At 45.4% G+C, this 121,896-nt stretch overlaps 1 protein-coding gene across 1 annotated transcript; it reads right to left on the bottom strand.

The window, feature by feature from the left end:
- Positions 1-1,174: 1,174 nt before the first annotated feature.
- Positions 1,175-78,926, bottom strand: spns2 (SPNS lysolipid transporter 2, sphingosine-1-phosphate). The gene is made up of 13 exons (XM_055657848.1): positions 78,344-78,926; positions 58,755-58,820; positions 38,738-38,874; positions 30,004-30,155; positions 28,526-28,592; positions 24,179-24,321; positions 22,559-22,711; positions 20,886-21,075; positions 16,428-16,493; positions 15,350-15,448; positions 14,394-14,557; positions 5,399-5,439; positions 1,175-3,640 (listed from the first exon to the last, which is right to left on the bottom strand). The coding sequence occupies exons 1-12, from the start codon at positions 78,555-78,557 to the stop codon at positions 5,403-5,405; spliced, it is 1,488 nt and encodes a 495-aa protein (XP_055513823.1). The 5' UTR covers positions 78,558-78,926; the 3' UTR covers positions 1,175-3,640; positions 5,399-5,402.
- Positions 78,927-121,896: the final 42,970 nt, after the last annotated feature.

The following is a 121,896-nucleotide window of genomic DNA, read 5'->3' as shown; positions in this document are numbered from 1 at the left end:
TTAAGCCAGATTTAGCTTGATTGCTTTGAAAATTGGATTGAAAATCCGTATAAAATAAAATACATTAGAGGGGCCTGCACGTGTGCATTAATCCTGATGATTACCTTGTGAACACACCTTTAGTTTATTCCCTGCCATTTTGGAAGAAGTACTTGTCAGGCTTTGAGTTCCTGAGTGTGGAATCATAATGTGCCTGTGACTCGGTAAATGGTGCTCTACACTTTCCATATGTGCATTGATTTTGCAAAGCTGGAACAACGTTAAAGTCAGTGAGGATGTAATGACATGACTGATGATCAGAACTGTATCTGGTGGCGTGTGTATGGATTTCAGTCCATGTATGGATTTCTGTAAGCAACAGCGTTACCATCTCATGCACCGCAGAGTTCTTGATGATTTCCTTGAGTGCAATGTAGCAACCACTGATCTCCTTATTACTAAGGACAAATATTTTTAGACAAGATAAGTTAGCTTCCTAGAATAACCGTACAGTATGAACCGAATGGTTGATGTGGTGGCGATGGTTCATTTGCTGCCTCTGGCTGGTCTGTAATTCAACCAGAAGCATTGAAGGAATTATTTTCAGAGTATCGTGAACCTTTCATTACATACAGTGAAAGATAATTGCAATTGGCCAAGTAAAATTGGTGGTTTCTGCTTTATTACATTTCCACATCAGTGTAGTTGAATAATGTGTGAATTTGCATTACTGTACACTGCTATACTTGCTCCTCATTGAATTATTAACACCTCCAATCATTTGACTGAAGTTGGAGCAAATTCAAAGCTTGAATTTCGAATGGAAAAGCTAGTGTTCATACCCGTTATCCCACTTTGTAATTAGAACTGTTATGGGAACAGTTAGTTTGATGAAAGAGGTTCAAGGTTCTTGAAATTGGATATGTTGATCAGATGAGTGCCTATTTCTTTCCTTCCCATAGGACCTCAAAGATGAGCACCACTTCTTACTGCCTACTTCAAACTTCCTGCATTCTTTTGTACTGAAAACAAATTTTTTGAACCCTGTAACTATGATCGTTTTGGTTTACTGTCTTTCTGCTCTTTTGAGTGTCCTGGATATTGTGTGCAACCCCTCAAACTAATCCATAGCTTTTATAAAAACTGAAAACACAAGCTGCGATGTGCACTTGCAATGAAATATTCTGCTCTTGGACATTGATACAGTTTTGCTTAGGAGGCCAGGAAGTAAATTACGGGACAAGTATGCATTCAAATAGTTTATTTAATTTACTTGACTATACATAAATTTAGCTACAACCTTGTGTATAATTTATATACTTTGGCTTTAAACAATAAAATATATCTGAAATAATCAGATAAAATAGATTATTTATTTTAGAAAATAATTCTTGTTTGACAAGAAATATCAGACACTTGACCAGTGCATGTGGAATTTGTATAGGAACACATGTATATGACACAAAAGATGCAGCTTACAGCCAGCGTATGTATAGGATATAATTACTAACAATATCAAGCAATGCCCGTTAGGAGTCTCGCAGCAAAGGAGAGAGACACCTTATTTGTAAGTGAACAAACCACTCTTGGCATCAGTTTGATTTCCAAAATGATAAAACTTGTAATCATAATTCCCTCTGTGGAAGAATTGTTTTGATATAAAGGAAATGGAGGACAAGTTGTTCTTGTTGAGGAAAGCTTAATAATAATTTGGGCTTCACACGACACCAGATAACACAACTGAGACATCACGTGTTGATTAGATGCATCATTTATGATGCTCTTCATTTTTATGGTGTCTATATGAACCTTTTATATGCTTTGGATACTGGCAAGCCAAAAGCTTGCTGGCTATGAAAGCTTTATCTTCTTGGTTAAAGCTGATGATAGATGTTTAAGTAAATATCCAGATTTGGAGTACATTTAAAAGTAATATGGAAGCCATTATTTTGTTAGTAAAATTAGAGCACTGTGTAAAACAATGTGACGTCAAGTTTAACAACATTCCATTGGGAACCCAGTTTGATTACAGAACTTACTTTCATATCCCACATCTATTTTCTGTTGATCAGCTATCGTGCTATAAGGTTATGACGCTGTTTAATTTGTAAGTGAGGTGAATTTTGACCATTCAGCCTTTAATTTTTCCTGCTGGAATTATGCTTAACACCACATTTCTACCAAACATCCTTGTGCATTTTTAACAAAGTTGTGCACAATTCAACATCGATAATATGACCACTTATTACTGTTGTCTTGTAACAATGAAAATCAATGCGGTTTGTTTTCAAGAGACATCTGCTGTAATATGCTGGAATAGAAGACTTTTTTGTGTTTTTTCTTTTTCAATACATGGCAGATGATTTGATCAACATTATCTTCAGAGGTATATTTTACTTTCATTTTACAAAGTGACACTGGGTTGAGTATTAAGGAAATAGGGATGCTGGGTGTGCGGGAAGAGCCTTTGCATAAATCGCCCTGATGAATTCTGAACTTTGCTATCAGTGTTGTGGTAACAACGTGAGTTGACTTGCCGTGCAAATGTTGGGGAATTGTTGCAGGTGACACCTTGCACAAGCCATTTGGTTCATGAGAAACATTCAACAGATTTCAGAGAGGCCAGTCTGTTCAGAAAACTGTTGGCGGCCTTATTACACTTCGTATGCAAAACCTGTGTTTAATTTAGTACGTGTCTGAGCCACTGGGCACACAACCTGCATCATCTACACCCCCAGGGCAGTCTGTGACATTTCAGAAGATGAATAAAGAAATGGGAGGAGCTGGAAATTGGTTCAAGGGGAAAAAGGAACTGTCAAAAACCAAGTGCTGTTAGATATTGCACACTGCTAAACCCACCCACCAAGGTTTAACATTTCTACTGCCCCAATGGTATAAAACTCAAAGTAGCTGACCAAGGAAGAGGATGAAGATGTCTGGGAGCGTCTCCATTCACATCAAGTGAGTTTTAAGAACACTTTCAGAAGCCAGTGCTTGCATTGTTGTCACTTTGCGATGGCAACACTTCCTGACCAGTAATGCCTCTTGCTATGCTTAATTCACACTTAACATTGTTCATAGAGCAACACCTCCTCAGCTAACAGCTGGGTCACTCTGACTTGATTGTAATGTTCTGTGGCTGATATATATATATATATATATAATACTGACAGAAGGTGTCCTGTAGGTAACAGCTGCCAAAGACCACCCCCACAATAGGCTTTTCTCAGTCCTCAGTGACAATAGGGTTCAGCACTGAGTGAGGGGAAGGATATAAGGAGCATCCTGGCAGCAGCCGACAACCCTCTCGTGTCACAGTCACCCACAGTGCCGATTTTTTTTTTTTGCCTTGCTCTGAAATAAATCCGATCTCTACCCACAAACTGGCCTTGGGGAAAATATAAAACCAGACACAATGGCAAAGGTGCTCTCACAGAAAGATTTCCATAATTTAAAAAAAAAGACCAGAATTGCAAGCTTTACGAAGGTGGGCTCCTTCTAGTTGAGCCATTCTTGGCATTCTTCTCATGATTCACCGCTTCCCCGGCAGTAGATAGACCTCGTAACTTGGCGGTGGGAAACTTTGTTCTGTTGGCAGCAACCGCCTTGTGGATCGAAGGCGAGTGCGGCAGATTTGGGAGCCGTCTGAGCCTGCTCCAGCCTTTAATGTAGAGGAGAAATAAAGCATTCAGTACAGGGATGTGATGTGGATGCGTGAGAGAGAAACACGTAGCAAGTCACATGGCTGGTGAAACAAGACGAGGTCAAAACAGCCATCAATACTAACGTGGAATCCTGGGCGAGCCTGAAATAGGGACCTCACTCCGTGAAATAAGCACTTTCAACAATCAAAGACTGTTGCGAGTCACAGAAACAGCCCACCAACTCCACACTCCACAGCCCACCAAACCACCCATTTCATTATCAAGCAAGCCCAATTTACAGTGACCAATTAACCCAACAACCCACATGTCTCTGGGATGTGAGGGGAAACTGGAGCACCTGGAGAAAAACCCACACAGTCACAGAGACAATGTGTAAACTCCACACACAGACAGCACCAGAGGTTAGGAACTAAATGGGGGACAGGCACTTTGACGCAGCAACTCTACCTCCTGCACCATATACCTCCATGATGTATAACCAGCCTCTAATCATGAATTCAATCCAGTCGGTATCATATTTCAGTCAGGTTACGCTCCAACCGATTGTGGTCTATTTCTGTCTGATCAGTTGAGAGAAAGTTATGTGCTAATACTGCAACATGCACTGTTACTAAGTAGCCTCACCTATACTTTATAACACTAAGGATGTGGAGGGCATCAGAAATCTACACTGGGAGCCACCCCATTCAGAGCTGGTCTTTGAGTGAATTCCCATCACCATGTCTAGCTTCGTCTAATTGTGTGCCTTACGGTAATGTTCCCCCATTGAGTTCCCTTAATGATTCTGGGACTGATGTGTTTTCAATCTGAGATGAAGCTGCATTTCACAACCCTCGCTGGACATGTGCCAAGCTCACTCTTGTTTGCCCTTGGTGAGGAGCTCCCTCATTTCCATAACCAGTTTGAATCAAGATTTCTCTTTTGATCTTTTCCAAATTGGGTTAGGGCCAACTTTCCTCGAAACATTGTGGATAAATCAGTCAAAATAAGGAAAGCTAGCGCTGAAAAAAAAAGGGTTGGAGTAATTCAGCGGGTCGGGCAGCATCTTTGGAGAACATGGAGAGGGGACGTTTGGGGTCAGGACCGTTCTTCAGAAATAGCCTCATGCTTATTGCCTCCTCCAGGTAACCCAGCCTGAGCAGATGAACTCACTGATGAATGGGAACTAACAGTAAACAATGCTGCAGCTTGTCATCTATGGTACAGCCCAGGGAATTTGCACTTGGGACAGAGACCCTGTTTGATTGTACGTTTTGTCACTCATAAACCACATTACAGAGACTGAGAGGGAATGACATACAAAGTAGATCATGCCAGAAGTGAGTCTACATGAAAAAAAATCCCCTCTGCGAGACTCACAAATGGAAAAAAAACAGATTATCTTCACATCAACATGAAATGGAAAGCTGGAACTACAATTCACTTTCTCTCATATCTGACATTTTCACGGAGAAAGGCCACACTGACACTAAACCACAGAAGCAAAACAACATCACAGTAAAAAATTGCTCAGATCTGGAAGTGCAATTTCCTACACATCCTTCTGCTGCATTCTGTCTGTCCAAACCCAGCGATAAATCGCAGCCGTTAGTGCCCTGGAGTCTCGCTTCCTGTGATGCAGACCCCGTGACCTCCTCGTTCAAAGAAAGTTATTAAATAAAAGGAAATCAACACAAATCACATCACAGGCACTGTCCCGTTGTTTTACACAACGTAGCGTTTCGTTAAAATGTGTTTTTAGTTTCTTTGCTCACCTTATCAGACTTTCACGGAAACCAGCTTCATTTCTTCAACCCTGCGGAGAAAGAAAATTCAAGGGCTCAGGCAGGGAAGCAAAAGTGGACTGATGTGCTGTCCCCCCTCCCTGTGCCCAGCACATTCAGAGGCTCATTGCTATCTTCCCGGGGCATGGTCCTGCCAGGCTGGTGCCACCCCAGCTCACATCATCCAAGGTTATGTTGCCATCTTCCCAAACATGGCACTGCCAGGCTGGATCCCCACTGATCCCAGGTAATGCATCTCTCACATCACCCCCTTGGTCCAGTGGGCACAGATGCCCCCACCACTCAAATACCTTGCCGGCCTCCCTCCCCCACCACACACCGTTGAGCCCGTTCCTTCCTCTGCAAGGCACATGCTGTCCTGCATTTTCACCTGTGCTGTGTAAGGATATCAGTAGCTTGGGAGGCAGGTCTTGTTTGAGGTATATATATATATATGATCACCAGAAATTAATTAGTTGGTGAACTGCACTATTGGGGCTGTTCATTGTATAGTAACATTGGGATTAAATGAGAATTTTTTTTCAATGCAGTTGGTAGAAACCCGAATCACAATCAGAACACTCAGCTGGTCAGGAAACATCTGTGGAGGGAGAAACTGAGCTAACATTCCGGGGTTTGAGACCCTCACTCAGCACTGCGGAGGAGAGAAGTTCTTACTGTGTAGGAAGGAACTGCAGATGCAGTTTTAAACCGAAGATAGACGGGAAAAGCTGGAGTAATTCAGCGGGACAGGCAGCATCTCTGGAGAGAAGGAAAGGGTGACAAGGAAGGGTGACAAAGGAGGAAAGCAGTTTCCCGTCACTCATTCTAGAGAAGTTCGTATTGTTAGCTTTGTGTTTCTTTCCACGGATGCAGCAGTCAATGGTGAATCAGCTCGGCCAGGAAACTGCAGGCAGGAGCTCAAATTCCACCGCAGCGGAGGTATTTAAATCACGTTCATTAAATGAATCCTAGAGTTAAAAGGATCAGGATTTCTTCCCCCCCCCCACCAAAAAAAAAACCATATCCTCTAGGGAAGGAAATCTACAATCCTTACCTGATCTTACTCCTGACCCAGTACAATGTGTTGCGTTTGAGGACCGAAGGGTTCGTTCCAGCAACCCGCACACCCCTGCACTCTGCCTGCTAATCCTTCTGCATTACAATACCAGCTGTTCACCATTTGCTGGAAAGCCCTCGGGATGTGAAAGCTGCTGGTCTTTCTGAGTATTTTGGAAGTTGCTGAGGTTGTGTAAGGTGCAGTGGAAAGGAGAGAATTCCCTCTCACATGGTGGGGAGCAACATACCATTGACGGGTGCCTCTATTTAATTTTCTAAAACTTGGTGCCTTCTCCCCCCCCCCCCCCCCCCCCCCCCCCCCCCGAGGCCACTCTCCCTGAAAATAATGCACTGTGCCGCCCACGGAAACCAATTCCATTTTCAATGTACATAGTTATTGCACCATCTTGTTCACGCTGGTGCTTAACTAATTCTGTAATTAAATGTCATTTACTCTGTGATTACATAATGGTTCATCGAATTTAAATTAAATATTATCAGAGAGTTACAGTTAATCTGGTAGCATATTGGTTAGATCATACCAGGCATCCTGGTGCAGCTGTTGGCTTCACCCTATGGGTGCTATATCTTTGAGTCATAGAGTTGTCCAGCATGGAGGCAGGTATTTCACCCCATCGTCCATGTGAACTGCCGAAGGCATATTGATACCAATCCTACACTCATCACGTTTAACTCTCCCCACATTCCCATCAACTCCCCCAAATTCTACCACTTGCCGACACATGGTGACAACGGCCAAATAATCTAACAAACGATATTTTGGGGATGTGGGAAGAAACTAGAAACAGCAGCTGTTGGGAATCCACACAAATGCACAATCATCATGCAGACAATTCCAGAGATCGGAACCCGTGTCTGGCTCTCTGGAGCTGTGAGGCAGCGACTCTTCCAGATGCACCACTCTGCTATCCCAAAAGTCCCATACTGGCTTTTTAAAGAGCTTGCTTTCTCAATAATGGAAAGGATGCAGCCATTGAAATGAATGGACTGAAATGGCAGATGCACTGGGTCTTGAACAAGGAACTTAAATATAAATGCAAAAGCTTTAGGGCAGGGTTCAGGAAAATTATTGTTTCAAACATTCAGTTGTGAAGCCCTCAGGAAGAAGTTTGGAGCAGTGACCCAATCGATGTTTAAAACAGGAAAGAATAACAGGGAAACAGAACTGCAGCTGCTGTCCATGTGGAGGAGATGTACCAGCATGGACTGGTAGGGCCGAATGTCCTGCTTCCTTGTTGTATGCATGTGACATGGACCAAGGTTCAACACCTTTAGTCCTCTTCTGTCTGGGTATGTTACTGCCATTGGGACTTATTGTTGAATGTAACAATTTCAAGTAACCCTCTTTTTACCTGCTCTCTCCACAGGTGTAGCTGTACCGTTCTGTTTTAATTTTGGGTTTTATTTTTCCAGTTCTTTTACCGACTGCGTGTTTTGAAAGTATTTGGTGCTGAGAACTCCGTACCCTACCGCAGATAATGCCCCTGTTCTCCCCAGCCTTCCTCTACCTATGAAAGCAAGCATGCCATATGCCTTCTTTACTACTTTGGCCACTTGTGCAGCCACATGTGGGAGTTCTGGACTTGGACCTCAAGACCCCTCTACATCAACGCAGTTAAGGGTATACCATTAATTGTATATTCCCACCCCCCCCCCCCCCCACCCCCTCCCCCCTACATTTGACCCCCTAAAGTGCAACACCTCACACTTGCTCAGATTAAACTCCATCTACTATTTCTCCTCCTATTTCTATGACTGACCTATATCAAGAGTCAAGACAAGTCGTGAGTTTATTGTCATGTTTCCCTGATAGGACAATGATATTCTTGCTTTGCTTCAGCACAACAGAACATAGTAGGCGTTTACTACAAAATAGATCAGTGTGTCCATATACCATTATATACGTAAATACACACATGAATAAATAAACTGAGAAAGTGCAAATAACAGATAATGGGCTATTAATGTTCAGAGTTTTGGCCGAGCCAAGTTTAATAACCTAATGGCTGTGGGGAAGTAGCTATTCCTGAACCTGATCATTGCAGTCTTCCCGCTGTATAAGTTGACTGTCTTCCTCACGGTTTAGATTCCCAGCAATCTTGGTGTCATCTGCAAACCTACTAACCAACCCGTCTACGTTTACATTCTAGTCATTCATATTTATCTATCACAAACAGCAGAGGTCCATGCAGAACTCCACTAGTAATTTTCAGTCAACTTTTAGATTTTAAGGGAATCAAGGCGTGTGGGATTAGTGCAGAAAAGTGAGAGGCAAAAGATCAGCCACTGATGTTATTGAACGACAGAGCTGGCTTGAGGGGCCAATTGGCCTACACACGCTTCTATTATATCCTTGAGGCTTGGCAGTGCACAATCAGAAGTTGTAAGTGGACGTGTCTGGCAATGATCTGAAGTGCAGGGTCGCAGGAGAGCACTAACAACTATAGTTGAACAGCCTGCAGTTTGACATTCCAACATTCTGTAGACAGATTCCCCCCTTCCTGAGAACCTGCTAACACCCACAGTCCTGGGCAGGCATAAACAGGCACTTCCTAAACAGCCATTGTTCTCCCCTTATCTGGTGGCGGCCTCACAATATCACATTTGAATTATTGTGTTAGCACTTCCTGTCAGTTCAAAATGCAAATTATGTTTTTAGGAAACATCAACATTCCAGAGATTTCTTGGGGTTACATCTGTAGCAAAATAATAAATTGTTGACCAGTTCCTTAGAACAATAAAAATGCCTTTGGCCTCGGGGGGGAAGTCCACTAAACTTGTTTTGCAAACTTGGATCTTTTCATCAACTTGCCAAGAATAATATTCGGCATTAGTCAGGTAAAAACAGCACTTAGAGATAGTCATCACCTTGGTTCTCGACCTGCCCGTGACTGTCCCAATCTATTTTTTCTCTGCTCCCCGTGACAAATCTGTGAGGAATGCTCGATGGCTTATTTCAAAAATATTTCCCCGACGGTTGGAATGGTGCTGGATAAGCAACAGAGGGACTTGCATTCAACAAAGTATTGGGTGACACAGTGGTGCAACAGGTAGAGTAGCTGCCTCACAGCACCAGACACCCGGGTTCAATCCTGACTATGTGGTTTGCACATTCTTCCTGTGACAGCGTAGGGTTCTTCCTTGTGCTCTGGTTTCTTCCCACATTCCCAAAGACGTTTGTAGGTTAATCGACCTCTGTAAGTTGCCCCCAGTCTGCCGCTAGCAGCTGAGAAAGTGGGATAAGATAGAACTATTGTGAACGGGTGATCGATGGACAGCGTGCACTCGGTGGACCGAAGGGCCTGTTTCTACGCTGTATCTCTAAACTCTAAACTCAACAAATTATTGCAGTTGAGCTAAACAGTGAAGGAGTAAGTTGTTCCCTGGATTGAAGAAGACTGGTGAAGCAATTCAATTATTAAAGAAAGGCATACTTGCAGTTATTTTTTTAATGCCTTTTGCAATCTCGTCGGCTTCAAAGCAGTTTATTGCCAAGTAAAAGCTTTGGAATAATGGTCATCGTTGTAATGTAGGGCATTGTATAATCTATGCACATGGCACGCTCCCATAGACAGCTGGATGAGAATGACCATCTGTTTAATGATGTTGATTCAGGGATTCATTTCGGGCAGAGCACCAAGCTGCATCTTCAACACATGCAACACTTCGTCAGAACTACATCTGAGCTCCAACTTATGCTTGGTCTCCAGGCTCTGAAACGACCTTGATCTGAAAGTAGATGCACGGGAGACAAGCGAACCTCAGGCGAGGCTCTCATAGTGGACAACAGGAGTGCTGGTCCTGCACTGGTCCACAAGTGTCATGGAGTCATAGAGTGATATATTCATAAAGTGTGGAAACAGGCCCTTCGGCCCAACTTGCCCAAACCGACCAAGATGTCAGAATGTAAAAATGAGGAACTGCATATGCTAATTTACACAAAAGGACACAAAAGTGCTGGAGTAACTCAGCGGATCAGACAGAATCGCTGGAGAACATGGATAGATGACGTTTCGGGTCGGGACCCTTCTTCATTAGAGTTAGATTTAGCTCTTAGGGCTTAAGGAATCAAGGGATATGGGGGAAAAGGCAGGAACGGGGCACTGATTTTGGATGATCAGCCATGATCATATTGAATGGCAGTGCTGACTCGAAGGGCCAAATGGCCTACTCCTGCACCTATTTTCTATGTTTCTATGTTTCAGATTGGAGTTTCCCCAGACGGCGTTGCTTAATTCAGCTTGGCAGCGTGCTGTTGGTGCCATTGAAACTTGCTATTCTTCGAGTGGTTCTTTCAGCATGGAGGCTGATTTACTGTGTGTCCATTCAGGTCCTGGCTCTGAGTTAGGGCAGGAAGGCAGACGAGATTAGGAACCTTCCTACTGAATTGCAGAGCTGGCTTGAGGGGCTGAATGGCCCATTCTTGCCCCTGATTGTTACGGTCCTGTGGGTGAGAAGCAGGTCCTCCAGTTGTAAATGATTTAGTTTCACACTTCACTAAACCACCATTCACATTCACAGCCCCTGGCCCACTGCCCACATACATTGGCTGCAGGAAGCAGGAATAGCTGGTGAACAGGCTGTGCCAGGTTACAGGAGCTCTGATTTCAGCTCCTTAGCTGGGGATGCAGTGCAAACCCAGCTCCTGCTGGGGGCTCCACTGGCCCACTACTGCTCCCATGGCTGTGTCTGGTGTAAAACCCGCCATGCATCTGGAAGTGGGGTCCCTGAGAACCATACCCGAGCTAAGGGGACAGTGCCAGGAAATCAGTCACACCCCATGAGGTAAGCTCAGCCTGGCAGGCTTATTCTGCTTTTCCCCAACAGCAGCAGTGGCGCAGCGGTAGAGTTGCTGCCTTGCAGCGCCAGAGACCCGGGTTTGATCCTGACTCCTGGTGCCGTCTGTATGGAGTTTATACATTCTTCCTATGACTGCGTGGGTTTTCTCCGGGTGCCCAGGTTTCCTCCCACATTCCAAAGACGTACATGTTTGTAGGTTAATTGGCTTTGGTGAGTTGTAAAATTGTCCCTAGTGTGTGTAGGTCAGTGCACAGGGATCGCTGGCCGGTGTGGACTCAGTTAGGCCGAAGGGCCTATTTCTACACTATCACTAAAGTAAAAGTCTGAAGTCATAGGTCGGTAGTATAGATCTCGAGCTCGTGCACCCATGTACAAGCTGTCACGGGGCACACACGAGGGCTGATTCCTTTGCACAAGGCCAGAGTTCTGTGTATTCTCATTTGTTTGCCAACACTCAAAGGGAGGACACACACCCACACAGAAGGAATTGTTGTTGATGAGTTTCAGACCTGTCGGGTAGCTCAAGCATTCAGTGTGACAAACTGTGGGAAGGATTTGCAAATGTCATCCGAATCAAATGATTTGTTTGGGATTGTTATTTTTTAATGAGACAAATACACCTATTAATGGCCACAAGATGAGCTCTGAGCTGTCGACAAAATAAATCTGCATAATTACCATGTCAATTGAAATAATTCTGATTGGGTGTTGGTCCACATTGGTTAGATTATTTGATTTTATTATTGCCACATATACTGAGTTTTGTTTGCGTGCTATTCAGTCAAAGAACAAACTATACATGAACGCAGTCAAGTCATCCCACAGTGCACATTCTCTGATGTATAGCAAATATTTTGAGATGTACAGATAGGAATGAAAGAAGGGGAAGGGTTACGAAGTATTTAGAACATAGAACAGCGGGGCACAGGAACAGGCCCACAATGTTAGTGCTGAATATGAGGTCAAGATCAACTATTACCAGCCCGCACATAATCCATATCCCTCCATACCCTGCATATCATGTGCCTATCCAAACATTTCTTCAATGCCGCTCTCATAACTGCGTTCACCACCACACCCAGCAGCGCATTGCAGGCACTTACTGTACCATCCTCTGTGTAAAAAAAACCTGCCCCGCACATCTCCTTTGAACTCTGCCCCTCTCATCTTAAAGTTACGCCCTCTAGTATTTGGTATTTTCATCCTGGAGAATAGGTTCTGACTGTCTACTCGATCTATACCTCTCATTATATAGTATACCTGGTCTCCTCTCAACCCTTGGCATTCCAGAGAAAACAATCCATCCAACCTCACCCTGGAGCCAACAGCCTATAATCCAGGCATCGTTCTCTGCACCCATTCCAAATCCTCCACATTTTTCCTGTAATGGGGTGAACAGAACTGCACACTGCTCCAAACCTAACCAACATCCTATAAAGTGGCATGACGACTCTTTTACTCAATGTCTCGATCAGTGAAGGCAAGCGTTCGATACGTCTTCTGCCGTATGTCATATGTGCCACTCTATCTACTTGTCACTGTTTATATATAGCAGAACCTTTGACGGAACGATTTTGCATTTTCTCAATAACAGTGCTTCTGATATAGGATCATTCTGACTGAAAGACTAATTTACCACATTCATCCTTCTCATCCAATGTATGTATTGTGTGTGTTTGCTGAGCCTACGTGCCCGCGATGCTGCTGAATGGGAGATTTTCATTGCAATTATTCCTCAGGGTACTTGTGCATACGACAATAAACCTGACTTGACGAGACACATCTCACTGCCAATCCTGAATTTACATTGTGAGATACATCGCCTCAGGACTGTAAAATGTTTGCAGCTACTGAAGCTCGTATTCTCTGAAATCATTCACATACGGTCTCCCAAAGCAGATTTTCAGGAATAAATCTACCTGATTTGCATTTGAAGGAATCAATAATAACTAATCCAATCATGTCCCCAGGATGTCTGTTCTGTTGTAGACTCATTGCTTATTGAACTATTGCTGATGCAGTTTGGTTTAATATTTACCACCATTCAAATGCAGGACATGTCCTCTTGTTCCATTGCACTGAACATGGCAAAGACATTAGAAATTATGAAATCCATTATTCCCCGCCCCCCCCCCCCCTCCCCTCACTGATTTCTAGTGAAAACTTGCTTAGCAAACATAATCACTCTTTATAATCCTATTCCACATGCCCACAAATATTCTGGCACATCTATCATATCTTTGTACTTTCCAAAGGTTGTAACAACCATTTGTAGAGAGACATGGCCCCAATAACCATGGAAGTGCAGATGCTGGTTTATACCGAAGATAGACACAAAGTGCTGGAGAAACTCAGTGGGTCAGGGAGCATCAGAGAAAAAGGATGGGCGACCTTTCGTCTGAAGAAGGGTCCTGATCCAAAACGTCTCGCACCCTTTTCCGCCAGAGATGCTGCCTGACCCGCTGAGTTACTGCAACCCCTATAACCATGTCCGTTACACTGTATCAAATCACCAACAATTTTCCAAGCAGCAAGGTCTCTATTTCCATTCGAGATCAAGAACCGATTTTCCTTTTCGGCTTTTTGTCATGGGGCTTTATGTGGTTGGTTGGAGGAAGGAACAGCAGATGCTGGTGTACACAAAATGCTGGAGTAACTCAGTGGGTCAGTCAGCATCTCTGGAGAAAAGAAATCGGTTACGTTTTGGGTCGAGATCCTTCTTCAGAACGCATCTCAAGAAGGGTTTTGGCTCGAAAAGTCACCTAATCCTTTTCTCCAGAGATGCTGCCTGACCTGCTGAGTTAACTCTGGAATTTTATGGCTATCTTTTATGGCGGTGAGAGTGGCCAGGTAATTCAACCTCTCCCCCGTTTCACATAATGGCCGCAGGATCCACCAAGATGCAAGACAGAACGCCACAGGAGATTCTTCTTCCCTGTGGCTATCAAGCTTTACAATCCCTCCCCCTTCTGCCTTGTGGTAGACTGAGACTGAGACTGACTCCCCTCCCATGTATTTCGTGTTTTCTATGACTGGTGGCAGATCAATTTCCCTCCTGGGATAAATAAAGTTCTATCGTATCGTATCATAGGTCTTTGGCACTCACTGTTGATGTGCTCGGTTCCGGTCTTGGACAATGTAATGGGCTGTGGCCAGGAAGAAGGTCCCTCCGAGGACAATGATAAATGGGCACAGCATCAGGGCGTAGCCCAGGCTGAGGAACTCCCACAGATCCAAATCGGGCTTACTCTGCCTGATAACATCTGAGATCTGCAGAGATGAGAAAAGAGATTTCAAACAAGGGGTCAAGAGTATTTAATTGTCAACAGCACAGGGACCAGAACAATGACATTCTTACTTGCTGTGGCTCTCCAGGCACATTGACGTAACGACTCAATAAACAGCTCAACAATAAATATAAAATATTAGGTAACCAGGCAATAATAGTGCAAGGTGGAGAATGCATTGGAACGTGATGGAGGGGTGAAAGAGCAAAGAGAAAGTTCGGAAGGTCTTGGGTCAGAGGGTAAATGTCAAGAGTAGCTGTACCAATGGAGATGGGGCAACGAGAGGTCTGCCTGGTCCCAACTTTGAAATCTTGCTGGTTCAGTTTATCTATTGCCCCACTATTGTTGTCCGTGCCTTCAGCTGCCTCCTCTCCTCCCTCATTAAACCCTTTGTTGTTCGCCATCTTCCTTTGCAACTTGGAAAGAGGCCATTCAGCCCATTCCCTCACAAGCTCTCCCCCTTCCCTCACAATTTTCCCTGGAATCTATCCTCCCCACATTATCATCGCCTCCTCCCGAGATTATACCGCTCACCTACACTAACTTCCCTATCAAGCTGAAACACCTGTACGGAGCCAGAGAGAGCACACAGAGGAAACCCGAGAGGGCACAGGAAAAGCATGCAAACTCCACCCAGACAGCACCGGAGGTCAGGATAGACCTGGGTCACTGGAACTGTGATCTAACAGCAATGCTTATTGCCCCATGCCTCATTTGACTGCACTCTTGACTCATTAACATGCAGGAAATCAATGGTAAACATAAATATACTTACCACACCGATTAGGTACGGGCTTCCCGCATCTCCAAACAAGTGAGAGGTGAAACTCTGCAAGGCCACAGCTGTGGAGCGCCGGGTCGGGATAACAACGTACTGGGAATAAAGAGGCAGGATTATTGCACCGTATCGGGATAACGGAACGGGAAAAGCGGATGGATTTCAATACACTACCGCCAGCAGGCAGCATGGGGGCGCAGCGGGAGAGCCACTGCTTCATAGCACCAGAAACCCAGGTCCAATCCGGATTATTAGAACTTTACCGTACCCCTTGGGGAATTTGGTGTGGCTTTTCAGTTAGCAGTTTGACAGCTTCCTAGCTCAATTCTACATTCTAGGTAAGCAGTCAATGAAAGCAGTGTGTGCTGGAGGCAGGTACAGGCTGTGCAATTGATGTCCTTCCCTGTAGAGATGTTGAGGAATTGATTTTGCTTTTTACAGCACTCTGACAGTTTTAGTGACACTATTAATGTAACACTCAACTTACTCTCATAAACCAACTTCAGATTCCCAGTATGGTGGCAGGATTGACTCTTGCATTCTTTGGTTTTAGTTTAGTTTAGTTTAGTTTAGTTTAGAGATAGAGAGTAGAAACTGACCATTCGGCCCACCGAGTCTGCACCAACCCATACGCAATCACCCATACACTAGGTCTATCCCACAGATTAGGATCATTTATTTAAGCCAATTACCCACATCTCGTTGGAGTGTAGGAGGAAACCGGAGCACCCGGAGAAAACCCACACAGTCACGGGGAGAACGGTACAAACTCCATGCAGACAGCATCTGTAGTCAGGATCAAACCCGGGTCTCTGGCGCTGTAAGGCAGCAACTCTACCTGTGTGCATCACTCTGCCTCCCAACCCATCCTCTGGGTTTTTTGATGTAACCAACACCTTGAACTTATCAAACAGGGAAGGGAAAGCCCATTGATGATCAGCATGGGCAGTCGGTGGAGAGAGGAGAGGGAAACATATCCCGGTTCTCGTTCCCACCTTTGTTTCATCGGACTGCCGGTGGGAGAAGCGAGCGGGTTTATCTGAGATAAACTGCAAAACTTGCAACAAACACTTACCATTAAGATGTCTGCTGTGATTGCCCAGTTCAAAAAGAGGAGTATTTCTCCAATAAATATACACATCTGTGAAGAGAGAAGACTTGTGGTTAGACTCTTCCAAAAAAAAAGTTAATACATTGCATGAAAAATGATTAAACTCTAGCATCAATAATCGTCAACATCTCTGAGACGTTTGGATTTTTGGTTCTGGAATCATGAGTTTCACGTCAAGTGTAGACCAGAGGAGTTCAGCCAGGCTGGGAGAGGCGAAGGGATGAGTGGGAATATCAGGGAGAGGATGCTCTCAGGCAGAAGACCACTAATTACTGGTTGCTGACCCCCACCGCCAAATCTAATCACCGCAAGAGGAAGGGTGGGAGAAGAAATGAGGTACAGGAGATAGAAAGATGGCAGGAAGAGAGAGTGGACGTGGAGAGGATGTTTCCAGTAGCGATTCTAGGATCAGAGGGCTGAGTCCCGGGATAAAAGGACGCACCTCTAGAATGGAGATCGGAAGGATTTCTCTAGCCAGAGGGTGGTCAACCTGTGGAATTAATTGATGCAGAAAGTGGTGTAGGCCAGGTCATTGGGAATTTTAAAAGTGGAAATTGATATGTTCTTGATTAGAAAGAGTGTTAACAGTTACAGGGATAAGGCAGTAAAATGAGGATGAGATGGGAAAACAGATCAGCCATGGTCGAATGGCAGAACAGTCTCAATGGGCCGAGTGGCCTATTTCTGCTCCAATGCCATGATCTTATGAATTGGGCCCCATGGGTCTGAGATGTCACCTGTACATTCCTTCGTCAGATGCTGCCTGACCTGCTGAGTTCCTCCTGCACTTTATATTTTGCTCAAGATTCCAGCATCTGCAAGTTTATGGTGTCTCTATTTTACTCCCTGTTTCAAACTTGCCTTTATCAAGGGACTGCATTTTCCCTTTGGCATTCTTATGTAATATTTAAAAGCACTGATGCTGTAGAAGCTTTGTGGAAGGTGGCTCCCAGTGCAAGTGAAGTCTTTCTGCAGAGGTTATTTATAGTCAATTATTAGAGGAGCTTTTATTCTTCAAAAACATCATGTTCCTGTCGCAGGTAATGTGTACTGAATGGAACACATTCACCTCCACCTCCTCAGCAATGAATCCAGGCTGCGCAGACAAGATGGAAATCTCTGGCCCATTTCCCAATATCCCCCGGAGTTGGTTGGACTAGATCCTCACAGACAAGGCCGTCGAACTCAAACTGGAAAATGATCAAATATATTTGGTGCTAATCAACCAGGAAGTCTAAAAGGGCGGCCAGCGCGGGAGACGGAGATGTTACATGGCTGGGAGCAATCTCCCGGAAACATCCAGCAACATTATAAGCAAACAATTTCTCCAGGTTGTGACACTGTCTCAGACCTGACAGAGGTTACCCTGAAACACAATAACGACCCTGGCCTTTGCGCGTTTGTAATACTCCTCGGCAGTTTAATCAAAACATCCTCATAAATCTCAGGGCGGTGCCTTTAATCTCAAACGCATATGAGAAATTTAATAAAGGTTCACTCTGATTTTTCTTTCCGACTCCAAAGAGAAAATGATGGGAAGGCCGTGCGGTCAGCCTGTCCCCCTGGATGGAATGGGCAAGCTGACATTCTCCGTGACACTTCTGTCAGGGCCACAGGTTGCAAATTGTCTCCGTATAAACCCGTGTTTCAAGGGGAACGGGACAAAGGGGAAGATGATGGAGGATCTTAAATCAGACAAGATGGCTTGTATTGATACAGTTAAAGAGTCACACAGCATGGAAAGTCTTTCAGCCCAAATTACCCAACCAAGCTGCCCCGTCTACAGTAGATCTACCCCATCTGCCTATATCCCCCGAATACTTTCCTGCCCATGTATTTATGCTTGTATTTATGCAAGCCGTTTTACTAGAGGAGCCAACCAGTTTTAATAGTGCTAATTAAGTTATATTAATTGGTCAGAATGTCAAGAGTAATTGCCAAAAAACAAAGTGCTGGAGAGATTCAGCAGCACTAGAAGCCACGTTGGTGAAGGCAAGTACTGAGGAAGGGACTGTGGCTGCGTTAGCGAGACTGGGCGAGGATGTGGTGGTAGATCAGGATGAGGGGGAACAGGATGAGGGGGAGGGGGAGCAGTGGCAGAGGGTCTCAGAGAAATCCCGTCAAAGAGTGGAGGGAAACCTTCTTGAAACTGGGCACGTCTTGAAGAGACTTCACAATGGAGCAATAAAATGAAGAGACACAAGAGTCTGCAGATACTGGAATCAAAAGCAAAACACAATCTTCTGGGGGAACCCAGCGGGCAGGGAACAAGAGGACTAAGTGGAAACATCTTCTCCACATCCACACAATCCAAGCCTTTCACTATTCTGTATTTCAATGAGGTCCCCCCCTCATAATTCTACACTCCAGCGGGTACTGGCCCAGTGCCGACAAACGCTCGTCATAGGTTAACCTATTAATTCCTGGGATTATTATTGTAAACCTCCTCTGGTCCCTCTCAAGAGCCAGCACATCCTACCTCAGATATGGTGCCCAAAATTGTGTGGCAGGTGCAGTGCCAACTCGATCTAAATGGACGATGGAACTCGCAGATGAAATGATGAAACCGTGAACAGCTCTAAGTGGCCTCTGCCCCGATGGCGGGGTGGGGTGGGGTGGGGTGGATGGTGGGACGAGTGCTGGTACATCTGCTGGCTGGTGTCTCTGTGATGCAGCTTGGAAGGAGCTCTCGTGACTTAGTGCGTCCGCGTCTGTGCTGATACTAAACACTCGGGCAAGACTGGAGTCAGTGGACTGGAGGGATGGGATGAGCTGAATGTCATTCCCCATCCCACACCTTGTTTCTGTTCTTTATTGAAACTCCCAATATTTCCCACTGGATAACGATGAGCCCAGGTGGGACACATTATACGAGGCAGTGAGCTGCAATTAAATGTCTTTGATTAAAAGCATCCCAGCTGGTGTCAGGTTTGACGGGGAACACGCCTGAAAGCAAGCCAGAGAACTGAACGACAGCAAGGGAACGCTCTCCGCACAGCAGCGAGCACAGCCAGCTGGCTACATCTGTGCTCGACGGCTGGGCAGAAGATTCAGCCCTGTCAGACGTTATTCCACTACGAGTGCTGGGCGGTCCCTCGGGACCAATGATGCCGCCCGTCTCACAAGACGGAAGCAGCTGAGGTGTCACTCCCACCCCCACCCCCACCACGGCACTACAGAGATGCTAGCTTTATTTTATCCTGATGGACACTGCTGCCAAAGTGGTCACCTACTGTCAGAACATAGACCGTGGGATGATACAACAGGCCTTTCAGCCCTAAATTGTCTGTGTCGATGCGGGGCCGAGCTAAACTAATCTCATCTCTGATGAGAAAAACAATACTAGTTTGTCCAATCTCTCCTTATAGCTGAGGCCCTCAAATCCAGGCAGCAATGTTGTGAAATAGAGTCCTAGGAAACAGCAGGTGCTGGTTCACACAAAAAGACAAAAGTGCTGTAGTAACTCAGCAGGTCAGGCAGAATCACTGGAGATCATGGATAGGTGATGTATCGGGTTGGGATCCAGTCTTAAAAAGGGTCCCAAACTGAAATGTCACCTATTCAAGTTCTCCAGAGATGTTGCCCGACCCTCTGAGTTACTACAGCACTCTGTGTTTTTTTTGTTTAACATTGTGGTAAACCTCTTCAAAGCCTCTGCATCCTTCTTGTAATAGGGGTGACCAGAACTGCACACAATACAGTACGGTTAGTACGGATGTCAGGGATTATAGGGTGAAGGCAGGAGAATGGGGTTAAGAGGGAAAGATAGATAATAAATAATAATAATAATCTTATTTATATAGCACATTTTCAGTCAACTTGCATTGACCCCAAAGTGCTTCACATAATTACATTACATTACACACAGGCAAAGGTGGGTGAAGTGTCTTGCCCCAAGGACACAACGACAGTATGCACTCCAAGCGGGATTTGAACCGGCTACCTTCCAGTCGCCAGCCGAACTCTTAGCCCATTGTGCTATCTGTCGTCCCTGCGATCAGCCATGATTGAATGGCGGAGTAGATTTGATGGGCCGAATGACCTAATTTTGCTCCTATCACTTCTGAACAATGCCCTACATGTCCATGTGTTTAAGAAGGAACTGCAGATGCTGGAAATCGAAGGTAGACAAAAGTGCTGGAGAAACTCAGCGGGTGCAGCAGCATCTATGGAGCGAAGGAAATAGGCGACGTTTTGTGTCGAAACTCTTCATCAGACCTACATGTCCATCATGACTGTCCTCAAGAGAGGAGAACTTGGCCACCTTCTGTTCCGTCTGGTAAATCCGCAAACCCTCCAAGTTCAATTTTCATTTGTACCAAATGTTTGTTTAATAAGGTTCAGGAAAACCATGTGGGGTCGAGAACCTTCACGGAGACTTGCACGAATGCAGCCACTGGCTGAAGCACGGGTTATACTCACATAGGCTCCCACAATGTTGAATCGGGCGAACACAAAGATCAGGCTGATGAATATGGACGAGCTGAGCATTCCAAACGCACACACCAGCGGATCGGCCCGCGAGCTTTTAGTCCGATACCATCGCGTCGCTGCCACCCCCACAATCAGTCCCAGGAACCCGGTCACGCAGGTGATTGCTCCAAATATCAAACTGGAAGACAATGAGTGGTCGGTCCACGTTAGTAACGATTCACCAGAAAATCACAATGGGCACACATGTCTACAAAGCTCCCAGACACCAACCTGAACACGAGTCATTTTCACCCTCGAACCCCATTTCTGTCTTTTCATGGGTGGGTGATCTCTCCAACAATGTCAGCCCATATCTAAACCAGATGTGCTGAGGTTCTGAATAAATACCATGGATTCACGTAAGATTAGGAGAGATGACCTGAGTTTATTAGAGACGTTGTCACCTGTGGCCTTGGTGTAGACCAGGGCCCTCAGCACCTGACCAGGGGGAAGAGGTCAGCAAAGAGGTGGGAGCCGAGACACAGCTTGCACTACGCTGTATCAGGGGAGAGATGATCATGCAGGGGGAAAACAAACCCTGGCACACCACTGATATTAAAACAGAAAACACTGAAAATACTCAGCAGGCCAGACAGCGTCTGTGGGAAGCAGAAAAGAGTTAATGATCTATGTCACAGACTCTTTGTCACAGCTGGGGAAAAGAAATAAGCAGGGCAATTTTAAGTTTGGAGAGGATGAGAGAAGGATGGAAAGGGAACATAGGGTGAGGCTATGGATGTTATTGAGATAGATGTCAGGGGTCATCCGGCCAAATGGGTTAATGGGGTCTATTAGAGGGTGATTACACCGATAAGCTAGCCCAGTCTGTTGTTACCGGCAGTGGTGGGACATATCTGGCCAGTCAGGATGCACTAACATTGAGGGGAAAACTGAGCTCTATTCAGGGATGGATGAGGTAAGATGCAAATTAACATATCTTGTGTGGAGAGAGAAGCATAAAGGAAGCGGTAGAATTTGGCATCCAGTCCAGAAGCCTGCACTGGCCAGAGGGAAGGTGGTGGCTTCTTTTCAAGGGCACGTTGGGCCTTGTTGTAACAGTGTAGGAGCCACTGACACAGGTCAGAGTGCACGTGGGATAGAGAATTGAAGTGAAGGGTTGAAGGGTGTGACAAGAGTGGCCCCCACGTTCTCCCCGTGACCGCGTGGCTTTTCTCCGGGTGCTCCGGTAACCGCCCACACTCCAAAGACGTGCAGGTTTGTAAGTTCATTGACTTTGATAAAGATTGTAAATTGACCCTAGTGTGTAGGATAATGCTAGAGTACAGGGATCGCTGGTCGGTGCAGACGCCGTGGTCCATGGGCATGTTTCTGCGCTGTATCACTAAAACTAAAACTTAAACATTGGAGCAGAATTAGGACATTTGGCCCAATTAGGTCTACTCCGCCATTCAATCATGGCTGATCTATTTTTCCCTGTCAACCCCATTTTCCTGCCATCTCACCGTAACATTTGACATCCTTACTAATCAAGAACCTACTGTATCAATATCTGCTTTAAAAATACCCGAAGACTTGCCCTCCAAAGCCGCCCACGGTGATGAATTCCACAGGTTCACCACCCGGTGTAATTGGTCTCACCGCGCTTCCCACGGCGACTGTACCTGTCTTTGCCGCTGCAGGGCTCCACAGTGCAGGGCTCGATGTTCTTCTGCACCACCTCTGCCCGGAACAGGTAGAGGGGGATCCAGACTCCCAGGACCCCGGTGGCAAAGGACACGGAGGCAGATGCCAGAGTGGAGAACACGAAGCTGGGTCTGTGGGAGAGGGAGGCGGGAGGGAGTCAGTAGCCGGTAGACATGCAACCGCGCCGATGTTCCCCGTTTGCCGAATGCAACCCCAATCAGAAATAGACTGATAATCACCAGAACGCGTTCCCCACCCGCGCCAGGAAGGGCATCTCCAAGTCGGGAATACCATGGAATGCTTCTCAGTGCAAACAATTCCCAAGGAGCTCAACCACATTCAGGCTGAAGCAGCCCTGATACTGCAGACAGACACAAAATGCTGGAGTAACTCCGCGGCACAGGCAGCATCTGCGAAGCGAAGGAATGGGTGACATTTCGGGTTGAGACCCTTCATCAGACCATTCACCTTCCCGAATATGTTCACTCCCTCCATCACCCCTACACAGTGATTGCAGTGTAGACCCACCATCAGGATGCACTGCAAGGACTACCCATGCCTCTCTGACAGCACCACATGCACACAAGACCTGGGGGATGGAGGACAAGGCAACTGGTGTTCGGGAACACCACAGGCATCCAGGTATTCCCTACTAACCATGCACCATCCCGACTTGCAAACGTGCCACTGTCTCTTCAGCAGCTCTGCACCTCTACCCTGGATCTCCCTTCCAATGTGCCTTCACCACATGAACTACAGAGGTGCAAGAAAGGGAGGGAATTCCTAAGGACAACTAAGGATGGGTCATAAAGACAGACTATCCTTGCCAGAACCCACACAAATATGTACAATGTCACCTGTTCATAAGTGATAGGAGCAGAATTAGGCCATTCGGCCCATCAAGTCTACTCTGCCATTCAATCGCAGCTGGTCTAATTCTCCTACCTTCTCCCCATAACCTCTGACACCCGTACTAATCAAGAATCTATCTATCTCTGCCTTAAAAATATCCACTGGCGGCCTCCACAGCCTTCTGTGGCAAAGAATTCCACAGATTCACCACACCCTGACTAAAGAAATTCCTCCTCATCTCCTTCCAAAAGGAACGTCCTTTGATTCTGTGGCTATGACCTCTGGTCCTCAACTCTCCCACTAGTGGAAACGTTCTCTCCACATCCACTCTATCCAGGCCTTTCCCTCTCAGGCCATTTCTCTCTCTCGGATGGACACAAAAAAACTGGAGTAACACAGCGGGACAGGCAAAATCTCTGGAGAGAAGGAATGGGTGACGTTTCTGGTCAAGACCCTTCTTCAGACTAATCAGGGGAAAGGGAAACAAGAGATGTTGAAACGTCATCCATTCCTTCTTTCCAGAGATGCTGCCTGTCCCACTGAGTTACTCCAGCTTTTTATGTCTATCTTTGGTTTAAACCAGCATCTGCAGTTCCTTCCTACACAACTCCCTCTCTTGGATTCCTGATAGGAACGAGAGCTCACGTCAGGCCCCAGGAGCTCCAGCATGGTGTCCCTACTCACCCCCCCTCTGTTCTGTTGGGTGCGGGTCTAGTGGGAGCTCAGTTCCCCGTGCGGTCTCTTACATCTTAATGACGGCCTTCATGTCCTTGCTCCAGGACGTGCTGGCCCTGAGCTGGACCTGGTGCAGGTCCGCCGCCCCTCTCTTAGGCTCCGGCACCAGCAGCATGATGAGGCTCCCAGCTGCAAAACCCATGGCTGGAGTCACCTGCTCACACCGGAGAGAATAAAGACACAATTAAAGCAGGAACAGGTGGAGAACAAGCAGAAGAAACTAGCAGTGAACAGAAAGCATTTGACAGGTCTTCACACACCCTTGCCCAGGAATGGTTCCAAGTCCCTGCGTTCCCGCCCCCCCCTCCCCCCATCATTCTTTATTTAGCTTTCAGCTTAAACTTTAAACTCTATTTAGAGTTTAGAGATACAGCATGGAAACAGGCCCTTCGGCCCACCAAGTCCATGCCGACCACCAATCCCTGCACAGTAACACTATCCTAAACACACTATTTACATTTACACTAAGCCGATTAACCTACAAACCTGTATATCTTTGGAGTGTGCGAGGAAACCAAAGATCTCGGAGAAAACCCACGCAGTCACGGGGAGAACGCACAAACTCCGTACAGACAGCACCCATAGTCGGGATCGAACCTGGGACTTTGTCGCTGTAAAGCCAGTAAAGGGCCTGTCCCACTTGGCGATTTTATCGGCGACTGCAGGCGTCATTGACTGACGTATCAGGGTCGGCGAAAGATTTTGAACATTTCAAAATCCAGCGGCGACAAAAACAATGTTGCGACACTCGAGGAAACACCGTGCGTCAATGCGTCATCATGCCGCATCGCGACACGACATTTTCGGTGACCTGATACATCAGTCAATGATACCGGCAGTTAAAGTGAAGGGTTGAAGGGTCTGACAAGATTGGCCGACCTGATACGCTGACTGTTTCTCTTCCCACAGGAGCCGCATGGCCAGCTGAGTGTTTCCAGCATGTCCTGTTTTGGCTCTAGGTTTCCAGCACGTGCAGCCTGCTGACGTTCACCCACCAGCTACCCACGTGTGGGGAGAGGTGGAGGGTGTGAGTTCCAGAGGAGCAAGCTGGGGCGAGGGCAGAGTGCCCTGCGGAGGTAACGAGGCATCAAGGAGGAAGATGCTGGCCTCTCCGCATGTTGGCATGGCCACTTCCCTTTCGGGGTGGACGGCTGCCAGCCATGCCCGCTGTGCCAGTTCACTAGGAATGCCCGGGGGCAATGGTCTTCAGCCAAAGCACAAAATAAACTACAAATCCATATCTTTGCAGCAGTCCTCGCACAGCACCAGAGACCCCGGTTCAATCCCGACTACGGGTGCTGCATGTATGGTGTTTGGTCATTCTACCCGTGACCGCATAGCCAGAGGTGCCACTTCCCTTGGGATTTGTACCGCAGCCAGCCAAACCCGCTGTGTCAGTTCACTAGGAATGCCCGGGGGCCTTTTCCTTCACACAACCTCGCCCAGGAATGGGTCTGAGTCCCTGTGTACCTCCCCCCCCCATCATTCACTGGAGCTTGTGTTACAGCTGAATGCTCTGGAGGGAAACCATAGTGGGCTGCGGATTTCACACAGAAACCCAGCCTTGCCCTCCACACTTGAAGGGTTTTAATTAAACTTTGGAACTCTTTGAACCAGTAAAATATTTAAGAGACTTCCCAGCAAATATTGGGGGTTTGTTCCATGACTATAAAAAAACGCAGAGTTTGCATGAACAACTTGACAAATGGAGTAGAAATTGTGCTTCTTGTGAGGTCCATGATCTCAGCAAGAAAATCCATTTGGGGCTTTGTGTTTACCCTTCAATAAGACTTGTCTCCAGAAATAGAGAGAGTACCATGACAATGTCCTGAATACACTCGTGAATATGATCAAGAAAGCATTTGACAGGTCGAGTTTGGGAATGTTGCTGACATTTAACAAGGGCTTGATGGGCTGTGGCAGCAGTGAGGTGCTGGGGTGTTGGGGCCAGTGTTGGGCTGGGGCCTGGGCTGGCACTTGGTGGCAGGAAGGGGAAGCCCCTTCACCAGTAGACCTGGCCAGCGAGGCATCGAACCAGGCTCAGCATGATTCAGCCCCTCACCTCCCGCAGTGTGGCACTCCCCCTGTTCCCAGCACTACCCTCACCTCTGGCAGTGAAGGACACCCCCACCAGACCTCCCCCCCCCCCCCCCCCCCCCCCCCCCCCCCCCCCCCCCCCCCCCCCCCCCCCCCCCCCCCCCCCCCCCCCCCCCCCCCCCCCCCCCCCCCCCCCCCCCACCCCCTCTCCCCCAGTCCTACATTGAAAGAACTGTCCAGATTGTGGCAAGTGGCACTGAGGTGAGAATTGAAGTGTGTCAATGAAGAGGGATATTGACACCACTTGTACCATGGAGAATGGAAAAGAAGGTGCCTCACTGAAGATGTTCGCTGCCTTTACATTTCAACGTGCTGAGTGGTTTAGATATTGCCCCAAGACATGTTATAAGCTGCGGATATTACTCGGGTTGTGCAATAAATGCCAGCCCTGTCAGCAGTGCCTGCATCCAGTAAATCAATAGAATAATAAACGGTTCATATTTTGTCCAACGTATTCACTTGGGACCCAGAATACCTTCTGTACGTCAAAGAAAGAATGTGGTCAGCAGAAATGCAGCAATATCTAGATTCACAAGGCAAAAGCAATATTACATTGAAGCATTAAATTATGATACGATCTTATGGAAAGTTCCATCATGGTCTGACAGTGCGTTACTGTATCTGCGGCTTAAAATGGGCATTCATTGTTTTCAGCCACAACAGCTTCAGATGTGTTTTGCTGACTCCACATGGCACAGCCATTCAGTGGAGATGGTTGTGTGTGTGTGTGTGCGTGCGTATGTGTGTGTGTGTGCGCGTGTGTGTGCGTGTGTGTGTGCGTGTGTGTGTGCGCACGTGTGTGTGTATGCACGTGTGTGCGTGTGTGTGCGTGCCTGCACGTGTGTTTGTGCTTGGACTGGGATCTACAACAGAGGAGTGGAGTGGACACCACAGTGATCAGCATCTTGTCACATCAAAATGGTGCCGGCAATTCGGTTGCACAAAGTAGTCTTTTTCATCGTTATGGACTTTTCCGATTGTGGAAGGTAACAGGAATGATTTCCGGATTGTTCTACGTCACTCTGAGCGACTGCTGACGGTGTGGCAGATGTGGTTGCAGGTGTAATGTCAATTTCTGTCCAATTCTCCCTTTGGAGCAATGAAGAGGAACCAGGACCATGCGGGCTGAGCTGCCGTGGATGGGCACTCCTGGGGTGGCTCCATTACCAAAATCCAGTGGGCAAGTCCCATAACTGCCATTGATCCATCTGGAGATCCTCCAACACTGTACCAAACAGCCACCAACCCCCCCATACACACAGTCTTGCTCCTGATTCCTCAAGGTTCTGGTTCCCAACCAACAGCCCTCGAATCCCCTCCACACAGATGCTAATCTCCCAGCACGACCACAGGCCCTTCTTCCTACCAAGTCCATGCTGACCACCAAGTAGCTCAGGCTTCTCTGCAGACTCAGCAGTTTTAATCAACTTCACACATTTGTTCAACTTTGGCAAAATCAAACGGCAACCAACACATCAGCTGTTGAAGTTCCCTGTAAATGGCCAGTCAGCACGGGTGGAGCTGGAGTCTGTTCCGGCTGCTGGTTTAGTTTAGTTTATTGGTGTTTAGTCAAGTTGTGTTCAGCCACGTGGGATTGTGAAGGGGCATGAATTCCAGCAATTAGTTTCAAAATGGCAGTACTGCCAATTCATCCTATGTGTGTTCATCTGTGTGTGTGCTCACATGTGTATGCGCACTTGCATTTGTGCATGGTTACACAAACCTTTAGTTGTATGTGGGGTGTGCCATCACATGCTTGCACAAGCATGTGCAAATATTTGCATGTGTTCCCTGCGTATGTGAGTGCACACATGCCTGAATCAGACGCCATCTTGGAACCAAATTGGCAGGTAACGCAATACAAAATGATTGTTCTGCATGCAGACTTGGCCTCATTGCGTCTCACAGTGCAGGAATCAGCCGCTGCCAGCAGAAACAGCCCACTTCTCTCAGTCCTTACTCTTTCACCAGAGCCCTGCAAATATGTATTTTCCTTCCAGGCTGGAACTATCCCCAGTATCTCATCAGCTGGGGCAGTGAGCTGATCCCCAGTGGAGTGCACCTCTTTTAGATGCAGCATCCCGGTCATTGCAGAGAGGAAAGTGGAAATCACATTTCCACAAGGACCCCTGTCTCTAGCTAGACCTACATTCCACAGATGTAGGTCACCTCGAGTAACACGGATCGTGAGCGAGAACATTTCCCTAATCCGGAACGCTGCACGGTCGGAAACCAGGCGAATGCGGAAATATGAATCTTACCCGAAGTGCCCAGTGCCAGTCTCCAGACGCCTGTGTCATGCTGGAACCCAAGATGTATCCAAGGCCACTGTAAGAGAGTGGAAGTTTTTAGTTTCAGAGATACAGCGCGGCAACAGGCCCTTCGGCCCACCGAGTCCGCACCGACCAGTAATCCCCGCGCATTATCACTATCCTACACACACTAGGGACAATTTTACATTTACAATTAACCTATAAACCTGTACGTCTTTGGAGTGTGGGAGGAAACCAAAGGTCTCGGAGAAAACCCACGCGGTTACGGGGAGAAAGTAGAAAAAAAAGCACCCGTAGTCAGGATCGTAGACGTGTCTGGATTATAATAATGGGATTACAGCACACATTGGCCCACACTCCGAAACCCTGCAGCAACACTTTCCCAGCCTCCCGGAACGACTAAGTGTGTCTCCCACTGCCTCACTGATTTAAATCTCCCACCCCAGAGGATAGCTCACCCTTGCAACCCCTACTCCACACAGAGAGAGGTTACCTACAACTCAGTGACATTGCCTGACCACAGGGAGTCACTACTGTGTTAAGTACGACTGAGATAAATATGCTTAGAGAAGGTCTGGAGAGCAAGTTCACCGATCTCTGGCTGGCGATGCAGAGGGGCTCTGAGAGGGGAGGTTTGTAAAAGTGAAAAGTAACTGTAAAATGCTGGGTGGAGGTAAACCTAACTGACTCATCAATATGGTCACAGAGTCTGGGTTACAAGTGGCCATTGTCATTGAATTGAATTGAATCCTTTATTTGCCATTCAGACCTTTCGGTCTGAACGAAATGTTGTTGCCTGCAGCCATGCATGTAATAATAACAACACACAATAAACACAAATTAACATCCACCACAGTGAGTTCACCAAGCACCTCCTCACTGTGATGGAGGCAAAAGTCTTAGAGTTACTGTCTCTTCCCTTCTCTTCTCCCTCCCTTTGATGGGACTTAGCCATCAAATCTCACATGCATAAGTGACTGTTTTGGGTCAGCATACTGGACAGCCACAGCAGTTTTAGTTTTAAGTTTTAGAGATACAGCATGGAAACAGGCCCTTCGGCCCAGCATGTCCATGCCGACCATCCATCATCCATTCACACTAGTTCTATGTTATCCCACTTTCTCATCCACTCCTGACACACAGGGGGCAATTTTACAGAAGCCAATCAACCTACAAACCCGTGCGTCTTTGGGATGTGGGAGGAAAAACCGGGGAGCACCCGGACCAATCCCACGTGGTCACAGGGAGAACGTGCAAACTCCACCCAGACAGCACCCGTGGTCAGGATCGAGCCCGGGTCTCTGGCGACGTGCGGCAGCGGCTCTACCAGCTGTGCCGGTTCATGGAGAAGGGTCATCGCCGCCCTCTCAAAGGCAGGCGGTGTTAATACGGTCGCTAAAACCGTGCCGTGTTTCCACTGGCAAGCGCTGGTGTTGGTGGGGACGGGCGGGGACGCAAGCACATACCTGCCCAGCGGGATGGCAAAGTAGAAGCAGGAGAGCATGCACGTCCGGGTGTCCTTGGTGAACAGGTCAGCGATGATGGTGGGCGCAATTGTCGAGTAGCTGGCTTCTCCGAACCCCACCAACCCTCTCGAAATGAGAAACATCCAGAAGTTCTGGGGGATTCGCAAAGAAGACACAAGTTGAAGGTGATATAGTGATCAACGTCTCTCCAGATATCAATTACAATTGGATTGTTGCTACATCCCTCCCAGCAGAATCCCAACGCTCCGTCTCTGGAGAAATGACAACTTAAACACCTTTCACCAAGACGCACTCACACATCAGCACCCGCTAGTGCAGCAGCAGAACGGGAGGTGAGGGATTAAAGGAATCCCAAAATGTTTTGATGTCGGCACTTTATAGAAGCATTCAAAAGAGAGTTAGATAGAGCCTGTCCCACTTTCATGATCTAATTGACGACCTCTGCCGAGTTCGCCCTTGACTCATACTCGCAGCATGGTCGTCACGAGGTCGTAGGTGGGTCGTAGCAGGCCGCGCGCGATGCTAGTCGTAGGTACTCGTGACATCAAGTAGGTCGGGGCGGTTTTTTCTAGCATGATGAAAAATGTCCACAAGTAAAAAAGGTTGTGAATTAGGTCGTGAAAGTGGGTTAGACCCTTTAGGGCTAGCGGAATCAAGGGGTATAGGGAGAAGGCGGGAATGGGGTTCTGATTGTGAATGATCAGCCGTGATCACATTGAATGGCAGTGCTGGCTCGAAGGGTCGAATGGCCTACTCCTGCACCTATTGTCTATGTATCTATGTACAGTATCTATGTATGAAATTTGCTAATTGGAACTGAAAAGCAGGTTGCAACCCTTATACAGAGGAGATGATTACACATGTCCACAACTCCATCTGAATATGCCATTGTCGCCTCCTTCAGACTGGGACCTGGCTCCCAGTTAATGTACATGTACTCAACGGCGCCTGTGTACTACAGCTTGGTGAGCAGAGATAGGATAACTGGAGTGGAGCTGAGATAAGCAGAACAGTCCCCCGTTTGTTCCATTGACTCTCGATGACTCTTGGATCTGCAACTGATCTTATTCTGCGTTTAACGAGAGCTGAGTCCAGAAAATCCATCATGTTGCCTGGATGTGTCGTAGAAAACTTTCGGCAATAAGATATTAATGGTCTGGAGTTCTCCTCCACCAAGCTATGAATCCCGGGGCATTAATTAAAATATTCAGGCCAGAGAGAGAGAGAGATTTGTTTTCCGGCTGGCTGTGCAGGGGATGGAGCAGAGGCAGATTACTGTGTCTGACGTGCTCATCTCCTGACCTAATGGGATGGTACATCAGGATTGAGGGCCCAAATGGCCCATCATTCCCATTCTTTAACCATCCACCCCGGCCTTCAACAAAACCACCGTTCTCCATCATCTTAAATGGTTTCTAAATGTCTCGTTTTGCTTTGATTTAAAATAAAATCAGAAATCAAAAATACTTTTTGCACAAAATACACTTTATCATGCCAATATGAGTACAAATACACGATGTCCATTGTTCTTGACTGGCTTTTGGGAAGGCTTCCAGAGAAAGACTTCTGAGTTATGAGTTTAGTAATTATTCTCACATGTACAGTTACAGTGGTACAGTGAAAAGCTTTTGTTGTGTGCTAACCAGTCAGTGGAACGACAATACATGATTACAATCGAGTCATTCATCGTGTACATGATAAAGGGAACAACGTGAAGAACGTTTAGTGCAAGATAAAGCCAGTAAAGTCCGATGAAAAATAGTCCGAGGGTCTCCAATGAGGTAGATAGTAGTTCAAGACTGCTCCCTAACTGTGGTGAGATCATTCAGTTGCATGTTAGCAGCTGAGATGAAACTGTCCCTGAATCTGGAAGTGTGTGTTTTCACATTTCTATACCTTTAGCCCGATGGGAGTGGGAAGAAAAGTGTGCCAGGGTGCAACTTGTCCTTGATCTGAGTTTTAACATTAAGGTATTCCAGTGGTTAAATTCAAGGTGATAAGATTTTTTTTGGCATGGTGGGAGGAGCCACTCATGAAATAAATAAATAATAGACCAGGAGGGTGGGGGTTCATGATCCAGTACATGCAACATGAAAAGATGTTGGCATCAAATAGATACACAGGTGAGAAGGAAAGATAATGAAGCAATCAAGGGTTGCTACAGATCAACCATAATCCTATTGTCCTATAAGTCAGAACATGAGAAAGAGCGCAATTGCCTGGTCGTGTTTCCACATTAATCTTCTTATTAGTTAGGCAGGAGAATAGGATCAGGAAAGTGAGATTAATGAGATAGCTCCGACAAAGGGCCAGCACAGGAATATTGGGCAGAACAGCCTCCTTCTCTACTGCAGGTTTCAACGGTTGTATGACATATAGTTCTGAGATTCAGTCTCATTAGTACCAGGATGACAATTGATTTAATCCCTGCATCTGTAATGAACATTTCTCTAGTGATATGATCCCTACAGATATTTTTAATCTATAATTAGATTTGCTTGGCTTAGTTTTCTTGTGTCAGAAATACTCCCGTTTGATTATTTTGTAACAAGGAAATGCCTGTGGGTAAAGAATGCATTTCAGGATGTTTTAATGGGCACTTTGCCGGGGGATAGGGCTTTTTTAACTGTGATTTGTGCACATTAGGAGATTAAATCAAGTCAAGTCAAGTCAAATTAATTGTCAGATGCGCCAGTACACTGAGGTCCAGGTATAACAAAAACCATACGTCACCTATCCATGTTCCACAGAGATGCTGACTGACCTGCTATTACTGTGCATTGTTTGCAAGCTAGCATCTGCAGTTCCTGGAATGTACTTCTTACTGTAGCAGCAGGAATAGGATGTTGTGATCAGGTGTGTCAACCCTAGTTTAGTTTAGTTTAGTTTAGTTTAGAGATACTTCGCGGAAACAGACCCTTCGGCCCACCGAGTCCGCACCGACCAGCGATCCCCACTCACTAACATTATCCTACACACACCAGGGCCGTTACAATTTTACCAAACCAATTAGCCTACAAACCTGTGTGTCTTTGGAGTGTGGGGGGAAACCGGAGCACCCAGAGAAAACCCTTGCAGGACATGGAGCGAACATACAAACTCCATACAGTCAGGATCAAACCTGGGTCTCTGGCACTGTGAGGCAGCAACTCTACCACTGCACCACCATGCCACTAGAGATATCAATCACTGCCAGACCTCGAAATGATGGACCGAGAACATGGGGGGGGGCTCCATTTTGAAAAATTGTTCAATGGTGCCATGTTGTCACATGTGCACTGTGAAATTATTTCCTTACAAACAGTCCAGTAGAGTATCACCATACCGCCCCTGATTAGCAATTGTACAGAAATAGTCCACTGAGCTCGCTTGCAAGAGGCGCCATGTTCAATCGCCATTTTCCCAGCCCAGTCCAGTCCAGGCTCCAGTTGTTAACAGCGGTGCCCGGTTCAGGCAAGAAACTTGGCTGCTGCCGGGCTCCAGCTGCCACCTTCCCTTAGTCCACCAGCATCCGACATCCCCTCCTTGCCCGTCCACCATTGTGCATGGCTAAGTGTTGAGTGACAAACAGTTTATATGGTTATATTCGGTGATAATCGGTTATAATCGGCGATGATCGGTGGAAGCAACGACCAATTTCTGCTGCTTTCCACTATCAGGACGAACAAATGATCATGGTGTCCATCGAGCCCACCCTCAGCACATGAGTGGTGGAGACTTCCTTGGGAAATCCAGGTGGTTTTGTGGAGACTGGCTGACATTCTATTTACTGCATCTCCCGGTATTGCAGCTAAACTTGGCAAGTGGGAGCACAGTTACGTAAAGTGTCAGACAGATCGAGATAATTACAGGGAACTGAGAACTTCTTGATGTAACCACAACAACAACTAATTGCATTAAAAAAAAACAGCTTTGGCTCAGGAAAACACTCCAAGAGCTTTACATCAGCATTTTATCAAACCAACTTTAATCCCAAGCCTCAAAAAATTCTTTCAGGTCAATATTGAAAATGTCTTGTGTTAAGAGGCATATTAAATGAGGAGAGACGGATAAAGGCACAGAGACAGTGTGTGAAAGCTATAGCTGTACGGTCTTGGAGGTTTAGAGTGCTGGAGATACATAGAGGGTGAGGGGGGGGGGGGGGGGGGGGGGGGTGGGAGGGGGGGTTGGTGTGCAGATTTGAAGATCTCATTTGAAGATTTTAAAGCAAGGCGTTACCAGGCAGCGAGCCAGCGCGGAGAAACAAACACAGCAACGTAACGTCACCCTTCCCTTCCCTCCAGAGATGCTGCCTGGCCCGCTGAGTTACTCCAGCAGTTTGTGTCTACCTTCGATTTAAACCAGCATCTGCAGTTCTTTCCTACACATTTTTTCTTCTCTCTCCACATATGTTGCCTGACCCGCTGAGTTTTCCTTGACTCCTTATTTTATTCGCTTCTCTTTCAAATTTGGAGCAACTGCTATGTCTAACAGTTCCATCAATTCCCCCCCCCCCCCCCCCCCCCCCCCCCCCCCCCCCCCCGCCCCCCGCCCCCCTCTCAGTTCTCTGACTTTAACAAGACTTGACTCTCCCTTGGCCGACACCAATCTTTGCCATCCATTCATCTCCACACTCTCACAGACATTCCTCCCAATCTCCCCATCCCTTCACTGCAACTTAAACCTTCCTCGATCTTAATTTTCCTCCCGTGAGCGGCTTCCCTCTCCACAAGCACTGACTGAGCTGCTGAGCATCCGCATCATTTTTCTGTTCTTATTCCCCAAGATCATCCAGACCTCAGGAGCTACAGAATGGTGCAGAGTATTCGAAAGTTGGGACTAACACAGATAATGCTGGCAGAATATATTCAGGGGAAAGTAATTTGTTTCTTTCTCAACACGCTTGGATTAGTTTGTTAATGTTAGACGCTAGGTTTCACACAATTTAAACTGATGCACCTTTGGGTACTAATTTGCCAGCACCTCAGGGAACAGGCTGCAGAAGAAGGTCTATGGCACCCCAGGGCCAAGCTAAAACAGGAGCAGAGCTGCAAACAGCAGATCCGCACTGAGGAGATGGGAAAGTAGACGGAGCAAACATGTACATCGTCCCTTCTGCCCAGACTTACAGCCTTCCCTGATTTCACCTTTGGTGGATTGCTATCATCTTTAGAAACGTTTCAGTAATAAAATGGAAATTCAAAGTTTGCATGACAGCAGTCCAAGAAAAATTGGTCGATGATTTATCTAAATCTGAAATCATTGCTTGTTGTTATTTTGTAGGGCAGCACAGTGGTGCAGTGGTAGAGTTGCTGCTTTACAGCGCCAGAGACACCGGTTCAATCCCGGGCGCTGTCTGTACGCAGTTTCTACATTCTTCCTGTGACTGCGTGGGTTTTCTGTGGGTACCCTGGTTTCCTCCCACACTGTAAAGACATACAGGCTTGTAGATTAGTTACACTTCAATTCAATTGTAAATTGTGCCCAATGTGTAGGATACTGCTAGCGTACGGGGTGATCGCTGGTCGGCGTGGAACGGTGGGCCGTAGGGACTGTTAGAGCGCTATATCTCTAAATCAAAAGTCTAAAGCTAAGAAAACAACCACTCGATCAGGAGAGACTCCTTATGCTACAACAGAGGTTTGGATTTAATCTGACCATCACCTAGTGAAGAACATTATTTGATTATCCGAATTATCTGAATGTCTCGACGCGAAACATCACCCATTCCTTCTCTCCAGAGATGCTGCCTGTCCAGCTGAGTTACTCCAGCATTATTTGATTATCCCCGCTGTTCTACCTACCTCCCCACATCCTGATCTTCACCTCACATGTTGGACAGAAGTGTTGGAACGTTTTACACAGAAACATTTAACCACTGCACTGTTCCTCACTGGCATGCATCTTTCTTTTCTCCTTTGACATGTCCATCACATGGTTTCAGTGTAAACATATTGAATTGTAGAGATGAGTCATTTGGCCACCAAGTGCGTAACACTGTTCAATAAGATCAATACCAACTCTAATCCACTTTCCATTGGGTTCCCATACGCCTTCATTCCCATTGAGTATGAACCTTGCTGATCTCAGTCTAACTGGGCATCTACAGCCTGAGTAGATTGTAGGGTCTGTCCCAAGTAGATGACCCATTTTCTGAAACAAGATCCCCTGTCTCTAAAGTCTGCAGTAAGCGGTAATATCCCTTCCTGTTCTATCTGAAGAGTCCGTGTCAGAACCTCGTACAACAGGGAGGTCACCTCATTTTACAGAATTGAGTCGGTATAAGTTTCAATCGTACGCAACCTCTACACATCGGGAACATTTATCCCCACAATCTCCGGTGATCCTTCTCCGCACTGTCAAGTAAACCCTTTCTCAGTTCAGGCCATTACCAACACATCCCAGACTGCAGGTTAGGCTCAACAAAGCCCTGGGCGACTGGAGCAAGACTTCCCTTGTACCCCAACAACAACCAAAGTACAGGAGGAACTCAGAGGGTTGGGGGAACTCAGACCCGATCGTGACAAAGGGTCCCGACCCAAAACGTCATCTGTCCAACTCCCTCCACAGATGCTGCCTGACCTGCTGAGTTCCTCCGGCACTTTATTTTTTGCTCAAGATTCCCGAATCTGTGGTTTCTTGCCTTCCCTTGTACTCTGGTCATTCGGCAAGAAAGATCAATTCACCGTGTCTATTCCACTTACATTACTATCCGCTTCTTGTGAACGCACCATATACCAGCATTTACAAATAGTTCCGCATTGAATTAGCTGGTACCCGATCAATACATCCACTACCCTCCTTTGCTCCACATCCCTTGATTTCCTTTCCTCCAGCTAGTGGTATTTATGTCATTTTGGAGAGGGGAAGAGAGGACATACACCATTATCATTACCGGAGGTCAGTTGTAGAGCTAGGCGCAGCGTTCTTCTAATTGGCTTGTTTGAACCAAGGGCTAGATTTAATCAGATGCCTCTCAAAATAGCCAGTCCATGGAACTGAAAACTCACTCACCCCCAAGACACACACCGTGAGCAGAAATGTCTGGAATGCATGAAATCATATCAGAAACTGACTCCAGCCATCCCTCCCTGAGGAAGTGAGTCTCCTATCTACGCTGAGATGTTATTAGGCATATTTTGTTTATTGAGACATTCTGGGTGGCATGCCATATTGAAAGAGAGAGGAGGAGCACATCAAGATTTTAACACAACATGCACTTCAAATGCAGGAAGGCCTTTGCATGATATATGAAAACAATTTCAAAGCTCAAAGCCTTCCCAACTGCCGAACTTTAATCTTTTGTGAAAATCAAAGTGGTGACAGGGATTTGTGATACTGATATATTAAATCCTTGCCGACATCCCCACCCACATTCAATCATTTATTTGATCCTTGTATTTCCGCTCTCATTAGTTTTTCCCATTCAAGTTAGGACACCTCATCTTCATATCCAGTCTCTGTTACTGAGGCACACAAGGCTGCCAACACATTCAAACCCTCCCTCACTCCCTGCAAGTTTCATCTTTGTGGTTTGGGCCAAAGAACTGATTGGAGCACTTTGTGAGTAAGTTCAGAAATGCACACAGAGAGGATGCTTTTCCATTTCAGGAAATGATAATACTTTGAAGGTTTAATCCAGGAAGTAGTTCGTATGGGAGGCACAAGATGCTGATGATGGTGAATGAGATCAAGATGCAGATCATGTAGAACACAATTGTGATCCCGTGCAAGATTGTGAATTACAATATAGAGACACAGGAATCTGGAGAGAGCGAGAATCTTGAGCCAAACGCAAAGTGCTATGGGAACTCCACGGATCAAGCATCATCCGTGGACAAAATGGACAAAGGAATGTTTTGTTCAGGTCAGGACCCATCTTCAGACAGATTTGGGTAGGGGGGAAGTAAGCTGGAAATGAGGTGGGTGGGGGGGGGGGGGGGGGGGTGGGGGGGGGGGAGACCCTGGCATGTGATGGGTGTGTACAGGTGATGAGGGAGGGGGGGGGGGGATGATTGGAAGATGGGTGGAGTAAGTGATGCAGGTAGAGGCGAAAAGGAGCTAAAAAGGTGTAGGGTAAGGAAGGAATGGGAGACGTGAAATATGTAAAAATGGAGGTTGGGATATGTGTGGAAGGGGTTGGAGGGAGGGGAAAGAGCGGGTATAAAGGGGAAGTGTGGGACTCGGGGATGGGAGATGAGTGTACAGAGGAGAGAAAAGGAGCAGGATGACTGGGGTGGTGGCAGATGGTGTTAGAAATGCGTGCGCACCAAGGTGCAGGGGAAAGAGAGGAGCAAATTCAATGTTGATACCATTGGGCTGCAAGCTACCCAACTGGTCTATGGGATTCTGTCCTTCCACTTTCCAGATTTGCGTGTGGTCTCACCCTGGCATTGGAGGAGGCCATGGAGAGAAGGGTCAGTAAGGGAATGGGAAGGGGAGCTATAATGGTTGGCAACTGGGAGCTCCAGTAGGCCTGGCAGACAGCATGCAAGTGTTCGGTGACACGGTCTACGCTTGGTCTTGCAGACCAAGGTGACCACATCAGGACCACCGGACATGAGTCATATAACAAGACATGAGTCCAAAAATACACACAATTGAACGACAAGTCCCCGGAGGGTGCTGGTATCAGCAACATCAGATGTGGGCCCAGAGAGCAACCTGCAAGCAGCAACAGCCTTAACCAGAGCAAAAGGCCCCAGTTGATTAACTAGGAGCCCCTGGTACGTACCGGCTTGGTGATGAAGGAGCTGGAGAGGGTGACTGCTGACCAGAAGAATATCCCGCAGCTCAGGATTAACTTCCTGTTGAAGCGGTCGCCCAGGAAACCGAAGATTGGCGTGGCTACCATGAAACTGCAGATGAAAACTTGAGAAGAGAAGAAAAAGATGCAAAATATTAATGTTGTTACGGGAAACACTGAGCACAACTAGTTTGCAATCTTTCAGTTGTGACAATCGCCGAGAAATTCATTCCCTCTCAGTGGGGTAATATACATGATTTTGTATCTGGAACTTCAACCGTTTCATTCAATGGATATAATGATTGTGTTTTAAACATTTCTGTTTATGCACCTTTCCTCTGCAATGCACAGACATCCTAATTTTTCCCAACCCTCTGGTATACAGTTGTTTTGACAATAAACTTTCTTGTGGTCTACTGCTATTTTTAACCTCTGTTGATTGCCACAACCGGACCTCTTTTCCTGGTGGGTCTTTCACTTTAAAGGGTATATTTATTACTTGGAAACAAAGTACTAATTCATTAACTTTGGCCATTGATCACCCTTTGTTAATGTCCCTACCATTGCCAACTCACAGTTCTTGGCTTATGACTTTTTTAATTTTAAGACCCTTTATCAGGTTGAACTAAATCACTTTCATTTTTTGTATAAAGTCTATCGTGATTGTTAATGATTGTTTTTACTTTAGTTAATGATTGTTTTACATCAGAGTTCCTGCCGAATCTGTGTCCCAAAATAGTACCAGTGAAATAGACTGGATATTTTGAAAGAACATTCATGCATTCCACGGGTTGTAGGAACCAAGTCATCGCGTCATTGGTTTATGGATTAACATTCAGGGGGGATTTCAATGACTTGAATATATTAGCTTTAGTTGTTAGTTTAGTTTTAGAGTTAAAGCATGGAAACAGGCCCTTCAGGCCACTGAGTCCACGCCGACCAGCGATCACCTGTTCTGTGATATCCTACTTTCACATCAACCCTCTACACAGTAGAGGCCAATTTTACATTAGCCAGTTAACCTACAAACCCACACGTCTTTAGGATGTGGGAGGAAACCGGAGCACCCGGAGGAAATTCACGCGGTCGCTGGGAGAACGTGCAAACTCCACACAGAGAACACCTGAGGTTAAGATCGAACACGGGTCTGAGGCACTGTGAGGCGGCAGATCTACCAGCTGTGCCACTGTGCCACACATTAATGGGGGGCGGCGGGGGAGGGGGGTGTTTGGGGGGGGGGGGGGGGGGGGGCGGTGCAGTCTGCATTAAAGATGTTATAACTATATAACCATATACCAATATACCAATTACAGCACGGAAACAGGCCATCTCGGCCCTTCTAGTCCGTGCCGAACACCTACATTACATGTTGAGGACACAAAATTCCTAAACTGCATTCAGAGGTTCTTTAAAGTGTAGCCGCTATAACAAAATGGGGGATCCCAGGTCTAGTTTCTGGAATAAAACTGGGCAGATGGAAAGTATATCAGCGGGAGACCGTAATTCACTTAGGAGGATGTTGCCGGGTCTGGGCAGTTGTAGCTGTGAGGAAAGATTGGATAAGCTGCAATTGTTTTCTTTGGAACAGATTGAATTGAAGTGCCCAAAACTGTGTAGAGCTTGGATACAGTAAATAGGAAGGAGCCATTTCCCTTGGCAAGAAGGGTCAGAAAGCAAAGGGCAGAAATTTAACGTGATCATTAGAAGGAGTCCAGGGGGGAGGAGGAATGTTTTTTCCTCCATTCTTTTCTCATGGAGGGTGATGAGAGTCTGAGACCCTCTGTAGTGGTGGAGGCAGGGTCCCTCATCACGTTTCGACAGGAATGGGACATACAGGAGGAGCCCTGAGCTGCAGGGCTGGGCGACTGTACGAAGGCGGGTGAAGCTTCCAAGCACTTTGTCAGCCAGCACTGACGTGTTGGTGTACACGGACTCCCGTGTCAAAGCTCTACCGGTGCACCACTCATCTTGCTGTGGGTTTCCTTGCTCTTTCTTCTGGCTTGATCCAAATCTTTCTCCGGTGGAATAACAATAAGTTATTGGGATGAGATGACTTAGTCTGGGGCAATTGCAAAGCTGGGGCTGGGAACAACAGGACTAACCTCATTTCAGGCAGAGCAAAGGTGGCGGTGTGGGGGGAGGGAGGGGGAACGTAGTGAGCGTGTGTGAATGGATACCAATGTACAATGGGAGACGCTGCATGACTGCTTATGTGCACGCCGCATGCGTGTGCTTGCGAGCGAATCTGAATGCACATATGAGAGATATTAGTGCAGGTAAGATCATGCACAGAGAGATCTTCACACAGAGAGTGGTGAATCTCTGGAATTCTCAGCCACAGAAGGTAGTTGAGGCCAGTTCATTGGCTATATTTAAGAGGGAGTTAGATGTGGCCCTTGTGGCTAAAGGGATCAGGGGGTATGGAGAGACGGCAGGTACAGGATACTGAGTTGGATGATCAGCCATGATCATATTGAATGGCGGTGCAGGCTCGAAGGGCCGAATGGCTTACTCCTGCACCTATTTTCTATGTTTCTATGAATGTTTGCATGGTATGTGAGTGGGTGGGGAGGGGTCATGAGAGAGACCTCTCACATCTTTCTCCCACATCCCAAAGACATGTGGGTTTGTAGGTTAATTGCCGCTGTCAATTGCCTCTTCTGTGCAGGGAGTGGATATGAAAGTGGGACAACATAGAACTGGTGTGAAAGGGTGATCGATGGTCGGCGTGGATGTGGTGGGAAGAAAGGCCCGTTGTCATGCTGTATCACTAAAATAAAATAAACTAAACCAAGAACTATACTAAACTAATGTTATAAACTTCAACCAGGTCTCTCCCAAACCTCTAATGCTCCAGAGAATGCCATCCAAGTTTAGTCAACCTTTTATTACAGATACTACCTTCTAATCCAGCAGTAAACCATCCTGTATCACATAGCACATATTCCCTGACTAGTCCAGCACCTCATCTTGTGCAGATGGGCATCTTTTTCATCATGGCCGTCTTGCACCAAAGGATTGTTGCCGTGCTATATGACATATGAAGGGAATTTTTTCCCCCTTTCCTATGAATTTAATGTCCCCAAGGTGATGCAACAGTATTTCCACATGTACAGGGAGAGAGGAAGGTGATGTATAAATGTCCTGCGCTCACATTGAGAACACTTAGGCACTCCTGGGCCCCCAGCCTTTCGATGTCGCATATCCAATCGCAACATACTTATTGGCACGTCGAATTATTGTTGTGACAGCAGGGACGTTGAATTTATGGATATAGTGTTGGGCGGGGAAATGTGTACGTGATCCATGGTACGTGATGGTTGGATGCTGGGCAGTTCCCAAAAAACAAATCCATGATCCATTAGCCATCCATTAATCTGCGCAGGGCTTAATTGGAACAAAGTTGAAGTGGGGGGGGGGGGGGGGGGGGGGAGATCTGTAATAGCATGATAAAGAATGATTCCTTGAAATACTTCAGCTGAACGAGCAGCCAGATCTTGCTCCTGACATGTAACAAGGCAGCGGTCGATGTTGGTGGAAAACAGGAAGCGCACTCTGTAACTTTTGCCGAAGTTTCCTTCCCATGTTTACACTGTAGCGGCATTCCAGAATGGTGCACAGGAAGGTAACACGATTAACAGCAGACACCGCTGAATAACGTCTGGCTGTTACTATGGCGCCGTTGTCAACTTGCTAACGCTGGCGAATAATTGAAACGTGAGCAACATCCCATTGTGACAATACACTTGTCCAAACCTCTCGATAATAATCCCTGGCCTTGCACAATATGGAGAGTCCATCAGTGCCTCCCGGAACCTGCTGACTCCTGCAGGAGTCCGGTGACTGGAAATTCCGCACAGAGGCAATTTATGGGAATTGCTCCCAGAACGAGGGATGGAAGCTATATGAAGGGATTAGATCAACAGACTTTGTTTCCCTTCAAACAGAAACCAGGATTAGGTGGAGGGGTTTAAAATCAAAATAAGGTGCTGTGTTAGAGAGGAAGCAACTGTTTGAACTGGCAGTGGGACTGATACCCATGAAGGCTGATCGAGGATCGCTGGCTGAGGAACAATAGACTCGATGGGGACAAGTTGTTTTCTGGCAACCAGTTGTTCTGGAATTTCCAATCAGGGAGGATGGTGGAAGCAGATTTAATAATAACCTTCTGAAGGGAGGTGGTTATTTACTGGAAAGGTTAACGTGAAAAGCAAGGGTTGTGAAAAAGCAGGGAACTGGGATTAATTGGAGGGCTCCATCAAAGAAATGGAGCGGGATGATGGGCTGGAATAACCCGAGTAACATCTGGTGACTCTATTCCCCAAACCAAGCAGGAAAATGTTCATAGTTAGACACAAAGTGCCGGAGTAACTCAGCGGGTCTAAGGCAGAAAAAGGATGGGTGACGTTTCAGGTCCCAACCTCATTATTAAAGGGGATGATCAATCTCAAGGCACAGCTTAGAAAGGCACAGATTAATCTGGGACACTGTATTGACTTCTTATAGTAAAGTAACATCTGAATGAGAGTGATTTTTTTTAATAGGAGGTAACAAAGTGCGTTGGTAAGGGCAGTGTGCTTGATGAAGTCTGCACAGATTTCATTCAGCAAGGCTTCTGACAAGGTCCCATTTGTCAGGCTGGTCAAAAAGATGAAAACTCATGAATTCTAAGGAACAAATTAGATCCATAACTGACTCTGTGATAGGAAGCAAACCAACGAATGGAGAATGTTCTTGTGATGAAGCCAGGAAAATATTTTTACTCAGAGATAATGGAACCCTGGAACTTGCTGCCTAAAGATCTGTGGCAGAAATGTCCTCACATTGAAGAACTGTAACCCCCGGCTACAGGCCCAGTGCAGAGCATTTATTGTCATTGACTGCCTTAACTTTGGCCTTCACTCTATGGAAGTACATTGGCCTCAGTCAAGAGTTTGCAGGTTCAAGTCTCGTTCTAGGGATCTGTTCTTGAGCACAGGTATCTCGATCTCCTGGATATTGTGTGCACCTCGACAAAAAGAGATGATCTTGATCATTTAGACCACTGTAGTTTGTAGAGTTTGCTGGACACATCTTGGCTGTTGTGCTTCCTACAACACAGTGGCAGGCACATTGGGCCTAACATGCTTTGGTAACGTCATCAGGTGGGGATATGCATCACGGCATAATGAACCCCCCCAACTCAATGCATGTGTGGGGAAAGCTCACCTGAAGTGTTTAATTAAAACGAACGAGCAGGAGCCCCTGCAGGTCGCTTGACAACTGCATCGATTCTCAGTTGAGTCGTGTGCTCCTTTATTGCAATGATTTATTTCTAGGTGGCAGTGACCCACACTCTGTACCGCTGCTCTCAACGGCGTGATTGACGAGAACTGGCTTGTTAACGTCATTCTCTGAGGTCGGGAACAATTCAATTGTCACACTCGCCAGAGAGGAACTCGATGTCCTGGACAAACTGCTGGGGGGAGCAGGGGACACGGCGGCTGGCTGGTCCCACCAGCCAACCCGAGGACAATCTTGGTGGGTGGGGGACAATGGTGGAGCGAGTGAATCCACACAATTGTTACCTCCTGCAAACTTAATAGGGAGCAGATTCTTTCCCAACCCTGCCACTGCTTCAGCTGTGTCAGGAAGTGCAAGTCCCCAAGGTCTAGAGTCGAAGGATGTGACTATTACTCCCATTGAAATTGAAATGCCGCGCATTCTCGTGAAACAAATAACATCCTTTCTTACAGGAATATGTCGGCTACGAGACAAAAAAGCATTAAAAATGAAACATGGCGAAACCTTTATTCCATCATTGCTCATTTCAATGGACTGTGTGTACAAACAGTGCTCTGTAGGACAACACCCAAGCATAAATGCTCCTGTACAAATTGCACTGTTTGCTTTGTGACCATCCCAGGATCGTCAGGGCTATGGTGTCCTGTGTTTGCTACAGGATGGGGAGGTCTTGGCAGCTCCTGACAGGTTGGCTTTTATCCAGAGGCATAACAACTCCTGAAAGTGTCTATACCCTCGACATCTCTTCTTGTCCCTTCCAGTTCACCCAAAGCCTACCTATGGATCTATGGATTTGTTGCACCAAACTGGATACCCCAGGTCGCCCACAGACACCTCTCTTGTTGCTTTAACATGCTGAATAGTGGCTAATTCTTCCTCAATGCTGTCGTTAGGCCAGCCATAGCTCCTTGCGACTACGATGAACTTCTGCCCAGCTTGCCCTTCCTTTATACAAGTTTCAGTGTTGGGGGGGGGGGGGGGGAGCCCTTTAACTCTGCTGACCAATGTCCAGGCCAATGACATGAAGAAGCCTTTGACATCCCAGCCCCTCCTTGCCTGAATGAGGGGCAGAACATTGGTGGGGAATATGGGGTTTACTGGCAAACCTTCAAGCAGGATAATACAGAGTAAATGTAGCTGAAAGAACAGACAAAGTGGGTTTACTGTGTTAACTGTGTGACCACTGTTGTCCAGGACACCAAGGGGGAACTCCCCTACTCTTCTATGAAACAGTATCCGGGCTCTGCAGTTTAATCTGAAACAGCACCTCCAGGAACATGGGAAACAGAAACAGGAGCAGGTCATTCAGAGGCACAAGAGTCTGCCGATACTGGAACCTAGAGGAAAAAGTAAAGTGCTGGAGGAACTCAGCAGATCAGGCAAAAAGATGGCCAACGTTTCAGGTCGAGGCCCTCAGGTACTTCATCACCATTAATAAGGTTATGGTTCATCTTTTGCTCAGTGTAACTTTCTGACAGTACGTCTTGCACTGGCTGTTGGATTCTTTATCCTTTATCTGTACACTGCGGACAGCTTGATTATATTCATGTATAGCCTTTTCTCTGACCAGATGGCACGCAAACAAAAGCTTTACAAAGTACCTCGGTACACATGAGAATAGTAAACTAAAGTGAACTAAACCAAACTAAACTAAATGAATCCTCTTTACATCTAATGACAGCACAGTGGCGCAGCAGTAGAGGTGCTGCCATCCAGCGCCAGGGACCCAGGTTCGTCCCCAACCACGGATGCTGTCTGCACTGAGTTTGTACTTTCTCCCTGGGACCGGGTGCGTTTTCTCCGAATGCTCTGGTTTCCTCCCACATTCCAAAGACGTACAGGTTTTGTAGGTTAATTGGCTTCAGTAAATTGCCCCTAGCTTGTGAGACAGAACTAGTATATGGGTGGTCACTGGTCAGCACGGACTCTGAGGGCAGAAGGGCCTGTTTCCAGGCTGTATCTCTAAAACTAAAACTCAAACTAATCACCTATTGAGCTCTGTCTTGAATAAACTTAGTGACTGAGACTCCGCGGCCCTTTTGTGTAGAAATTCCCCACACTCTGGGTGAAGAAGTTACTTCTCATCTCGGTCCTGAATGGCTAATCTGTAATTGTGATTCCCCCCCCCACGCCTTTATTTATAGTTGCAGTGCAGCAATCCTTTGGTGCTATGCAGGACCGAGGTGTGGGTTCAAATCCCTGGCAGTCAGCGGTATTCAATGTGCTATTTCATAAACATTCATGTCATGCCTCGGATAATCAGGGAATGCGGGAAAGGAACTCGCAGGAGTTTTCCTGGTTAATTTCACACTAGATCCAACCGCAACATTGCAGGGGGATTACTAATTTCCAGCAGGGATTCAGGTCAGCTAAATTGAAAGCAGCTCCAGGTTCTCTGACTGTGACTGGAGTGAGATGCAGAGCAACGTGATAATGTTAAGGCAGCACTGTGGTTAAGAACGTGCAGAGCGGGGAGTATGAACGATGACTGTGGGCTTTTGCTGTCATTACTTCAAGGACCCAGCTTCAAACATCCCAAATCATTGTTCTGCACCATTAGGGTCCCCAAGTATCCTCTGCACAGCACAAGTGTTCACTTGAACTTCTTCGGAGAACATGAGAGGCGCCATTAGGAGAAAGAGCTGAACACGGGAAAATGCAACTAGTGTAGATAGGGCATCTTGGTCAGCATGGATTAGTTGGGCTAATAAGCCTGCTTCTGTACTGTATGGCTATGAAACATAGAAAGACAGGGAAAATAGGTGCAGGACGAGGCCATTTGGCCATAAAGATATAAATAATTAATTAATTAATTAATTGATTAATTAATTAATTAATTAATTCATTCATTCATTCATTTGGCCCTTCGAGCCAGCACCATCAACCACCTATTTACACTAATTCAACTCTGTATGACCTGGGTTCAATTCTGACCTCAGCTGCTATTTGTATGGAGTTTGTATATACCTTCTCCCTCAGTTATGGGTTTCCCTTGGATGCTCCAGTTTCCTCCCACATCCCAACGGCAGGCAGGCTGGAAAGTTAATTGGCCTCTAGAAAATAATCACCCAGAGTGTCCATCGACTGGTGGAGTCTGTGGGCAGTTGATGGGAATGTAGAGAGAATAAAATGAATTAGTGTAAATAGGTGGTTGATGGTCAGCATGGGCTTGGTGGGCTGAAGGGCCTATGTCGATGCTATATTTCCCCTATAGCTCTCCATGACTGTTTGTCACCATTTATGGTTTTAGTTGCTAATACAGTGAGGGCATCAAAGGTCTGTATTTATTGCCGTGTCTTAACTGTGCAGGTTCCTTGCTAACTGTGGAGTGTGCCATCACTTTCATTGAGTAATAGAGTCACACGTCATAGTAACAGGCCATTCGGCCACATTCATCATGCTGCCCAATATGTCCATTTGCTCACGTTTTACCCATATTCCTCTAACTCCTTCCTTCCTCTGTTATAGCTACAAGATTTTTGCCTGAACAACATCTCACCTCCATTGACACCCACTGACTTCTCACTCCTTCTTATAATCACATTGATTTTGGCATCACACAATTCAATTGACCCATTGCGATTTTCAGAAGCTTCCTGATTCCACCATTTATAAAATATTGGTTAGGCCGCATTAGGAGTATTGTGTGCGGTTCTGGTCCCATTACAGCAAGGTGGGGGGTTTGAAGAGGGTGCAGAAAAGGCTCAGTTACTATTTAAGACAGATGTTAAGATGGAAATGAATCAAGGGATAGGGTGGTCGTGTAAGTAAGCAGTGCCGTGATGAAATGAGATGAGCTGCTTCTATTTAGGCTGCTCCCTCCCTCCCTCCCTGCTTGATCTCCAAAGTCCCACTTGCAACCTCTGTTCTTTTACTATCCAGTCCCTTGCCCTCAACTCATTCCTTTAATGACACCACTCATGTTCTCCAAAGAAGCCCTACTCATGGCATGCAGAGTTCAAGTTAACCTGGAGACAGAGTACAAGGATCTGAAGAAGGGTCTCGACCTGAAACGTCACCCATTCCTTCTCTCCAGAGATGCTGCTTGTTGCACTGAGTTACTCCAGCGTTCTGTGTCTACAAGGTATCCTGAGGCACATTAAGATCTTAGATACCGCTGGGGTCCAGGATGTTCTCGCTACAATTAAAAGCCACGTGGTGCAGGAGGATCAAGCAAGGGTGTTTACACCAACTGCAAGGAATTTCCTACATGTGCGGTTACATCATGTACATGTAAGTGATAACATCTCAACATCCTCTAAACGCATGGTTTGTTTACATCACTTTTTAAAATACATCATGCAGAATGAAAATAACTTCCTCTGGTGTTAGGAAGGATGAGGAGAATAGCTGGTCCACACTCACTGTGACCTTGCTCTCTAATGCTGACGCTGAGAAGCTTTTCTCTCCTTTCCCAAAAGAGGATATGTTCTCTGAGGGAAGGCCGAGGAAAATGTTTCGATACCCTCCAAAGTGGTGGATTACAGGGCGTTAAGATTGTGCAAGGAAAAAAGGAAGGAGGGTGGAAAAATGGAGCAGATTACAACGTTGGCTCATGATATAGAACAGCAGAATAAGCTCCTGTGTCCTGGAGGTTGACACTATTGCTCCTATAGATGGATTCTTGCTTAGTACGGGTGTCAGGGGTTATGGGGAAAAAGGAAGGAGAGATGGGTTGAGAGGGAGAGATAAATCAGCCGTGATCGAATGGCGGAGTAGACTTGATGGGCTGAATTGCTTAATTCTGCTCCCATAACATGAATTTATGAACTTATTGCATACATGGTTATATTTAAATACATAAACTACATGAACAGGAGCTCCTGACAGCTGATGCCTCTGTGGGAAACATTCAGACACATTGATCTGAATTCTCTTACCAATAAATATTCTTGGCTAATAGTCGCGCCAAGTGTCTGTAGCCAAGTCAGCTATTCCTCCTCTACCAGATCACAGGGCTCTGCACTAAGGAAACAGGATGCAGTGCCCAGAGAGGAAGATGAGGCCCAGACAATACAATTCAAAATAGATATTATTACAAATACGGTCAGCCCAGACATTTGCATCTCATTACCTACAGAGATTGCAGATGAAACTCTGCTCAGAGATTGCAGATGAAGGTCACTCCTCACTTTGCATAAGCAATTAAATGCTTGGGCATCTACAATTGGGTAAGCACATGTGTTCAGCGTCTGACGCTTGGCTTCTGTCTTGTTTGCGAGAAACTTGCTGTCTATTCCTAGAACTCCTCTCTCTCTGTGTGTGCGATATCTCAGCTGCCAACAACCCTTTGGGTTCTTCCTTTATCGGAGGGATTTAATAATCTTGAACAGGGGAAAAAGATAGTCCAAGCTGAATGATATTCTCGTATTATCCCAGGCACCCACTGCTAAATCTGATCCTTGACGTGCTCGTCAGCTCCATGAGGTCCTGAGGCAGTTCACCAGAGGCTGAAGCTGGGCAGAGAGCCACAGAGCACAGATCAAGCCCTTCAGCACATCTTGTCCGTGCTACCTGGTGTACCCGTCTATACTAATCCCATTTATCCACCTCAGGTCCTTAGCCTCCCATGCCTTGGTGATTCAAGCCTTTAGGCAGATGCTTCTTAAATCTTGTGGAACTATCTGCCTCCACCAATTTCTGAGGCAGTGCATTCCAGATTCCAACCACTCTGCGTGAAAAACATCTCCCCCTCAAACCTCCTCTAAACCGCTTACTATTCACCTAAAACCTCCATCCTTTTGGGTCAGACATCCCCATCATATGAAAGCAATTGATCCTATCTACCTCATCCATCCACTTCATGGTTTATATGACTCTCTTACGTCACCTTTCAGCCTCATCTGTTCCAAGGAAAACAACCCACTCTATTCAGTGTGTAGGAAGATGCAGGTTTAATAAGATCAGTTGGAGTTACTCAGCGGGTCAGACAGCATCTTTGGAGAAAAGGAGTGGGTGACGTTTTGGGTCGAGACCCACCCTCTCTGGCTAGAATATAAAGTGGTCTGAAGAAGGGTCTCAACACGAAACGTCACCTACTTTCTTAATGCCACTCAGTTTGCAGAGAAACATCTACAAAATGCCATAACTCCCGTCTCCCACCACCAATCGCAACAAAGTGAATACATTGAAATAAATATTAGCCGCTCATGATCTCTAGGTTCTCATTCATTTTCAGCCTGGGAGGGTGGGTAAATTTATAGACATTTTTATCTCTTGCCAAATGCAAGCTGCAAATCTCGCTTGGACCATAAAAGTACGTAGTCACTGTATTCCAAAGTTGTCAGCTGGTAAACTTTCCAGGAACAGCCAATCTCGAGTATCAGCCTTCACCAGGTTTCGTGCTGGGATGGGTCTTCACGCACTGTGATCATGGAATTCACGACTGATCTGCCCAAGTTGTTTTTCTCAGAAAGTGTTTTATCAGTTTGCTCCAGATTAGACAGCAAGCTGCCTGGATGTATGCATCGCAGTGCCTCTCATCTCCAAAACGTCCCGCCCTCTTAGACTAACCATTGGTAGATTGGATTGTACATCATCTTGTGCACTCGCCCCCTTATAGTCATAGAGTGAAACAGTGTGGAAACGGGCCCCTCGGCCCAACTTGCCAACATATCGCAGTTACACTAGTCCCACCTGCCTGTGTTTAGTCCATATTGCTCCAAACCTGTCCTATCCATGTCCCTGTCTAACTATTTCCTAATCGTTGGGAATAGTCCCAGCCTCAACTATCTCCTCTGGCAGCTTGTTTCATACACCCACCACCCTTTGTGTGAAAAGTTACCCCTTAGATTCATATTAGATCTTTCCCCCTTCACCTTAAACCTGTGTCCTCTGGTCCTCGATTCACCTACTCTGTGCATCTACCCGATCTATTCCTCTCGTGATTTTATACACATGTATGTGCATGTTTGGAAACTCAGCAAGGTCTCGAATACATGACTGGTTGAATCCCTGACTGTCAGTAAGTCAGTATTCCCGTACTGCCATCTCCTGAATGTTCTCATTTACATAACAGTATAGAATATAAAATCATTCCGCCCATCAAATCTGTACAGGTAGCTAAGTAAGAGTAATCCAGCTGGCTCCACTCCCCTATCTTCCCTGCAAATTATCACCGTCATTGATCTTTTACTGCCTTCTGCGCACACATTCGCTGCACTTAACATTATGACTGGCATTTTCTCATTCCTCCATTTTATGGCACATGTATGGGGCTGGGAATAAATCCTTGGCCTAACATGTGCGATCCAGGCTGTCTATGGGTTTTTAATGATACACAAACCCAGCTGGAACGGCATCCCACTGACAAGCAAGAAAATACTCCACATGCTAGAAATGCCAAATGAAACTGGGATTGCTGTGAACACTCAGCGGGTCAGACAGCTTCTGTGGAGCAGGAAACAGAGTCAGCGTTTTAAATTTATGATGACCAGTTCTGATGAAAGGTCATTCACCTGAAATGTTAACCCTGTTTCTCACTCCATAGATGCTGCCTGTCCTGCTGAATATAGTCAGCATTCTCTGCTATTATTATGACACCAATGCCGGTCTTCTCTAAAACGTATTCATCGCATTAAACAACGGTGAAATAATGTATTTATATGGTAATTAAATAACCTCAGGGGATGTCCCAAAGCACTTCTTGGCTAATCGCAGACATTTGAAGTGTAGTTATCATTATAACGTTGGAAAAGATGCAGACAATTTGCATGTTGTAATTTCCCGAATTGAGGAACAGTGGCGCAGGTGCAGTTTGCACGTTCTCCCTGTGACCGCGTGGGATTCCTCCGGGTGCTCCGGTTTTCCTCCCAAATCCCAAAGCCGCGCGGGTTTGTAAATTAATTGGCCTCTGTGAATTGCCCCTAGTTTAACCATATAACCATATAACAATTACAGCACCGAAACAGGCCATCTCGGCCCTTCTAGTCCATGCCGAACACTTATTCTCCCCTAGTCCCATCTACCTGCACTCAGACCATAACCCTCCATTCCTTTCCCATCCATATATCTATCCAATTTATTTTTAAATGATAAAATCAAACTTCTGGCTTCATCCGCATTGTATTTCAAGATGACATCAGCCAGCCTTGTAATCCCTCAGCCCAACCAATAATGTCTGATGTATTTACCAGAAACATCCCAACCCGACCTGAAATGTCTCCAATGTCTTCTCATTGTCTGACCTGGTGAATTACTCCAGCACTGTGTGCCTATCTGCTGGAGGATATGTGAGATCAGTGGAGAAACAATTAATTACCGATGATGATTGTTACTTTACTAGTACTTCCTACTTGTGTTTATATTTGCTTCTTAAAACGATATAGATTCAATGTTTTGGACACCATGCAATGATCCTGCTGAATACCTTTGCCTCCCATCACTGACAATGTGAATCTTCATTCCTTATAATGTCCTACCTATTCTCCTACCCATACTCTATATTTTTTTAAATTGTCAATTTTGGCCCTGGATTCCTGTAATTTCAAGTTTAATTAGGAATTTTACATACAGAACGCTGCGAAAATTGATGCATCTTTCATGGAACGCCTTGAGTTCGTCCAACTCAAATAAATGTTGCACTGTTTAAAATCTTTTTTGATGCTTGTGCATCTCTATTGAATATTTCACTGACCTGAAACATTCTCCCCCCCCCCCCCCCCAGCCCCCACCCCCCCTCCCCAGCCCCCTCTGCCCACCACCACCACCCCCCCCCCCCCCCCCCCCCCCCCATTCTGCAATGGCAAGGATTGATTAATCACTTGCTAATAAGACCGAAATTATGTGCTGTGATTCGATGCTGAGCCCTTTAAGCACCTTCGCTGAACCTACCCGCTTAGGGTCTTACCTGTCAGGCAGCCCATGTTAAAATGCAGTGGCCACGCTGAGCTCCCCTCTCTGCATGAACAAACTCTGCAACCTACTGGTAGAATCGCTGGGACCTGCCCTGTCCCAATACAGGTGCCACATTTTAATGTCGGCAGTCCGTGCAACCGTGAGCAAGGTGAGCAAGGGGGGATCTGCGGGGACTCATGGAGCAGCAGGAAGTTCAAGGACAGGCCTGAGTCTCGCCACCCGCTGCTACTGATAAAGGGGCTGCCAGTGACACTGTGCTGGGACTCAGCCAATTTATATGGTAATGACCTGGCAATCTGCTCTTCAGAAAATCCATAACAATTAAAAGAGATCGACTTAATCATAGAAATCAAAGCTCCCATGGTGAATGTGAAAATTGGGCCAAATAACTGCTCCTACATCTACCGAGTTTTCCATGATCCCACTCTCTCTCACTGATACCTGCATAGTCACACAATCTCAATACTGACGAAAGTTTATTGACCTGAAATCTACATACATAACTAAAACTCTGATCTTGTGCTCTTCAAGTTTGCGCGGTTTTTCTATTTGCGCAAAAATGATACGTGATAGCGCTATGGTTTTTCGGCAGCTCACTCGCCGTTCTCCTGTGCTGTGAGTGCAACAAGATTTGTTCCGAACGATGGTATATTGTAAAGGTTAGCGAGGTTTAAATGTCTTAAAAGCCGCGCGTGCGCAGATCGATCTCCTCTCCTGCCAGTCAGCACCGCGCGGATAGGTCTCTTCTCCTGTCACTCCGCGGGATGGTCCGCCCCTTCCTGCACCATTGCATCTTTACTGGAACTGAGGGACGCTGTGGGTGCCCGGCTGAAGTCTCCAACAGGATACAATTTTCGGAGGGATGGGAAGCGGCCTGGGAGATGTCGCTAAACGGAAAGCGGAGAATCTTATCCCAGCGGTGGTGAGCATCCAGCGCCTGCTGTGTGTCCCAAATGCCATCACAACGCCCCGCAGCTCCAGCCCCTTCCCCTCTGGTCCTCCTTGCTGGCTCCTGCCCCCCTCCCCCGTGATACCCCCCTCTCCCCCATGGCTCTTCCCCCGTCTTTACTCCAAGCTTTCCCCACCCCACCACACTACCCACACGCTGACATGGCCGTGGCTGCTGGTGCTTCCGGGCTGCTCTGAGGATCCACACAGACGGCTGATGCTCCTCTGGGGCACACAAGAAGGGAGAGGAGCGGAAACCCCGAGATCCTGGGGCGGGAGAGTGGGGGAGGAGGGGGAATAGAGGGAGAGGAGGGGGGTAGGGAGGGGAGAGGATTTATGGAAGGAGTGAGTGACTGAGGGTAGGGGAAAGGAGAGGGAGTGGGGAAAGGGAGGAGGAGAGGGGAAAGAAGCGGGAGGGTGAAGAGGAGGGGGAGAGAGTGCTAGGGATGAGGGGAAATGTCTGTGTGTGTTCTCCCTGTGACCACGTGGATTTCCCCAGGGTGCTCCGGTTTCCTCCCACCTTCCAAAGATGTATAGGTTTGTAGGTTAATTGACTTCTGTAATTTTACCCCTAGAGTGTAGGATGCGAAACTGGGCTAACATAGAACTAGTGTATGGGTGATCGTTGGATGGCGCAGACTTGGTGGGCCGAAGGGCCTGTTTCCGCGCTGCATCTCTAAAACAAACTATGCCGGGGTCATGCGACAAAATGTCCCAGAACAGGTCAAAGCCAAGAGTGGTTGATCCTATCCTTCAGTTACAATCCAAAATATTTATCCAGGGAATGCGGCTGGTGGAATAATCTCCACTCTGGGCTGGGGAAACCTTTCTGGACAGGCAATCTGCTGCAATGTGAGCCTTCAGATTTAATCAGTTATTATGTAAAGGCACTCCCCCAGCATCTGAGCGAGTTGTAAATCGAGTACCATTCATCATGATTTTTTCAGCACTGCAGACAAATTCATATCAGATATGTGGCTGTTGTAATGAAGAAGGGTCTCGACCCGAAACGTCACCCATTGCTTCTCTCTAGAGATGCTGCCCGTCCCGCTGAGTTACTCCAGCATTTTGTGTCTACCTTCATATCAGATATGTTCCAGTCTTTGAACCAGCGACATATTCACATTCAATGCAGGACAAATGCAGGTTAAATTTTACATATGTGGACCATTTGTTAAATTTACGCATATTAAACAAAGCCAGAGACATGGTGAGTCCGTTTAAAATGCTTCTTCACTAATGGGTTGTCGACATTGATGGCGGGTCTACCAGAGATTTATATCACACAACATAATTACCAGCACCGGGTAAAGAATGAACCTGTAAACAAATTAAAAACAACAGCTCCACTCTTGGCATCTCCGCTGTTCTCGGTGAAGCTATCACTGAACCTCGGGAGGGAAGAGAGCCAACTCTTTCAGTCTGGTGAGCAGTTAATGTAATGAGCTCCATGGACTGAGCTCACCCACTGTGCAGGTCCAGCACAGTGCCAGTTAGAAAAAAGTCAGCTGCTTCAGCACTGATTTCTGAAATATTAGAAGTATCTCAAATTGAGTAAGATGACAACAAACAGCGGGCAGTAAAGCTGGCTAATTTATCCGCTCCACTAATGCGGCCAAATGTGACAGCACATTTTCGATCCGTCAACACCATTAGGACACATGAGCTTGGCCACCGTTGCCATTGCTGGGTCTAACTTCCTGCTGAGGCTAGGTACGGCTTAAGGTCATATGATCAGAAGGAATGAGTAGAATTGGACCATTTGGTCCATCAAGTCTACTCTGCTATTCAATCATGGCTGATCTATCTCTCCCTCCTAACCCCACTCTCCTGCCTTCTCCCCATAACCTCTGACACCCATACTAATCAAGAATCTATCTATCTCTGCCTTAAAAATATCCACTGACTTGGCCTCCACAGCCATCTGTGGCAAAGAATTCCACAGATTCACCACCCTGATAAAATAAAATTCCTCCTTTTCTCCTTCCGAAATGAAAGTCCTTTAATTCTGAGGCTATAACCTCTGGTTCTAGACTCTCCCACTAATGGGACCCGGGATGTACGTAGGCAGTGCATGTGGTGATGGTTTATGAGACTTTGTGTGACGCGGATCCTGAATTGAGATCCCTGGCCCTCCTGGTGTTTCTGGGGCAGTTTTGAGTTGGGCATAACTGAAAACATGGGGCAGGTTCGAGAGAGACATGCCTGGAAACGTGATCGCCTTGCCCTTTGCCTTCAAATATTTGGGTGGCACAGTGGCGCAGTGGTAGAGTCGCTGCCTTATATCGCCAGAGACAAAAAACAGAAACTTAACGGGAACTGCGCCATGCTCCAATTTTACTAAATTAGTTTATTTTTGTGAAAAACAGGGAAAAATGTAATGTATAGCCTCCTTTAATACGTTTGTGTGTGAACGTTATTGCTCTGCGGTGCAGTGTGGAACCAAAGGTGTGGTGTTACATGGTCAGGATGGGCCCTTACAGATGCAACTAGTATCCATTTGGAAGACTGACTCACAAAGCTTAGACTACCACAGCTAATAACATGTTTTATATACAATTCTGAAGCTAAAATTATTTCACAAAGTACCAACTGTAATACCTGATTGAATCCATTTAAACTAGTGGTATTAATGTAATGTTCTGTGTTTTAAGCTGTAATATAATATTTTAGCAATAAGTGCCTGCAGGAACATGATTTGCGTTGCTTTGTAGGATGGCCATTCGCAGGTTTCATTATCTAGTGAGACCTTGGCTGATTTCCCCAAGCTACACGCTACATATTTGACGACACCCATTTTATCCGTCCTCCGCGCCTCCCTGCCATTCACCATTCTTTTCCTCTCCTCTCCAACCTTCCACCCTCTCCTCCCCCATTCCCTTCCTTCTTCTAGTGAAAGGCCTGGATAGAGTGGATGTGGAGAGTGTAGGATCAGAGGCCACAGCCTCAGAATAAAAGGATGTACCTTTAGAAAGGAGATGAGAAGGAATTTCTTTAGTCAGAGGGTGGTGAATCAGTGGAATTAATTGCCACAGAAGGCTGTGAAGGCCAAGTCAGTGGGCATTTTTAAGGCACAGTTCGACAGATTCCTGATTAGTATGGGTGTCAATGGTCATGGGGAGAAGGCAGGAGAATGAGGTTGAGAGGGAAAGATAGATCAACCATGATTGAATGGGGGAGTAGACCTGATGGGCCGAATAGTCCGATTCTGCTCCTATAACTTATGAACTTCCCCTTCCCTTCCCCAGCATCCCCTCTCCATCTCCCCGCAAATATGAAGCCTTCCATGTGAAAGAGGGAGATGCAGTGGTGTAGCATCTCACTACGTTTTGAACTGGATCAGCCCAGAAGCAAAACACTGCAGATGCTGGAAATCTAAAATAACCTGAAGTTCTCCAGATATGACATTGCAGCTTTGGCCGACGGAGGGAGACATGCTGATTTGTAGCTGGCAGCCTGCCTGCAGCCTCAGGAGGGTCTCAGAGTATCGTCAGTATTTTAGCATCAACTGGCCATTATTTGATCTGTTTAAATTAAGGGCCAAGCTTAAATAAGGATAAAAGCAAGATAGATTTATCGAATCCCAGAGAGATAAACGCTATTTTTATTTCTGGTTCTCTTCCATCATTAAGTTCCCACTTCGTCGTGTGCAGCTGCAAACCACTGACCTTGCCTTTCATTTCCTCCTTTATAATCCATCGCACAAATACTGGGCTTGCTTTGTGAAGTCCCTGTGCAGGGCTATTTGCATTGAAGTGATTTAGCTGCACACTGCAGCAAATGTTTAGCACACACGACTAATTCTCTTCTTTCTCAAAAAGGAGAGTGTTCCTCCGCATCCTTTCACTGTAAACCTACTTTTGGCTCTATTGTGTCCAAGGAAATAATTTCAATTTCATTCAATATTTTAAAAAAGTATTGATTTATGTTTGCAGTGATTCTCTCATATTTACAACATTAGAACAAACGTTAGTTTTTCTTTTCAAATAATGACCGTTGTGAAAGTGATCTGTTGGGGAAGGGGGAGGGGGGGAAAGGAAGGGGGGGAAGGAGGGAAGGAGGGGGGGGGAAGGAGGGGGGGGGAGGGGGGGGGGGGGGGGGGGGGGGGGGGGGGGGAAGGGGGGGGAAGGGGGGGGAAGGGGGGGAAGGGGGGGAAGGGGGGGAAGGGGGGGAAGGGGGAAGGGGGGAAGGGGGAAGGGGGGAGGGGGAAGGGGGAAGGGGGAGGGGGAAGGGGGGGTGACATTACAATATAAATGAAGCTTGGCATTAGTGAGAGTTTAAGTTTTCCCAGGATCAGAGTTTTGCAAAATGTCACTGAAGCTGAGAGAACTCGAATGTTCAAAAACATAACACAATCTTTATGATGGTACGTACTCACGCTTGTACAGTCTACAACTCATAGACTCATCAACGGTTCTCCTCCATTGGCCTCGTTTACAATCTCGTATGAATTTCCAAAACAGCTTTGACTCTTATCCAAGACTTGTCCATAATTACTGGTTAGTTTAGTTTAATTTAGAGCTACAGCATGGAAACAAGTCATTCGGCCTACCGAATCTGCACCAAGCAGTGATCCCCACACACTAACACCATCATCCTACACATACTAGGGCCAATTTACAAATTTACCAAGCCAATTAGCCTACAAACCTGTTTGGCTTTGGAGTGTGGGAGGAGACCAGAGCACCCGGAGTAAACCCACGCAGGTCATGGGGAGAACGTACAAACTCTGTACAGACAGAACCCGTAGCCGGAAACTCTACCGCTGCGCAACCATGCCACCCTAAACATTAAACGTAGAGCATCTTATATCACATTTTGGCCACAGGACTCCACTACTCACTGCCAGGCTATTGGAGAACCATGCCAGATGGAACCTGGTGTTGTCAAATTAACCAGTTAGCAACGGGTCACTAACCTGTAGGCAACAATCCGGATTTGCTGTCACTAACTCCAAAGTGTCGTTGGACATCCGCCAGTACACCTGGAAATAATTAAGACACTGAATTAGATGCAATGTTAATAAATGGCAAAAATATTGCTGGTTAATGCATTTGGGGCTCTCTAATGATAATGAATTCAGTTAATGGAAGAAGGCAGTCACAGCTAAGAACCTCATTTGAGTCGAGGTAATCTGGTTAATTAAGAGATCAGGGACAGTGCATTCTTTGATTAACTGGACTGCCTATAAATAGGGGCTCAATCTGCATTTGGTCATTGAACCCGACCTGCTGCTGGCTCTGAAGGAAGGAACTGGCATTAGTTTATGTCCCAAAGTGCTGGAGTTTCTCAGCGGGTCAGGCAGCATCTCTGGAGAGAAAAAAAGGGTAGTTGAAGTTTCAGGTCGGGATCCTTATGTGCCACTTGTAATGTGGGTTGTATAGTGATTAGTTTCATCTATCCTTTGCACCGTTTGTGAAGATAGCTCAAGGACATTAAAATGATCAAGAATTAGAATTTACTTATTTTCCTTTTTTTTTTTTTAAAATGTCACTGTTTCTTTCTCCACCCTCCTCACTGTCAGACTGGAGCGTACACCATCAACAGTATTTATTCCAGCAATTTGCTGAAGCATTTCGCAGAGCTGTCTGTGCGCCTTTGTTGCCCCGAAGTGCAAGAAACATTCCACCTCTCCAGGTGATTCTGACTTGGACGGAAATCACTGTTGCCTCACTGTCAATGGAACAAATTCTTACTACCCCCAGGTGAGAACAAGATGGGAACCTCTTTGTCACAGAAACGTCAGTGTTTTAACCAAGGCATGGCTAATCCATCCCCACTTTGACATGTTGAGGTCCAGGAGCTCCCATTCCCAGGCTGACATCAAAATAAAATTTCATACCAACATATCTCGTGGTTAACTCAAAGAGAAAGATCCTGATTAACCTGTTAGGTGACGTGGAACTTGTGTGAGAGCGAGTTTGTCTCCAGGAAATCCGAATGACAACACAATTAGGAGGGAGGAGGATTTGTAAGAGCAGTGATTAACATTCAATTGAATGAAGCCCATACTGTAGCCATTCGCTTTTGTCAATCAAATGTCAAAACCATAATGATCGACAGGACTGATTATGAAGAGACCAGTCAGATGAGTAGATGTACCCGTTTACCTTTAGGCCTCCACAGAGTGCATCAGGTCTCTACAGAGGAATGTTCCTGGCCCAGTAAATGGTTTGAGGCCATTGTCGGCTAGTGCGAACCGTACCTAACGATGTAGCCTCCTTGCGATTGCAAAATGTTGAATTCCTTTTAATGGCAAAATGATGCAGCTCGTATCTGCATACAACAAAGTCTAGACAACATTTAGGTGCAGCCTGACAAATGACAAATTAAGGCATTGGCAGAATTGCTAGGAATGCACTTGACATTCACGTCACCGAATGAACCACCGACAGCATTCTGTCGGTCACCATTGATTCAAATGGTCCAGCCACATGTGTAGTATGGTTACAAGAGCATGTCTCAGGGTGGGTATCCCGTTGTGAGGAATTTGACTATTTAGACCATCTAGAGGCAAGTCAAGAATGTAATGGAATACTCTCCACTTGCCTGGATGAGTGCATTGTAAGTTCATAAATGATAGGAGCAGAATCAAGTCTACTCCGCCATTCAATCATGGCTGATCTATCTTTCCGAACCCCATTCTCCTGCCTTCTCCCCATAACCTCTGACACTCGTACTAATCAAGAATCTATCTATCTCTGCCTTAAAGATACCCATTAACGTAGCCTCCACAGCTGTCTGTGGCAATGGCTTCCGCAGAATCACCACCCTTTGACTAAATAAATTCTTCCTTATCTACCTAAAGGAACGTCCTTTTATTCTGAGGCGAGGGCCAGAGATCCTAGCCACACTCACTAGTGGAAACATCCTCTCCACGTCCACTCTATCCAGGCCTTTCACAGTGTCCAACATGTTTGAAACTTGACATAATGCAGGACTGAGCAGCTTCCTTGTTTGGCACTCCATCTGCCCCTTAAACAACTGGGCGGTTGCTTGCCTTAATTACTCCATCTTCACTTCTGATATGCAAGAGCTTTACAACCATGGAGGAGGGCAGCAGGCCCATGGAGACCCCCCCACCTGGAGGTCCCCTCCAAGTTGCACATCATCCTGAGATCATTCCGTTTCCTTCCTGATGGCTGGGTCGAAATCCCAGAACCCCTCACCCAACCACAAGGTCGGGAGCAACTTTCCACCTGGACTGTCCAAGTGATTCACACAATTCAGGAAGGACAACAACAGGAAACACCCACATTCCAAGCCGTTCATAAATAACTTCCATCTAAGGAGAAACTGGACTGGTTAATGCACTGCTCACAGTTGCTAAGTAAATAAGTGTAGAGCAAGCATATGAATGGAGAAGATTTAGAAATACTCAGCAGGTTAAGCAGGTTCTCACAGCTGCAGCTTGATCTGCTGAGCATTTTCGGTTTTTGTTTCAGTTTTCCAGCACCTGCATTATATTTTCATCTTTGATTCCAGCAAAACAAACATCCCCATCGATATCACTTTTCATCACTTCAGATCTTAAAGCATTGCGGCATCAATTACCCTTGTATGCACTGCACAGAGTGGGTGGAGCCAGGGTCATTTATGCACACACACACAGCAAGATCACACATTAAAAATGAGCAAAAAAACCTTCCTGAAATGAATGATAGTGGACGAGCTTTAGTTTAGTTTAGTTTGGAGATACAGCGTGGAAACAGGCCCTTTGGCCCACCGAGTCTGCGCTGACCAGCGAGCCCCGAACACAGGGACATTTTCCAATTTTACCAAGGCAATTAGTCTACAAACCTGTCGGTCTTTGGGAATATGGGAGGAAACCGGAGCACCCGGATAAAAACCTGCGCGGTCACAGTGAGAACGTGCAAACCCGGGGTATCCGGCGCTGTAAGGCAGCAACTCTACCGCTGCGCCACCGTGCCATCCGAGCTCACAACTCCTGACAGACACAGCACTGCTACTGCTGAGATATGGCATTCTAAAGATCTGTGATAGGAAATGCTGCCTTCAAAAGGAGTGCCAACAAAAATAAAAATCTGTTGAACAGAAATATCTTGGGAGGTGCTGAAAATAATGACAGTATTTTATGCTGAGTTGCTAAATTTGGATCAACTCCTTTTTGTTTGTTAGTTATAAGGGAATCTCCAGCCTGTTCACCGAGTTATCTGATGTTGTTGCTACAGCTACCTTACACCTTCTGTTACAATGGTGCTGTCACTTAAATTGAGGCTACACTATGCCAACATTTCCCCTTCTGCTAAAATGGGGGGGGGGGGGGGGGGGGGGGGGGGGGGGGGGGGGGGGGGGGGGGGGGGGGGGGGTTGGGTTGTTTCCAACCCATAAATCTAATCAGAGGCATTCTCCGCTAAGCACTTGTTTCCATCATTCCGTAGCCTCTGAGTTCTTCAACCCAAAGGACACTTTTCTTAAAAATGTTGCCAAGAGAATCAGTGCAGAGTAGGAATCTGGAGAATTTACACCATCAAGTATCACCAAAGATAGAGGAAGAGTTTCATCACTTAAGTGTTCAAAGGGAGGGAGGTTCATTGCTGATCCGGGATTACTGACAGGGTGGGGCAGCTGCCAGAGTGCTGCCTCACTGCTCCAGTGATGCAGGTTCAACCCTGACCGCCAATGCCGTCTGTGTGGAGTTTGCATATTCTTCCTATGAGCATGTGGAATTCCCCTGAGAGCTCCTGCTTCCTCCAACATCCCATAGGTGTAAGGATAGGTTAAATGGCCACTGCAAATTCCCCCTGGGAAAAGACATGGCATGGCAAAGGGCCGAAAGAGTGGTTAATTGGCATGCGAGAATGAGTACGTTACAGCGCTCCAGAGAAATAAGGGGACGGGGAATGGGACAGAAGGGAAAGGCCTGCTGGGAGCTAGCACAAGCCTGGTGGGCTGTATGGCCTGCATCTGTGTCACAGTAAGTAATGATGCAGGGATTTGAGAGTCAGAAGACTGCAGATGCTCAAGCAAAAAAGAAGAACCAAACAGCTGGAGAAACTCGGGTCAGACGGCACATGTCCCTCCACAGATGCTGCCTGACCTGCTGAGTATTTCCAGCAATTTGTATTTTTATTTGCCAAGTTTGGACCTGACATTAACAAAAATCTGGCCTGACTGATGAAAATTATCGCTCATATCGTCCCCAAGATAATTGTCAAAAGATAGTTTTGTTACTGCAATTTTGAAGTCCTAAAATCATGAAAATCATCACACAATTGCCAAATATTTTCTATGAAAAGCCTTATTCAACACCTCACGAAGGTTGTGACTCCTATAGAGCGATTGTGTTGTATGCGGTACTGTATTCACCCAATTGATTAAATTGTTCCTTTCACCATTGCAGATACTTCCAGATTTTTTTTCCAACATCGTTCAGAAATTGACCACGCACATCTCCCAATAGCCACTGCTGAAATGCGAGGAAATTATAAAGACCGTGAGGGTGTTTAGAAAAACTCATATGGTCGGTAAAACCGTATGGTGAAGAAAAGACTAAAGAGGACCTCTCACAACCATACAGGCGACCCCTGGTGACCTCTCATGACTGTACAGGCGACCCCCTAGTGACAGTCCCCCTGGTGACACCCCATGACATGTCGTTATTTTCATGGACTTCCATTTAAGATGTCTGGCAAGGCATTTTACTGTAAAACCGATGCATTGACATGAAATGAATGGGGAAAGTTGGACAGGGACTGCAGCCATTTCCTGCAGATCGGTGTTGGTGAGCTTTCGCCGGGATGTACAGGAAAGTACTGGGATTTTTTTACCCAGAACAGGAAGAGGGAAGCCCCAGAGGTGGCATCTGGAAAGGTTAAGGTTCCAGAGAAGGAAAGCAGCAAAGCCGTGCAGTATTAGCATCATCTATGTCTTGTTGTCTCTGTACTGTACACTGACAATGACAATTGAAGTTGAATCTGAATCTGAATCTATGTCACTTTGTATGTTGGACAAAACAGTGACTAAAGGGCCTGTCCCATTTGGGCAACCTAATCCGCGAGTTCTGACGAGTTTGCCCTCGACTCATACTCGCAGCATGGTCGACAGGAGGTCGTAGGAGGTCTTCGTAACTCTCCTTCATGCTCGAGAGTGGTCTCCGCGTACTCGAGGCCTCAGCTAGGTCGCGGCGCTTTTTTCAATATGCTAAAAAATGCCCGCGAGTAAAAAAAAAAGGTCGCCATGGAAAAAATCAACACTTTTTTTTACTCGTATGTTTAGTTGTAGTAGGTCGGCATGTTAGTCGTAGGTAATCAAGGGAAGTCAAAGGTAGGCAAAGGTAGTCGTCATCATAGTTGAAGGGAGGTCGAAGGAGGTAGTCTTCACTTTCCACTATTTGGTGTCCAATTTTCCCGGAGTTAGTCACTTTCCAACATAGTCGAAGGAGGTCTTCAATATGTCATTTTTTCAAACTCTTCTAAACTCGCCAATTAGGTCGCCCAAGTGGGACAGCCCCTTTAAAATATTGACAGATACAATAGCTCCCGAGGGTCTGAGCATACTGACACATCTTTTCAATGGCTGGTAAAGCTGTTGGTAGAAGTTGATTCACAAGAGTTTGCATACTGTTTGGGATCAGTTAAAATCCAGTCAGTCACTTTGTGCATAGTCCTGCATAGCTTATTTATTTTCAAACCCAATTTTTGACCATTCTTTAAACACAGACAATGATTGAACAAATCCCAAGGGACTATTTACCAAAGGAGCAGGTGAACCGTCCCAGACTCTTGGCCAAAATCAATCAACCAACCTAAACATACGAGCCAAGTAAATATCCCACTGGTATCTGCAGGATGTCCTGGGGCACTTCATGGCCAATTATGTACTTTGAGTTTTGTCACTGTTGTAATACAAGGAGCATAGCGGTCAATCTGTTCACAATCAGGTCCCAAAAACAGCAATGATATAAATGACCTGATAACCTGCTTCAGTGATGTTGCTACGGGAAAAACATTTCCGGGCCAACAAGGAGAAATCCCCAGCACTTCTTGGAATAGCACACGAGCTCACCACTGTACTGGAATATGAACCCTTGGCTGCATGATCGATTTGCTGGAGCAGTATTCAGAGCTGAAATCCTTCTAATCCAGTTGGCCAGGGTATCCCACCGAGGTGATGCCCGACTGTCTAAAGTGCCATCAACAGGAATTTGATCCCTCTGTTGAGCTTCAACTTATTCAGATGTAAGGACCAACCATCCCTTAATCAACAAGGGGGTGTGATCGACTTGTCTAACTACACCCTTTTCTCTCTGAACCAACTTAGTTCTGGAATTCTTCCAATCCAACAGCCACTGGCCAATTGTGATGAAAGGCCATCACGCTGAGATGTTCGGTCTGTTTTCTCTCTCTCCACAAATGCTGCCTGGCTTATTCATTATTTCCAACATGTTCATAAGTTCATAACTTCTAGGAGCAGAATTGGGTCATTTGGCCCATCAGGTTAGCTCTGTAATTCAATCATGGCTGATCGATCCCTCTCAACCCCATTCTCCTGCCTTCTCCCCATAGCCCCAGTTCTGCTTTATTTCAGTTTCCCAGCATCTGCCGGTGTGCCATCGCAGAGAGGTGGTGATGGACCTCCCTGGCCCATCCCCACCCCCTCCCCTGAGCAGCTGAGGGGGGTCATGGCAAACCTGAACTGGAGGGGCCGGGCTGTTCGCTTTGCCCCTCCGCAGGAAGGGCCTGGGCCTCTCTGGAGATGTTGAGCCACCCTCGTGAATCACTGTGAGGCTTCTGACGGGGTCCATAATGGTGATGCAGCCTCCCCGTGTGAATAAAACACTGGGGTTATGGAGCATAGGCAGGAGAATCGGGTTGAGAGGGAAAGGCAGATCAGCCATGAATGAATGGCGGAGTAGACTTGATGGGCCGAGTGGCCTTAATTGAGTGGCCAGTCAATGAACATGAAAATGCTCCCTGACTGGGTGGACCTTGGTTGCCTTCCCTGTGGGTTCGGTAGTGAATGAGAACACTGACCCATCCCACAAATAATTTCCCCAGAGACGGCAACAAGAGCAGAAAGAAATGACAGGCTGTCTCCAGACAAGGACAGGAAGGCGATGATGCGTGTACATGAGACCATGCAGAGAACTCGCAGAGGGTGGTTTGGGTCAAGGTGCTGTGGAAAGGTGTGCAGAGTTCAGAGTAAGGCAGTAGCAAGGCCCGCGATTCTATGCCTGGCCCTGCTGTCAGTACGCTGACAAATCTCCGCACCGCTGCCTGACCGAAATAGAAGTGTTTAATTCTTCACCTTGATAGAATCTAAAAATTCATCCCCAGAAAAATACACGAAAAAAATCTGACAGTAACATGCTGTAAAAGTAAAGATCTTTGCACCCTTTGCCTTTTTTCACATCACAGCTATTTTTAATGCTTGTCAGAGTGCGGATACAAGAGAGAGAAAAAAAATTACCACTGTTTGCTTGGAGTCGAGTTCTCTGGCTAGCCTCCATTCAAGAATATTTTAAAGGCAATCAAATAACACAGAGATAGAACAAACTGCCAATGCACTTTACAACATCCAGCGTTTCTAAGGCACTACCATCACACATGCTTCCCACACCAATAGCAGCAAAGATACCACCGGAATAATGGTACAGTATGGCATAAGCTACTGTTTCCATCGATGGGAAAAGATAGGTTGAATACCAATTAATCGCCTAACAATATTAAGGATCTGAATGGTTATCCAAATCCAATGATCAGCCATGATCACATTGAATGGCGGTGCTGGCTCGAAGGGCCGAATGGCCTACTCCTGCACCTGTTGTCTATTGTCTATTGTCTTTCCATGGCGATGAAAACGTTGACAAAGACATTGTTTAACTTAGGCTGAGATACGCTTAGGGCGGCCACGGTGGTGAAGCAGTGGAGCTGCTGCCTTACAGCGCTTGCAGCGCTGGAGACCCAGGTTCGATCCCGACTACGGGTGCTGTCTGTACGGAGTTTGTAGGTTCTGCCCGTGACCTGCGTGGGTTTTCTCCAAGATCTTTGGTTTCCTCCCACACTCCAAAGATGTACAGGTATGTTGGTTAATCGGCTTGGCGTATGTGTAAATTATCCCTAGTGTGCGTAGGATAGTGTTAATGTGCAGGGGTCGCTGGTCGGTACGGAATCAGTGGGCCAAAGGGCCTGTTTCCGCACTGTATCTCTAGAACTAAAAAAACCCAGAAATATTAGGAGCAGGTCATGTTCAAGATACCAGCATCTGCAGTTTCTTGTGTCCCAACAGGTCTGGTAGGGATTGCTTCGATAACTAGTCTCTTCTACCAATGAGTATATGATCATTTTTAGCCCACAAAAATTACTAGCTGTGCTTTCTAAATATACAAGATGTGTTTATGGTTGTGTATGTCCTTAGCACCACAATAGACCCCATCAGCCAAGGACATGCTGTGGTTCCCACAGAACACAGTAAGCTGATTACACACTCACTAGTCACAGAGTCATAGGGAGATGTAGCAGGGAAATGGGCCCTTCTGTCCACTGAGTCCCTGTTGGTTATTTAGCACCTATTTACACTAACCCTATTGAAAGCATTTAACATTCTGGTCACTCACCTCCAAGGCTGACTTTCCAATATCAACCAGAGACTTTGAACGGAACTAGGTGAAACACAATGACCACAAACTGGTATTCTTGTGGTCTCTTCCTCTCTACATTAACACATTTTTGTGTAGTTTCCGTTGCTTGGAAGAAAGATACCGATGAAAGCCCAGAGAGCATTTAGCAGTTAAAGGGTTAAGAAACATGACAACACAAATACTGCAGGACAAGCTTTCAAAGTGAACAGCTCCAGGCAGAGAAGACATAATTTATCCTTCAATAAAGATTTCCCTGGCTGCGTAATTAAAATGAGCTCTGGTTCTATAATTACCCGATGCTCCCATTCCCAATCCAAGCTGCTGAATCTGAAGGAGCGTGGTTGGTGGTGACGGGCAGATGATGCCCTCACTCTTCACAGCAAGAGGAAGTGAGAGCAATCCTGGGAAAGAGTTGTCAAGTCTAGCAATCTCAGGGTCCAGAAACAGGTTGTGTCTGCCCTCAACATCGTGAAGTGAAGAGAAATGAAAGCAGGAAATGCCATGTCAAATAGTTTAGTTTAGCTTAGAGATACAGCATGGAAACAGGCCCTTTGGCCCACCAAGTCCACGCCGACCAGCGATCACCCGTACACTAGTGTGTAGGAAGGAACTGCAGATGTTGGTTTACACCGAAGATAGAAACAATAGAAGATGATGCCTGACCTGCTGGAGTAACTCTGCGGGTCAGGCATCATCTCTGGAGAAAAGGAATGTGATGTTTCGGGTCGAAACCCTTCTTCAGACACTAGTTCTATGTTATCCCAGTTTCGCATCGTACACTCTAGGGGCAACTTACAGAAGACAATTAACCTACAGGTCTTTGGGATGTGGGAGGAAACCAGAGCACCCAGAGAAAACCCACACGATCACAGTGAAGATGTATAAACTCCGTACAGACAGCACCCATAGACAGGATCGAGTCATTCATTCGTATCCCACTTATCCACTCCTTACACACCAGGGACAATTTGTTTTACAGAGGTCAATTAACCTACAAACACGCACTTCTTAGGGAAGTGGGAGAAAACTGGAGGAAAGCCACGTGGTCCCAGGGAGAACGTGCAAACTCCACACAGATAACACCCAAGATCAGGATTTATCCTGGGTCTCTGGATCTTTGAGGTATTAGCTGCACCACTGTGCCATCCACAAAGTGGAAGTGTTTAGCTGGCAAATGGGAATTTGCTGCTTTTTTGCTTCAGGGATTTGAGATCAAACTTGACTTAGAGTGCGAGAATGAAATACAAAAATAACATATAGAGATGGGGTAGATTAATAAATTCAGACATGGCGTGGTAGGCACAACATGTCTTTGAGAAGCATAGTTTGAATCTATGGTTGATAATGCTCTTGAGATCTCCTCACTCTTGGTACAATTCTATGGAATATTAATTGACCAAGATTGCACTTATTAGTGCTTTTATTTTGCCCAGCCATTCCTCTTCTTTGATGTCTATTCTTTGTCAATGGAACTGCTGTGCTACAATACTATAATGCTGAGAACTGTATTCCGTATCTTCCCCTAACTGAATAGAGTGGATGTGGAGAGGATGTTTCCACTGGTGGGAGAGTCTAGGACTAGAGGCCACAGCCTGAGAATTAAAGGACGTTCCTTTAGGAAGAAGATGAGGAAGAATTTCTTTAGTCAGATGGTGGTGAATCTGTAGAATTCCTTGCCACAGAAGTCTGTGGAGGTCAAGTCAATGGATATTTTTAAGGCAGAGATAGCTGGATTCTAGATTAGTACATGTGTCAGGAGTTATTGGGAGAAGGCACAGGAGAATGGGGTTAGGAGGGAGAGATAGATCAGCGATGATTGAAATGCGGAGTAGACTTGATGGGCCGAATGGCCTAATTCTGCTCCTATCACCTATAACTTAATGAACCGATTGTATCCACGTATGGGATATTTGATCAGTTTAGAGGGCATGCAAGATAATCTTTTCAGTGTAACTCAGTACAAATGACAAGAATAAACCTAAACCTATTCTTTGACAGCTATCAGCCCATAATTTAGGTCAGCTCATTGAAGCTCCCATAAGCACGTCTCTAATTGTAAAAATGGCTTAAAAGTCACAATGTGTTGCCAGCTTGGCAGAGAGATTGCAGAGTTGGATGAATTTGTCACTGTAAGATAAACTCTCTTGCATATGTATTTCAGATGGAGCTGTAGCTAAGGAGCTTTACTGTGATGTTCTGTATCTCCCAGGCAGCAGAATGGCCAATCAGACAGCGGACGGATCATGTATCTTGTTGGTGGGTTTTAGGATTTTATTGTGTGCTGCATATTCGCAAAATAGTTGTAGGAGTGATGAGTTTTTTAATAAAAACTGTAATTGGCTATAATATATTTTGGGATGCTCCAAGTTACCAAAGGTGCTGACGTAAATGTAACTCTGGCTTTCCTTCTAACTCTAGGTACGAGAGGTCACTTCAGTTTTTGCGTGCTAACCAGTCAGCTGTAAGACAATACATGATTACAATCGAGCCATTTACAGTGTATAGATACTGTACATAATAAGGAAAACGTTTAGTGCAAGGTAAAGCCATCAAAGTCTGATCAAAGATAGCCTGAGGGTCACCAATGAGGTAGATAGTAGTTCACAACTGCTCTCTAGTTGTGCTTGGGATGTTTCAGCTGCCTGATAACAGCCGGGAAGAAACTGTCCCTGAATCTGGAGGTGTGCCTTTTCACTCTTCCATTCCTTTTGCCCGATGGGAGAGGAGAGAAGAGGGTGGCCAGGGTCCTTTATTATGCTGCTAGCCTTGCCGAGGCAGCAACAAAGTGGGGAAGTTGGTTTACTCTCAAGGTTGACGACGTCTGAAGTTTTTTTTTTTACACACATAAAAACGGTCTCTTTCAACAGTTCTGTCACCACAGTAGAATCATTAATATGCCAGTCATGATACACTGTCTCATTTGAGCCACGGTGGTGTTCAAGCTGCTTTGAGGGATAAAAACTGAGGCGTAAATCCAGTGTCAAAGGTGTTTCCCTTTGAGATACAGCATTCTCTCAGGTAAACATGAAAATATTCAATTTTGCTGCTTCAAAGTGAAGGAAGATTCTGCCAACATTTTGCCCTCTCTTAAAATACACAAAGTGCTGGGGTAACTCAGTGGGTCAGGCATATCAGCACCGTTTCTTTTCTTGTAAACCAGGATCAACAGTTCTTTGTGTTTACATTTTGCCACACAGCAGTTCGATGCCACAGTGGTTTTGAGGGAATTAGTTGTGACATTTGTGACATTGAAACAGTGATTATACCCGATTGAATCTACAGCATTTGAGATGTCCAAAAGCACTTTGCCTTCTCCAGCATTTCCAGCATCACTAGTAATGTTTAACCTTGAACAACAATATATATTTTTTCTCAGTATTAACCTATGTCCTCAAATATCCATGAACCGTAACCAACCCACTGAACACAATAATGGTTGTAGGAACTGTGTCTGTGACTACTCGTTTCTCTCACAGTCCGATTGAAAACTCATTCACTGCTGTCACCATAAAGGTCTGTACCCAGAGCCCAGCACCTATTATAAGGGTGTGGGCAAAGTCTGTTCACTGAGTCTGGACATAGAGTCGTAAAGTCTTACAGCGTAGAAACAGGACCTTCCGCCCAACTTGTCCCCACCAGCCAACATGTCCCATCTAAACTAGTCCCACCTGCCTGGATTTGGCCCATATCCCTCCAAACCTGTTCTATCCATGTATCTGTCTTAAATATGTCTTAAATGTTGTGATAGTACCCGTCTCATCTCCCTCCTCCTGCAGCTCGTTCCATACATCAACCACCTTTTGTGTGAATATGACATGGTGACCCTTTTGTTTGAACGGTTCTGCAAAGAGTTTCATTCATCACAATGTCGGATATTACCAACATGTACACTGACACACAGATTAGTGGAAGCATTTTGCACAATCGTCAGTACTTGGCTAGTATTTTCTTATAATTTCTCTGGTTATCCGTTCACCTCTGGCATTGGGCTTCCTCACAACCTAATCTAAATTACTATGCCTTAAGTGTAGAGCTGCAGTCACTCCCAAGTCAGTCCTACCTCAGTGATCATACTGTGGGCATTTCCCGGGATGTGGTAGGAAGATTTTGGCTTTGTCCTCCCAGGATTGGCAGCCCAATTGATCCTCTAGATGACATCGATTAATTCAGCAGAAACTAAAGATCAAATTTGGCCCTTGTCTGGTTTGCATAGTCTGGTCCCACTGGGCTGTGTACTTCATCAACACACTTGCAGCAAATGAATTAAAATCACAGCAAGTGGTTTTGAACTAAACAAAATGCGTCTAAAACCTCAGTTTGCTAATGACATTGAATCTATTGCTGCCACAGAATAACCATTCATAGAATAACAAAATGTAGAGATCTTCAGTTTTTTAATCTAGTTTTGTTTTTTGCACTGAAACACTGAACACACAGATATGCACAATCACACACTCATGCACACACATTAGGTGCACACGTACACACATTCATGCAGAAACACACACACACACAGGGTCCACACACACACAGCCACATGGGCATACATACATGGAAATGGAAATGGATACATGCACACGCAGGTACCTACATTGCAGTATAGCATTCCTTACATTACAATGAATTACTGCCATGTCCAGCTAGTCTGCTTTCAGGCCTGAGAAGATGAGTGCTGGGCTCAGCTTGCTCATTATAATTGGAGACACACAAGGCTGTAGATGCTGGAATCTTTACCAAAAATAAATAACTGGAGGGTCTCAGTGGGTCAGGCATCATCTTTGGAAGAGATGGACAGATGACGTTTTGGCTGGGGCTTTCTTCAGACTGATGTAGTAGAGGGGAGAAAGGTGGAGAGCATGTCATCTGTTCATTCCCCCCCCCCCCCCCCCCCCCCCCCCCCCCATATGGATACTGCTTGGCCCAGTGAATTCCTCAAGCTGTGTTTTTTTTTGGTCTTTATAATTTTCACGTTGAAAAGACCTGTTTTTTCACCCATAATCACATGTACTACGATATGATCTCAAATCAAACTGGCTTCCTTAAATTAACGTTGGGTGCACTTCTGGCATCTGCACTTACACTCTTCACCGGTTTATTAAAGTGACAGGTAATTAGAAGTTTCTGGTTGACCTTTCTTGCAGTCACCTGTCACTTTAACCATTTCCCTACTCTCCCGAGCTCTCTGTCCACGTATCTCACTCTGCTCCAGTGAATCCCAGCTTGGGAACAGCAGCTCATTTTCCTGTCAGGCCTGTGACAGCTCGTGGTGAATTCGCTCTGAATTCAACTATTTCAGCTTTTCATCCAGTCCGGACGCAAGGAACTGCAGATGTTGGTTTACACCAGCCTTATGTCAGAATTGTACACAGTGAATGGTACGGCTCTGGAGAGTGCTGTAGAGCAGAGGGATCTAGGAGTGTAAGTACACAGTTCTTTGAAGGTTGCGTCACAGGTAGATAGGGTGGCCAAAAAACGCTTTTGGCACTTTGGCCTTCTTCAGTCAGAGTATTGAGTACAGAAGTTGGGAGGTCATGTTGCAGTTATATAAGAATTGGTGAGGCCACCTTTAGAACATTGTATTCAGTTCTGGCCATCATGCTATTGGAAAGATGATGTCAAGTTGGAAAGGGTCCAGAGAGAGGATTTATGCGGATTGGGTCGAAGGGCCTGTTTCCACACTGTATGACTCTAGGACGCTATAACTGGCCAGTTGAAATTAAAAAAGAAATCTAAAGGTACCTCATCAACCAGAAGCATTAAATCTGTTTTTCTCTCTCCGCAGATGCTGCTTGATCCGTTGGATATTTCTAATATTTAATTTTATTGCAGATTTCCAGCAAGCCTTTTATCTCTCACAGTTCCAACGTTTTCAATTCATATTTCTCTGTCAACCATCTGAAACATTCATTCCTGCCACCACCACTACACAGTGGCCACAGTGTGTGCCATCCTAAATGCGCACCACAGTACCACGCCCAACAGTACACTCCCAAACCAGTGAGCCAGCCATCCAGTAGGTCAAGGACAACAAGTACATGCATGTGAACATCATCACTATAGTTCCCTCTCAAGCCAGGCACCATTCCGCCTTGGAAAAAGTCGCCTCTCCGTGGAGGAGGCGACCAAAATGGTTTCCCCCTTACCACCACCCCCCCCTCCACACCACCCCCCACACAAGACACACAAAGAGACACCAAAATCACACATTAGGACACTAAAAAAATAAACCTAACACGCTGCTGGCAGGGCTGCCTTGCAGCGCCCCCATCGACCCATCTGCTGACATCCATCAGGCTATTAAACACTATAACCTCATAAGCCATGAACCACAATAGATTATTATTATTTCTTGTACTCAAGGAAACACCTTTTCTCACAGAGAGTTGTGAGTCGGTGGAATTCTCTGCCTCGGAGGGAGGTGGAGGCTGGTTCTCTGGATACTTTCAAGAGAGAGCTAGAAAGGGCCTTTAAAGATGGCAGAGTCAGGGGATATGAGGAGAAGGCAGGAACAGGGTACTGATTGTGGATGATCAGCCATGATCACATTGAATGGCGGTGCTGGCTCAAAGGGCCGAATGGCCTACTCCTGCACCTATTGTCTATTGAAATAATCCACGGTTCCTTCACTGTTGCTAGGTCTAAATCCTAAATTCTCTATCCAACATCTTAGTGGGAGCATCTTCATCAGAAGGGCAACAAAGGCTGAAAGGGTAATTAACTATGGGCAATACAGTTTCTTCATCTGAAACATACAGTTCACCAGGTTCCTATCTGTGATATAAAATTGACTTCAAAGCTATGAACTATTAAACTATTTCTTCCCAGACCCATGAAATATACAATTACCCCAACTCCAAAATATATGCCTCACCCACTCCCTAACCATGAAATATACAATTAACCCAACTATGAAATATATAATTATTCCACTCGCTCCCTGTAAAATATGCAATTATCTACGTATAAAGTGTACATGTAACTGCTCATTGCCATGCATCAAGTATATGAACAACACTCCTACTGACCAATTCCCCTTCAATGGTGATGGTGTTGACCTGAAGCCAACATAATCATTGAATGGACATTTTTATTATACATTTATTCTGCAGATAAAGCTTTCTAGCACTTCTACATTCTTTGTGTAGGAAGGGACTGCAGATACTGGTTTACACTGAAGACACAAAATGCTGGAGTAACTCAGTGGGATAGGCAGCATCTCTGGAGAGAAGGAATGAGTGATGTTTGGGTCGAGACCCTTCTATATTCTTATGTCAGGTCACTTGGGCAGGTGGTACAGGTACATCCCCCTTTAAATTGTTGATTTGTGGAGTGCTTCTCACATAAGGCAAGATCACAGGGAGCGCACAGCTAGAATGTCCCCAAACAAATGACTGGGAATTTGGCTTGGCCGCCCACAGAGAGGTATCTACACTGATGGCCAAAGGCAGAAAATTACAGAAAGCTTTGTCAGAGATTCTCAAACTCATGCCACTTGTTGAGTGACTGGAATTGGAGGAGCACAGAACTTTGGAAAAGTTGCAGTACTGAGAGATTGGCAGATAATTTGGAGGGAGCGGGATGCTGTGTGAAGGATGGGAAAGACCGCATGCACTGTCAAAAGCAAAGATAGAGATTTTAAGTTTGAGGCATTATTGAAACAGGCACCAGAAAGGATCTCTAAGCAGAGATGAAGCAGGTAAACCGATAGAGTGAGTTTGATATGGTAGTAGTGTTCTGGATAGCAGAGTGTTTACATTTACTAAGAGACCTTCATTAGCGCTTGAAGCCAGTTGCCTCATCGACTGAGAGTTTCCCGTCAGATTTCTCATGGCTGCAGTATTACTGAGGTGAAAAAGGATTTGCTTTTACAGGAATGGATATGTTGATGAAACAACAGGTCTGTCCCAACTATAACACGGAGACACAAGGAACTGCTGACGATTAAATCTAATGTACAGAAAGTGTTGGAGTAACTTAGAGCATTTGGCAGCACCCGCTGAGGGTCCAAACCTGAAATGTCGCCTATCCATTCCCTCTGCAGATGCTGCCTGACTCGCTGAGTTACTCCAGCACTTTTGCGTTTGCCAATTGTAACACCAATCTGAAGGGTCTGATGCTCTGATGCAGCCAACAGGTTGAGCTGGGAATGGTGGCCAGGGAAGCATTTTGGTGGCAGTGACCAAAGACACTGGCATCAACTTTCCTGGGTTTAGGAAGTGTTGCCTTATATTAGAATAAATAGGGCAATGTTTATGAGGCAACAACATCCTGCTTGATCCAGAGAGGTGATTGAGAGATAGAGTTGAGGGTCAACTGTGTAACCATTCAAATCAACTTGGTTGCCATGAGGCACTTTAACTTTCCAATTATCAACTGGGACTGTCATATCTTAAGGGCTTGGATGGGATGGACTTTTTTTTAATTTACACATTTAAGTCCTAAAATTAAATGTGTTTAGAAAGGGGAAAAAAAGAAAATCTTAGTCAGGATGAGTTGGGCAGAAGTGCTGGTTTCCACGCTGTGTAGAATTTCCTCCGTGAATCTATCCAGTTGCAAACACCCTTATGCACATTGGGGCTAATCTATGCTACCAAACATTTCACACAATGACACTGCTACTTCTAAAAACGGTCCCAATACAGCAAGCGCAGTAAGGGCAAGGTTTAGATCAACTCATGTTATAAACCCAAAGCTGCATGAGCTGAAAATCCGAAATAAACGCAGACAATGTTAGAAGCCCACAGCAGGTCAGGGAACACGTACAGAGTTAAAAACTGAAACCCAAAACATTACCCCCGTTTCTCATTCCATGAGTATCATTCGATCTGCTGAGTTTTTCCAGCATTTTTTGTTTCTATCACAACAGATGGCCCCTACATTCAAAATGATTTTGCCTTATTGTATGAACTGTCAGTGGGGGAGACAGGCCACCTTGCATCTCAATTAAATGCAGTGCCATAACACACACACACCTCTCCTTCATCAGACATGTTAAAATAAAGAAACAATAGAGAGAGAAACAGATTAGGGTGCAAAATGCGCCAAAAGGAAGACAAGGCTTGCAGAAGGGACAAGAAATTACCTTTCAATATACATTAAAACACCAAGGGGAAAAAATGCCATCAGTCTGAATAAAGCAGCACGCTCTTAATTTGTTCCCTTCTGGGCTGAAGATGTTCAGTGGTGTTGCACAAACATAAATCGTGTTTTACATTGATAATTATGTCGAGCCGAACTTTCTGTGGCGAGTCTAACCGACAACTAACACTCGGATGCCGTTCGAAGAAACGCAGGGAACTTCTGGACAAGATCATGGTGCCTTCGTCAGAATAAGGGTTTTACCAGCACCTTTGGCCAAGCAGCAGTGTGTTATCCTCTGCCGGCCGAGATCAAACCGTGAAGGTTCTGGTCTGTTTTATACGAGTAAATAAAGAACCATGGACTTAACTCTTATTGTCAGAACGTATCGATGAGTCGACCGCTCGTTCCGCTCTCAACATTAATCTATTAAGATCTTCTGCTAGGGTGGCCACTAATGGATGGACGTTCTACACTGTCAGTCCTGGACTCCAAATGCCCTAACGGGGACGGGGGGGGGGGGGGGGGGGGGGGGGGGGGGGTGGAGAGATGTGGGAGTTTAATAATTTATAGCACTATACAACAATCTATTAAACTCGCACCTGCCGCCAGCCTACAGCTGATGATGGGTTTCCGCAGAGGGTGTCTGAACTACTTATCAAAGGCCTCCCCGGACCTATCCAACATTAGTGGCATTTGTGTCATTTTAAAAGGAATCCCATTTATAAGATTATTCTCAAGAGGCCAGTCTGCAGCCACTCGCCATTTTAGTTCCTCCAGCTCTGGGGAGGAGGATGAAATATAAAAACAAGTAGGTCGGGCAGCTTCCTCGGCTTATCGATTACCCCACTGACTCCGCAGAGGCGCGGCGAGTAGGGAAAGGCTGCGAACTAACTGTAGATGGGGACTACATCGGCGAGGTACTTCGCTTCGCATCCACTGGCCGGGCCATTGTCACCCTTCCCAGCTGAGCGGCCGCTTGTTCGCTCGAACAAGTTAACGGTGTCCTGTCTGTGGACTGGGGTTGGGACCCCGGACATTGCCCACGGGCTGGCCCGGGACAAGCGAGGTTCAGGTACGCTCTCACCTGGGGGAGCTCACCTGGAACAGGTGACCCCGCATCCTGCTCTCCCCTGGAATTGCAGCATCTCTGGAGAGTTGGAATGGGGTCTCGACTCGAAACATCATCATCTATTCCTTCTCTCCAGAGATGCTGTCTGACCCGCTGAGTTACTCCCGCTTTCTTTGTGTGTCTATCTTCGGTTTTAAACCAGCATCTGCAGTTCTTTCCTCCACATTGCTGCGCTGGTGAGAGTCGGGGTCAGGAACCTAGGGGGTGAAGCGATGGGAATGCAAGGTCTTCTAACTTGTCTGCGCCGTCTGGACCGAACACAAACTGCCGGGGGGACTCAGCGGGCCAGGCAGGCAGCATCTGTGGAGGGAATGGACAGGGCAACGTTTTGGGAGAAGGGACGCAGAAACGTCGCCTTTCCATTTCCCTTCACAGATGCTGCCTGACCGGCTGATCCTCCGGCACTGTGCGTTTTGCCCATGGCCCCAGCATCTGCAGTTCCTTGTGAATCAGTTCAGACTGAAGCCGGACACACGGTGGTGGTGGTGGGGGGGGGGGGGAGACGCCTGGCTCTCTCTCTCTCTCCATGAGAGACCCGGGACAGACTGAGCTCAGCCCGGGAGAAGCAGCCTACACCCCCCTCCCAACCTCCCCTCCCCTCCCAGCGCAGCCAGGTGACGGGCAGCAGCAGAACAGGTGCATGTGTATCCCCCCCGCAAGGTGCCGGTGCCGGTGCGGGTCGAGCCGCTGTTACCTGCCACGGTGTAGCGGTCCATGTAATTCACCACGTATCCGAAGCTGAGTATCCCGGCCGCGATGTGAGGGCGCAGTCGGTAGAGAGCCCGGAATTTCTCCGCCCGGCTGGACGGCGCTTCCCCGGGCGGGATGGCGCCGCTCAGGGTCTGGATCTCCTCTGACGAGACGGAGGCGGAGAGCGGGCAGTCGGACGTGTCCTTGTCCACACACATCTTCTTTCCCCGGGAGCTACCGGCGGGGTGACTGAGGCCAGGCACCGGGCTGGTGTCAATGCCCAAAGCTCCTCCTTAAAGATGCAAGCAGCGCGCCTGTGTCTGTCCGATAAACAGCCGGCGTGTTTACATTCAGCCCGACTCTTGCAGCCGCCCCACGCTAGGATCCTGCGGCAGACCCTTCCCCAGCCGCCGTTCCGCCGACCTGCTGCAATCATTTACAATGCGATGCCTCTAAATTGCTTCTCCGCTACCGCGTGGCTTCCGATCTACCAACCCCCGTCCCTCCCCCTCCGGGTTTCCCTCGTTATTGTTAAACTTGTTATTGTTAAACAATTGGACTGACAGGAGCAACGTTTCCTCCAAACCCGAGCGAGAGGCAGCTCAGAGCCCGCCCGCTGGGGGCACTTGCAGTATCTCACTTAGTGAGAGGGAGGGGATGGGGTGGGGGTGAGGGGATGGGGTGGGGGTGAAGGAGGTGGGTTGGTGGGGTGGGGGGAGGATTGGGATGGGGAGGTATCTATTTGCCCGCCTTCCAGCCAAGGAGGCGGGAGTGTGGTAATTTTTACCAAAAATCTATTTGCAAAAAAACCAATACACGCGTTTTGCCAGCCGTATATCGTTTAAAAACTTTACTAAAAAAAAATAACCCAGGCGATAAGACTGTACGTCTTATTTGCAAAAATTAAATTTTGAAAAACCTCAAAAAAAAATACGATAAATACAAAAAAAAAAACAAATAAACATGAAAAAAACGTGAAAACAACTGAAACAAAAATAAAAAAAACAAATAAAACAAACCAAAACAAATCCAAACAAAACACTAAAAACCAAAAAAAAAAGACAAAACAAAAAAAATGCCTGCCAAACGCTTTAACCTGATTTTAAACTGGATTTTACACTAAAAAGTTTTAACACACCGAAACTTATCATTATTTTGGTGAGTTAGGGGCGGAGGAAGTTGAAATAAAACTTACGACACAAATCTGTATTCATCCCGTGAGAACGAAAAACTAAGTTTAGAAACTGCAAAATCACTCGCTCCATCAATGGACAAAAAGGTTTCGCAAAACAACTAATCCGACATAAAAGAGTTCAATAGGCAGGTTGGAGATCAGTTACTGGGTGGGACTGAGGTCTGGTAATCAAGGCATTCAAGAGGGGCGGGCACGTTGTTAGTTAACTCCACGCCTGGAGGACTTCGTCTTATCGCCACTCAACTCACTGGGTTTTGAGGGCAAATTACCGGTGAACAGACTAACATGCAAGCATCAAAGACAATGACGCGCTAGAAATGTGTGGGTCTCCTTACCTGATTTCCGGATTTTTAAAAAAAGAGTTTAGCTGCTTGAGGAGAGGACCCCTTGAGCTAGCAAGTGGGACAGGATACAATTACTCTTCCAGCCCTTCGGACGTCACTGCTCTGGACACGCCATGTCTTGGGCGGAGGTTCCGAAATATATGATGGAGGTTAAAGAAATTGGAGATCTGGGTTACTTAGCACTGGTATTCCAGAGAGCGGCACCGTTACAAGGGAACCTGAAGAGTTCTTCCCACCCAGGGCTAAACGTACACCGGGAAATTCCTTTTCTCCAGTGAGCTATGAGAGGAGCCCTTTCTGCAGTGGGACTGATGCTACCTCACTGCAGCTTCCTCATTTGTATGGAGGTGAAATCAAGCAGCTCCAGAGACCGGCCAGCTGATTCTCGACCCGAACGGTCACAATTCCTTCTCCCCAGAGATGGCATTTCGCTTGGAGTTACTCAAGCCAGTGACCCAAGCCGGATTTCAGTGGGCGTTTCCCGTCCGGGTGCTCCGGCGTGCTCGGCTTTCCTCCCACATCGCCAACGATGGTGCGGGTTGCAAAGGTCCCTGAAAACGTCACCTATCGCCATTTCCTCCAGAGATGGCTGCCTCCACGTGACTTACTCCAATGCATCTTGTGTCTTTTTTTTTCGGGTTCTGAGTTAATTGACCCAGTAAATCATCCACCGGGGGAGAGGGAGGGGATGGGGGGGGGGGGGGGGGGGCATTGATACGGGACTTATGATAGAATGTATAATGAAAGATGCCAAGGAATGGAAATTGTTCTGAGACTTCGAATCGGCGGGCCGAATTGCCTTCTTCTACGTCGTAATGGAAAAAAATAAAAATAACAATCTCTCCACCAATTGCACAAAATAAACAGTCCAAAGAAGGGTCTCGACCCGAATCCTTTTCTCCAGAGATGCTGCCTGATCCGCTGAGTTATTCCATAATTATCTGGTTGTTTGTGGGAACTTGTGCAAACATTGGTTTGCTGTGTCTCCGACATGACAACAATAACTGCATTCACAAAGTCTGAAGAAGGGTCTTGGCCTGAAACGTCACCCATTCCTCCTCTCCAGAGATGCTGCATGACCCGCGGAGTTACTCCAGCATTTTGTGTCTACCTTCATCTGTTGTGAAGTGTTTGGGGTCGAGGGATGTGGAAGGTGCTATATAAACGTAAGTTTTGGGACAAGTAAAGAGTACCATTGCGGTTATGTCCACGTTCCTTGATAAGCACTACTAATGACACCTAAACTTCCTTTCATCGCTCTGCTTTATGGCATAAAGCAGTGGATTGACCCAAGTTATTTTATTCAGTTTGCATTTAGTATCACTGGTTGAAATTGTCTATTAGTTAAATTCAAAGAATTAGGACGTTTTGAAATAAAAAACTGAAAACAATGCAGGAAACACTCAATGGGTCAGGCAGCAACTGTGGAGAGAGGAAAATACAAGAGACATTTAAAGTTAAAGACTATTCCCCAGAACAGGTTTCCTGTCCTATCAAAGTTTGTTTGTTCACTTTGTTACAATGACTACAAACATCCAACCAACCAGTCAGGGCTGGACTTAAACACAAGGGCTAGGTGTCAGCACGCTAACTCATTGTATACAGCATATAACTCAATTTCCTGTTTACTGGAACTAAATTTTGGTTGGCATCTCTGGTAATGTCGACTTTTTGTTTCTCTCCGCATGTGTACGTATATCACACTGTAATTGCACCTTCTTACCATTGTTAGTGCTGCAGTATAATATTCTGATATCTGCAGTTTCATTTTGCTCACCTATGCTGTTTGATAATATACTTTTGAAGTGTAAAGGATTACATTAAAAATGATATCAAATGAGCAAAGAAAAAATATTATTTCAAAGTGTAGAGGGTCAAGAGTGTTTTCTTTTCATATGTCCCAGATAGCACAATGAAATTGTTAGTTACAACAGCACAACAGCATAGTACATTGTAAACAATGGAATAAACTAGAGAGGAAAACAAGTGAATCTCACTTCTGTGATCAGTGTTCAAACTTCACCTTAATGGAAGTTAGCTGAGCTGCCTGGAATCAGTTGGTGTAATGTGTTCTGAAACTTTTTTTTTTCAAAATAGACTTTATTCAAATAATAAATATATACAATACATGAACCAAAACTGGTTTTGTATTCAGATTCAGATTCAGATTCAACTTTAATTGTCATTGTCAGTGTACAGTACAGAGGCAACGAAATGCAATTAGCATCTCCCTGGAAGAGCGACATAGCATATGATTTGAATAAATATTCACATTAGCATAATATACAGACCTATTGTTTTTCCGGTGGGAGGTGTGTCCGGTGGGGGGGGGGGGGGGGGTGGGGGGGGCGTGGGGGGGGGGGGGGAGGGGTGGGAGGGGGGGGGGGTCGGGGGGGGGGGGGGGGTGTGGCATCACCGGGTACGGTGATTGAGCAGTCCACCGAGGGTATCGTTGTTGAGTAGAAGTGACACTCGCTGTACGGGAAGAAGACCCTGTTCGCCTGGACGGATGCTGGTGTCCGAGGCAACGTGAGAGACCGGTATGCGCCTCCTCAGAAAGTACTGCTACTGGGCAGGAAAAGCAGTCAAACCATGGTGGGAAAAAAAACAGTCACTTTCTGGGAAGAAGACAGACAGCCTAGTAAATGCTGAGGCAAGACTGAGATATCAGATTCATCAAAGCTGGCGGTTTATCCTAAGTTACATACTCTCTAAGGGAGGAAACTTAAGTGAGCATAGTCCTACTTTTAAGGATTTTTGACAATTGGGAGCAGGATACACTGTTTTGACATTGACAGAACTGTGCAGGACACTGGCACCAGCCATTATGCAGGCAGACAGAGTGGCCTGGGTACAATCCAGCCCTGTGGCTGTTTATGTGGAGTTTGCACCTTCCCACTCTGACTGTTTGGGTTTCAGATGTGCACGTTGGTAGCTTCATTGGCAGCTATTAGTTAATCCTAGTGTTGGTGGAGAGGGAGTTGATGGGCAGAACATCTTACAAAGAGATAAGTGGAGGAATGGGATTGATGATGCTTTGAGTATCAGCAAAGGTCATAAGGTCGTGTGGTCATAAGGGATAGGAGTTGAATTAGGCCATTCAATCATTGCTGATTTATCTCTCCCTCCTAACCCCATTCTCCTGCCTTCTCCCCATAACCTCTGACACCGATACTAATCAAGAATCTATCTATCTCAGCCTTAAATGTATCCCCTGACTTGACCTCCACAGCCTTTTGTGGCAAAGAATTCCACAGCTTCACCACCCTCTGACTAAAGACATTTCTCCTCACCTCCTTCCTAAAAGAATGTCCTTTAATTCTGAGGCCATGACCTCTAGTCCTGAAAATCTAAGTACACAGCATCTACTGCCTCTCCTTTGTCTGTCCTGCTATTTACTTCTTCAAAGAATCCACTCCATGGGCTGAATTACCTTCTTCTATGTGGTGAGAAAATATATAAGATCTAAAAGCAAATGTTGCTTTTATTGTTGTAGAAATGTCTGGCACTGATTCTGTCAGGCATGGTCTGGTGAAGTGGTCAATTTACCAGCACTATTAATGCCACATTATGTTAGGAATACTGGATTCCTATAACAGCTTTCAGATAGACTGTCATTGAAAAGCACTTGCAAGCCAATTAAGTCATTATCTGTCCAAAAGGACAGATAATCTGATTAAGATGTTGGTTGAGGAACACATATTCTGAGAGCACTTGTTGTACCACAAACAGCTCAGAGGACAGGCATGATTTAATATCTCATCTGACGGAGCAGTACTCAAGTAGATTTTTAGACTCATGTCTGATTGAATCAGAGGCAGGAGTACCATTCCTGCATCACACCTGACACCAGCAGATAAAGTTCTGAGAGCCAAGTGTGGTAACATTGTGGCTGTTAATAACGTCTCGTTACATTCTCCTGGTGACACATTAAATATTAAAAGAGGAAAGAAAGTAAAAATGTCCACGGTGACACATTTCACAAACTCAGGACACACCAACGTGCTTTACAACCAATTAAATACTTTCAAAATGTTAATAAGGTGGGACTTTTTTTCACTGATTGGATTTTGCCCGCACTTATAAATGGTATTTAGAAATGGAATTGTTATTGTGCCATTAACTTTAGGATTTGCAGTGGTTTAATGAAAGCATGTTGTTGTTTACTCTGTCGGTGCAGGTTCCTTCGCCCCATGCTAATAACAAACAGTTCTAGCCAAACGTCTTCTATGTGAAACTCTGTATCTTTAGCCACACATGCTGCCTAACAGTTTGTATGGCACAAGGAACTATAATAAAGTAATTCCAAGGTAATATTTGCTTTTTATCTTTATTGGGAAGTTCTCAAGGTGCCTTAGTCATGGAGCTACGCAGCATGGAAAAACGCCCTTCAGCCCAACTTGCCATTCTGGCCTAGTCCCATTTGCCTGCCACTGGGTAAAACATAAATGCTGGCAGAAATGAGATTGGCTTCTTGCATTTAGCTTGTTATTATGGTCCAGCACCAAGTCGTACTGACCACAAAACTATTTTTGCTCTATAACCAATGTTTAGCAATTCCAGTGCTGTGCAAAGACATTTTTTTAAGTGCAACATTTATAATAATTTCATACCCAGACATTCTTTAAAGATAAACAGTGAATGTTTGACGGTGTAAATCAAAGAGTCTTCAAAACGCTGTTGGCTGAGGCACGGTTTAACTACATGGAAGAAAGTGATTTTGGAGAACCTAATTACAGTCGAGAAGAACTGCAGTTCATACATTTCCACCCATAATTTCCTCTTTTTTGAAGTAAATTTGCTGAAGCAATTAAATAAAAGGAATGCACACGGGCAGACTGATCTTAGAAGGTCACCTGGTGTAAAAGGTTAGGTATCGGGAGCAGGAATCACAGAGGAGCTGCTTCATAATGAGCCAGTGGATTAACAAGATTATTACAGTTTATTGGGGTGGGGTGAGACATTTATTGCATGTCCACAGTTGCCCTTGGAATGGGTTGAGTGCTTTCTTCTTAAAGAGGTTGCGATTCAACAATGCTGACGTGGGACTTGAGGCACATATGAGCCAGATTGTAGAAGAGCATGGTGGATTTCAGAACCGTCTGACGACCACATGGTCACAGTTGCTGTTACTAGACAGTCATACAGCACAGAAACAGGCCATTCAGGTCCTCACATCAACTGCACCAACCACCCATTAAGCTCAATTGCAAGTTCAAGTGAGTTTATTGTCATGTGTTGCCTGATGGAGGACATGAAATTCTTTCTTGCTTCAAGCGTCACACAGAACATAGTGAGGCATTTCTACCAAAACAGATGGGCAGTGTGTCGTCCATATAGCTGGGGCATAATAAAAATATATACACCATGAATAAAATAAAACTAATGAAGTGCAAAGTAAGCAAGATAATGGGTTATTAATACTCAGAGAGTTTTGTCCAAGCCAGGTTTACATAGGCCTGATGGCTCTTGGGATAGTACGGCTATTCCTACCCCTAAATTAATCCGCATTTTTCCTTCCATCATTCCCTGTGTAATTCACCCCGATGTCCTCCATGCCTCCCACATATAGACTTCTTAGGTCAATTTACAGAGACGGTCATTAACCCACCAACCCCCATGTCGTAGAAAACCCAAGGCCATGCACTCTCGGTGAGACTCCCCACATGATTAGCCGAGGAAGAACATGTAAACTCCATCACCAGGATGAGTATGCTGTCTATACGGAGGTTGTACGTTTTCGCCATGCCCACGTGGGTTTTCTTCGAGATCCTTGGTGTCCTCCCACACTCCAAAGACGTCAGGTTTGTAGGCTAATTGGCTTGGTATAAATGTAAATTGTCCCTAGCTCAAGTGCAGGGATCGCTGGTCAGTGCGGACAATGTGGGCTGAAGGCCTTGTACCTGCGCTGTATCTCTAAAATGAAAAAAGATATATCCCTGCGATTGAGCTATTTGCTCCCCTGTGTGTGACTAGTGCATCCCTCCTTTATTGTAACAGGTTGCTATTGGCATTTAGAAATTCTGTAAACGTACTCTCGGAGGTTGTGCATGGAAGATATGGTTGATTTATGTAAAATTCCTCTCAGTGTTTCCCATAGATCTCATGCAATTTTGATAAACATTTAAATGTCAGGATGTGGATGTTTGAAACCAAAGCCACCACTTTCTGCTCATCTTTAATCGTCTCAATTATATGTCACCTTGAACTGCGGCAGCCTGACAAATACATGATAGCCATACGGCACAGATACGGCCTTTGGCCCACCCTATCTATGGCTCGACCATGTATACTATCCAATTTAAACCCACCAGGGCACTTGGTCTAACGCGTCTGAATGGTCTCTCCCCATAAACTAGGGTACTGTCCAAATTCACCTCCCCTCACATTGCAGAAATGGAACCTGTGAGCTACCAATGCTGAGAACTATATTCTGCACTCTGTATCTTCCCCTTTGCTCTATCTATTGTACTTAAGTTTGACAATTGTATTTGTGTATAGTATTGTTTGATCTGACTGGATAGCCGGCAAAACTAATTTTTTCACTGTACCTCGGTACACATTACAATAATAAACCTACATCTAAATCTAAATCTAAATCTAGTCATTCAAAGTTTTCCTCAAATATCAGTTTGAGAAACTGGCTGGTGGGGTTGCAGTTGACTGTATTGGTGTGGGGCAGAATCACATGTAGACATGTAGAGAGTGGTGAATCTCGGGAGGCTCTCCTGCCACAGAGGTAGTCAAGGGCCAGTCAGTTGGCTATATTTAAAGAGGGAGTTAGATGCGGCCCTTTTGTGGTCTAATAAGGGATTCAGGGGGTATGAGAGAGAAGGCAGGTATGCAGGATGATCAGCACATGTTCATATTGAAGTGGCGGTGCAGGCTCGAAGGGCCGAATGCCTACGCACTATTGCACCTAGTTTTCTACTGTTTCTATGTTTCTAGATTCCTTTTTTCTTCCCCAAAGGGACATTAGTTAACCGTCTGGGAAATTACACCTTTCTCAATTCAGCTCCAATTTCAGTCTAAACTGCCCCTTTGTTTCTCAAAGTCCCAGATCTCTGGATTTGTCAAACCCACTGGTACGGGCTCGCCGGACAAGCACCCGCAAATTACACATGTGTACATAATCACGTATCAAATTGTTACCACAGTAGTAATCCCTGACTACCGGGATGCTGTCCTGTACGGAATTTGTACGGAAGTCTCCTCACCAGTGACCTGCGTGGGTTTTTCTCCGATAAAAAGAATCAAAAAAAGAGTTCAATCTGTTCGGTTATCCTCACACCTCCCAAAGGCGTACAGGTTTGTAGGTTTGCATTGGCTTGGTATCAATGTAAAATTGTCCCTAGTGTGTGTTAGTGTGAGTGGATGGCTGGTCGGCACGGACTCGATGGGCCGAAGGGCCTGTTTCCACGCTGTATCTCTAAACTGAACTAAACTAAACTACTATAACCTGGGACAGAGGTAAATAAGCTGCAACGTGATGGAGAAAGCTTGAAAGAAAGAGGATTTCCCTAAGCAAATTATAACATTTCAAGGGTGAGAGTATTGTGAAATGTGAAATAATGTTGATTTTTGGCAAGGTGTGGATTCAGAGCCCACCACGACCACACAATAAACTGAGCTGAACAAGGCGGAGGGATGTCCGTGATTCCTGCTGGTCGTGATTGAAGGAGCTTAAGCAAGATGTGCCTCCAACTCGAGGCAGTTTGCGCTAGGCAGGGACCACCCTCAGGACCCCCTCAGTGACTCCCAGTCCTCGTGTAGCAGGATGTGTCGCTTTTGGCAGCTGTCAGAGCAGTTTTCTCCAGGTCATGTTCCCTTCACTTTCTTCCTCACCTCCTCTCTTCCCACCACTTTGCCAGCCTTTGTCAATTGTGGAGGGTGGCAAAAACGTAAAAGTCTCAAGTATTCCTGAGTACAGCTGACCTGCTTCTATGTAATCCATTCCTCATGTCGTACAACTGTGTACGGACACGGATATGTACCACCTTGGAGACTTTGGGCATGAGGGTTTACATTGCTGGTGACTCTGGGCTGAGTACGGCTGGATTTTACGTTTTGCGTATCCACGCTGTAACTAGCAGGATTGTCAAAGAAACATAGGAAATGGGGTGGAGAGGCCTGGTGTTGCTTCTGGCAGATATCTGTCTGCTGCGCCCATGGAACTGTCTTCCCTTCCTGTTGTCACAAAGATCCCGAAACATGGGCAGTTAATATAGGATGATCGGGCAGATGGTGGAATGAGGCAGATAGGAGTTTAAATCCCCCATGACAGACACAAGGACAATTTAAATTCAGTTCAAAATGTAAGGAACAGCTATCATTAATTAAATTTTACTTCGGAGTCACGTGAGTGAGTACGTGAAGAACCCCGCCAGGACGCATGCGTTTCATATCGCTACACGCATTGCAACGAGTCACAGCAGGGGGAAGGACGTTCCCCTTAGTGGCAGAATTTAAAAGCCGGGAACAGCAGGTAAGGAGACTCTTGTTCATTCTTTCCACACACACCGACCCCAACTACAGACCCAGACACCCGGCGCCTCAACGTCCATGGAGATACCACGAAAAAGTAATAAAGCCTACCACTGGTAACCCGCATGGAGGTCTAGGTGGTTCCTGGTTCCTCTTACGAATTGAAGGGAGCATTGGAGGTTTGGTAGGAGATTTCACTTCTATCCTGGATGCATGGAATAAGTTAACTTACCATGCGAACCGAATGTTTTGTGCGAATGCTCGTTACAGCAAAGAAACTCAAAAGGCACACGCTGAACACTAGGCAGCGCATCTTTATAAAAAACAGTATATTGAAAAAACACAGACACGAATCTCACAGGAATTCGTGTCCAATATTATTTATCAAAAACAAGAAAGATGGTGGTTGCCGCTGAGCATCACGATAGATTTATGGAAGCTATTTGAATACTTCGTACAATATATTCATTTCAAGATGGAAACTTGTGGGTACGTTACTACCCTTCTAAGCATTGACGCCTATCCAAACGTTACTACATTGCAAGCATTCATTTAAAAGATGCTTACTATAACAGTACCCATCAGAAAGTGACCACAGATGTTATTTAAAAGTTAAATCTAAATTAACGCCTTCAACTACAATGGATTATCTGGGGTTCACCATTAACTCAGTTCACATGTCAGTGACTTTGTCGAAAGAAAAGGTTACTGCCTTAATAGAGGCTTGCAGCAAAATCATTGACATCACTAAACCATCCATCAGACTGGTAGCAAGAATAATTGGCAAAATTTCCAGCCACACAATTCGGACCTTTACATAATCGAAATTTACAGAGGGCTAAAATACGAGCACTCAAAATTAATGGTGGTCATTTTGACAGACCAATGAAGCTACCAACAGAGGCCATAATGGGACTAAAATGGTGGAAAGATAACATTAGGCATTGTTCCAATCCAATCATTATCAGCAGACCCTGGGGCAGCGGCAACAGATGCATTTTCGCTGCATTGGGGGAAATTGTTTATTTATGCATTCCCTCCTTTCTGCCTCATCAGTCGGGTATTAAGGAATATACAGCAAGACTCTGCGTCTGGTATTTTGATAGTACCCGATTGGCCTACTCAACCATGGTTCCCGGTGATATTCGACATGGTATTAGTACCATGCATCATCATCCATCATAGACCTAATTTACTGGTTCATCCCGTAACAAGGGAAAGTCACCCATGTCATAATTATATCAACCTATTAATTTGTAGAGTTTGAAAGCGCCTCTACTACACCTGGGACTGACGGACCGAACAGTGGATATTATTTCAGCGGCCCACAGACAGTCCACCAAAAAACAGTACTTGGTGTACATCAAGAAATAGGAAATGTACTGTCACAACAATAACATCACCCTCAGATCTATGAACATCCCGTCTGTTCTGGAATTCCTGGCAAGCCTCCATTACAATGAGGGGCTCAGTTATAGTGCCATCAACTGCGCCAGGAGTGCTCTGTCAACATACCTGTGGCAAGGAACAGAGCGGCATTCTGTTGGGACACACCCCCTGGTAACTAAACTCATGAGGGGCATTTTTAATGTTAATCCCCCAAGAACCATGTACTCCCAAATATGGGATGTGAGCATAGTACTGACCATGTTAAGAAACTGGTCTCCAGCTACAGCTCTGTCCCTACAGAAACTGACTATGAAAACAGTCATGCTGGTGGCCTTGGTCACAGCACAAAGGGTCCAGTCGCTACAGAAACTAAGGCTGGACAACATGACTACTTCATCTGGAAATTTAACTTTTCACACCAATGAATTAGTCAATTCAGGGCCTACCCGACAGATGATCGACTCTGTATTGTAACACACTTGCTATTATATATGGAGTATACTAAGATCATCAGAGGCAAAGAAATGGCACTTTTAATCAGCTACAAACAGCCACACAAAAAAGTGACAGTCCAGACCATCTCGAGATGGCTAAAACAGGTCCTAATAAAGGCTGGAGTAGACACTAACATTTTTAAATCTCACTCCACCCGGGCTGCAGCTACATCGGCAGCTATGAAGTTGGATGTTCCTATGGACCAAATCCTCAAGACAGCAGGATGGTCAATGGAGAAAACTTTCCAACGATTTTATAACAAACCAGTAATTGAACCTGGAACATTTGCAGAAACAATTTTAAGTTCTGTAATATAATTTTACCCCATAAATAGGGGCTATAATTTGGTGTTAATAAATTTATTGTTGTTTTTTCAATATCGTATTGATGTCTAATGATGTTAACACTATTCTCCCCATAATCAAGGCAGATGTGATGCATGGACTCGTTTCCACGGCATGGAATCACAGAGCTTTAAAATCTTCACATAGTCACTCATGTGACTCCGAAGTAAAATAGTAAGATTAAACGAGAACTTACCAGTTTGAAGTTTGATCGTTATTTTATGAGGAGTAACGTTGAGGGAATACGTGCCCTCCGCTCCCACCCTTGATCATATACTCAACTGGTATCTCTTCTCTAATCTTACTATGTTTAGTCATTACAGTTATCTGTGATTTCACACCGCTGCTTTGAAGAATGACACGCATGCGTCCTGGCGGGGTTTTTCACGTATTCCCTCAACGTTACTCCTCATAAAATAACGATCAAACTTCAAACTGGCAAGTTCTCGTTTAATCTTACTATTAATTACAATGCTGGATTGTCATAAATACACATTCACTGATTCACTAATATCTGCTGCAGAGGGAACCTGGTGTTTTTGCCCAGTCTGACCCACAGAGAACTCCACACGGACATGGTTGACTGTCTGCGCAAGGGTTAGGGTACTTTAAGAAGTGTGTCCAATGTTGGTTGTGAAGAGAGCACAGTCTTTCATGCTATTTACACAGGTTAAGTGAACAACCCTAACATTAAACTAAGCCTCCATATGCTATCCTAATCCAGATGCTAGTTCGACACTTGGTCAATATTTACCCCTTGAAGAATGCTAAAAATTAATATTCTCCTTTATTATCGGTGGGAGCTTGCTGTGCACAAATCAGTTGCAGCTTTTTCACAGAGAGCGTATTTCATAAGGAAGACAGATACAAAATGCTGGAGTAACTCAGCGGGACAGGCAGCAACCCTGGAGAGAAGGAATGGGTGACGTTTTGAGTCGAGACCCTTCTTCAGACCAGAGATGCTGCCTGTTCTCGCTGAGTTATTCCAGCATTTTGTGTCTACGGTGTAAACCAGCATCTGCAGTTCCCTCCTACACTCTTCAGAAGGAACGCTTGCTGCAAGCATTGTAAGACATCTTAATGGAGGATGGTTAAGAGGGATCTATCAAGGCAAAAGTTTTTTCTAATGTATAACTTCTGGAATAGTGTTCGCTGTTACAGTTTCTGTTTCCTAGAAAATCAATCTCAGTAAACGTTATGATGCCTGCCAAGTCATTCACACCTGTCTGTTCCTGCACCAACCTTGATATATTGCACTGTTAAAAACAATCTCTCATCTTGCTGTAGGTGGCCTGCTTATCCCCTCCATACTGTTTGTCAGCTGTATATTAAATCTGGACTTCTGGATATTTTTAGCTACAGACGGCAATGAGTAGAAGTACTTGTGCTGCTACAGAATGAGTTTAACGTTGCTTCGGAGATTCCAGTTCCAATGTTAGCGGAATGGAGAACTTTGAATTGAATGGTCCACGACATCTTTCCACAAGGTTCCAGCTTTTGGTATCAATTCATGGTAGCCGGATTCCTCTAACCTAACAAGCCCAGGTTTATTGATGATTCCGGGCGAGGCGGGAGCAGGAGCTGTGAGGAGGATGCAGAGGGATATCAGTAGTGTATAGACAGGCTTGGTGAACAACAAGTGACATATTAGCTGGAAAAAGGTGAGATTGACTAACATTGTTTGAAAAATTAGAAGAGCCAAGTGTTGAGGGATCGAAAAATGTTGGTGTTCAAAGGGATCTGAAGACTCACTGGAAATTGGGGAAGATGAAATGTTACTGAAAAGGGAAACGGTGGACAAAGACACAAGAGACAGCAGATGCTGGAATATGGAGCAAAGCACAAACCCGATACCGAGTCTCGACCCAAATGATCGACAATTCCATTGCCCCCACAAATGCTGCCTAACCCACTGAGATCCTCAGCTGTGGACCCAAAGAACTGCAGATGCTGGGTTATACCAAAGATAGACACAAAGTGCTGGAGTAACTCAGCTGGTCAGGCAGCATCCCTGGTGAAAAAGGATGGATAATAATAATAATAACTTTATTTATAAAGCACTTTTAGACAACATCAGTTACCACAAAGTGCTGTACATGGGAAGTCAACAAAAAGTTATTACAAACTACTAAAACCATTAAGACGACAGGACTATAAAAACAGTAAAAATTAAAAGACATTAAAAGCACTAAAACAGGAACAATGTCTCAGCCAGTGTCGAAAGCCAGTGAATAAAAGTGAGTTTTTAGGGAGGATTTAAAGATGGACAGTGAAGGGGTCTGTCTGATCTGCAGCGGCAAGGTGTTCCAGAGTGCCGGGGCAGCAACAGAAAAGGCTCTATCCCCTCTGAGCTTCCGCTTAGACCTTGGTACCTCAAGGAGCAGCTGATCCGCTGACCTGAGGCACCGGGTAGGAGCATATAGGTGGAGCAGCTCAGAGAGGTAAGGTGGGGCGAGGCCATTCAATGATTTAAAAACAAATAAAATAATTTTAAAATGAACTCGAAAGTGCACTGGGAGCCAGTGAAGGGAGGCCAAAATTGGCGTAATGTGCTCCCTCTTTCGAGTTCCGGTTAAAAGGCGAACGGCAGCATTTTGGACCAACTGTAGATGAGCCAACGAAGCTCGTGAGACTCCAGAGTAGAGCACGTTACAGTAATCCAGCCGAGATTAAATAAAGGATGACATTTCTTCAGTCGGAAGAAAAGTCACAACTGAAAACGTCACCCATCCTTTTCCTCCAGAGAGACTGCCTGACCCGCTGAGTCCCACCCACCGTGCTGGTATGGAGGGAGTTCCAGAATTTAGATGCATCAACCATCACAGAGCAGTGATATATTTTCACTTCAGGATTCTTTGTGACTTAGAATTACAGAGCTTTTCTGTGTGGAAACAGCCCTTTGGACCAACTCCTCCATGACGACCAAGCTGCCTAACTGATCCAAGTTGTATTTGCCTGCAGCTGGTCCATTTATCTCAAAACCTTTCCTATCCAAATACCTGTCCAAGGTGTTTTATAAATATTGTAATTGTATGCGCCTCAATCTCTTCCTCTGGCAGCTCCATGCAAATACATACAAAACTCCATGAAAAAGTTGCACCTATGGTTCCTTCCTAAATCTTTCTCCCTCACCTATGCCCTTTTGTTTTAAACCTTTGGTTGTTCATCCAAAGCATTGACTCTGTTTCTCTCTCCACAGAAGCTGCCCGATCTGTTGAGTGTTTCCAACCTTACCTTTATTTTTTAATTCTTACTGGATTTGAGATGTTAATGCAGAGATGATGTTTCCCCGGCTATGATGTTTAGAACCAGGGGGTCATGATCTCAAAATAATGGATGGGCCAAAGATAAGGAGAAATTCCTTCACCTGAAGGTGGCGAATCTTTGGAATTCTATTCTCTACCCTAGAGGTTGTGGAGACTCAGTCACCGAGTGGACTGTATGCAAGACAGGTTTCTGGATGTTAAGAAAATTTAAGAATACCTGCAGGAAAGTGAAGCAAAAAAGATCAGCCCTAATGTTATTGAATGGTGGAGCAAGAATGAAGGTCTGAATGGTCTACGCCTGCCTCTATTTCTCATGCTCTTCAGTAACCCCTGTCAGAGTTGGACTGTGCTTTCCTCAAAGGACAGTAAACCCTGGTATCCCAGAGCAAAATTGGCCAGTGCTCTCCCCAAACCCGGAACCGGACAGGAATGCCTCCTCTCTCACATAGAACAAGACATCACCTCGCCCATCAATACCCTAAACCTGAAGAGTGACTGCCCCCTTCACTGTCCAAGCATTCATGCAATGAATCAGAAAGGGGATTGATGTAGGAATGGTGTAAATGGGCACTTGATGGATGGCAAAAGGCTATTTCCTTGTTGTATCGTTCTATGATGCTCTGACCCTGATGTACAGTGGTGTTTCAGTGTGATCTTGTGGGGCTGAGTCTCTCTCATGAGTGCTTATCCTGAGGAACTCTACATGTCAGAAGCAGAACGGTTCTTATTAGTACATGTATCAGGAGTTATGGGGAGAAGACAGGAGAATGGGGTTAGGAGGGAGAGATAGATCAGCCATGATTGAATGGTGGAGTAGACTTGATGAGCCAAATGGCCTAATCCTGTTCCTAAACAGTGCCACCTGCATACTGTAATAATCTAAGATTCAGGAACATTAGTAGGCCATCTGGTCCGTCGTATCTGCTTCATCAGGATTGTGGCTGATCTTCTACCTCAGTGTATTTTCCCAACATTACGATCATATCCTTGATTCCTTAATGCCCAGAAATCCATTGCTCAGCTTTGAATAACATCAGTGCCTGAGCTTCCACAGGCCTCTGTGGTCGAGTATTCTAGAGGTTCATCACACTCTGAGTGAAGACATTTCTCACCTCTGTTCAGACATGTCTGACACCAAACTCCAAGACTGCAGCAGCTGAGCCGAGACTCCTCAGCCAGAGGAAAGACCCTCCTTGCATTCAATCTGCCGAGCCCTTTCAAAATGTATTGTTTCAATGACATTTCCTCTCATTCTTTTAAACTCGAGAGAATATAGTCCCAGACCCAGTCTATTCAACTCTTACCGCAACCTACCATCCCAGGAACTGGTGTAGACATTCTTTACTGTCAAGTCCATTCTTTCCTATATAAGGAGACTAAGACTGAACAAAATGTTTCAAGTGCAGCCTCAACAATTGCAATAAGACTTCCTTACTCCTGCACTCAAATACTCTCATAATAAACACTAACATACCATTGCCCTCCTTGTTGCTTGCTGCACCTGTATGCTGGCCTTCAGTGACTTGTGTACAAACCCCCCAGCATTACGTGATCTACAGATCACCCCCTCCATGACACGCTGGTCAACCTGAGGAGTACCTTTAGCAACAGATTGGTTCTACCAAGATGCAGTAAAGAACGCCACAGGAGAATTTTTTTCCCAGTGGCTATCAAACTGTATAACTTCTCCCCCTTCTGTCGTGGGGTAGACTGACTTCCCCCCCCCCCCCCCCCCCCCCCCCCCCCCCCCCCCCCCCCCCCCCCCCCCCCCCCTTTGCACATCTCCGATCCTTTCCACTCACCACTTTAATTTCATGTTTCATGTATCTTGTGTTTTTATGACTGTTGGCAGATCAATCTCCCTCCTTTAATGAATAAAGTTTTATCATATCATGTCATATCATCATTCAACAACACTCTGCTTCTCCGTTAAATGCACTGCTGCGGACGACTTTGCATTTTACCTCATTATATTCTATTGTCCATGTTCTCACACATTCAGTCGGCTTTAAAATTCTTTACATCTTCCTCCATTTTTCACAACCCCACTTAGTTTAGTATCATCAGCAAACTTGATCCTCGTACCTAAATCATTGACATAAATTGTGAAAAGCTGGTTCCACCGACCCTGGTTCTCACACAACCACCGGCAGTCCACCATGCCGAGAAGAATTCTCAGTCCACGACAGTACGTTATCCTCACCTCCATGTGATGGAACCTGTACCCCAAGCCTCTGGAAACCCAAGTACATCGCATCCACTGGTCTCCCCTTCTCTATTCTATTAGTCATATCTCCAGAGCTCCAACCAAAACTTAATTTTTGCCTAACACCGACATTGTGGAAACAGATTCCTGTTTTCTCTCCCTCCTTAAATAGTAGATTCACATTTGCCACACCAACTATTTCAGAGTCTGTAGGACCATGAAGGATGATAACCAGACCATCCACCATCTTGAAAGGTACCTTTGGCTATAAATCATCAAGTCCTGTGGATACATCAGCTTTTCACCTCAGCAACCTCAAATACCATTTTGTGACTACCTGTTATTTCTATCAGTTCCTCATTCTCACTAGACCCATTATTCTCTAATATATCTGGCAGATTTTACCTGTCTGCCTCTATGAAGACAGACACATGGTATTTTTTTAATTTCTCGGCCATTTCCTTCTATCATTATAAATTCTCCTCTGTCTGTAAACATGTCCTTTCCTTCTTCTGTGCCTGTAAATGCTCATATGGTCAATTTATATTATCTATCCTTCCCCAACTATTCACAATGTCCACCTTGATTTCTTTATCAGTTTGCTAGTCTTCCATTATTGCGTTCTAAAATACTCCCAAACTTCAGACCTGCTGCTATTTCTGGCATCTTAATCAGCTTCCTTGGATTTTACACTATTTTTAATTTCTCTGGTCAGCCACAAATGAATCACTTTTCCGGTTGGGTTTCTGTGCCTCGAAGAATGTTTTTGTTTGCAGTTTGTGCATTATTTCTTCAAATGCTCCTTATTGCCTATCCACCTTATCCCTTTCAATGTATTGGGTGGCAAGGTGGCGCAGCGGTAGAGCTGTTGCCTTACTGTGCCAGAGACCCAGATCCATTCCTGACTACAGATGCTGTCTGTGCGGAGTTTGTACGTTCTCCTCGTGACCTCGTGGGTTTTCTCCGCGTGCTCCGATTTTCTCCCACAGTCCTACAGGTTTGTTGGTTAATTGGCTTCAGTTAAAAATGTAAAAATTGTTCCTAGTCCGTACGATAGTGTTAGTGTTTATTTAGTTTGGTCAAGTTTAGTTTATTGTACCGAGGTACAGTGAAAAATGGTGATCATTGGTCAGCACGGGCTCGGTAGGCAGAAGGGCCTGGTTGCACGCTGTATCTCTAAAGTCTAAAGTATTCTCCCAATCAGCTACTGACAACTCTCCTCTCACACCTTCTTACTTTCCTTTGTTCAGATTTAAGAATCTACATTTGCATTGAATGACATCACTTTCAAACCTGGTGGCAAATTCTATCACATCGTGGTCACTTCGTCCGCAAAGACCCTTGGCTGCCAGCTCCTGGGCAATGGTGGCCCCATCTCCTCTTGACCAGGAGTGTTCATGGGCTTCTCCCCACGCTGCAGGTAAGCCCAGCTACTAGTGAGCATTGGCAGCTACTAGACTGGTGTGGCACCCCTCATGCTTTCCATTAGGATGTGTCCACCTCACATACAAAATCAAGGGATATTGGGATCGAGGTACTGATTTTGGATGATCACCCATGATCGTGTTGAATGGCGGTGCTGGCTCAAAGGGCCGTATGGCCTACTCTTCTATGTTGCTATGTTTCTATTCCCATGAACGTATTCTTTCAGAAACTCCCAGTTAATAATCACCCTTTACAATCTTTGAATCATCCATATTAAATGCTAATTAGGGCATTATTTAGCATTCCAGTGAAGATTTTTTTAAACTGTGGAGTCTTCTCCCCTGGCTATTTCGTGAAACGTTTTTTCTCCCGGTTTTATCCTCTTTGTACTATATCTTAATTTCATGAAACATTTTCTACCAGGACTCAGCTTGTGCACTTTTGCCTTTGAGGTAAGCAGAGGCTTACTTTACACCGAGGAATACCTCTTAGCTCATTGAAGTTAACTTCACTTACATTAGCTAGTCCAGAAAGAAGTGTCAGGGGAGCCATTGGAACATTTAGTCAGAGTTGTACCTAAACTCCATGTCTCTGCCTTTGCTCCCTGTGCCCTGACCCCCTGCCCCAGCCAATCTGGCCTGCAAGAGCTGTTTGACCCCCAACCCCACTTCCTCAGCCCCCTGATAGGATCCATAGCTTGTTGGAATAAGAGGGCTCCTGGTTTCCACTGGTCCTTGTATGAAAAATGTTGTTTCATTTACAATTCCACTGGTACGGTATCCATACCCAAATGTACATGGACAAGCGCTACATGGTAGATTGAAAGATTCACTATATGTAAGGGTCAAGTAGTGCATCCTATGATACTGTGGGAATACTGGTCAATTCTACTTATATAATCAATTACAAGATACAAGAAATTCAAATAAATTTCACACAATGGCGCAGACGGAGGTTTGCTGCCTTAGGCCCCTGTCTCACTTAGGAAACCTGAACGGAAACCTCTGGAGACTTTGCGCTCCACCCAAGGGTTCTGTGTGGTTCCCAGAGGTTGCAGGTGGTTGCCGGAGGTTGCAGGTAGTGGAAGCAGGTAGGGAGACTGACAAAAACCTCCGGGAACCTCCGGGAACCGCACGGAAACCTTGGGTGGGGCACAAAGTCTCCAGAGGTTTCCGTTCAGGTTTCCTAAGTGGGACAGGGGCATTACAGCATCAGAAACCTGGGTTCAATCCGGACTACAGGGACTGCCTGTACAAAGTTTGTACGTCTCCCTGTGACCATGTGGGTTATCTCTGGTTTCCCCCCACATTCCGAAGACGTGCAGGTTTGTAGGTTGATTGGCTTCTGTAAATTGTCCCTAGTGTGTAGGATGGAACTAGTGTCGAGGTGACCGGACCGAGGCGGCATGGACTCAGTGGGCCTGTTTCCACACTGTATCTCTAAATTAATCTAGCCTAAACTAATCTAAACTGAACTGAACTAAGCAAAACTAAACTAAATGAAATGAAACTGCTTACTTCAGACTAACAGCGAGGAGCTTCCATAATGGCTCATTATGTCCTCTGTTCTCATGTTACAGTATTTACATACCTCTTTGAACAAATATGTACAAACACCTTTCATAGCTGTGCAATGTACACAGACCCAATCCATTTGATGGCTCCCATCCAGTAAAACTGACAATACACTCTCCATCTTTTCAGAAATTTGCATACTTCGGATCTCGCTCATGGGTGATGTTCCCCATGCTTCCCTGAAACTCACCTGATCCCTGGGTTCATTTAAACTCGTTTGTGTAGGAATGAACTGCAGTTGCTAGCTCAAACCAAAGAGAGACACAAAACGCTGGATTAGTTCAGCGGGACAGTCAGTATCTCTGGAGAGTAGGAAGGGGTGACGTTTCTTCAAACTGATCCATCAGTCTGAAGAAGGGTCTCGACCCAAAACATCACTCCTCTCTTTAAATTCAGTGGGTTCGCTAACATATTTGTTATAATAATGTGTCATTTCCACAAAAAATTGAATAAAAAGCCTATTAGGATAATAACGAGAATAATATCCAATAGTCTGGAAAAATTGTCAGTCCAGTACAACCCAAGCTTCGAGAGTGCTGGATTATCAAAGTTTACTGAAGTTGGTTTGATCTCCTCATCTGTATCCTGACTCTAATGCTTTACTCATTTCTGATACTGGCATGCTTGACTCACTGTGTTTGATCAGTAGTTGACTTTGCATCCAAACCAGGAATAGATCACATGTTAGTTCGGGCCACGGGTGTGGTGTTTGCATAGGCAATTCTGACATGCCTTGTCAAACAAACTAACAGTTTGTCGGGCTGCACCTGTAGATTATTTAGAAACATAGAAACAAAGAAAATAGGTGCAGGAGGAGGCTATTTGTGCTCAGGGCTGATCATTCACAATCAGTAACCCGTGCTTGCCTTCTCTCCATATCCCTTGATTTTGCAAGCTCCTAGAGCTCTATCCTTCTCTCTTCCTCACCACCGATGTCAGGCTAACTGGTCTATAATTCCTTGTTTTCTCTCCCGCTCCTTTCCTGAAAAGTGGGATAACAATAGCTACCCTCCAATCCACAGGAACTGGATCTGATCCGATAGAACATTGAAAAATGATCACCAATGTGTCCACAATTTCTAGAGCCACCTCCTTGAGTACCCTGTGATGCAGACCATCAGGCCCTGGGGATTTATCAGCCTTCAGTCCCATCAGTCTACACAATACTATTTCTTGCCTAATGCAAATTTCTTTCAGTTCCTCTGTCTCCCTAAATCCTCAGTCCTCTAGTATATCTGGGAGATTGTTTGTGTCTTCCTTAATGAAGACAGAACCAAAGTACCTGTTCAACTCTTCTGCCATTTCCTTGTTCCCCATAATAATTTCATCTGTTTCTGCCTTCAAGGGACCCACATTTGGTTTTACTAATCTTTTTCTCTTAACATACCTAAAGAAGCTTTTACTATCCTTCTTTATATTCTTGGCCAGTTTACCCTCGTACTTCATCTTTTCACCCCGTATTGCCCTTTTTGTTACCGTCCGTTGTCCTTTGAAAGTTTACTAATCCTCTGGCTTCCCGCTACTCTTTGCTATGTTATACACCTTTTCTTTTAGTTTTATTCCATCCCTAACTTCCCTTGTCTGCCACAGTTGCCTCTTACTCCCCTTAGAATCTTTTTCTTCTTTGGAATGAAATGATTCTGCCTTCATAGTCCCCTTTGTTCAACTGCAACACTGACACCTTCTCCCTGATTTAACCTTCTCCCTCCCTCTCAAATTGCAGATTAAAACTTATCATATTATGGTCACTACCTCCAAGCGGTTCCTTTACCTTGAGTTCCCTTATTATATCTGGTTCATTAGACAACACTAAATACAGAATTGCCTTCTCTGTGGTAGGCTCCAGTACAAGCTGCTCAAATAATCCATCTCGGAGGTACTCTACAAACTCCCTTTCTTGGGGTCCAGAACCAACCTGATTTTCCCAGTCTACCTGCATATTGAAATCTCCCATAACCACAGTGGCATTTCCTTTGTTACATGCCAATTTTAACTCCTGCTGCAACTTGCACCGTATATCCAGGCTACTGTTTGGGGGCCTGTAGACAACTCCCATTAATGTCTTCTTACCTTTACAATTCCTCAATTCTATCCACAGCGACTCAACATCGTCAGTCCCTATGTCACCCCTCGCAAGGGACCGAATTTCATCCCTCACCAACAGTGATACCCCACTTCCTCTGCCCACCTGCCTGTCCTTTCTATAGGATGTATAACCTTGAATATTCAGTTCCCAGCCCCGATCTTCCTGCAGCCATGTCTCTGTAATCCTCACAATGTCATATCTACCAATCTCTAACTGAGCCCCAAGCTCATCTACTTCTTATACTTTATGCATTCATATAAAATACTTTAAATCCATTACTCACCTCACCTTTCACATCGATTCTGATTTCACGGCCACACTCTCCTATCCCCTCCTGAGCTTTCTGTCCCATTAATTCTGGTGTCTATCTTAACTTTTCCTATAATCTCTTTCCCTTTAACTCCATCCTTGTATTTCCAATTTGTCCCCATCCCCCACTATTTAGTTTAACCCACCTGTGTAGCAATGGCAAACCTACCCACCAGAATGCTGGTCCCCCACCTGTTAAGGTGCAACCCGTCACTTTTGTACAATTCACCCTTACCCCCAAAACAGATCCCAGTGGTCTAAGAATCTAAATCCCTACCCCCTACACCAGCTCCTCAGCCACACATTCAGATCCCCTCTCTCCCTGTTCCTGCCCTCACCAGCACGAGGAACTGGAGATAATAACCACCCTGGAGGTCCTGCTTTTCAGCCTTCTTCCGAGCTCTCTAAAGTCAAGCTGCAGAATCTCTTTCCTCTCTTCCCGTCATTCGTGCCAACATGCACTGCACTTCCGGCTGCTCCCCTTCACCCTTGAGGATGCTCTGCAATCGGTTTGTGACGTCCTGGATCCTGGCAACAGGGAGGCAACACACCATCCTTGAATCCTGCCTGTTGCCGCAAAAACCCTGTCTGTGCCTCTCACTATGGAGTCCCCCAGCTACCACAGCTCCGCCTGATGTCTGCCTCTTCAGCTTTGCTTCAGCGCCACGTTTTGACTCGCCTTTACTTCCCTGACGTCCCGCGGCTGAGTCTCGTGTTCGTTCACTGGTCTGGTGAATGGATCTCACTGAATTGTTGTTCTTTTCCTGTTAATAAAGCCTCCTGGTTCATTTGCTGCCTCTGCTCCCCTCTAAGTTGGTCCACACTTTGCCCAATGGGAAATGCAGCTGGTGACGGAGTCAACCCACTTGCAGAGTCATACAATATTTAGCCAATCTATGATGTATTATGAAAATACATCAATTCTGGAGCATTTTCTTCTTTAAGGATTCTTTTAACACTCAGGTAGATTCCTCTGCTCTCCCGCTAGAAGGAGGATGATTCAGACGAATCAATAAATATTTTCTATTGTTACGTTGCGAATGGAGACACACTGGTGTGGAGTTAGCACTGCTGCCTCACAGCTGTAGTGACCCACTTTCCTCTCATTGTCCATCTCACAATGCTGGAACAGTACCAAAAGCACCCTGACAATAACTTCACCGCACATTTCAAAAAGGGTAAGCAATTAGCATTGACCCCATTGCATCATGCAAACACTTCTGAGTGAAATGATTCAATATGATTGTTCCCCTATGCGACTCACGGTTGCCTCCAGCTTAATGGTAGCTGCATTGAGGTAGCGATTATAGCCTAAAGGGTAATTCCAAGGAAAGATACAAAGTGCTGGGGTAACTTAGTGGGTCAGGCAGTATCCCTGGAGAACATGAATAGGTGACGTTTCAGGTCGGGACCCTTCCTCCGACTTCCCAACCCGAAACATCGTCTGTTTTTATTTTTGGCTCAGAAAATATCTCCAGGGAAGGAAATATCTCCAGGGATGGCTTTTTTTTCCCCTTTCTTTTTCTTTGTGAACCCATGCCATACAATATGGCGGTGGTTAAAAAGCTATCTGGTTGGCCTAACAAAACCTTCATTCAAGGACAATTGGAAGTGAATCTGAAGAAGGGTCCCGACCCAAAATGTCGCCTAGCCATGTCCTCCAAAAATACTGTCTGACCTGCTAGGTTACTCCAGCACTTTGTGTCATTTTTGTATATCAGCGACTCCAATTCCTTGTTTCTCTTATTCTTTGTTCATTCCAAGGACTCTAGCTGATATTCCAGAGCAGCACAGCGGGATTGCTGCTCGGTCAAAAGTGCCGCTGACACTTATTCCCGCAATAGGTTACAAATGACCCTAGGGGACAATTTGAAAAAAAATCTGCAGAGCTGGTTAACATTTACCCCTCACTTGGAGGAACAAGTCATTTGGTCATTATCACATTTCTATTTGGGGGACTGTGCAGCAGGAGCTCATAAAGCTATTGAATACATTGTCAGGAAAGAAACCAGTTGTACATCTATCAACTCATTGACCAAAATATCCAACTAATTGACCATTCCACACCAGTTTCTATCTGAAAGGCACAACTAAATATGTTTTCATCTAAATATGTTGTTCAGTTATTACAAACTCTAAATCCCTGACACCACTTTAAATCCCCCCCCACCTCCCACAACACTAATAAAGTGAGGAAATGCTGGAAACATTGAGTAGGTCCAGCAGCATCTGTGGAAAGGGAAACAGCTCAGTCTGAAGAAGGGTTTCAACCCGAAACATCACCCATTCCTTCCCTCCAGAGATGCTGGCTGTCACTCCAGCATTTCGTGTCTATCTTCAGTTAATGTTTCAAGTTGTGTATCCTTTGTCTCTTCCACTTAAGTCGAAGTCACTAATAAATAAAGGCGGCACAGTTAGCTCAGAGGTAGAGTTACAGCGCCAGAGACCTGGGTACAATTTTGACTACGGGTGGGGTCTGTACGGAGTTTGTACATTGTCCTTGTGACCGCGTGGGTTTTCTCCAGGGGCTCCAGTTTCCTTCCACACTCCAAAGATGTACAGGTTTGTAAGTTGATTTGGCTTTGTTGTAATCGTCCCTGGTGTGTAGGATAGTTCTAATGTACGGGGTGACCACTGGTCGGCGCAGACTCGGTGGGCCGAAGGGCTTGTTTCCATGCTGTATCTCTAAACTAAATGCTAACAATGAGAAATGTTCTTGATAGCAACCTCATATTTCCTCTCTAGACCGAAACCCAACTGCGTAGCTCTCTTGTTTTACGCCCATCTTAGCCAATTTTGCTTCCACGTCACTCCTGCTGTTTAATTCCATGGCCTCTACATTTGCTTAAAGATCACCAGCCCTGGGGAAATGAACAGTGTCAAAGGTGCAAATTACCTCCACAAGCTGTTATCCGTGACTCACGCACTTGCTTCCCCAAGTCAGCTATTCTCCCGCTTCCAAGGAAGAAAACAAATGTAACAAAGAGCCTGGACATCAACATCATTCTGTGTGAGTGCTCTTGTGCGGAGCTCTGCTCTTAGCATAGGGTACCAAACCCTGCAGCACAATGGCCTTCCCCAAGCATTTCAGTCTCCCTGCCTTCGTGTTATGTTCTTTAACCAGAAAGACTGGAGGACAGGTAATGGATGGAAAAATATTGATCAAAGGGAAATGAAGGAATTTTGCCTGATCAGCCCGGCAGCAATATAGATCACATGGTTACATAAATCAATTCCAGTTGAATGAATCATCACAATGGTTTTGCAGGATAAAGAAGCGATACTTAGAATGCACGTCAATATGCAAAGTCAATCTCTACCCAACCTCCTTTCCTGGAAGATGCAGTTTAAGATTAAATTACTTGACCAGGCCTTTTTTGCTCTCTGTTCGTATGTACCCCTTTGTGGCTTGGTCGAGTTGAATCTCGCTATTACATTCCTGTGAACTACTTTCTGACGTGTTGCCATGTTAAGGTAGTAAAAGTATTTAAAAACACAAAGGAGTAACTAAAGTGAGCCGACTTTTAGTGGCAGGAGATTGTGGGTGGCGCGATGGTGCAGCAGGTTGTGCTGCCGCCTGACAGCTCCAGCAAGTCGGGGTCAACCCTGGCCTCTAGTGCTGTCTGTGGAGTTTGCACGCTCACCCTCTGGCCTCCTGAGCACCCCCAAGTACTCTGGTTTCCTCCCACGTCCGCTGGTGGGTAAATTAATTGGTTACTGTGATCAATTAATTGTTTACCCCCCTCCTTGGTAGAAAGTTTAAGGCAACGTGGGTGGAACAAAGTGGGGGTGTGCCAATGAGTGAAAAAAAAATAAATCTACTCATGCTGGAAATCTAACAAAAAAGATGTAAGCATGTGTAAGCATGATGGTTGGTATGTACGGACTGGGTAGAATAACCTGCTTCATGTTATTAGACCTTGCAACCCAATTATGTAACCAGAGCATGCAGACTTGGGGGCTCCATTCTTATCCCTTGCTTGATCCCGAACACACACCCAGTCTAGCAAAGGTTCAAGGAAGTAAGACCTTGGGGCACTGAGTATAAATGCAGCAGCCTAATGCCCCTGTCCCACTTAGGAAACCTGAACGGAAACCTCTGGAGACTTTGCGCCCCACCCAAGGTTTCCGTGCGATTCCCGGAGGTTCCCAGAGGTCTCCCTACCTGCTTCCATTACCTGCAAACTGTGGCAACCACCTGCAACCTCCGGGAACCGCACAGAAACCTTGGGTGGGGCGCAAAGTCTCCAGAGGTTTCCGTTCAGGTTTCCTAAGTGGGACAGGGGCATTAGGCTGCTGCATTTATACTCAGTGCCCCAAGGTCTTACTTCCTTGAACCTTTGCTAGACTGGGTGTGTGTTCGGGATCAAGCAAGGGATAAGAATGGAGCCCCCAAGATGAGATTTTGAAACTATTCCCTCAGATCAGCATTGGAATGATCAGAGAAAAAAATAAGGCAGCGTGGCATTCCAAATAGAAATGTGTTTGAGACATGCGGTGACAGAAACTATGTAATTAACATCAAAACCTTGTAGTCGGAACCTGCCTGATCCAAAGAAGAGTAAACACATTCAAGAAAATACATCTAATTGATGTGCAAAGACCTATTATATTATACTCTGTAAATATATATTCAAGAGCGCTTGGTTTTTGCAAATTAGTTGGAAGTCTAAGACCTCCTGAGAGTCAAAAGGTCACGGGGAGAGCACAGCAAACAAGAAGTGCCAGATGTTGCACTTTGGCAGGTTGAATGTATGGTGAGAGTACAGTTTAATGGCAAGACGCCTAAAAGCATTGATGTACAGAGGGATCTTGGACTTCGTCCATAACTCCATAAAAGTAGCAACATAAGTGGAGTTGTGAAGAAGATGTTTGGTACTCTTGCCTTCATCTGTCGGGCCATTGTGTAAAAGACTTTGGAAGTCACGTCGCAGTAAACTCTCCCGCAGTCATGGTGGTACAGCGGTAGAGTTACTTCCTTACAGCGAATACAGCGCCGGAGACCCGGGTTCGATCCCAATTACGGATGCTACCTGTACGGAGTTTGTATGTTCTCCCTGTGACCTGCATGGGTTTACTCCGGGTGCTCTGGGGTTCCTCCCACACTACAAAGACTTACAGGTATGTAGGTTAATTGGCTTGGTAAATGTAAAAATTATCCCTAGTGGGTGTAGGATAGTGTTAATCTGCGGGGATCGCTGGTCGGCATGGACCCGGGGGGGCCAAAGGGCCTGTTTCCTTGCTGTATCTCTAAACTAAACTAAACTAAACTTTTGGTTAGGCCAAATTTGCAACACTGCGCGCAGTTGTGGTCACCCCATTATTTGAAGGATGTGGAGGTTTTGAAGAGGGTGCAAGAGGTTTCCGGGACGCTGCCTAGATTAGAGCGGATTAATTGGAAGGAGATGTTGAAGAAACTTGCATTGTTTTCTCTGAGCATCGGAGGTTGATGGAAGACCTGATGGAAGTGTATAAAATTGTGAGAGGCAGCGATAATGTAGACAGCCAGAGCCTTTTCCAGGATGGAAATGTCAAATACCAGAGGCTATTCTATGAAGTCAGAAGGAGAAATGTTGAGATATGCGGAGAGTGGTAGGTGCCCTGAATGCATTGTCAGGGGTGGTGGGGAAGCAGATATGGTAATGTTATTTAAGAAGCTATTAGATAGTGGTGAATCTCAGGAATTCTCTGCCCCAGAAGGTAGTTGAGGCCCGTTCATTGGCTTTATTTAAGAGGGAGTTAGATGTGGCCCTTGTGGCTAAAGGGATCAGGGGGTATGGAGAGAAGGCAGGTACAGGATACTGAGTTGGATGATCAGCCATGATCATATTGAATGGCTGTGCAGGCTCGAAGGGCCGAATGGCCTACTCCTGCACCTATTTTCTATGTTTCTATAGGCACATAGATATGCAGAGCATGGAGGGTTATGCAACACGTGCAGAGATATTTGGTTAACTTGGCATCAAGTTGGCCACAGGCATTGTTGGACAAAGGTGCTGTTTTGGTCTATGTTTTTTTCTACTGTCTTCCTCTTCTTTTTATGTAGTCCTTTGCGTTCAAGAATGACTTGTTGTTCTAGTCCAGTTCTACGGGTTCTGAGGTGAATGACGAGACCAATATACCGGCAGATTGGAACCTGTGGAGGTATTATGTCTAGATTTCGAACCTGTAATGTATTTAGATTTCCAAAGGGCATTTGACAAGGTGCCCCATAAGAGGACAGTACATTCATTGAAAGCACATTCTCAGAAGTAGCGTGTCAATGTGAATTGGAAACTGGCTGTTACATAAAAACATGACTTGGAATAAAAAGATCATTTTCAAGCTGGAGGAATATAACCTGTGGGTTATTCCGGTTCTTTTTGCCTTCATTTGTTTACTGTGTACATCAATGACCTGGAGGGAACAAAGTGAAATGAGTCTGCCAAAGATACGGAAATAAGTGAAAGGGACTGTTGTGATGAGAGACCAAGTTTCAACAACAAGGTACAGAAGGCCGAGTGAATGGGTGAAAATCGGGCAAATGAGTTTCTTGTGGACTAGTGTGAGGTCAGGCTCTTTAGCCAGTGGAATCAAAAAGCAGATTATTATCTGAGTGGAGAGTGCACATGAGAGAGGGCCTGAGCTAGAGGAAGCAGTTAAGATGGCCAGGACTCTATTGCTTGGAACGCAAGTGAACAGGGAGTGATCTTATGGAAGTGTACAAAATTGTCAGAGGAATAAATAGTGTAAACGCACAGAGTCTCTTGCCCAGAGTCGGTTAATCGAGAACCAGAGGACATAGGTTTAAAGTGAAGGGGCAAGATTTAATAGGAACCTGAGGGGTAACTTTTATACACATAGGGTGGTGGGTGTATGGAACGAGCTGCCGGAGGAGGTAGTTGAGGCAGGTACTATCACAACGTTTAAGAAACATTTAGACAGGTACATGGACAGGATAGGTTCAGAGGGATATGGGCCAAAAGCAGGCTGGTGGGAAGAGTGTGGATGGGACATGTTGTTCAGTGTGGGCAAGTTTGGCTGATGGTCCTGTTTCCGCGCTGTATGACTATGACTGTGACATAGAGGAATCTGGGTGTTCAGAGGAATCTGGGTGTTGAAGTGTATGAATCACAAGTTCGCAGGCAGGTCCATGACGCAGTTAAAGAAGGCAAACAAAACATTGGCCTATATTGCACAGTCATTGGAGTTTAAGAATAAGGAAGTCATTGCTGTAGTTGTGTAGGGTATCGGTGAGGCCACACCTGGAATACTGTGCACAGCTTTGGTTTCCTTAAGGATATAGTAGCATTGAAGGCAGTGCAAACATGATTTGTGCTCTCATACACAGCACTTGTCTAAAGCAGTGATGCTTCAAAATATTGTTGTGTTAATACATGAAGAATGTCAGTGCATGAGGAATGAGCTGAGATCTACAACCATCAGCTATTCTTCTTCCCACTCAATTTAAAGTCTTCCTTTCAATTCTAACCTCTGTTTCTGATTTGTAACCTCTGATACCATAATACTGACAATACTGGTATTTTAGATTTTGTTTTCCGCATCATAGATATTTTGTCAGACATACTTGACCTGAAACGTTACCCATTCCTTCTCTCCAAGTGATGCTGCGAGTCCTGCTGAGTTACTCCAGTTGGGTTTTGATGTGATTTGATTATTTTGATTTCCTTCCTCTAATAGCCACATTTCTTCACCTCACTCCTTCCCACTTGCGGGCAAGCACCTCAAATCTTATGTGACCAATTTGAAAGCAGTATTCAGGATGAGACCCATGCATGGGCATTGTGTATTTACTCCAGTGATCTTTTCACCCTGCTATCTCTAGTGTGGTGTAAACTTGAGATGTTTTCATGAGAGAGTTAGATATAGCTCTTAGGGCTAAAAGAATCAAGGGATATGGGGAGAAAGCAGGAACAGGGTACTGATTTTGGATTTTAGATGATCAGCCATGACTGGTGCTGGCTCGTAGGGTTGAATGGTCTACTCCTGCACCTATTTTCTATGTTTCTATGAGCTCCAAACTGTGAATGCAAAATTATTCTTGTCTGTTTGAAACAATGAGTTGCATTGGTTGTGAAACATTTAACAGAATCTGTTGCGTGTTCCTTATTACAATTAGATAGTAATAAAACTCTGAAAGATTGCAATGGAGTAAACTGGGATTAACATCTTTAAAGCAGAGCTCACAGATTTAAGAATCACGAGTTGTTATGTATTTGCAAGCACTGCCTGTAGTGCGGTGCGGCAGATTAAATTGTATATTAAAAAGGAGATCTGAATGAAGAAAATGCAGAGCTACTGTGGAGGAAAGCAGAGAGCTGAGATTAATTGGGCACTTAAGGGAAAGGCTGTATAGGCCAAATGATTTATTTACGTGCTTTACCTATCATTGCCCTTAATAAGCAAAATAGAGGTTTGATTCACTGGTCAAGAAAGAGCATTCCTGCCCTAGGATCGCCAGTAGAGTAGTGAATGGTAAGTCCAGGACTCTTGGCAACTGAAGTCCAACATTCAACTGCCATCTACACCCCACCATCAATCTAATCTGCTCCCATCCATTTAGAGTCTTATGCCCCTGTCCCACTTAGGAAACCTGAATGGAAACCTCTGGAGACTTTGCGCCCCACCCAAGGTTTCCGCGTGGTTCCCGGAGGTTGCAGGTGGTTGCCGGAGGTTGCAGGTAGTGGAAGCATGTAGGGAGACTGACAAAAACCTCCGGGAACCGCACGGAAACCTTGGGTGGGGCGCAAAGTCTCCAGAGGTTTCCGTTCAGGTTTCCTAAGTGGGACAGGGGCATTAGAGTCTTACAGAGTGTCAGGTTTTATTCCCATTAAAGAAAGCCGAGCATATTTTCACTCTGAGGATAGTTTTGAGCAGTTCCAATGTTGAACTTGGGCGTGGGAATAAATCAGCCAATTGTTCTACATGGTGTAACGGATAATTTAATTAATCCCATATATTAATTTATCAGTGTAATAAGTATCTGGGGAAGGGATGAATGGTCAGTTTAAACATTTTGTGTGTGTGGCCACCATGCAGTATGCATTGGCTGCTAATTTCTAAACCATTACAAGGTACATACAGATCTGTACATCACTGAGTTAGGCCAACAGTGAACACTGCAACTGCCAAGGGGGTTGTAAATTCCAACACCTAATCACATTACACAGTATATAACCTCAACCAACATTGAAAATATATGTTTGAATAATATAATGGGCCCCCATATCTGAGAAAGGATTTGCTGGCGTTGGAGAGGGCCTGGAGGAGATTTATGAGAATGATCCCAGGAATTAAAGGGTTAACATATGATGAACGTTTGGTGGCGCTGGGCCCGTAGTCGCTGGAGTTTAGAAGGATGAGGGGGAACCTCATTGAAACTTACCGAATAGTGAAAGGCCTGGATAGAATGGATGTGGAGAAGGTGTTGCCACTAGTGGGAGAGTCTCGGACAGAGCAATAGACTCAGAATTTAAGGATGCTCCTTTAGGAATGAGATTTTTTTTTTAAACTTTTTATTTTTTATTTTAATAGGTGCAGGAGGAGGCCATTCGACCCTTCGAGCCAACACCACCATTCGTTGTGATCATAGCTGATCATCACCAATCAATAACCCGCGCCTGCCTTTTCCCCATATCCCTTGATTCCACTAGCCCCTAGAGCTCTATCTAACTCTCTCAGAGCTCTATCTAATTCTCTCGATGAAGAGACATTTCTTTAGTCAGAGGTTGGTGAATCTGTGGAATTCAGTGCCACAGACAACTGTGCAGGCCGTCGATGGATATTTTTAAGGCGGAGATTACCAGACTTTTGATTAGTACAGGGGTCAAGGTATATGGGGAGAAGGCAGGAAAATGGCTTGAGAGGGAAAGATAGATCAAACATGATTGAATAGCAGAGTAGATTTAATGGGTCAAATGGCCTCATTCTGCACCTACAACACCGGAACTTATAAACAGTAAGCTCACTATCTTTACTGCACGAACCTTATGTCAATGGTGACCACCACACCAATAGATGCTCACTTAAATCTTCCCCCATTCAGTCCCTCTGGGGAGAGGGGCAACAACAGGAATTGGAATCGCAGATGATGTAAGAAATAATTCACTCTTGGTGCACCGTGATAATGAAAAATAATAAGATATTTATGACACATCGCCCCAACTGCTAGCCAGACAGAAGCAAAAACTATGTTGAACGTACATTTAATTGTACACAACATCCTGGTACCCGACCGAGTCAATTGTTCCCTGTCAAGGCAAAACGATGTTGAGCTGAAAACACAACTCACTGAAGGATGCAGAACAAAACATCTTTAATGGAAGTCCTTGAGGGGACATTGCAAATTTCAGAGCTGCTTGAAAGAAATGGAGCTGTTGGGATAGAAGGATGACACAGTTCCATTGTGAATGGGACCAGAAGAGAAGTAAACACAGGGCAGAACCTCTTGTAGACGATAGGTGCAGGAGTAGGCCATTCGGCCCCTCGAGCCAGCACCGCCATCCAATGTGATCATGGCTGATCATCCACAATCAGTACCCCGTTCCTGCCGTCTCCCCATATCCCTTGACTCCGCTATCTTTAAGAGCTCTGTCTAGCTCTCTCTTGAAAGCATCTAGAGAACCAGCCTCCACCGCCCTCTGAGACAGAGAATTCCACAGACTCACAACTCTCTGTCTCTTACACAGATGTGTCAAAGACGATGATCATACAGTCATGGAACCATAGTACAGAAACAGGCCTTTCAGCCCATCTTGTCTATACTAACAACTATGCCTATTTACGCTAATCCCACTTTCCTTTATTTAGCCTGTATCCATCCAAGACTTTCCTAACTACATGTCCAAATGCTTTTTTTGAATGTTTTATTGTACCTGTCTCTACTATCTCATCTGGCAGATATTTCAAATATTTACCATCTCCTGTGTGAAAAAAATACCCTTCAAATCCCCTTTAAATTTCTCCCTCTCACCGTGAACTTGCACACTCTATTTAGACTACCCTGCTCTGGGGAAAATACTCCGTATTAATGGCCCTGGCCTAAAAATGTTATAAATCTCCATAAGGCCACAACTGTGAGGTGGAAATGAACCCAACCTACCCAATCTCTACAGCCCATCATTTCATGGGGAATCTTTTCTGTGCTGTTCTTGTTGCCCCTCAATTATTCCTGTAATATGGAGATCAGAACTACCTACACTACTCCAAATGGGGTCTAACCAATGTGTTTTACAACATGGCATCCCATCTCTCATACTCAATGCCTCAGCCTATGAAGGCAAGCATATTAAATGCCTTGTTCACTACCCTATCTACCTATTGAGGTCGGCACGGTGGCGCAGCGGTAGAGTTGCTGCCTTACAGCGCGTTCAGGAGACCCGTGTTCAATCCCGACTATGGGTGCTGTCTGCACGGAGTTTGTACGTTCTCCCCATGAACGCATGGGTTTTCTCCAAGATATTTGGTTTCCTCCCACACTCCAAAGACGTACAGGTTTGTAGGTTAATTGGCTTGGTATAAATGTAAAAATTGGCCCTAGTGTGTAGTGTACCATGCGAGGATCGCTAGTCGGTGTGGGCTCAGTGGGCCTGTTTCCGCGCTGTATCTCCAAACTAAACTAAACTAATCCACACGTGTTATCACTTTCAGGGAGCTATGGACTTATATCCCAAGGTCTGGGTATTGATTTAGGTTTATTCTTCTTCCCCGTACTGAGGTACAATGAAAAGCTTTGTTTGCATACTATCGAATCGAATCAGATAGTACCAAACATCAATACAATCAAGTCAAACTCAAGTACCATCGGCAGAGCAAAAGGGAAGATACAAAGCGCAGAATATACTTCTCAGCATTGTAGCGCAACAGTTCCATGGACAAAGTCCAATGTCAGTCTCATTGTACATCAAAACTCAGCCATTTATTCTGAATATCCTACCAGAATTCGACGTATAAAAGTGTATTACCTCACACCTCCTTCACCCACCTTCCAGTTGATCCATGTCCCACTGTATTTTTCAACAACCTACATTGCTATCGAAATAAGCAAATCACAGTGGCACAGCGGTGGAACTGCTGCCTTATAGTGCCAGAGAGCCAAGTTTGATCCCTGACTACGGGTGCTATTGGTACGGGGTTTATACATTCTCTCTGTGACCACATGACCACGCAAGGACAACAAAGAAGGATTTTGCTCTATTCCTGTGTCTCAAAACAATGGAATCATGATATATAAAGGGAGAAGGTCTGAGCCCCCAGGTGTAAATCACTTGGTTGAACACAAAATTCAACATGAGTCTGGCATGTCAAGCAACCACAACATCAAATCGGCAATTGATAAAAATGTCACAGTTATCCATTTGGCCTTGGGCTAACATTAATGTTGATTTTGCAGTTCTGTATCCTTGTTTTCACATCTCTGTGATCAACCATAGCAGAATTAAGGGTGGTATATATTGGCCATTCCTCACATGTGAAAGCCACAATTTCACAGCTCAACCATGTGATTGCGCTAATTGCTTGGTAAGGATAGATAACGGTGATGATTTGTTCAAGTCTGGCAACTGCGTGCATTTCACGCGTGGCAAGATTGCACCTCACTTAGGCACACGCCAACAGTGAAGCGGAATGATTTGTACAAAAGAAAATCACATTTGCTGCTCAAGCGGAAGGGACAAGCATGGGAGCAAGAACTTTGTAAAGGCTTTTACGGAATTGCACTGGAACACCAATTTACTGTGGGAATACCACCAACTGTTTTTTGCAGGTTCAAGATACACATGCCCACCTATAATATCCCATGAGATGGATGTTCAACGTCTATGCCAGCAAGACAATACCAAGAAGAACGGCCAGATGTACTAACATTGTTATTTTGCTGAAAGAGACACAGCGTGCTGGAGTAACCGTCAGGCTGTATTCTTGATGCGTTCGTCAAAGATGCTGCCTGACCCACTTTTTTTGTAAACCTGCATCTGCAGTTCCCCCGTGTCTCCGTTGTTATGCTGTTACGGTTTTTTTTTCAATAACACTGTGTATTTCCTCTTTAAGATGGTGTATGTGTGCCAAATTCTAGCCGGCAGCTGAAGGCACTGGAGTATACCATCAATGAAACCTCTGTAAAATTCTCTACCTGAAGGAGCTGGCTGAAAGAAAAGAGATAGTGGGCACTACATAATGCATCAACATGGGCCTGGTAGCTAATCTGAGATGAATGCCTCAGTTATTGGATGGGGAGTTCCACAACGTTTCATTAATGACACAAATTCACAACTGCAGAACAACTTGGTGAACATTCACATGCGGCGTCAACATACAAATAGCGATCAAATCTAGCGAAGATTTTATTGTCGGTCTGCAGGACTGTAACAAATAAAATTTCAAGCAAAAAACAAACAGTTGGAGGAACACGCCAGGTCCGGCAGCAACCGGGGGAACAAAATGAACGGGTGACATTTTGGGTCAGGGCCTTTCTTCAGACTGATTCAATTATTTAATTAAATGGTTCAATTATGCTTTGTTGTCACATGTACCTATGTACAGTGTACTGCAGCGAAAGTGTGGAGGGAGGAAAGCTAGCCTAGCCACGGGAGATGACAGGGAGGCATGGGGCAACAATTTCAATTCTGGCCTCGCACGCTGGAAAAAAACATTGCCAACTGAAAAGTGTTGAACTAGTTAGGAGGAAAGGCAATCAAATGACTAGAGCAGTGGTTCCCAACCTTTTTTAGCTCATGGCCCCCTTGGGATCTTTAAATTTTTCTGTGGCTCCCCCTGACATTATTAGCGGAAAAAAAGTACTTCAATATTATAATACCTTCCATAAAAATATCAGTGTCTATTTAATTGCACATATATTCTCTTTTATTCTATTCCACAAACATCAAAAATGACATAGATTTAAATTTATTAGAACTGAAATTTAGGAGGCAACAGGGTGGTAGCTCTGTGGCCCCCTTCATTGTACCTGTGGCCCCCTAAATCCCCAAATCTTTCTGTGGCCCCCCTGAAATTTGCCGTGGTTGGGAATCACTGGACTAGAGCATAATGACGAAGCCTTTCCCAGCTCTGATTGGGCCTCATCAGGAACATTTCATTCAAACTTTGTCACAGTGAAATGGACTGATGGCGGCCTGGGTCAGTATTAGATTTTAACACGGCACAGATTGAGACCATTCAGCCCTTCTTAGAACGTTCCCACCCCCTACTTACCTTCCTGCAACCTCCTTCATCCCACATTCATTAACTCCCGTTGATTCCCCTACCACCCACCTACACAAGCTAGCGACACATCTTCAGGATGTGGGAGGAAGCTGGAGTACCCGGGGGAAATCCTTGCAGACGCAGTGAGAATATATATACTCCACACAAACAGCAGCGGAGGTCAGGATGGAACCTGGGTTGTCGGGGATGTGAGGCTGCAGCTCCATGCATTACACCACAGTGCCGCTTTTGTGAGGCATTTCAATGAGTGAGATGGGGGGATAATCAGTACTGGGGGAAATATGAACTCATTAACTAAGTAACTTTCTTCACCTGGATAAAAGAATGAGAGTGATAATCTTAAAAATTAAGGTTAATACATATTCCTGAAAGTCATTGAAAAATGTTCTTAATAATGAAAATATAAATGAATTATAATCCTATATCCTTAAGTTCCTCCTTCAATATATATTTAATCATACACGGTTATGTTTTTCATTTTCATTTTCAGTACCAGGTTTTTTCAGCCTCTGGCTTCCTGCTCTACATTCCTCTAATTGGAATTACGTCCTGGATATCGGCATAATGATATATTTAAGAGGTGATTTGACTATAAAAACATGGAATCTATGCAGCACAGAAGGAAGGCATTTGGCCCATTGTAGCTTTTGGTAGAACTATGTGTGAGAGATTTAAAAAATTCTAACCTCTGCTTATCTTTGTATCATTTATCTGGAAACTGTGTCCACAACATGGCTCCTCCATCTGAACAACTATCATTTTGGGCACCTATACTCGTGGGAGGTGTAAATGTGAAAGGGAGATTATAACTGGAGCCCACAGCAATCCAGCTCAACTCGACACTGATCACCTACTGCTTGGCACAGAATGAGAAGAAGTGTCTCACAACCTTGGGTTCACCTGGGTCTTCCCTCCTTGCTGGGCGCAGTGTGAGGAAACACATGGTTAACCTTCATCTGACAATCACCAGGGAAGGATATATTCCCTGTAACAAGGATGTTCGTTGGATCACTGCTTCTATGGTGACCATAATATAGTGTGCCCATTTCTCCCCTCCCAACAGTGTCTCTGTCCCGGTACCATCCAGGGAGAAGGCGGACCCTGAGTCTGAGAATCCTGCTGACGACATGCCGCAGCCAACCTGTAGAGGTGTGGTTGATGCAAAATGGCCAGCAGAACAATGACTCGCCAGCTGCCCGCCGAGAACGAAGACCCAACGGCCACATGTGCGGGGGGGAAGCTCGGAGCCTCGATCACCGAGTCGAGGAGGGAGCTACTTGCTGTGGCAGATGCGAGGAGTGGGCCGGTAGGAGAGGGATTGGGATATTACTTCCAGCGCCTGCAGAAAATGCCCAGGTCGGCAGAGGAGAGGGACCCAGGTCGGGCCTACCTGATCGGGGGCAATCCAGGACCAACACCTCGACTGGACATTGCACTTTGGACTGTTTGTGCTTTTGTTTTTTGTTTTTTTCCTTTTCTTTTTTTTTTAAAACAGCAGCAAAATTGTGGCGACTATGCATTTGTGGTTGTGCAGAAGAGTTTCACTTTGCTATGCATACATGACCACAAATAACCATTGAACCATTGAACTAATCCAAGCACTTGGTGGAGTTCCCATTCACCAGCCCACATCTCGCCTCAGATATCTCAGACACAAAATTTAACTCAGACATAAAATACCCCCGACACAAAATTTGATTCAGTTTTGTTCCCTACACTTGCTGCCTGATCAGCTGTGTATTTTCTGATTTTACTTCAGACGTCTAGCATCTGTGTTATGCTTTGCATTTTCATTTACTGGCAAACACACATATTGTCTCCCAATGCTTAAGCAAATTATAATTAAACGTCTTGCTCCTTTGGTAGCTACAACGAGCCAAATTCAATCAAGGTTATTAAATTTCGTTCACAAGATGACAGGATAACTATATTGAAGAGGTATTTATACTATGCAGCTACTACCTGCAGGCTATGTAGGGCGGGGTGACATTCTAAGCAATGCACATCATAGAATTATAGTATCACATCCCAACTGACTAAGTCTAAGTTCCCAAAGGATGACCTAAATATAACCCAGTGACAGTATAACAAATAATCCACAGGTTTGGCTGGCTGTCTTGGATATGACATATCGAAGTGATACAGTTGCAACACTTTCAGCTCTGTAATATTCAGTATCTACATTGTTTCTCGCCTAGGTAACATAGACATAGACATAGACAATAGGTGCAGGAGTAGGCCATTCGGCCCTTCGAGCCTGCACCGCCATTCAATATGATCATGGCTGATCATCCAACTCAGTATCCCGTACCTGCCTTCTCTCCATACCCTCTGATCCCCTTAGCCACAAGGGCCACATCTAACTCCCTCTTAAATATAGCCAATGAAACTGGCCTCGACTACCCTCTGCGGCAGAGAGTTCCAGAGATTCACCACTCTCTGTGTGAAAAAAAGTTCTTCTCATCTCGGTTTTAAAGGACTTCCCCCTTATCCTTAAGCTGTGACCCCTTGTCCTGGACTTCCCCAACATTGGGAGCAATCTTCCTGCATCTAGCCTGTCCAACCCCTTAAGAATTTTGTAAGTTTCTATAAGATCCCCTCTCAATCTCCTACATTCTAGAGAGTATAAACCAAGTCTATCCAGTCTTTCTTCATAAGACAGTCCTGACATCCCAGGTAACATTAACCTATGATGTTATTGAGAGACAATTTGGACAATTTGGAGAAACCACCTTTGATCATTTGGCCAGGTCCGCATTCACACTGTTGCCTCTGCCGGTCCTACCACCCCCCGAGATGCAAAGTCTGTAGGGTCTCAGTTCCAGTCTTGCACAACTTGGGTGGTACAGTGGTGCAACTAGTAGAGTCACTGCCTCACAAGATCTGAAGCCTGGGTTCAATCCTGACCTCAGGACCTGTTTGTATGGACTTTGCAAGTTCTCCTGGTGACCACATGGATGTTCTGGTTTCTTCCCTTATCCTGAAGACGTGTGTTGTAGGTCAATTTGCCGCTGTAAATTGTCCCTAGTGTGTAGAGTGTGTGGTAGGATCGGTGGTAGCTCATGATAATGTGGGGAGAATAATGTGGGATTAAATTAGTGTTAATGGGTAGTTGATGGACTCTAGGATGAAGGGCCTTTATCCATGTCATATAATTCTATCCATGCTCCCCTTGATGGTTATGGTGGCTGGGTCTAGAGCCCTAAACTCCAGCATAAACTCCATAATCTTCTTCTCGGATCACCTTTTGAATATTGCTTAAAACCCAGCAATTTGACCAGCCTGGTTATCAATGATAAAGGGTGTTGCATTTTGACTTAAAATGCAATGTTAAGGGTATTCTGTACATACCCGGGGTGTAACAGAGGCTGATTCAACAGAGAGCTGACTAAGTATCTGAAAAGAAAGAATTTGTGGGGGTTTTGGAAAAGGTGTGGAGAATGGGATTAGCCGGATTGCTCTTTCAGAGAGTTAGGACAGACATGTTAGCCCAATTACCTCCTTCCACAGTGCTCCCCTCCTGTTTATAACTTCCCTATCCAACAGGGACAAACATTAACACACACTCAAGCTGCAACCGTATCTCCCATTTCTTCGAACTGAACATCCCTGCAGCAGAACACTGAAACACAAGTAGAAGGCTGGGTTGAGGTGCTAAGTTCGGCTCCACCTTAACTTTTTCACCATCAAGGGGAACATAAATTAAATGGAGAAGGGGAAGCTCCAAGACCGAGCCAACAGGGTTAAACTAAGAAGCAGGTTGCTAAAGGCAATGATTTAACCATATTGACCCTTCTTTCTGTGTTTTTTTAAGCTGATTAAATTTCTTGCCTGTCTTGCTTGTCAACTTTAAATTGAATACCACTAGTGGAATAACAGGGGAAATGTCTTCAATAAAGATGCGCCTTTTAAACTATATTGAAACAGCAGACTCGTTATTAGGACAGCAGCGCGGAGAGAAAGCCAGTGGAGGCATGCCACATTATTCCACTCAGCGTCTGTTTATCTGACTGCAATATATTTTTAAAAAAACACATGCTGCCAACATGTCCATTTAGAAATTCACATACCTTTAAAGGGACAGGCAATGCACATGGTCTACCTGGAATGATAACCTCCCACCACAGGTGATGCTGCAACACTTTGGACGGATCTTCACATAGGCAGTTTAGTGCATGGTCTTGGTCCTCTCTGCCTCAGAGGGCGGTGGATGGCAGTTCTCTGGATACTTTCAAGCGAGGGCTAGATAAGGCTCTTAAGGAAAGCAGAGTCATGGGGAGAAGGCAGGAAAGGAGTACTGATTGTGGATGATCAGCCATGATCACATTGAATGGTGGTGCTGGCTCAAAGGGCTTAAATGGCCTACTCCTGCACCTATTGTCTATTGTCTATTGTGATGGTTACAATATGAAAATCAAAGACTTGTTTCCGTTAAAATCTACAGATTTGACAATGGACCATGAGAATTAAAAATATTAAGATGTGCTGTTCTATATTGTAATGGCTAATGGAGTTAAACTATTGGTCAGCCTTAATTGAAAGAACTAATAGTTTTGAAGAGTGCAGTGGGCTATACTATATTTCTTGCTCCGTTATAATGGGTTCAGGACCTCTCACAAGCCTTTCTGTCAGTCATAAGATCACGATCATAAGTGATAGGAGCAGAATTAGGCCATTCGGCCCATCAAGTCTACTCTGCCATTCATCGTGGCTGATCTATCTCTCTCTCCTAAACCCATTCTCCTGCCTACTCCCCACAACCTCTGACACCCGTACTAATCAACAATCTATCTACCTATGCCTTGAATATATCCACTTACTTGGCCTCCATAGCCTTCTGTGGCAAAGAATTCCAGAGAATCACCACCCTATGACTAGAGAAATTCCTCCACATCTTATTCCTAAAGGAACGTCTTTTAATTCTGAGGCAATGACCTCTAGTCCTAGACTCTCTCACTAGTGAAAACATCCTCTCCACATCCACTGTATCTAAGCCTTTCACTATTCTGTACGTTTCAATGAGGTCTTCCCTCATTCTTCTAAACTCCAGCGAGTGCAAGTCAAGTGCCGTCAAACGCTGTCAAGAGCTGATGGTTTAATTTCATCTTTCCTGTTTCCCTGAGTGATACCTGCTTCAGTTGTCCTGCAACCACCACCTTTTTCAGTGGAAGACAATGTCCCAATACTTTTCCCTGATCACAGTGACCTGATGGGGAAGGAAATGATGCAGTATTGTATATTGTTTGGTTGGCAAATACACCTTATCTTTGTCTGTGCATGGATATTCATGGAAAGTGTTCAGTAAAATCTTTAATATGCGATACATGTGAAACAACTCACACAGTTATACAACGTCACCTGCAAAACAAACACATTGCTGGATGAGACACAGGAAAGTGCAGGTGCTGGAAACTTGAGCAAAACCCAATGTGGTGGAGGAAATTAATAATAATAATAATAATAATAACTTTATGTATAAAGCGCTTTTAGAAACATCAGTTACCACACAGTGCTGTACATGGGTCACCAAAAAGCAACAACAACTACAAAACATTAAGACGACAGGACTATGTAAAAATTAAAAGACATTAAAAGCACTAAAACAGGAACAATGTCAGCCAGTGTCGAAAGCCAGTGACTAAAAGTGAGTTTTTAGGGAGGATTTAAAGATGGACAGTGAAGGGGCCTGTCTGATCTGCAGCGGCAAGGTGTTCCAGAGTGCCGGGGCAGCAACAGAAAAGGCTCTATCCCCTCTGACCTTCCGCTTAGACCTTGGTACCTCAAGGAGCAGCTGATCCGCTGACCTGAGGCACCGGGCAGCGGGTCAGCGAGGATTCGTGGAGGGAATGGGCAGCAGGCATTTTGAGTCAGGTCCCTCCATCGGTCTGCGAAGGGAATGGACAGGCAACATTTCGGGTCAGGACCCTCCTTCGGACCAATGGAAGGTCCTGAATCAAAACACCTCCTGACCATCCCCCCCACAAATACTGCCTGACCGGCTGAGTTCCTCCAGCAGTTGGCCTATTGCGTAGATTGCTGGAGGAACTTAACAGATCGGGCAGCAAGTGTTGAAGGAAATGGTTAGATTTCATTTTGGATCAGAACCCTTCTTTAGCCTTTTTATCTCCAGATTCCACTGTGTTTACCATCACCATGTGACCAAGCAACTTGAAAATGTTTGTTTTTATTCTCCTGCTCTCAGCAAGTTTTTTCCCTGATA

The sequence above is a fragment of the Leucoraja erinacea genome, chromosome 28 (genome assembly GCF_028641065.1).
Source record: "Leucoraja erinacea ecotype New England chromosome 28, Leri_hhj_1, whole genome shotgun sequence".
NCBI classification, from domain to species: Eukaryota; Metazoa; Chordata; class Chondrichthyes; order Rajiformes; family Rajidae; genus Leucoraja; species Leucoraja erinaceus.
This window is presented reverse-complemented; position numbering and strand designations above follow the sequence as displayed.

Bases quoted from the DNA above. Each gene is read 5' to 3' on its own strand.
- spns2 (XM_055657848.1), bottom strand. From the start codon at position 78,557: ATGTGTGTGGACAAGGACACGTCCGACTGCCCGCTCTCCGCCTCCGTC. The intron at 22,712-24,178 runs GTAAGAGACCGC...CCTCTCCCACAG, and splicing joins ATGAAGGCCGTCATTAAGAT to ACCCAGCTTCGTGTTCTCCA. The intron at 16,494-20,885 runs GTGAGTATAACC...CTCTCTTCACAG, and splicing joins TCAACATTGTGGGAGCCTAT to ATGTGTATATTTATTGGAGA.